The sequence below is a fragment of the Narcine bancroftii genome, chromosome 6 (assembly GCF_036971445.1).
Source record: "Narcine bancroftii isolate sNarBan1 chromosome 6, sNarBan1.hap1, whole genome shotgun sequence".
Classification (NCBI taxonomy): Eukaryota; Metazoa; Chordata; class Chondrichthyes; order Torpediniformes; family Narcinidae; genus Narcine; species Narcine bancroftii.
Genome location: NC_091474.1, coordinates 132,522,881 through 132,667,059, shown reverse-complemented (window position 1 = coordinate 132,667,059; position 144,179 = coordinate 132,522,881). Strand labels below are relative to the sequence as shown.

The 144,179-nt window shown below is 40.1% G+C and overlaps 1 long non-coding RNA gene across 2 annotated transcripts; it reads left to right on the top strand.

Annotated features, from left to right (window-relative positions):
* Positions 1-28,143: 28,143 nt before the first annotated feature.
* Positions 28,144-141,145, top strand: LOC138737596 (uncharacterized). 2 transcript variants are annotated; one of them, XR_011341046.1, is made up of 4 exons: positions 28,144-28,301; positions 34,021-34,112; positions 93,096-93,180; positions 140,595-141,145. It is a non-coding gene; the product is annotated as an uncharacterized lncRNA (long non-coding RNA). The 2 variants fall into 2 exon arrangements; XR_011341045.1 differs by lacking the exon at positions 34,021-34,112.
* Positions 141,146-144,179: the final 3,034 nt, after the last annotated feature.

Below are 144,179 nucleotides of genomic sequence, written 5' to 3'. Positions count from 1 at the left end.
CCACATCCACTGGCTCTCCCCCATCTATTTTACCTGTCACCATCTCAAAGAATTCCAATAGATTTGTCAAGCACGACTTACCTTTTGTAAATCCATGTTGACTTCGTCCGATCCCTTCTCTGCTAGTCATATGCTCCGCTATTACATCCTTAATAATGGATTCCATCATTTTGCCCACTACTGATGTAAGGCTCACTGGCCTATAATTCCCCGCTTTTTCTCTACCCCCCTTTTTAAATAGTGGGGTAACATTAGCTACCCTCCAATCCATGGGTACTGATCCTGAGTCTATCGAGTTCTGGAAAATAATTCTTAAAGCATCTGCTATCTGAATGGCCACTTCCTTAAGTACCCTAAGATGTAGATTATCAGGCCCTTGGTATTTATCTGCCTTCAATCCCATCAATTTCCCCAAGACCATATCCTTAGAGATACTGATTTCTTTCAGTTCCTCCCTTGCATTAGTCACTATGTTTCCCAACATCCTTGGGAGGTTATTTGTATCCTCTCTTGTAAAAACAGAACTAAAGTAAGAATTTAATTGGTCTGCCATTTCCTTATTCCCCATTATATATTCCCCTGATTCCGACTGCAAAGGACCTACTCTGGATTTCACCAATCTTTTCCTCTTGACATATTTATAAAAGCTTTTGCAGTCGGTTTTTATATTTGCCGCAAGCTTACTTTCATTGAATTTATCACCATAATTCACGACAACCTGAGAGATGACTGAAGAGACTTAATTGGATCTATTGATCATGGGACCTCTGAGCACCAACTTAATCAAGTGCTATTGTTCAGCATATGTTGGCGTTTCCACAAATTTGTGCCACACTTTCCGGCATATCTCATTTGTTCTTGACATGTTCTTTTAAATATTGTGACTTGTGGGAATGGGTTCCCGAGAGAAACAAAAGCAGTAATTCCTGAATGTGTGGCACCACATATTCCCCTTATATACCGAAAGGGGGAGAAAAATACCCATTTAAGACATACCTGGCCCAGGAACATGCCATTCTGGACTCTTGCCCTTGGCCACAGAAGTGCTCATCTGTTCCCCCTCAATAATAAATCCCCATTCCTTTTGCTCACCCTGACTGATTAAAATGGCAGCCAACTGGCAATGTGAACAGATGATGTTGCAATAGGATGATGTTGTCTTGCATTCATTGTCCTGAATAAATTACAGACTTTGGGTGGTGCCTCAGATGCCAGGTGAAGACATCAAACACTGTTCCTCATTGGCCCTCATTCCTTAAAACAATACAAATTGAGATCTTGCTATCAGAAACCTGGAAGCACCTGCTCTATTCTAGAGACTCTTAGTATGAAATCCAGGCCATATTTCCAATGTCATAATGAAGGACTGCTTCCTTTCAAATGCGACATTGAACAATTTATTCTTTCAAGTGAGTGTAAGTGATCCCATGGTAGTTCTTTAGAAGGGTGAGTTTTTCCTTCCACTATTTCTGATATTCATCTCTCGATGAATATCTCAGCCAGTTGATCTGATCATTTTGATGTGGTCTTTTGTGGTTCCTGACTAAATTGTACATATTGCAGCACTTTGGACACAACTGGAGTAATTGGTTAGTTGAAGGAAAACCCATGATTGTGAAAATACAAAGGCAACTCTCTCTATCGTTGGCTTTTCCAGGTACATTGAGAAGGGAATCCCCAGAAATGGCTGCAGCTTTTGTTTGCTTTTTAGTTTCTTCAATAGAACATGTTCCCACACCAGAACGTGGTTCATAATTGTGTGGGGCTCTGTTGTGACTTCTGCTGTTGACTGCACAAAGGACACTTCATTGTTGATTTGATGTCCAGTCATTTGCTTGGGTGAGCCAGTGGAATGATAGTGGAAAGCATGTGGGAAATTGGTTCAGTTCCAACTCATACACCTCTTGTGTTCATCCCAACTACTGAACTGGTCATAGTACTTAATTGCTGCTCAGTTGATCAATGAGAATAGATAAGATGGTGCAACATTTTTGGGTTCACTGAAGAAATCAGATGAGTGGAAATCTGGGAGGGCAGAAATAGATTCAATGAACAGATTTTAAAATTACAAATCTCATTAATCTGGATTTCTTAAGTTATGGGGAAAGAGGAAACTTTGCCATTTCAATTCTGAGATGGATTTATTTTTTTTTAATTTACTCTCAGTTATGCAACCTTAGTATGTAATCTATTATATAATTGATGTAACAACCACAAGGTGCTAATTGGCCTCATCCTGTGTTCCTTAAGTTAGCCTCTTCCTTGAACTGTAACAGTCTTGAAAGTATCAGTGATGATTGATTATTTATCAAGATTTATTTAGCCAGCTCAATTTAGTAACAACTGAAAATCTGAAAGCCATACTTGATCTGGATACTTGATCTGGATACTTGATCTGGATACTTGATCTGGATACTTGATCTGGATACTTGATCTGGATACTTGATCTGGATACTTGATCTGGATACTTGATCTGGATACTTGATCTGGATACTTGATCTGGATACTTGATCTGGATACTTGATCTGGATACTTGATCTGGATACTTGATCTGGATACTTGATCTGGATACTTGATCTGGATACTTGATCTGGATACTTGATCTGGATACTTGATCTGGATACTTGATCTGGATACTTGATCTGGATACTTGATCTGGATACTTGATCTGGATACTTGATCTGGATACTTGATCTGGAAATTTGAATGTTTTGAAGACTTTCAAAAACACTGAGACACCAACATATGAAACATATGCTCTTAATTTTTCTGTGCTTTTTACTTCCTGATCCCATGCACTGCCCTATCCCAGTGCTGTCTTTAATCCAGAGGTGCAGAAGTAGAAAATGTCACAATTTTCGGTTTTATATTCCATGTCACTGGCTACTGGGACTCTGCAATCTTTGTTAATTGAGGCATAATTATCCTTTGCATTTTAAAATGAATTATAAAAACATGCCCTCTACCGAATAAAACATGACCCAATGAGTTTTGTAACTACATCTCTGGCAATAATTACTAATTTAACTGGAAAACTGATTGGTTAACAACATAGTGTGTCTCACAAATATGACTTCACTGATCTTCAGTTGAATGACTTCAGTAAAATGATTTTTTTTTGGCCACGTGTGGTAGGACTACCCCCTGAGCTTAAGTTGGTTGAAGTATATTTGCCATATTATACTTCATACTGTAAGAAGGGATTCTCCATGATCACTGAAGAAACTTAGCATATCCCACAGCATCTGTAGGAGGCAAAGATGTACAACCAATATTTTGGGCTGAGCCCTTTTTTTCAAGGTGTGAAGAAAAAGCAGGCAGATGTCTGAATAAAAAGGAAGAGAGAGCATGGATTGCTCCACAGAGCCAATCAAATGCCAGGTATAGGTGGGGCCCACCTGCATACCCATAGTTACCCTTTTGACTTGGAGAAATTGGGATGAATCAAAGGAGAAATTACTTAGAGCAAGTTCTGCCAGTCAGAGGAGGATGGTAGTGGATGGGAAATTGTTGGAGGAACAACACTTCTTATTCCGTCTGGGCCTCCAACCAGTTGGTATTAACATCAACATTGATTTCTCTGTTAGCACTGCCCTATCCCCCTACTGCCCTCCCTGCTGTCTCTCTTTCCCTTTACCTCTGTCTCCTTCCCTCCAGGTCTGTGTTCACAGCTATCTCCCTCCCCGATCAATTCTCAGCTTTGCTTTTCTCTCTTGCCCACCTAATCATGTCCACTTTTGGCCTGTGCCCCTCCCCTTCCCCTTCATTCCTCCTCCCACTTTTTAAATTCAGGTACCTGTTTGCATTTTGCTCATTTGAGAGCTTGATGGCTGCAGGAATAAACTGTTTTAAAGCTTGATGGTGTACACACTCACACTCTCTCATGGGAGGAGGAAGATGAGATTGTATCTGGGATATGATGGTTCCTCCACTGTTCATTAGGAAATGTAGATGGAGTCTATGGGGATAAGTGAAGTTTGAGTTTTGCCCAGAGTTGTATTTTTAGCCTCTTCCAATCTTGAGCAGATCAGCTATTGAAGGACAACAGAGACATGGTAAATTTTCTTTTTCTTCCAAAAAAATAGAAGTGATGGTGCACTTTATTGACCACTGCACCAACCTGCTTGATCAGGTCAGGTTATGGTTTGGCCTCTGTCCCCTCTCCTGAAGTAAATTATATCAAAATCTTTTTTGATTGACATTGAGAGAAAAGTTGTTGTCTTTGTATTATGCCTTTAGGCCATCAATCTTTCTTGTATTTCTGTCTCATTGTTATTTAATACCTGGCGTACAGCTGTAGTGTTGTTGGCAAATTTGAAGATTGAGTAGGAATGTGCAGAAGGAATATAGTAGGTGGTTGAGTGCACATCATTGAGGAGCACTGGTGTTGCGTGTGATTGTAATTGAGATGCTTTTCTCATTTTCTCTGATAGTGATCTGTTCATGGGGTGGGTTGGGGGGGAGAGGGAGCTGAGCTTGAATATTCTGAATTAGTTTGTTTGGTGAGAAAGTCACAGCCAACAGTTAGCCCTTGATCAACATCATAAAGCAGGCGATGTGCACAATATGGATTTGCTTTTTTTTCCACCCTTCAACTATTCCTATTCCTTCATCTGATCAGTTGAAGCAGGATGGGCAATGGTTTAACACCTCATCCAAACAACAGTGCCTGCAGCATCCTGCCTTTTCTGGATTGGAGAGCAGCCAGTCTTTATGCTTAAATTTCTAAAGTTGGGCTTCAATTTGCAGCCATCGGACACAGATGAGAGTCCCATTCAAGTGAGTCTTAGCGGATTGTATTTTGGGTGATCAAAGTTTAATATTAAAAGAACAGGCTGCATTGATGTAGCACCTCACACCCTTGGGCTATTATGAAGTATCTTTCAAATGGAAAACCGGTTAATTTTTACACACCAAATCCACAAAAGAAAGTGGATACTGAGCACAATCTGCTGTCGGAACTCAGTGGGTCAAAGCAGCATCAGTGTTTTGACACAAAACTGCATCTAGACATTTTATGCAGAAAAGGACCCAGTGTAAAGAGACAGAGTGGGAGTTCAAAAAGGACCGAGTGGGGAGGCCTCCACTGCCCCTCCTTGCCCTTCCACTGCTCTCCTTCCCCTTGGACAGCCTCTTCATACCCTCTCTTGACCTCTCCTGTCTGACCCCTCTCTCCCTGTCTTGTTTGCACTGGCTTAAAGGCTCTCATTATTAATCCAGACAAGTGAGGTTTTGCATTTTGAAAGGACAAACCAAGAAAGGACATACACGGTTAATGGTTGGGCACCGAGGAGTGCAATCTGGGAACACATAATTCCCTGAAAATGGTTGTAAAGGGGATTTTTGGCACACTGGCCTTCATAAATCGAAGTATTGAGTTGGGAAGTTGTGTTAAAGTTGTATAAGACATTGGTGAGGCCAAATTTGGAGTACTGTATGTAGTTTTGGTCACCTAACTGCAGGAGTGTAGAAAAGATTTATTAGGATGTTGCCTGGTCTTCAGGAACTGAGTTACAGGGAAAGATTAAACAGGTGAGGACTTTATTCCCTGGAGAATAGAAAGGGAGATTTGATAGAGATATTTAAAATTATGAGGGGAATAGATGATAGTAAATGTAGATTGGCTTTTTCCACTGAGGGTGGAAACCAGAGGACATGGGCGAAGAGTGAAAGTGGAAAGTTTAGGGGGTCTTCACACAGACTGGTGGGGGTGTCCAATGAGTTCCAGCTAAGTGCTGAATGCGTCCTCAGTTTTAACATTAAGAGGAATTTAGATAGGTACATGGATGGAAGAGGTATTGAGCGCTTTGGACTGGGTGCAGGTAAGTGGGACGAGGCAAAAAAAAGTTTGGCACAGACTAGAAGGGCTGAAGAGGCCTGTTTCTGTCCTGTAATGTTCTATCCTCCATGGAAGCCTCCAAGGGAGTGCTTCCCTTCCACATATCCCAGTCTCAATAAAAAGTTTTGGCTTGAAATGTCAGCATCTTTTTTTTCTCCCACTGATGTTAGATGACCCGCTGAGTTCCTCCAGCAGATTCTGTTTTGCTTCCGACTACCATCAGCAATCTCTTGTCTCCAAAGGTGACTTAATACTGTGCACATTGTGTGCTTTATGAAAGTGATTAAGGGCTGGTAGCTTGGTTTCTGCCAAGATTTGCTCTTTGTGAATGCTCTGTTCAACTATTGTATTCTCAGTTCCTCTGTCATGAAAATTACATTTCAGCAACTTCTGTAGCTGATAATAAGTGTTATTGCTTCTGAATTGTTTTTACACATTTTATGATCGTTTCTTTGCCATGTAAGCTCTACATGTCATTATTAACATCATCTGAGTAGCTTCACTTGTTTTGATTCTACTAATTTCTATATAATATGGTTCATTTACTCTTGCAGATTGAATGGATAATTTAAGATGAAAACAAATGTCCATTTGAGAGTAAATACATGTTTCTGTGCTGTTGAAGGAGAGTTGTGTCACTTACCAAGTTACTGAGTATATCTCTTGTGTGTTAATGGAGGTGATTTTTTAAAATTTGATTATGAAATATGGAGATCCCTGGTGCATCCCAGCAATCCAAGAGCAACACACATACTCACAATCTATAGCAGTAACACATGAATAGAAGTTAATAATTTTGTAATGCATGAAATTGAATTTTATAGTTCAATTAAATAACTAAAATGGGTTTTAATGATTGCTAGTGGCTTGAGCCCAATCTAATAGAGGCTTAGAGATTAAATGGATACACATTTAATCTAACAGTAGTTCGAGTTGATATTTCGATCAATCTTTCCATCATTGTTTCTCTCCATTTCTGCAAAGATTTATGCAGATTGCCATTTTAGCCACTTTGTGGTCATTTATGAATCAAAATTATTTTCATGCATCTGAGCTTCACATTGAAACTATCCCATTAAAATTTGCTTAAAGATTTTATTATTCTCAGTTTCACGTATCTTGATGTGTATCACCACAATTTGTTCAGCTTTCACCCTGACTTTTTTCTATTTTGAGGCCTCAGAAATCAATGAATCCTCAGCAACATGTCACTAAGACCGGGAAGAGCAAAAGAGAAGACAGAATTCATATTTAAGAAAAGAGTGTGAGGAGGGAGCGGGGCAGTTGATGACCCTCAGCCTGGGAAAAAATGGTTCTAAATGGAAGGAGTTCTCCTGCCTTGCAGTCTGAACAAAATGTGAATTCACTTGGGTTGCTGTATAATGTTTTTGTTTTCTAAGAACTGCAGAATTAGAAAACTTTGAATGATAATCAGACAAAAGTATGAAATATTATTTAACTGATCTTAATTTTCAAAACTTTGCTCTTCCCAATGAAATTCCAAAAGCAACCAGAATGAATTGAAATTTTACTCTCAGGTAGAATAAATTTTGTTACTCATTATATTGGTAAGTGATGAGGGAAATTTATACATGTTGCTAAGCAAGTATAATGGAAGGAAAAATCAACTGCATCTGCTTTACATATCACAAGTATTCCCAGAATAAATATTTTGTGGATTTTATAGTGAAGAGATTGGGATAAATTTGTGGATTTCAAATGATTTGACCAACATTGTTGCATGATCTTGTGAAATTGAATCAGACGTTAATAGGAAATTGCTTGTTGTTTAGGATGTCGGTGATGAGCATTTTATGATACAAACCATGCTAGCAATAAATGGGTTTTGGTGCATTGATATGAATTCCATTAAAGTAAGGAATCAAATATAATCTTCTGGAATTGATGGATTTGTTCATCCGTGACTGCAAAGCAAATAGTTTAAGTTTAGATTTTGGGTCAGTCAGTGAAGTACTCAGGTCTCCAGTAGATTGTAACAGAACTGTACTTGGTATTTTACCATGAGCTGGGAATAAAAACACTGCAAAAAACTATTCAAAACAAATACTACCTGCATTTGGACAGTGCTTTTCACTTGCACAATCAATTTCTTTGAATTATTTATAAATTTAGACATACAGCACCTGTAACTGGCTAATTTGGCCCTACGATTCTGTGCTGCCCAATTTACACTCCATTAACATACACCCAGTCATGTTTTGGAAGTGTGAGAGGAAACTGGAGCCTCTAGGGGAAAAAAAACCCATGCAGATGTGGGGAGATCACACAAACTCCTTACAGACAGTGTGGGATTTGAACTCAAGTCTGAGTCCCAATTATTGGCACTGTAAATAGCCTTAATGGTTCCTGTTGCACACAGAATTATCTCATAAATAGAACAGTATGAAGGACTGGATCATTTTTTTGATGTGCACGTGGTGAGTGTTGAGGATTTGGGAAAATATTTTCATGTTCATTTGGTCATTTTTTTTTATCCTGAGCGCGCCAGTGAATGGATGAAAACTTGAGGGACAAGAGAAAAATCAACATCAAAGGGCTAGTGTATAGTTTCTGTGGCCACTCCATGATGCAATTGGCCAGCATGCAGTGGTCTAATAGTTATACTCTATTGAGACCATTGAGTAATAGCAACACAAGAATATCTCTGTGCTTCCAATTTGTGTAAATATTGTTGCTATTGGTTTTGAAAGCTGTTCAGAAATCTTAGTCCTTAGAAATGGGTAACAACTGTTGGCATAGGTTAGGGGATGTGCGCTACCTAAAATTTAAAGCAATTCATTTTGGGCAGACATGCATCTTTACTTTTCAGGGTTGCAAAATTAAAGATTTGTTCACTTGTATTGGCAATTAAACCTGCTAAGAGATGAGCCAATAAATTATTTCTAGACATTGTTTGGTCATCAAACTTTGATAGGTAATAAAAAGAAAAAAAACTACTTTCACAACCACTGAATCTCTCAAGTCACCCCAAATAATTTTGAGTCCAGCTTTGTTGTGCAACAGGATCTTTCAAAACTAGCCATAAGAATGATTGTAGAACTACTATCTCTGCTGTTAAAAGGTATCCACTGTAGCTGAACTGCTGGCATTCTTCATCTGAGTCTTGTTCAATTCTCAAGCATTGTTATGTTTTTTCCATGATCAAAGGAATGCTATCTATCCTTTGGATTTTAAATTGAGGCCAAACTCGTGAGGCTTTGATTGCAACTGCAGCATTCTTGAAGAGCAAGAAAGTTATTTTGGTGTACTGGCCAATCATTGCAGAAACTGGCGGAATTGATCATTTATTGTTCAAAGCATCTTGTTCTTTCCAAATTGGTCGGTGTACTTCCTCTCATCACAGTGAAGAGGCTTCAATAATTCTGTCATCACTTAAGCATTTGGAGATCTCCAATTGTCAATAAAAGCTACGAGATTCAAAGATTCTGATTTCTTTTTTCCCCCTCTGTTTCACAGGTAAAGTGAGATTAGGTATCTCTTCATAGTTTAAAAATTAAGGCTAAAATTTTTATGGGTGGGTGATCACACCTAGCAGAGGTTTGTGGAGTTCAATCATCTCACCCCTGGGACACCACTGCAGGCTTTGCTCAGGCGGTATCATTTTTTTAATGCTTTTGGTTTCTGAAACACTGAGCGAGAGTATTAAAAGGCCACACTTTATCTGAACCAAAATGTTTTTTTATAAAATGATATTCGTGTTAGTGGCATGGTGGGGAGGTTGAATAAGATGGTATGGTTTGGGGAAATAGTGAGATGCTATTGATGTTTCAGGTCAGCATTTGGGTACAGCATAGAACATTAAAGCACAATACAGGTCCTTCAACCCTCAATGTGGTGCCAACCTGCATATCGCTATCAAAAAAAAAAATTTCGGTCTATTACATCTTAAACCACAGATTCCCAAAGTGACTCACTTGTTCAGAAGCCCAAATAATTGGAAAAACACTTAGCTTTTTCTTATTTTCCTTCTGGTCTCGTCACTGTCTTCTGTGAATAAACAGTAATTTCTTGCTCCTAATCGCTGACCATAAACTGCCTAGAGAAACCAATTCAACAGATTTTTCTTCACTTTCCACCATGTGTTGGGAATAGAAAAGGAACACTTATGTAATTGTAAAAGTGTAATGAAAGGTTAAAAGGATATGTCTTGATCAATTTATCATCAGGCAAACCTTTGGAAAATAAAACAATCCTTGATCTGGAACAAGCCTGACTCACCAAATTCTTGGTCAATCAAATTCAAAGATTTAAGAGCAAGCTAATTTTCCCCACAAAATGAACTGTGATTGAGTAGACCTGAGACCCGAGTGTGTATATATTGAACCAGCCTGCTGGCCTTGCTTTCTGTCAGCAAGGAGCACACACAGAAATTTGGCTTAAATTTGCTGAAGTGCTTTTGTGAAAGCTGTTTGAGTGGAATGGCCGACATGGGTAATGCACATGATGTTGAAGACCCTGGAAGGAGTGTTCAGACAGTTATTGGGGGCAACTGTGCGTGTGTGAATGTGGAGATTATTAAACCAGCTGCGCAGAGGTTCAGGAACTAAACTATGGAATGTCAGGTTTTCCCCCATGTGTTTCCTTTATTGACCCTGGGTCTTGAAGTAATTAAAAACATAAGAACATAGGAAATAGGGGCAGGAATGGATGATCTGGCCCATGAAGCCTGCTCTGCCATGGTTGATCATAGGGTCATCACCACCCACTTACCTTAAACCCATATCCCTAATTCCCTTACAATGCAAATGCTTGTCATGATGCTGTGGTGATATGTAATTACACCACTAGATCACCAGGGGTGATCCCAGTGACCTTGTATATGAAGCGGTCCAGAGCTACAGTCTAGCCTTCCAGGTTCATCTTGCAGAGAGACAAGACCTCTTAGTGTACATATTAGTTTATTAAATTGTATTTACAATAACCACACCAGCAGTGTGAGTATATGACAGCTTTAATAAACTAATATATACACTAAGAGGTCTTGTCTCTGCAAGATGAACCTGGAAGGCTAGACTGTAGCTCTGGACTGCTTTATATACAAGGTCATCTGGAATCACCCCTGGTGACCTAGTGGTGTAATTACATATCACCACAGGTGCAACATGATTTTGCTTCTGGACCTTTGTGTCTGCTTTGCATCATTCTCTTTGAAGTGCAAATGTTCAAATTCTTCAAAAATTTGAGAATTAACAAACCAATGAGAGTTGATTGGAAGGGAGGCACTTGGGGTAACATTTGAACTCAAGCACTTCATTGGAGAACTGGTGATCTGGCCTTGCTACCCAGCTGTGAAACCGTCCAGGGTCTGGTGTCAGAAATGGCTTTGGAGATGAAAAATAAATCTTTTTCTGTAATTGTCACTGGGGCTCACAGGAGCCTAAGCCTCAGTAGAAATTTTAAAAAATTGAAGCCATGGCTGTGGGATATTTGCAGTATCTCTATCTTCCTGTGCCCATTATAGCCTCTGTAATTAATGCTACTGCACAATTATGTGGAACAGGCCAACAGCAAAGTAATTGTTTAAATGAACCATTCCATGCAAGTTCTACTGTGCTTGATGTGGCAGTATTAAATGGATGTATTAGAGTTTCTCTGACTCGTTTTCATAGCCATCAGCTGGTTTAAAATGCTACATTGGTTAACCAGGAGCAGGAAATGGCAGATTACTTTGACAAGGCAAAAACAATGAGAGAACTTCAGAGAGAGTTGGTCTGCAAGCAAGTGATTCAGTTTGAGACCTGGGGCTTGCAGGCATGACAGCACAGATGAGCTACTCCTAATGAAGTTTTAATAGGAATTTTCAAGTGAAGCCCATAAAATGAGTTAGAATTTGGCTTTTCTCTCTCTCTGCTGCCAAGCTCTCTATAATTTGAGCTGGAGGGCATGGCCAGACAAGTATTTTGACAAGTGGACTGGAAAAAAGTATTAGTGCAATTTCTGGACGAGCAAAAATTTCATGAAGGAAGAGAAGAGCCAGGGAAATTGTGGCTCGATCAAACACAAAGGACTGTTTCCAAACTTTCCAAGCTAAATCTAAAAATGTTGAGTATTTCTGAGACAAAAAGTCGAGGACAGTCTGAGATGCATTTTCAACTAATATTATTAAACAAAGTCTGAAGACTTTGTGATTCCAGTTGACACAAAAATGCTGGAGAAACTCAGCTAGTCAACTTTGGGTTCTTAATGTAGCAAAAATAAAGATGCATAGCCAACGTTTCAGGTCTGAGACCTCCATCAAGGTATGAGGAAAAAGCAAGCAGGTCCCTGATTAAAATGGAAGCAGAGTGGGGGAAAGAAGAGGATCACAGATCCACCAACAATTGGTGGATTTGGGTGGGAGGGCACAAGGGGGATAAAAGCTGAAATTGATGGGTGGTGGACATAACTTTGAGTGGAGAGTTGGAGGATAGAAGATGGATGGAAAGAGTGGAGGGGCCCAATGGAAACTAGAGAAAGTGATGTTAATGCAGTTTGGTTGGAGAGTGCCCAGATAGAATATTAGGTATTGTTCCTCCAAATTACAGGTAGCCTAGATTTGGCAGTGCACGAGCTAATGAACAGACAAGTTAGCATTAGATGGGTATGAAACTGAAATGGCTGTCCACTGGGAGATTTGTGCTGTTTCAGCGGACAGAGTGAAGCTGCTCAACTAAATGGATCTCCCAATCTGCATCCAGTCGTTCCAATGTGGAGAACACCACAATGGGAGCTCTGGATGCAATAGATGACCCTTACAATTTCAGAAGTGAAGTGTCGCTTTGCTGGAAAGGACTGTTGGTGGCCCTGAATGGTGGTGAGGGGGGTCGCAAGTGTCGCATTTCTACCCATCTAATGTTGTTTCTCAATTATTGTGTTCTCTTTGTTTTTAGTCAATTTTCTTTAAAACTGATGATAAGCAGAAGATACTTGAGGCAAGTAATAGTTATTAGACAAGCATGGCACCACATAGGAACCCTCATTGTGTTGATGCATAGTTTTCTGAGCACTTTCTGGAAGACTCTAGTTGCTTCTTATATTGATCTAGCTACTAATGTGTATTGAACAACTCTTCCTCCACTATATTCATGAGCCAGCCCATGCACCTGTGAGTTCATCAACTTTATTCATTTTGCTGCCAACAGCCACCTGATCTCAAATTCACTTGGTCCATCTCTGGCGATATTCTCTCCTTTCTTGATCTTTCTGCCTCCATCTGGGGAGACCATTTTTCCACAGACATATTTTGAAAACTGTCTAATTCCCACAACAACATCAACTACGCCTCTTCACACCAGCAAGGATGCTATTCCTTTCTCCAAATTTCTCTGTCTCCATGCATCTATTCCAAAGATGAGGTCTTCCAGTTCAGATCATCTGAAGTGTCCTTCCACAAACGTGGCTTCCCCTCCTCCACCATGAGCTCAGCCCTCACCCGCATCTCTTTCATCCTCCCCTGGCTCCCTCTGTCCCCAAATGTAACAAACACAGGATTCCCCTTGTCCTCACCTACAACCCCACCATCCTCTGCCTCCAACATATTATCGTCTGTAATTTCCATCACCTACAACATGATCTCACAAACAGACACATCTTTCCTCTCCACCTTCTATGGGGACCACTCCCTCTGCTACTTTCTCGTCCACTCATCCCTTCCCATCAATCACACCCCCCCCTCAGCACTTTCACCTGTAGCAACTGAGAGTGTCATACTTGTACCCACACCTCCTTCTTCACAACCATTCAGAGCTCTAAATAGTCCTTTCAACGTGTATCAACTGAGGGATTAATCTACTGCATCAGGTGCTCCCATTGTGACCTTCTCAACATTGGATAGACTGGACACAGACTGGAAGTTCGCTTCACTGAACACCTGTGCTCTATCCACATCAGTGGCTGAGTACCCCTCTCTCATGCTGACCTATCTGTCCATGGCCTTGTGTACTGTCCCAGCAAGACCACCCATAAATTGGAGGAGCAACACAATTTTCCATCTGGGCACTCTCCAACCAAATGGCATTAACATGATTTCTCCATAGAGACTCTTTCCCACCCCACCACCCCCACCCCACCACCCCCCCCCCCCCACAACCCCAGACGTGATGGTGTGGAAACTCTCCCATGTTCACCAATAACTTCCTGCCTTTCAGATTGTGCCCCTCCCCCCTCATTTTGTTCAGGCACATGGCTACATTTTTTTTCATTCCTTTAAGGCTTCAGGCCCAAAATGTTGGATATATATATATTTATCTTTACTGTATAAAGGACACTGTTTGACATGCTGAATTTCTCCAGCATTGTGTTTTTATTTCAACCACAGTGTCTATAGACATTTGAGTTTTACCAGTTCCAATGAAATCAGTGCTAAAAGGAGACATTATACAAATACAGATGTTCTTCTGACAGCACTGTTGTGTCGGGAAACTAGTGTGAACCCCTACCCTCTCCCATGTACCTGTACTACATTACTATTCCTGGATCTTGGGTACCAGGAAGCAGGTGGAAACCACTGACTCGCTCATAGCTCAGTGGGGAGAGGCTGCTTACTGTTGTGTGGAGTTGAGTGGGTATTGCCGCTCAAGATGTTGTCCACTGCTGGGGATCACTCAAATAAAGGGTAACTGCATCTTCCATCACATTTGAAAGGTGCTGATGTGAGATACTCGAGTTGGTTTTTAATTTTCAGCATCTGCAATATTTTGCTTTTCAAAAAATCCCATAACATAAAAAAAAATGAACCTTTATCGTCATTCCCAACCTTTTGTAGTCTTTCAGCGTCAATGGTCATTTAAGTAAGTCTTCCTCTGCTCATTTCCAATATCTGACAGGCAAATAGCGATTGCAATTTACACATTTGCCCATCATGAACACTAAATTTCTGAAGTGAATTTGGAGTTCTTTTTATTAGTGACTTGTTTGTGTGTGTGTGTGTGTGTGTGTGTGTGTGTGTGTGTGTGTGTGTGTGTGTGTGTGTGTGTGTTATTTTGGAGTCGGTGCCCATGAAGCGGGTGCAGTGAGGAGAATGAAAGGAACCAATCCCACAAGATCTGAACTCTCCATTCTCTCACATGTCAGGTTAGTTTGCACAGAAATGTACAGTAATTTGGCTTCATGTGATTAATCTGTTCGCGTGGTATGGCTCTTGTTTTGTGGTCATGAAGATTGGCAATGTTATGTTCCCATGACAACTGTCTTAGGAACATAAATATTCTTTTCTGGATTAAATTCCATCTGCTTGTATCTCCAATTGATCTGTATCCTGTCTAATTCTTTGATACTCCTCTGAGAGGCAATCATGGTCATTTTTAATTATATTTGTAAAATTTTAATGTAACATGGGAGAAGGCCCTTCTGAACCATGACACTGCCTAATTACACCCAATTGACCCTACCAACTCTGTTTTGGAGCATGGGAGGAAACTGGAGCACCAAGTCATGGGGGGGGGGGGGATCATGCAAACTCCATTTATAGATAGCACCGGTTCTGATCTCGTGTTACTGACACTGTTACGTGAATTGCCGATCATTTTTGCCATTTTGTCTCTTGCGTTATTTCATCATACTGTGACTCCGTCTCTTGGTAATCGAGGATGTTCATAAACGTGTACTTCCTTGACAATACATTGAGGGAAGTTCTGACTTGGGTGTTTAAAATGTCATTAACACTTTCTCAGATGGAAAAATTAAACACAAGGGGGATAATATTGACTAAATAAGAGCTAGGCCATACCACATTGGAATTGGGAAGCATTTATTCACAAAAAGACCTGAGTGGACATTTGTCACTCATCTTTAAAAGAACAAGGATACATTGTCAAAAAGTGTTTTCAATGTGACAAATTGTTTGAGTTAGCAAGGTTCTATCATTAAGGCAGTTAAGTGGAGTTGAGATACCTTTTCCTAAATCGTCAAGGATCCACATCACCAGCACACGCTCTGTTCTCATTGCTAACATCAGGAACGAAGTATGAGTACAAAAAGACTTGCACCACTAGGTTCAGGAGTAGCTGCTACCCCTCCACCATCAGACCCCTCAACAACAAACTCAATCAGGGACATGCTTAAGGACTCTTACTTTTGTACTTGGTCGATTGATTTTTTTTTTCTCTCTGTAATGCAGTTTATTTACCTGTGTACTTGAGTCAGTTTTTTTGCACTGCCAATGAGTGGTAATTCTGCCTCACCGGCAAGAAAAAGAATTTTAGGGTTATATGTGATGTCATAACTGTATAACAATTACAACCCAGAAACTGGCCAGCTCAGCCCTTCTAGTCCTTGCTGTACACATTATCTCACCTCATCCTATTGACCCGCCCCTGGCCCATAACCTTCCACACCTATCTCATCCATAGACCTATTTAACTTTTCCTTAAATATAAAAATCAAACCTGCATCTACCACTTTGGTCAGAAGCTCATTCCACACCCCCACCACCATCTGAGTAAAGAAATTCACCCTCCTGTTTCCACTATTTTCCCCCTTCAATCTCAATCCATGCCCTCTTGTTTGAATCTCCTCCACTCTCAATAGAAAAAGCCTGTTCACATTGACTCGATCTGTCCCCCCTCATAATTTTTGATACCTCTATCAAATCACCCCTCAATCTACTACACTCCAGGGAATAAAGTCCCAGCCTGCTCAACCTTCCACTGTAACTCGAACCCTGAAACCCAAGCAACATTCTTGTAAATCTCCTCTGCATTCTCTATTATGTTTATATCTTTCTGATAATTTAGCTACCAAAACTGCACAAAATATTGCAAATGAGGTCTCACTAATGCCTTATACAACTTCAACATGACATCCCAACTTCTATATTAAATGCTCTGATTTATGAAGTCCAAGATACCAAATGTTTTCTTCATCACCCTATCTACATGTGGCTCAACTTTCAGGGAATTATGTACCAGAATTCCTAAATCCCTTGACAATAAATCTAAAATCTAAATGTAAGAGTAGACCTGAATGTCTAAGGATCTCATTTCTTCATGCCCATGGGTATTAGCAATCAAGTATAATTTATTGGCCTCAGTTCCAACTTTTATGTTCATGTTTGTTTAATTGCTACTGTGCAGAAAGTGTTATTATGTATTTGTATCTGAGTCAGTCTGCATATATTTCTGTTTGTAGCTATGAATAATGAGTAGAATATCTTCAATCTTTTCTGCATCAATGTCTATTTTGCATATGTTATGTCTTGGTAAATTTGTTTTTGTTCAGAAGTTAAAAATGTTATCTGGTGGGGATTATTGAGGCATATTGCAAGCTCAATTCTAATTGACTTAGAAACTGATTATTTTTCTATTCTTGTTTTTAAATAAGTAATGAAATGCAATTAGTGATGAATAAAATGGCAGCATTTGATTTGGAATGTTCTTGTGTTAAACAGATACATTAATGAAACTTTAATGAACAAGAGCTGGCAAGATTGATTATTTGTACATCTGCAGTAATAGTAATTTATTTTGTTTTATGAAGCCAAGAAACTAATGGGGGCATTGATCCACTCTTGATTTGTATGGAGTTTCCTTCATTCTATAGAGGATCTTCCAGCAAAAGACTGATTCTCAACTCTTTTAGGTATTGTGTTCAAAATTGCAACAAACTCTCTAGACGAGACAAAAAGTAAATCCTCTCATCTCTTCTGTGGATTTTGGTCGTGCATCCAAGACTTGTACTCTCTCATTACCAAGTCTCCTGCCTTTCACACCATTTCTTCCCCGAGCTTTTTCCACAAAACAACAATCTCTATCTCACAAGTAATATTTGTGTCTACTGTGTCTCTTCTGCATTCTTTTCAAGGGTTTCACATGCTTTGCAGAATGAGGTGTCCAGAAACAGAAAGTGTCAAGCAGCCAAGATCTCAAGAAAGGTACATGCACATGCTGTATGGTTGTGACTAGCCAATGGTCTGCATTTTTAAAATTAGATTTAAGCAAGTGTAGGGTTTGGCATATTTTAAGGGCACTATCAAGAATGGGATCTCAAAGTTCACATCCTGGAAAGCTAATTCTTTAGTCTTCAATTTTGCTTGACAAGAGCCTGGAGGAAAGTGCAAACCAGCAAGATTCAGTTCTTTGAGGAGTAATGGTGGTAGAAAATGAGGGGTTGAATCAAAAATGCATGACATCTCAACTAGTGGGCAATGAAGATGAGTAATTTACTTCAACGTATTTGTTGTATCTGGAACAGTGGTGTGCTTAGTACAGTGATAATTATAACCCATGAACCCCTTTAATCTGCCAATTTGAGAAATTTTTCAGTACACATAGTTATCAAAAAAAAAACCAGAATAGCAAGGCCTTCCATAGCACACAGCAATTCTCACAGTTTTTTTTGCTGCAGTGCTACATTATTTTATTCAATCAAAAACATTCCGCACATAATATACCAAGCAGGTTCTAAAAACCTATCGGACTCATTGCCTGATTACTGAGTTATGCTGCTGTGTTCTGTCAGAGTGCTACCCATTTGTATTGTGATGGAGTACATCACCTCGATCAGCCTGACTGTAAAGCAGTTCTTTGTGTGAATGTGGGTTGGTACATTGCTGAGAAGCCGGCAGCCATGCAAGATTTAGCTGCACATTTGGCAGAAGGGAGGTAACTAAAAGGAGCATTTCGCCTCCACTTTGTCCGCAGGAGACAGAGCAGAAAAGTTCTGGAGTTAGCAGTTCCTGACAGCAGATCATAGTCAGTAATTCCCAATCTTGTATTTCCTTTTTAATCAAGCTGAAATCTACACTACTTCATGGCAGACCACTCTCATGGCATGGTACTCAGTACAGGTGGTTATGTTCATTACACATCTGATCCCTCATTACCTAAAACATGTGCTCTGTTCAGAGCTCTGCCAAAGGATGGGACTACCAAAAGGACAGACGTTCGAGAATATTCAAGGTTTCCATGGGGGGGGGTGGTGGGGGGAATAAAGTTATGCCACAAATGAAACCCTCTGGCCAATGAATGCTGAAAGTGAAGAAAGAGCATTCAGGATAGTGCTGAGAACCTCAAGTCCATGCAGTAACTCTTGCACAGTCGATGGCTCTTGCATAGGCGTCAAAGGAATGCATATTTTACAAACTATCCACCCACCTGACATGTCAGGTGCCTCTTATCTAACCCATTTTTTCTTTAAAAAAATAAGTGTTATCAGGCACCTCCAATTCCACAAAACATGGATGAAAGCAATTTATCCTCAATCCTTAGAGACTACTGTTGATGAAGAATTTTAGTGAACTCTAAAAATAAATGAAGGTGCACATCCAGTGCTTGTCAATGTATTAATCCTCTAACTTTGGAACCTATCTGCCTTGATATTGAAGCACTCATGAAATTTAGCAAGGTAAGAATTGGAGACCTGACAAAATAGAAATGTGGATCAAGGATCAACCATTGATGGAAATGTGAAGCAGTTTGCTTCATTGTGCAAGCTGATGTTCCTGAGAGTGAGCTCCACCCCAAGAGTTGCAGTAGAGTTAGTTTGAGCTTTCGGTTGCAAATTAAATGTGCATGTTCTCTATCACCACTTTATCAAGGGTTGAAGTGCCTGGCCTTTCTGGATTGCCAAATTCTCAGAATGCCTTGTGGAGTTATTTTTGTGCTGCAAGTTGTACTATTAAATCCCTTGTAATGCAGCCAACGTGGTCACCACTTGGAGGCTGCCATCTGTGTGATGATGTTCCTATTTAAGTTTTGAACAAAAACATTCCAAATTGTGTGTAAATGTTCATTTCCTGATTATCCTGAATGTCACATTGTTGGCAATTGCCAGGCCAATGTGTGTGCGGAAGTCGAATTGCTCAGTCACTCTTGCCTTTTGTACTTTCAGAGAACATATTCTTCTCTATTAGATCAACCTTTCTAAAAGAAATTGAAGATAGATTGATCATAAGTTGCTCTTTTTCTCCCTCAGGACAGCATGTGGTGAAAGCATGTCATTTACTGAGATCACAGGTCTCTATTATCTTTAGAAGATAAAACACCTCATTGAATTCAGTCATACAACAAAATAATATAGAATTTTGATGAAAGGTTATTGACCATTTTGAAGAAATGTTAACTCCATTTTTCTTTCAACAGATACCATCTGACCAGCTGATTATTTACAACACTATTTTTTTGTCTTGATATTGCATGCGGTTTGCTTACCCTATTATTTTGTTTAAAGATTTTATTCATTGACATTTTTAATAGAGTTGGGAAAATGCCTCAAAGCTTGAGTGTAGGACAGATAGGCACAGACTAATTCATTTTTCATTCATCTCACTGGTTCAAAGGTCAGATTTATTGTCAGAGTACATACATGACATCACAGAATCCAAAATTCTTTTTCCTGTGGGCTAGGCAGAATTTCCATTATTGGTAGTGCAAAGAAAAGAGAGAAATGTAAACAAATAAATTTAAACTAACTGTCCAATACAGAAACAAAATAAATATTCAATAATATATAATGTGCAAAGTAAATCCCCTTAAATTAGTTTCTGATTGAGTTTGTTGTTTTGGAGTCTGATAATGGAGGGGCAGAAACTGTTCCTGAACCTATGAGCCTTGGGGCACCTGTACCTCTTTCCTAATGGCATCAGATAGAAGAGAGCATGTCCTGGCTGGTGTGGGTCTTGAATGATTGCTGCTGCTCTCCGATGGCAGTCCATGTAGATTTTATCAATTGTGGGGAGAGCTTTGCCTGGGGTGTATCTAATACCTTTTGCAGGGCTATCTGCTCCGAGGTATTTGTGCCCACATTCTAGGCCACGATGCAGCCAGTTAGTGCAGTTTCCACTATGCACCTGTAGATGTTTGACAAGGTTTTTGTTGTCATAGCAAACTCCTGAGGAAATAGAGGTGCTGACATACTTTCTGCATGATGCCATTAGTGTGTTGGCTTAAGGAAAGGTCCTCCTAGACGATGACTCCCAAGAATTTAAATTTGCTCACCCTCTCCATCTCTGAAACCACAATAATTCCTGGATCATACACCTCTGGGTTTCCCTTCCTAAGCCAACAATCAGCTACTTGGTTTTGATGGCATTGAGTGTGAGGTTGGTGCACCATTCAACCAAGTTTTCAATCTTCTCCCGTATGCAGACTCTTTATTTTGCAACCCTCTATCATGAAATCGTCAGCAAATTTGTAGGTGGCGTTGTCATACTAGCCAGTGTTGGAGTCCTGGATTTGGTATCTTGTGTAAATTATGAAACAAAAACAGTGTCAGGAACATTCAACAAGTCAGATAGCATCTGTTTTAAAAAGGAACGGCCAATATTTCAGTCAATGACCTTTCATCAAACTGCTGGATAGTTTGAACAAGATTGTTATTCTGGGCAGATCTGAATGCTGAAAGGTGAAATTCTTGTTGGAATACTTATGGGATATTTTGGAGTTAGAGACATTTGCTCACAAAAGCATCGTGGTTGAGTTGGCTTTCATGAAAGTTTTTTGCTCATAAATGTCCGCCCTGCAATTTGACTCACAGATGCTGGCTGACCTGCTGAGTGTTTTGTGTTTTCCGGCTTCTGTAGTTTTGTGCTTCTGTGTAAATTAGACTGGCATTATTTTTAAAACAATGGATATTATCAAATTTCCAATTTCAACTGGTTACTCATGGAATCATCTAAAATCATTACAGATAAAATTATAGCCATGAGACCTGACGTAACAACATGATTTTTTAAAAAATATATTGCACTATTAACAAAAAACAATAATTTTCATGTGGATTCCTTTGGGGATGGAATGGAAGAAATTCTGGATAAGATTAATTTCATGAAGGTATTTTGAGTGCAACAAAATGAGAAATTATACCAAGTCAAAATAATTCTTTTGTTCCAGTAGTTTTGAAGCAATGTGACTGATTGGAAGGAATTTCTCACAATTCATTTCTGCTTTGTTTTTGGCTCTTCAAACAAATAATCTCACAGGCCATCTTCATGGGATTGGTGATGATTTCAAATACCTGTACGTGCGAGAGTGATCAAGGTTCTCATGGTCAGTTCTGGGATAGTTTATGTTAGAATTACATGAATCATTGAACTAACTCTTGTCATGATGGCCATTGGTTTCTAATGGAGTTTCCACTATTCAGCCATGCCAGTGAAGTACTAGAAACCCAGGACTGTTCATGTGAAAGCTTCTACGTCACTAAATCCCAGTCCAGGGATGGCCCGATCTTGCTGTTATTCTCCAAATTTACACTGATGAAACTGCCACTCTGATTCTAAACCTGGTTTAAGACTGGAGATTGCAGGTATTTGAATGGGAAAGGAAAATGATTTTTGTTTCAAAGAACATTGCTTTTTCAATACATTAACAGAGTTATTCAGTGCAGAAATGGGCCCTTTGGCCCAATTAGTTCATGCTGACTAAATTGCCAACCTGAGCTTGTTCTATTTGCATAGGGTTGTCCAACTGTCTTTTAAACATTGTGATGGTATTCATATCTATGACTTCCGTTTGCAGCATGTTCCATTCGTGCATTACCCTCCATGAAAAATTGCCTCTCAGGCCCAATTAAATCTTTTCTCTCACCACTTAAACCTGTGCCATGGAGTTTTAACTCTTCTACCCTGGGATAAAGACTGTGATCATTTACCTCGTCAAGATTCGATATATTATCCTAGAAATAAAACAGTGTCATATTACATGAAACTTATTTTCACTTGCTTCAAGACAGACAGATTTGCCACTGGCAGGAATTGTCTAAGTGCCTCTTACATTTTTTTTTAATGCTCACAAAAATATAACCTCTGAAGCATAGGAAGCTCGAGTGAAACAAAGTTCCAGCCTATCCAGTTTCTCCACTCTTGTTAGTATTCTTGTGAATCTTTGCTGGATCCTTTCCAGTTTAATGACATCCTTACTTTAGCTGGGAGACCAGATTGTCAAGTGTGGTCTGACCAATAGTTTGTACAGTTTAACATATGTTACAAGATCAAACCAGCAACCACAAAGAAGGCATATCACACAGGGGTAAAGATGAACAATTACTTTATTAACAAAAATTCACCTTCAAACTTTAATTCAAAATCCCCCCTTTTTATAACAATGCCCTCTGGTTACTATGCAAATTTCTATAACTGTGTAAAACTAATAAATTCGCCAGCCTAAATATAACATATGTAATTAAAGTCTAAGTTATATTTCCAACCAGCCCACAGAAAAACTTAGACACAAAGCACACAAGAGTCACAAAACTTCGATCTCAACCCAAGCAAAGATCATAAACAAATTTCAGTTTGTTTGGTAAACTGAGGCCAAAAGATCTTTTGGAGAGAGAGTGAGAGCACAAAATTCGAAGTTGTCTTCTTGTGTTGATTGCAGAGAGAGGAATGACTGGCTTGGTCCGGATCCTTCTGGCTGCCTTCAGAATGTTCATCCTTTTTGAAATCCCAACATTCTAAACTGTCCTCCAGACCATGAATCATGCACTGGGCCTTCTTCCACTCCACAGCACCACCCAGTGGTGGTTTATCATCCAAGCCCAGAAATTTTTAGATCATTTTCTGACATGCCCAGTCAGTCTCCCACTCTCTCAGCAGTCCACCTTCACCTTGGCTCTCTCAGGCAAACTGTCACTTTTTTAACATAAAACCACACAACACATAGGCCAATACACAACACAGAACTCTGTAACACATGACTTCCCAACTCTTGCGCTTAATGCCCTGACCAATGTAAGCAAGTGTGCCAAATGCTTTCTTCACCACTGTTACAATCCCAAAAGACCCCAAAACCCAGCAAGAATAGATATTCATCAAGATAAGTAGTTACTTTAACAAAAGTTGTTTTTAATTATCTTTTAATTTCATGTTTATGAAAACAGAATCAAACTTTAACTTATCACTATTAACCCAACTTAACCCCCTTCTAATTCCAAGTGCAAATGTATGTAATGTGTGTAAATTTAAGAAAAGTTCTTTGGTTCACAATCCAATCTCACTTCTCATTCTTCCAAGTTCACTGCTTTCAGGCAATTCTTGTATTGTGCACAGAATTTAACATGTATAAAGTTCACCAGGCTTGGGTGCTCAAAAGGTAAATGGTCATCACTCAGGAAGGTTCTTGTAGGTTTGTAGAGAGAGGGATGTGTTGTTCCAAGACTTCCACAACTGAGGTACCACCATTAGTCACCTCAATGTCTTCCTGATGAAACTGCCCCATCAGAATTCTCCAGATGATAACCTCTTTCTTTCAGGCTACTACAGAATCCCTTTCTGTTCCACGTTTTCTAAGAGAAACATCTGACAATAGCACTTCCAGCCATCTGGAGTTTCTGTTTAAGTTTCCATTGCAACAGGCTTCTCCTGACTGACACTGTTCAGTCTCCCCCTCTCTCTGAGATTCTAACTCCCAGCCACATGTCCTTCTCTCTCTCATTTGCAAAACCCCCTTCTTCTCCAGGAAACAATAGGAGTCAGTCTTCTGTTCCCATCTGTTGTTTTAGGTAAACAATGACCTCACTGTGAAGAGGTATTGGGAGATGACCGGTCTCTTTCTGTGGCTTTAAAGATAAAACTCCATTCATTTATGATGTTGTTTCAATTAGCACCTACTTGTGAAATGTGCATAGCATTCTTCATAGTTTCTGTAAAGTCACTGAATAAGAACTCTTCAGTATTTCAAATAAGATCTGTTTTAAAATGAATGTATGTAACCTTCTCTAATTCTACCAATTTATCTCCCAAAAACATCTCCACACATTCCATCACACCACTTTTTTTACTTCGGGGAACTGTGTACCTGTACCACTAAGGTCTCTGTTCTCAAATATTCTAATTGGCCCTGCCATTTACTGTGCAAGTCCTTCACTGGTTTAACTTGCCAAAATGCAATCTTTCACACTTATCAGAGTTAAATTCTATCTGCCATTTCTTGGCCCACTGTCGCAGTTGATAAATATCGTTATCTCCATGAATAACCATCTTCACTGTCCACTGCAAATATATTAATGATGTCACCTGCATTTTCATCTAAATTGCTGATATTCATGATTAGTGAACCATAGTGGACCTAAATCCTATTCATGCAGCATACTATTAGTCCAAATGAAAAAACAAAACTCCACAACCACCCTTTGAGCCCTTTCACCAAGCTAAGTTTCCATTTCATGTTGTGTTAACATTCCAAATGAGCCTACCATGTTGGACTTTGTCAGTGTGCATGTAGACAATGTTTACCATGCAGTCCTCATCAATGATCTTTGACGTCTTCAAAAATCTCAATAAAAATCATGAGACACATCTCCCCATACACAGAAATGTTGCCTCTCCCAAATGAGTCTTGGGCTTTCCAAATGCATGTGGATCCTGTCTCTCAGAACATCTTCCAGTAATTTTACCGCCACTGATATTGGTTTCACTGGCCTGTAGTTCCTTAGCTTGTCCTTGCAGCCTCCTTAAATAAAGGTATGACATAAGCTACCCTAAGCCTACAATTCTTCACGATGATGAAAAAAATCTCTGCTAAAACATCAGCAATTTCTTTCCTTGCTTCCCATAACATTGGAGAAAAGACTTGGTCATGCCCTGCAAAATATTCACCTCTATGCATTTGAAGGCTGCTTGTGCCTCCTCTTTTGCAATATGGACGTCTAAAGACATTACTCTTCTCTGAATAGCTGGCTTCAATGATCTTCCCTATGGTAGATATCAAAAGTATCTTGCACATTTCCTGTTATTCCACACAGGGGTTCTATTCTCTCCCAAGTTACCCTTTGCTTTAAATATACCAGTCAGATTTCTTTGGATTCTCATTTAGCTTATCTGCCAAAGTTGTCTCATGTTATCTTCATGCCCTCCTGATTTCCCATAAAGTTCAAACTCCATCTTCATGTTCACGGATGACGGACTGTGTCTATGGTCTCATCATAATGATGAGATAGAATGTAGAAAGGTATGGTGCAATGAAAACAATGTTTCAACATCACTTAAGACAAAGGAAGTGGTCAGAGAATTCACTCTAATGTTTTAGAGACCATACCCCTATCCATGTCAATGGAGCTGAAGTGGAGAGAGTAGACACCTTTTAGTTTTTGAGATTAAATATTTCCAGTGACCTGATCTGGGCCAACCACTTTGATGAGATGGTCAAGAAAGTGCACCAATACCTCCACTTAAATGACTAAGGAAGTTTGTCATGCTCCTCTTGTCCCTCATCAAACTCTACAGGTGCACTGTCTCAGGCATACTTGCTGAAAGCGTCCCAGCAAGTTGTGGGAGCTGCTCTGTTCAAGATCAGAAGAAGCCTCAGAAGGTAGTGACTGCTTCTCAGAGCCCAAAACAAACTTCCCTCCTTCCATGGACTTCTACATCTCCAGCTGCCTTGTCTGGAGGACCTATCACACCCCAGACACACTCTTGTCTCATTCCTCACAAGGCTTAAGAGCATGAAAGCATCCACCATAGGCTGAATTTTTTTTTCTCCAGCAGCCATTAACCTTTCCCACATCACAAATGCTTGCTCTCATGATCTACCTGCTTTGTACAAATTGACCTTTTCGATACCAAATCAATGTTCTCTTGGCCTTTACTACTTATGGTTATATGAATGTTCAGGTTAACTTGTTAGACTGCTCATGGAAGAATTCTTCTCACTGTACCATGTTTAATATCACAAGTAAATTTAAATGTCAGCTTCAGTGCATTCCTGTGTCCCTTACACTCCTCAAGGAATCTGCTTGAAGCCTAAACCTGATTTAAGCCTCCTTTTTCCCAGACCCTGTGACCAACAGGGTTCCCTAATCCTGCCAGTATGGGCCTTTACTCTGACAGTGTGGTGGACTTTTAGCCAGAATCAGACACGCACAAAGATAAAGACTGTACAATAGGCTTTAATCCACAAAGACTTCCACAGAGCCAGGCTGGCTGTGGCTGCAGCAACTGAGTAAGACCTCAGGAGGCCGGCGCAGGCTTGTATCCCGGAGGGTGATTGACACCTGATCGAGTGGGGCTTGATCCATTCAGGCCAACTGATTGACAGCCGGCCAGGTGTTGTCCCGTACCCTTACACTCCTGCAGGTACAGAGGTTGCCCCCTGCAGTAGGTCGGTGGTGTACCATCACAGACAGGTCCTTAACTGTCCCTTTCTTTCCATAATTGCTTCATGATTTGATGTTTTCAATGAACTTTAGTTTTTAAAATAATTTTTAAATGCTGTTAATGTTGAATTTTGAAAGACTGAGTGCTTGAAGGTTTTTGAGAAAAGGTGAAGTTTTACATCCCTCCTCCATCTTGCCTCCTGTCAAAGATGACTGGAGCCCAGGCCCCAGCAGATCACCACTGAAACCTTAGTATAGATATGTCAGTTAGCCCAGATTCAGGTCAGCTCCAGCATGAATTGGCCCATTGATTCTGCAGTAACCATTTAGTAAGTGAATGTTATCATATGCCAGGAACGTCTAGTTACAGATCTGCACATGTCAGTGGAGATAAGTGTGCTTTGATTTTTCATTATTAGTTTTGGGCCATCTGTTCCTAAATTCCCAGTGCATTTAAAGCTAAGGACATTAATTGTAAGCATTCCTCAGAAAATCAGCATCATGTTTGGTTAGCTTTAATTTATGCTACTGTTTTACTTTGTGCAATTAAAAGAACAGAGTTGACACTTCTCAGAACAGAGGAGTTTAATCTTGACCAATAAGTCATGAAGAAAACATTCCAAATTTAGAGCTTATTTCAGAGAAGAAGCACCATATTCCTCCATAATATTATGGTGCCAATCAGTAGTAGTTTTGGACCAACAAAGATTGCTATTAAGCGCAATTCTAGTCTAATTCTGATGTTTAGCAATGTAAGTTTGTAAAAATGTGTGGCTGAAGATCCACGTGTCCATAAATAATCTTGTCCACTACTATAATTTGCAAAATTATTCCATGCTATTGTTTTAATAAAGCAATAACGTTTAGTGTTTTCCTTTGTGTTTTTAAAAAGCTGGGCTTTACATTTGAAGTCTGAGGAGCTAAATTTGATGACCCTGTAAATGGGTTCAAGGATTAAAATGCTCGATAAACCTGTGGTAATTTAGCAGACTTTATAACCTTTGCCTTCCTCCCACTCAATCGGACAGCTCTAACTATGCTGCCAATTGATGAGATCGTCTGCTTCAGGCAAAGTTATGAGGAGTTAATGTTAGTTAGAATTAGTTGCACCACAATAAACTGAGCTTATTTGTATAGAGTTGAACAAGGTGGTCTTCAGATACTCTGTGAAGAAGCATTTTGGTTCAGTCAAGTACCAGCAAGCTTTCTGTAGTTGGATCCTTTGTGACACTGATGTAATTGTCACAACATTCCAGATGGCTGTTGGACTTCAAGAACAAGGTGGACAACACACTGTCACATAATTAGATCATAATTCATTCTCTGCCTTGTATACATTCAAATGACTCCACCTCTACAGCAATATGATTATTTAAGAGAGAATTCTTTCTCTTCTCTATCTTGATCTTTTTATTCTCAATTCATGTTGCCCGTAAGTTGAATGAGTTGAATTTTTAATTTTTCTTTAAGAAACTATTTAAAGGTTGCCCTTTTGGTTGAAAATGTATTTTAGAAAATATTCTTGGAATGATGGGAGGATTTATGGGTACAGTTCACAGGGACAATTTCAAACTCACTGTGTGAAACACCAAAGTCTGCAGATGCTGTGAATGTAGTAAAAATAGACTGAAATGCTGGAGTAGTTCATCTGATCTTTTCAATATCTATAGGAGACAAAGATGTATTGCTGACATTTCGGGCCTGAGCCCTTCTTCAAGGAATGAGCTGAAAAGACTGGCGAAGTTCCTCCGGCATTTTCCTGTTTTTACTGCTAACTCACTTTGCCCAATGTTTCCGCAACATTTCCACATAATGTGCACAAATGATTCAGAGACGGCTGCTGCCCTGTTTATAAAGATATTGAAATGGGCTTATTGTTCATGGGATGAATCCAGATAATCAGGCAGATATGGAGAAGATAGTCTAAGAATAGTCGGTGTCAGATAACCAATCCCTGATAAGTTTTAAGTAGATTACTTAATTTTGATTTTGCTAAGATATGTGACTCCCACAGAGCAATGGATCTAAAATACATAGATACAGTTAGAGGAAGCAGAAGGATATGTTGAAAGGAAATGCATGGGGGGGGGGGGGGGGAAGGTTGTTTGGAACAGAACTGTGAACCAATTCAGTTGAATGGCCCCCTTTTGTCCATTGCAAAACAACTCAATTTATTGTACACAAGGTTTGAGGCAAAACTGAATCTGATGTCAAGCACAGGTTGTGCAATCAAGATTCAACAATGATGTTATGGGAAACAAAGCTTTCAGCAAGTCCTTTAAAGTAATAAGCTGATGTTCCCACCATGTTTAATATTTTTCAGCTGATGAGACGGTGAATTATTCATTGACAATTTGAGGATCAAATTTCACTTGCTGTAATATTTAGTACACTGAGGAATTTTACTCAAGCTTATGAACCAAAATAGCCCACAGCAGAATGTGAATAGCATGCTGCAATATAATTGATGTGTTGAGTTATGCTTCAATAATCACTCAGCAATTTACAGAAAATTACTTGGTTTCATTGCTTTACAGATACCTTACAGGTTGAGGTGCTTTTTAAAAAAATATATATTTTTGTTTGTGTAGAGGCATGCAAGGAAATATTTATAATTTTAGATTTTCAATAGATTATTTCAGTTGAGTTGAAAATGAGAAATACTAATTGTATCGTTCCTGAAGGGCATTGCTGTGTCACTCACACTGCCTCACAGATGCCGAGGTCTTCATCAGTGCTGTCTGTCTGAAGAGACATTGGACCCTTTTCAGAACAGACTGACAATCAAGTAAATATAAATTATCCTCCTCCGTTGAAGTACTGAATATATTAGTCAGTGGAGCTTCAAGGCACAGAGTTGACTCAAAGTTCTAAAGCTGATAACTGTAATATTTGTGGGAATACTTTTAATACATTGTGCCTGAAGAGAGAATGTGGAAATTTGTTAATCTTGAACACCCTTCTTGCAGAAACTCCAAACCACTGACAAATGCAGCAATATTCTTCCTCTCTTTCACAAAAAGAAATTCGGGCCCTTAATTTCTCTGTGCATTTCAGTAGTTTCTGAGAATTTGTCTATCCAAGGAAGCAATAGAGCCTGCCTCATGAAATATATTTAAGAGCAAGATGGATTTTTTTTTGGTGGGAAAATTGAGGGTTATGGGGAAAGGTGGAGATGGAGCCCATGGCCAGAGCAGTAATAAGCTCATTGAATGGCAGAGAAGGCTTGATGGGCTAGGTAAAATTGCTGGATTTAAAAGTATTTTTTTCTCTCACTGGAAAGTATCTCAATATTGCAAAATCATCTTTATATCCTTAAAACCTTCCATTTTGAACAGAAATGTCATCTAAACCTAGAAACCAAATACAAACTGAAGCAAAAAATGTTGCAATTGAAAATGATCTTCATTGACAACAGAGCCATATTTTGCCATTTTGTGCTTTGAGCACCAGTTTTTTTTCTAATTGTCTCAAACTATTGGTGAGATTTTTATTTAAGATGTGGTTTGCTGGCACATTGCTTTCACAGATAACATCCACAACAGTGCATTTCTTAATGATTGTTTCCAGTATGATTTTCAACTTCACTGGTCCGAGAAGTAACTTTCATTTACACCCATAGCAATAATTTTGCTGTAAATCTTTTTTATTCTAAGTAATGGTGCTACTTAAAGGCCATCACGCAAACTGACCACTTTGTCCTCCGAGATCTGTGACCACCTGTGAAAAATAACAGATGTATATGTAAATGTCCAGATTACCCTGCCTGTGAAGTTTAAAACCACAGTCATTCCTGGCGATATGTGGATTACCATGAACTTGAAAGTACTAACACTCGCCACCTCAGACCCAACAATGCTAGGCCTTTCCTTGGTCTTGTTGGCATTGAGAGCAAGGCACTTGTTCTGACACCACCTAGATTATCAACATCCTTTTGTATTCTGACTCATCACTTCTCATGAAATGGACAATAATGGTGCCATCAGCAGACTTTTATATTGCATTGCAGCCAAACTTAGCTACACAATCATGAATGTATGTGGAACAGAGCAGAGGATGAAGCATGCAGCCTTGGTGCCCCTGTGCTGATGGTCAGAGAGGAGATGGTGGTGATGCTGATCTGCATTGATTGGAGTCTCAATGAGGAAGTCAAAGATTCTGTTGCAGAAGAACGAATTTAGTTTGGCCATCAGTTTGCTGGGGTGGTGGTCTTGAACTTCAATTTGCAATTAGTGAACAGTAGCCTGAATTAGGTGTCTGTGTGATGCAGGAGAATGAGGGCCAGCGAGGTGGGATCGGCATTGACTAGTTGGGATGATAGACAAATTGAAGTGGGTCAAGATTCTTCCTGAGGCAGGAGTTGATCACTCCATAGTGAACCTTTCAAAGCACTTCATGATTGTTGACACGTGCCACTAACTGATAATCATTGAGGCAAATCACCTTGCTCTTCTTGGATTTTAGAATAATAAATGACCTTTTGAAGCACTGAAAATGTCTGCAAAAATTCCACTTTGTTGGAGTTTTTATTCTCCTAGTTTGGGTTTCGTTTCACCTTTGGAACAGCGAATGTAGGCACGGGGATAGGAACAGAAGTTGAAATGACATGCAGTTGGGAGCTCAAGACGTCTCTTGCAGAAAGAGAGCAGGCATTTTGAAAATCTCTTACCTAATCTATGCCTGATCTCACAAATGTTGAACAGGCCACATTACAAGCACTAAATAGGTTGGAAGAGGGGTTGAGCTTTGTTAGAGAAACCGTTTGTGAATCTTTGGCAGACATGCAAGGGCTGTGTATGTTCCTGGGTTGCAAATTTGGCTCCTTTAGTGCCAAACGGCAGAAATTTGGCACTTTCTTGAATCAGTTGGTGGCAGAAAGTGCCATTTGGTGGTTTAAGAAGATGTTTAGGCTCTTTTTAGTTCTGCCGGAACTTTTTAGAACTTTTTAAAATTTTTACTTTTTTTAAAATCTGGCAACCCTGCTGGATGTTGGTGAGAGAGGAAGGGGAGGGACAGATTTCGCACTTTCTCTGGTTACAGGAGAAAATGCTAAGGACATTGGGGGGTAGGAGTGGTGAATCAGAGAGTAAAGGGGAGAGTAGTCACTGCAGAAAACAGAAAAGGGTGGGGAAGTGAAGGTGTGATTGGTGGTGGGATTCTGTATGAACTGGCAGTGATGACAAAAGATGTGTTGGATGTAGAGGCTGATGGGGTGAAAGGTGAGAACCAAGGACATTCTATCTCTCTTCTGTCTCCGTGGAAAGAGAACAGAAGAAGCTCCAATGCAATCAATAGGTTCGCTAATGACCACCATTAGTATGAAAATAATGGGAAATGGTGAATCAGAATACAGAGAACTGAACAGAGAAAATGTCAGAGTTCCATCAACCTTGGTCAAGGGGAAGCCATGTTTTCTGGTCTGGTTAAGATTTATGACAAAGAAACGCCCCGTCTTGAGAATAGATGTGGAGGAGCTGGAGAAACTGAGAAATTATGGTTTAGTTCCTACCTGTGCCTTTTATCTGGTTTCCACTCTGTCATGATCCATTGCATCTTTATCACCAATCAGCATTAGAGTGTTTCCCTCTCTGTTTGATCAAGGTTCTCTGGCTCTTTTCCATTTTTTTTTGCCTTTCTTTTGGAATCTTCAGTAACTTGAAATTTCTTGCCCCGTTCATCTTTAGTTAAGTCTCTGTAGTAGCTATCAGATCATGCTCACATGTCACGTTTTATTGTGGTTTGATCATCTATCTTGTCACAAATGCTGCTTCAGATGGAGAGCTTTTAGCTTTGACATTTTGTACATGTCTTCTTAATTATAACAATTTTCTGTGGCCTGGAATCCATGGGAACTCGATTTTGTTACTAGTGAGTGATAAAGTCAGAAACAAACAAATACTTAATGAGCTCCATAGTGTAGAAAACATGCAATGCTCTGTGTCAATATGATCTTTAAAAAAAGGAGATAAATAACCCAAAATCAAAAAAAAATTCTTTTTGTTTCCACATATTCCAAATCAAGTGATGTCAAAATGGACAAGTACATTCCAATCTAGTTGCAAGAAAATTATTTTTTATATTTTATTTTTATGCAGAAGAATTAAAAAAAAACAAACAGGCATCCCAAGTGAACCATTCACGCCATTACACCTGTTCACGAATTAACGTGAAAACTGATCAACGGCCTCATGTCCACTTGAGTTATGGATTTATGATAATGAAAGTAGGCCCTTCAGTGAAACCATGCTGACCTTCAAATTACAGTTTACACTAATCCAATGCTATACTGAAACCCCATTAAAATGTGATCATTGGGGTCCAGAAAATCTCATCGCAAGAAAACCGGGGTTTTCACTGTATTTTCCTGTTTAATTTGCATACCTCTATCATTTCCATTTCTCCTTTATGTGGAACATCCCACTTATTCTGTGTGCATTTTAAATCAATCTGCGAGCCTGATGTCCCCAACCCCCAAGTCCAATGACTCATCGCATTATATATGAATTCACATTAAATCAGGGCACGTAAAATCGGTGTTTCATTGTCATTCCAAATTATTCCCCCATATCCCCATTACCTCCCATATTTGACCATTCACCTGCACACAGTAGACAATTTAGAGTAGCTGAGTAACCAACCAACTTGTACGTCTCCAATGCAGACAACAGGGTGCCGCAAGAAAGACTTGTTAATCTACTTGGTCCATTGAGTTCTGTTTGAGGTTAAGGGGTTTGGAAGTTGAGCTGAAAAGAATTTGAGAAGCAAGGATATGATTACAAGATGATGTTCTTTGATAGTCTGATTGGGGGAAGCTAGTTGTCAGGTCCTGGTTTGAATGTGCGACTTTTTAAGTAGTGAGTTTGGGAATGGGAGGGTGGGATGAACGCTCTTCATCCTTGAACAATGGACATTCAGCTCCTATCACTGTTACTGCCAGCCACCTCCTGTCCTTGCATAACCTGTGAAATCCTCTGGCTTTCTTGTCTGATTCCTATTCTATCCCCCTGATCTGGTTAACCTTTCAATTCTTGGTCCAAATTTATACCAACCTCCTTTTCTAATCCCTGACTAATGAATCCCTACTGATATGTGATCTTTCTCCCACAGTAAGAGGTCTCTCTCATGCCCCAACCTTTCTCTTTGTATTTTAGTTGCTCATCTTTAATAGCACTGGCTACAGCTGTAAACTCTGCTAATTTCCCTTGTGCATTCTCTGAACATGTAAAGGAAGGTGATTCCCAAGGTAAGGGCTTCGTGCACATGTCATTTTGGGCGTCATTCAACACTAAATTTTGCAATTATGGCTTTTGGACAAAACAGGCTGAAATGTTGGAACTTATCTTTAACATGGATTAATTTTATAATACCAACTCGATTCTCATCTGCTTGCTGTAATTAAAATTTAAAATTGTGATTTTTTTTTCCTCTGTGTCATGAAATTTTTCACTTGACTATAAACATCAGGTTAATGGATAACTTTGAAATTAATTCAATTTGTTAATTTCAGGAATGTTTTTGAACCATTAAGGTGTGTTTATGTTTTCTTAATTTATTACCTTTGTTTTATTGTAATTATATTGAGATTTTACAAATTTGCTCTTTTATGCCATATGAAATGAATGTTAATTATAGAATTGCAGAAAATGTATGGCATAAATGTTCATATTTGGTTTGCAGATCTGTTGATATATTTCTGCTACAGCTGTTATTTTTAATTGTTTTGAATAGAAATATTTTTTTCCATTGCAAGCCATATTATTTCAGAATCAGAATTTATTGTTATGTACAAGTTACAAAATTCATTATTTTATCACAGTGCAAACATTTTATATAAACCACCAGACAAAAAGTAAATATAAATAGTGCATGAGAAATTGAAGTAAGAGGGTGTCTTTGGTTCATTGATTATTCAGGAATCTGATGGGAGCAGGGAAGAAGCTGTCCTTGTGCCGCTGAGTGCTCATGTTTAGGCTCCTGTAGCTTTTTCTTGATGGCAGCAGAGTGAAGAGGGCATGGCCTGGATGGTGGGGGTCTTTGAGGGAGGATAGATGCTGCTTTTTTTTTTTAATACACCACCTCTTGAGGATGTCCTCACTGAAGTCTGGTGTCCATGAAGTCGCAGAACGAGTTAGCAACCCAGTGGAGTTTATTATTGAGTTTTGACACCTCTGCACAAGACAGTGACGTAACCTGACAGAATGCTCTCCACGGTACACCTGTAGAAGGTTTCAAGAGTTTCCGGTGACCTGGTGAATCTTCTCAAACAGATCACAAAGTATGGCTGCTGGCAAACCGCCTTCATGATTACAATAACATGGAGGCACCAGAACAGATCCTTGGAAATGTTGACACCCAGGAATTTGATGTTCATGACCCTCACTGCTACGAAGCACTCAATGAGGATTGGGTCATGTTCCCCTGACTTGGCTCCTGATGTCCACAATCCTCTCCTTGGTTTTTCTAATGATGAGTGCAAGGTTGTTGGTGTGAATCCACTCAACGAGCTGATCTATCGCCCTCTGTTACGCTTCCTCATTGCTATTTGTGATTCTGCCAACAACTGTGATGTCATCAGCAAATTTGTAGGTGGCGTTGGAAGTGTACCTGACCATAGAATCATGAGTATATAGTGAGTAGAGCTAAGAACATATCCTTGAGGTACGCCTGTGTTGATAATCAGTGCAGAGGAGACATTGCTTCCAGTTAATACTGACTAGTTTCTATGACTATCAATTCCAAGAAATCTGAATCTATAATCGATTGTATATTTGGATTTTGTGATGTCATTGTGGCTTCAAACTTGTTAATTTAATGAAGCTGTTTTTCTATTAATATCTGACTGATCTTTGCTACCTTAGCACAAGAAGACATTGTTTTACTTGGGATTCTGACTGGTCTGTCACCTCACTGTGTTAGTTATCTTTACGTGTCACCAAAGTTCTCTTCCTGCTCCTAAAATCCAGTTTAACCTCAAACTATTGCACCCATTTTAAAAAAGAGTAGCAAAATTCTCAAGAAAAAAAAGAGATAACAGAAGTTTGAGCAACTGAAAGAAAAAGGACTACCATTTTACTTGAGGTTTTTCAGGCATAATTTTAATTATTTAATGCCAAACATTGTTGTACTTTTCAGCATCTTTTAGTGTGATTAAAGGCACTTCTCTCAAGAGTTTTGCTCTTTAAGTACTGCATTGTTACAGTGATTTACTTGGTTATCAAACTAGCCATCTCCTGAGAGGTATATGTGGTTGTTGACATGGTGAGAATATTATTAGGCCAGCCATCATTTATGTCCATTACTAGCGGCCTCACCTGTGAGGAAGATGCCAGCAGCAAAGTTTGTGAAGTAGAATTAATTTTAGAGGAAAAATTAAAGCACCGAAGCAACCACTTTGCAGGTAGGTTGCCCTGGGTTTCAGGGATGTATGTCCCTATCCAACACTAACCCAAACTTGGCTGGAAATTTCACTGAACATGGAATAATCTGTAATCATTTGTAAAAAGTAATGACATTAAATTGGCTGGGTGGAGGTTTTGGAATATTGAAAAGGTAAAGATCATGAGGTACAAAGCACAAAAATGCCTGAGAAACTCAGAAGGGCCTGGATGACCTGATTAGGTGCTCTGTAATGGGGCAGTAGAACTGAAGCTTGCAAACTGGGCAAGGCCTGGTCATTTCCCTGACGTCTTCCATGGAGTAGGGCAGATTGCTCACCTTGACAAAATGAGCCCCGCGGATGACCCCTGGATGCAGAGCTCATTATGCGGAGACTGCAGTCAGCCAGAATGTGCAGAGCCACAGATTCCTCAGGATAAGGCAACTTGAGGGTCATTAAGGGCTCTTGGGTGATAGGCAATGTCATAATTATAGGTGGAGAGCTCGATCCTCCACCTACCAATCTTGTCATTTTTGATTTTTTTCCCCTCTTGATATTATAGAACATGTATGTGACCAATCGCTGGTCAGTGAGGAGTGTAAATCTTCTGCCAGCCAGGTAGTGTCTCCAGTGCCTCACAGCTTCTACAATGGCTTGAGCCTTGTTTTCCACAGATGGGTTCCTGAGCTTGTGGCCTTATAATATCCGAGAAGAAAATGCAACCAGCCTGCCCACCTGGTTGAGGGTAGTGGCTAGGGTTACATCCAAAGTGTCGCTTTCTACTTGGAAAGGTACATTCTCGTCCACCACATTTATGGTGGCTTTCGCAATGTGATTCTGGAGGTAGTTAAAAGCCATTTGGGCTTCAGCCAAGAGGGGGAAATAAATGGGTTTTAAGAGAGGGTGAATCTTATCAGTCTATTGAGTGATCCACTTGGAGTAATATGAGGACAAACCTTAGGCATCTCTTCAAAGCCTTTGTGGTCCTGGAGATGGGGATCTCCAATGGGGGCACATCCTATCTGGATCAGGGCCAATGCTGCCATTCTCCACCATGTAGCCAAGGATATCCAGCCATTTAGTCCCGAAAACGTACTTGTCAGAGTTATAAGTGAGGTTCAGGGCTTTCGCTGTGTGTAAAAAAAAAAAAAAAAAAAAAAAAAAAAAAAAAAAAAAAAAAAAAAAAAAATTCTGGAGGTTGGCATCATGGTCTTCCAAGGTATGGCCACAGATGCTGATATTGTCGAGAAAGGTGTCCTTGCAGATTTAAACTCCTCACTCATCCACTATTCTGTCTCTCTGCCTCTGGAAGATTTTTTTTTAAATTAGCAATACTGAAAGGGATCCTCCAGAATTGATAGACAATTGTTAGCCTCAAATGCCGTATGTGGACAGTCCTCGGAACGGATTGGCAGCTGGTGATCAGCAGCTTTCAGGTCGATGGTCGAATACACACAATTCTGCGCAATATCATTCACCATGACCAAAATTTGAGAGAGGGTGTGTGTGTCCAGAAGTGTGTACCGATTAATAGTTTGACTATAGTCAATCACTAGCCTGGACTTGTTTTCCCCTTTCCCACTTGCGCTGCCCACAGGCTGTCGAGTAGGTTTGTCGAGTAGACGTTGTGTCTCAGACTTAATAAAATTTCAGTCGGCTGTGCAGTACCTCCTGGTCTTGATAGCAATGGGTTTGCAGTCTGAGGACAGATTCAGGAAGAGAGGTTGGGGGGTTGATATTCAGTGTGGAGAGACTGCATGTGGATTTTAATTTTAGGGGCCCTCTGTTCCAAACTGTTACAGGGGGAAGGAGACCAGAATACTCCAAGGTCACGCTTTTAAGGTGACATAGGAAGTCCAGACCCAACAACACCGGAGCATACAATTCATAAGGAATATATTGGTGACGAAACATTGGAGCCAAGTTGTGAGGTGAACACAAAATTCTCAATTGTACAGGTGAGTGGGGAAAGCTTGGCCTGCTAGTGTATAACGTGGGGAAAATGTTGTTTAGGTGGAAACAGAATTCAGAATATTCCAGCAGAGAGGAATCTGCGTGTTCTTATTAATGATCAGATGAAATTTAGCATGCATCTACAGCAAATAATTAGGAAGGTAAATTGAATCTTGAATCTTATAGCAAAGAGAATATAAAAGTTCAGAGCCTTGCTGTAAGTCAATTCAAAGGTTTACAACATGGTTTTTTTGAATTAAGTAAATGTAGTGTCATGAAAGGCTCGCCATAACTTAAGGTTTAAAAGACTGAGAATGATCTCATTGTAACAGAAGATTCTAAGGGGTTTTGGTAGGGTAAGTGAAGGCAGTATTGTCACTGTTTGAGGGAATGAAGAAATAAGAAACAAATGAGGATTGGGCAGTAGCTCCTGTTCTGTTGTTTTTAAAAAGGCTTCAAAAGATTTCCAGGATATTATCGTCTGCTGAGCCTGGAAGGTATCCTCAGAGGACAGAAATACAAGTATTTAGATAGCCAGGGACTAATTAGGGATACTCAACATGGCTTTGTGTGTGGTAGGTCATGTTCAACCAATCTTGCAGAGTTTTTAAAGTTACCAGGAAAGGATGAAGGGAAGGCTGTGGATGTTGTCTACATGGACTTTAGTAAGGCCTTTGGCAAGTTATGTCATGAGAGATTGGTCAGGAAGGTTTAAATGCTCAGTATTCATGGTGAGGTAGTAAACTGGATTCGACATTGGCTATGTGGGAGATGGCAGAGATTGGTAGTGGATGATTGCTTCTCAGACTAGAGGCCTGTGACTAATGATGTGCCTCAGGGATCAGCTCAGGGACCATTGTTGTTTGTCATCTGTATCAATATAATGTGGCCCATTGGATCAGCAAGTTTGCAGATGGCAGAAAGATTTAAGGTGTTGTGGACAGCAAGGAAGGCTTTCAAAGCTCACAGAGGGATTAGGACCAGCTGAGGAGTGCAGAGAAGATTTACCAGGATGTTGTTCGGACTTCAGAAACTGAGCTATAGGGAAAGGTTAAACACATTTGGACTTTATTCCTTGGAGCATAAAAGAATAAGGAGAGATTTGATAGGGGTACACAAAATTACAAGGGGTATAGATGGATTAAATGCAAGTAAGCTTTTTCCACTGAGGGTAAGCGAGATACAAACCAGAGGACATGGGATAAGAGTGAAAGGGGAAAAATTTAGGAGGAACATAAGGGGAATTTTGTCATACAGAGAGTACTGGAAGTGTGGAATGAAATGCCATCTGAAGTGATGAATGTGGGCTCATATTTCACATTTAAGAAAAATTTAGATAGGGATGGCAGGAGTATGGAGGGATTTGGACAGGGTGCAGTCAGTAGACCTAGCAAAATAAGTCTGGCATAGACTAGAAGGGCCAAAGGGTCTGTTTTCTGTACTGTCATTCTCTGTAGCTCTAATAAATCATATTTAAAAAAACAGTCAAAGAGCATAATCTTCTTTCAGAATTACAAATATTTAGACTTCGTTCCAGAGGAGACTGAATTATTGACCATATTCAAAGTTGTGATTTGTTTTTTGGGGATCAAGTCAGCCATAATGTCACTAACAATCAGATGAAACCTGAAGGGCTTATTAACCACTACTGCTCCTAATTGTTATCATAGTCATGGAGAAAGGGATAGGACAGAAACAGTCCCTTCCATGGACTGAGACCATCAGTTACCTGTTTTAACTCATCCTACATTAATCCCTATTTATTCCACCCACATAAACATCAACGTCTCCCAGAAACATCTGCATGCAAGAGGCAATTTACAGTTGCCAATGAAGTTCCCAAACTGTTTATTGTTGTGTTGCCATGTGGAGAACGAACAAAGTCGACACAAACAGTGCTGCAAGTTGTGCAGCAGCAGTTCTACCAGCTGGGCCTTCAGTTTCAACCACCTCCTGTTACAGTTTGCTGAGTGTGGTTGGGCATTGAGCGCATCTCCTCTCCATTTACTTCTGATAGTCAATTGTTATGAACTGGCCTTGACTCACTTCAGGATGATTTTTTTCCCCTCCTGGATTCTCCTTTCACTCAAGATACCAATGGAGTGCATTGGATGGATTCATTTCTGTTGCATTTAACCAATGGAGTGCATTGGATGGATTCATTTCTGTTGCATTTAACCAATGGAGTGCATTGGATGGATTCATTTCTGTTGCATTTAACCAATGGAGTGCATTGGATGGATTCATTTCTGTTGCATTTAACCAATGGAGTGCATTGGATGGATTCATTTCTGTTGCATTTAACCAATGGAGTGCATTGGATGGATTCATTTCTGTTGCATTTAACCAATGGAGTGCATTGGATGGATTCATTTCTGTGGCATTTAACCAATGGAGTGCATTGGATGGATTCATTTCTGTGGCATTTAACCAATGGAGTGCATTGGATGGATTCATTTCTGTGGCATTTAACCAAAGGAGTACATTGGATGGATTCATTTCTGTGGCATTTAACCAATGGAGTGCATTGGATGGATTCATTTCTGTGGCATTTAACCAATGGAGTGCATTGGATGGATTCATTTCTGTGGCATTTAACCAATGGAGTGCATTGGATGGATTCATTTCTGTGGCATTTAACCAATGGAGTGCATTGGATGGATTCATTTCTGTGGCATTTAACCAATGGAGTGCATTGGATGGATTCATTTCTGTGGCATTTAACCAATGGAGTGCATTGGATGGATTCATTTCTGTTGCATTTAACCAATGGAGTGCATTGGATGGATTCATTTCTGTTGCATTTAACCAATGGAGTGCATTGGATGGATTCATTTCTGTTGCATTTAACCAATGGAGTGCATTGGATGGATTCATTTATGTTGCATTTAACCAATGCAAGGATTGATTTGACAACTGTTACTTTAATTTAACCGCTCCAACCGCAGTTTACAATTGATTTTTTTTTTAAAAAAGATTTGATCAAGAATATAACTTTTTTCCAAAGAAGGGATGGTAACTTCATTCCCATTTACCTGCATGTTGTCAATTGTATTAGAGTCTCATAAGGAGGATGCTTGAGCTGAAATGAGTATGAAAAATAAGATCAGGAGTACTTCATGTAACTGCCAGAAATATATTCCCTTTTCATAAATTATTTTGTAGATGCTTATAAAGAGAAAAAACATGTTTTATATTGTGTCAATGAACTCTCATCAAAGATGGAAAAAGAGAGGATGGGAATTACAAGCATACTCTGTATTTTTCAGACGTTCAGCATCTGTACTTTATTTCTTTCAGAAAATGTTGAGCAGTTTCACTTTTTCCAAGTAATGTTTTAATTCCATTGTATTCATTTTGTAAATCTTTCTGAGGGAGGGTGGTGGGGGGTGGTGCAGGGAGAGAGAAAGTATGTCCTATTACGATCAAAGCAATGGCTCTGTGGCTGTAGTGCAGATCTGTATTGTCAGATCAGGTGAATTGGATGAAACCAGTTCAACTCCATTTAAAAGAGCAAAGCACCTCAGTACAGCTTGTTTTTTGTTAAATTAGTTCATATATTTTATTCAGTAGACATATTCATGTTGTGGAGTCCATCATAAAGAATCATTGAATCAAAGAAGTAACAAAGTAAGCTGACATGCTAATGGTTGCTTACACACAGATTTCAGATTTATTGTTAGAGGACATGCATGACATCACATACAACTCTGAGATTTTTTCAGCAAGCCAAGTAGAATGACCTCTTTGTGGTGGTGGTAAAACACTGTACACAATGTACACATGTAAACAAATAAACAACTGGAAACGGCTGTGCAGTACAAAGAGAAGGAAAAAAAATAACAAAATACAAAACCTAGTGTCTTTAAATGAGTCCTTGATTGAGTTTGTTGAGGAGTCTGAGGGTGGAAAGGCAGCAGCTGTTCCTGAACCTGGTCGTGCGAGTCTTGTGGTAACTATACCTCTTTCCTGATGGTAGCTGCAAGCACAGAGCATGTTCTGGGTGTTGTGGATCCTTGATGACTGCTGCTACTCTCTGACAGCAGCATTTGCATAGATCAGTGGTTCTTAACCTTTTTCCACTCACATATGACTTTAAGTAATCCCTATGCCATTGGTGGTTAGTAGGGAATTGCTTAAGGTGGTATGTGAATAGGAAGGGAAGGTTGAGAACCACTGCTCTAGTCCCAATTGTTACTGAAATATTTTGCTTGAGAAAAATTGTCATTGGCCCATTTCCTTTGGAGTTATGAAACCGTGCACATAATGAGTCAATTACGTACGATTAAAATAGTGGTTTTTAAGCTTTTTCTTTCCACCCACATACCACATTAAGCAATCCCCTTACTAATCACAGATCACTGATGACAAAGGGAATACTTAAAGTGGAATGTGAGTGGAAAGAAAAAGGTTGAGAACCACTACTATAGATGTTCTCGATTGTGGGAAGGATTTTGCCTTTGACAACTTGGGTTGTGACCACTACCTTTTCCAGGACTTTATGCTCTTGGGTATTGTTGTCCCCAAACCATACCATGATGCAGCCAGTTAGCACACTTTCCATCACACATCTATGGAAATTTGCTAGGATTTCTGGTGTCATACAAACCCTCTGCAAATTCCTGAGGACATAGAGGTGTGGGTCCAGGAAAGATCCTCTGAGATGGTGACTCCCAAGAACTTAAATTTGCTCATCCTCTCCACCTCTAAATCCCCCAATAATCACTGGATCATACACTTCTGGTTTTCCCTTCCTAAAGTCAACAATCAGTTGTTTGGTTTTGGTGACATTAAGTGTGAGGTGTGCACCATTCTGCCAACTTTTCATGGAGGTATTCACTGTGTGAATAACTCGTGTTATTTAACATGGTTATCCCATTATGAGAAGACTGAAATTTTTCATTGGAGGGTGTAAAATTCAACATTTAGAAAATCAAAAACAATCCAAATTATGGAAGTTAATTGAGATTGGATTCTGAAGGCCAAAGCTCACCATCTCTGGCTCACCAATCCTTCAGACTACATTCCTGTCAAGCCAGGCTTCACACAGATGATCTAAATGATATAAACTTGTATGTGAATGCATTATAGCTCAGCTCCTTTGAGAAACACAATTCATATGTGCTTAAATTAACCCAGGCTTTATTGGTTCACTTGAATGCATCAATGCCTCCATTATTTACATGCAATATTCTCACTAATATCAGGTTTGGGTAATATCACTGAACATTTTTCAGGTCGCAAAAAGATGATTCTTTTCAGACAGAGAATTACAGACAAATTAACAACATTTAGCTAATACAAGCCACAGAAAAACCCTCATTGGTGATGACTTGAGGGTAAGGCTGCTTTATCAGAGACAGGTAAGGTAAACCTCATTTGTTTACTGCACCGAGACCTGGCTAACAGAGAACACACCAGACACTAATATCTGACCAGATGGTTTCACGTTTCATAGACTGGATTAGAACTCAGATTCTGGCAAAGAGAGAGGGGCGGTGTGTACTTTATTGTTCATATTGAGTTGTGCAAGGACATTGTGGTGATGTTGATCTCCTTCTCTGCTGCCTTGGAACAAATCTCAATTTAATGTAGTCCCTTCCATCTACCCCAAGAGTTCTCATCAGTGATTCTCACTGGAATTTATATCCCTCCTGATTCTGATTACAAATAGGTACCTGCAGAGCTGCACAATGTGCAGGACAGCCCATGCCAATTCTTAGTCGGACATTTAACCCTGCCCATCTACCACCAGCATGTAACCTGCTGTACCAGAGGTCCCAGCACATTTGATCACTGCTACACAGCTGAGGATCTGAATGATTACACCAGGGCTGTCACAGACTTTATCAAAATATTTGTTGTTGAATGTGTCCCCACCAAATCATTCAAGGTTATCCCCAACCAGAAGGTGTGGATGAACAATGAAATCTGGAACCTGCTGAGAGGCAGACCACAGGCATTTAAGTCTGGATATCCAGATCAATACAGAAGGAGCAGGTATGACCTACGAAAAGCCATCTACCAGAAAAAGTGGAGATTCCAGATGCAAAAGGAAACTAGGAAGGACCCCTGACAGCTGGGGCAGGGTGTAAATAAAACCAAATCCAGTGCAGTAGCAGACAGCAAAGTTTCACTCTCAGAGAAACTCAATGCCTTCTACACCCAATCTGACCACAATAACAGGGATAATCACCCATCTGCTTCCCACATCCCCGATGATCCTGCACTGTCCATATCCGAGAACAGTATGCAGTCTCTCTTCAGGAGAGTGAATCCAAACAAAGCATCCCATCTGGACAGAGTACACGGCTGAGTGTTAAAGATCGGTGCTGACGAACCTTCCATTGTATTCATGGATATCTTCGCCATCTTAATCTGGCAGGGCATGGTACTCACCTGTTTCAAACAGGTGTTAATCATGCCTATGCCCAAAAAGAGCATCATAACCTGCCTTAATGACTATCAACCAGTAGCACTTACATCATCAGTGATGAAGTGTTTTGAAAGGCTGGTGTTGAAGTGATGACATGGATCCATTCTAGTTCATCTATTGTAATAACAGGTCTATGGCAGATGCCACCTCACTGGCTCTACACTAAGCCTTGGAACACCTGGACAGTATAGATACATAAATCAGGATGCTCTTTATTGATTACAGTTTGGCATTGAACACTATCATCCCCTCAAAACTGATCAGCAAACTCCAAGACCTGGAATGTATTGTTTAATTGGACCATGGATTTCCTCACCTCCAGACCACAGTCAGTGAGGATTGGTAAGAACATCTCCTCCACAATCTCCATCAGTACCAGAGCACTATAGGGCTACATTCTTAGACCCTTGCTCGACTCCGTTTACACCTGCAACTGTGTGGCTTGGTACAACAAAACCATCTACAAATTTGCTGACGATACCATGGTAGTAGGTTGCATAAAGAAAGACTATGAGTCACCACACAGGATGAGTCAACTTTGTACTCAATGTCACCAAAACCAATGAACTTATTGTTGACTTTAGGAAAGGAAAACCATAGGTATACAATCGACTGATCTCTGGGGGATCAGAGGTGGAGAGAGTTAGAAAATTTATATTTTTGGGAGTCATTATCTCAGAGGAGCTTTCCTGGACCCAATGCACTAAAGGTATCATGAAGAAAGCACATCAGTGCCTCTACTTAGGAGTTTGTGGCAGTTTGGTATGGCGTCAGAAACCCTAGCAAATTTTGACAGATGTCTAGTGGAAAGTGTGCTGACTGGCTGCATCACAGTCTGGTATGGGGACACTAATACCTCTGAATGTAAAGCCCTCTAAAAGGTAGTGGTCACAGCCCAGGGCATCACAGGCAAAACCCTCCTCACAGTTGAGAACATCATCAGGGAACGCTGCCGTCGGCAGCAGAAATCATCAAGGATTCACACCACCAGCACACGTTCTGTTCTCGCTGCTGCAATTGGAAAGAGGTATCGGTGCCCCACTCGGTTCAGGAACAGCTGATACCCCTCCAGCACCAGACTCCGCAACCACAAACCCAATCAGAGACTCATTGAAGACTTTTACTATTGCACTTCATTGATTTTTTTTTTTAACTTCTCTGTATTGCAGTTTGTTTACATTTGTTGTCTGTTTCCTTTTCGTTTACATGTACAGTTTTCTTTCTTTGCTCTAACAATAAGGTTTTTTAATCAGCAATTTTTATTTTAGAATAAAAGTAACATAAAGTTGAACATCTGGATTAAAAATTGTATCAAACTAAACAGTGCTTTAAACATTAGAACTTGCTGACCAACTGTTTTGAAATAACATTTTCAACTTTTGCTGGTTAATTGACAAATGCATTTGCTGAGATCAGTGATTGATGGTAACAGGATTTCAGTTTCTAAACATTGCTGTCATTATTGTTTTAATTCTTTATCAGTTTGGTGTTAGCAGGGATGCACTAAAGTTAAAAAACAAGGAAAACTACACATAGCACCAACTGGCACTACCAATAAGGTGTAATTCTGCATAGCCCACAGAAAAAAAGGATGTTGTATCTGATGCAAGTATGTACTCTGACAATAAATCTGAATCTGAAATTTGTCCTTGAGGTGAGCAGCCTTGCCTCAATTCCACGACAAATTTCCCGCTACCCCTCACTGATTTGAAGTTTAAATGGCCACCTGACAATTGAGAAACAATGGACGGTAACAAGCTAAGTTCTGAAGTTGGCAAAGAGAATCTTCTGTCAAAAAAAGTACTTCTGTTTGCGTATTTGGAGAAGAGGAATATAGGTGACCTGCTGTCATGACCATCAAGACATGAGAAATCCAATTGCAGTAAATGTAGAGGATTCTTTGTACCATCTGCCACAGACAAAAATCATTGCCATATTTCATTAAAATTTCCTCCTTAGCAGTTGAAGGGCCTGCTCCTTGAATTGTAGTATGGACTATGTGGGTTCTGAACAGGCTATTTTGTGTCTAAATTAACAAACAGATGCTAGCAAGTCACATTCAATCTAGAAGAACTGCGAAAGAAGTAAAATCCTTCAGTCTTCGAAGTTGGGTGCTCATTCTCCTTGCTGGCAGTCGAGAAAGAAACGTGGTCAGATCTTTTTGGAGAGAATCAGTGACACCTGTCTGATGTTTGTTTTAAGGACATATTAGTCCTGTGAATTTCTGTTTGCAGATGGGAGTGGGGATAGGGGAGGGCCAGCTTTGACAAAAACAAATTTCTATTTTCCCACTGTGGTTCTGACTCGTAATTGATTATTCTACGGCTCATTCATTCTTTGATTGATTAGGTTACTGAAGGAGCAGTCAGAGTTCTGCACTACTGATCCAAAGATATAGATTGAGATGCAACTATGGCAACCAGGGTTTACAAAATGTTCAATGAAAAAGCTTGTCCTGGCTACTGTAACCTGGAATCTTTCCATTTAAAATAAAGATCCATTTCTGGAATTTGAGATTTCACAAATTAAAAAGACTGGTGAAATGCATTATGCTGAAATAAAACTGTGTTCTGATGTGGTCTGGTGTACTGACCTCTACCTTGCTGAGACCAGACCATAGCTCTGACACCTCCTATCAAGCCCTCCCACAGGACCCCATCACGGCACATCAAGCCACGGTCTCCAACACTGTATCTAACCTCATCACCTCCCTCCCACAGCCACCAACCTCATTGTCTCTCATCCCTGCACTGCGTGTTTCTTCCTTCTACCCAAGATGCACAAACCTAATCATCCAGGTAAACCCAGTGTTTCTGCTTGCTCTTATCCCACCGAACTAGTTTCATCTTACCTTGACTCTATTCTTTTCTTCCCTCATCCAATCCCTCCCCATCTATATCCCCGATATCTCACGTTCCCTCCATCTTGTCAATGTCTTCAGATTCCCTGAACTGGATCATCTCATCTTCACAATGGATGTCCAATCTCTTTATACCTTCATCTCCCATACAGAAGGTCTTAAAGCACTTTGCTTTTTTCTGGATACGAGGTTTGACCAGTCACTCTCCATCATTCTCTTTATACCTATGACCGTGTCATTAGAAGTATCGTTCTAATGCCATCATTACGTTTGCGGCTGACACGACTGCGGTCAGACTCATTTCAAGGGACAACGAGTCAGATAATAGGGACGAAGTCCACAGACTTCAGTGCAGTTCCTGGAAAACAAACTGGTATTGAATTCCTTGAAGCTCATAATGGATTTTAGGAGGAACAGAATGGCCCCAGCCTCATTTTATACGAATAGGGACCGTGTGGAAAGGGTCACGACTTTTAAGTTCTGGGAAATGTATTTAACTGAGAATCTTCCTTGGACTATTAATACCACCATGATAGTCAAGAAGGCATTTCTGGAGAATCGTTGGGAAAATTAATCAAGAGGAGAAGTTATTGGTGTTATTTTATCGCTGCTCTATTGAAAGCATTCCCGCATGGTTTGCCAGCTGTTCAGCAGCAGGTAAGAGGGATCTTCAGAGGGTTATCAATACAGCCCAGAATATCATGGGGTGCTCCTTGTCCTCTTTGGAGGATTTATTTCAATCTCACTGAATAGGAAAAGCAGCCACTCGGGCTGTCATTTACTTGACCTATTGCCCTCTGACAGATGATACAGGTCCATTAAATCCCAGATGAACAGAAGCAAGAACAGTTTCTATCCCAGATACATTTGAGAATTAACCTCCGTCAATTCGTGTATTTTTGTTTAATGCTACTGGGTTTTTATTTTTTTATCTGCTCACGTATGTTATGTTTGTGAGTACTGCTGGTTGTGTTTTTAATGTAGTTGTTACCTTTCACAACAACAATAAAGTTACCACTACCCTCCTGCACCTGGCAGAACTTGTCCTCACTTTAACCATCTTCTCCTTTGTCTCATTTCCTCCAAATCAAAGGAATAGCCATTGGTACCGACATGGGTCCCACCTATGCCTGTGTGTTGGCTTTGTGGAGCAATCTATGCTGCAAGCCTACACAACCAATAACTCTTTTTCTGGTCTATTGTTGACTACCTCAGTGCTGCCTCTTGCACCCATGGTGAGCTTTTCAACTTCATCCTATTGCAGCCAACTTCCACCCTGATCTCAAACTCACCTGGTCCATCTCCGACAACACTCTCCACTTCCTGAATATCTCTGTGTCCATCTCTGGAGACGAGCTTTCCATCAACATAGACTACAAACCCCTAACTCCAACTACCTTGTCTACACTTCCTCACAGCCTGCCCCCTTCTCTCAATTTCTCCATCTCTACTGTATCTATTTCCTTTATCAATCATTGCATGGAATATAGGAGTTGGGAGGTGATGTTGAGATTGTATAAGACGTTGGTGCGGCCTAATTTGGAGTTCTGTGTGCAGTTCTGGTCGCCTAATTATAGGAAGGATATAAACAGAGTGGAGAGAGTGCAGAGAAGGTTTACCAGAATGTTGCCTGGGTTTAAGCATCTGGAGTATGGGGAGAGATTGGACAGATTGGGTCTTTATTCTTTGGAGCGTAGAAGGTTGAGAGGGGATTTGATAGAAGTATTTAAGATTATGAAAGGGATAGACAGAATGGATGTGGATAGACTATTTCCGTTAAGAGGAGGAAAGTTTAAAACAAGAGGACATCAGTTAAGAATTAAGGGGCAGAGGTTTAGAGGTAACATGAGGGGGAACTTCTTTACTCAGAGAGTGGTAGCTGTGTGGAATGATCTTCCGGGAGAAATAGTGGCGGCGGAGTCAATTGTATTATTTAAGAAAAGGTTGGACAGGTATATGGATGAGAAGAAGATGGAGGGTTATGGGCATTGTGCAGGGAGGTGGGATTAGAAAGGGGTGTTTGGTTCGGTGCGGACTAGAAGGGCCTAATGGCCTGTTTCCGTGCTGTAATTGTTATGTTTTTTTTTATGTTTATGGTCTTCCAGTCCAAATCTTCCAAAATGTATGCCTTCTTCCATTAACGTGGCTTCCCCTCCACTCGCATCAATTGAGCCCTCACTTGCAGCTCCTCCATTTCTCGCTCATCTGCCCTGGGCACCCCCATCCCCAGATGCAACAAAGTGTTTTTCCCTGCACCCCTTCCCCCCATATTATCTTCAACTACCTGGCCATCAGCCTCCACATACAACACATTTTTCCCCTAATTTCTGACATTTATAACAGGATCCCATGACCAGGCACATCTTGCCCTCTTGCCTTCCATAGGAACTGCTCCCTCCATGACTCCCTCGTGCACTCATTCCTCACCACTAATCTTTCCCTCCCCCCCAGCATCTTTCCCTGTGGCCACAGGAGGTGCAACACTTGCGCCCTCACCTCCCCCCTCACCATGGTCCACAGCCCCAAACAGGCTTCTCAAGTGAAGCAACTCTTGACTTATGTAGCCACAGGACTGATTTACTGCATCCAGTGCTCCCTTTGTAGCCTTCCCTATATCAGAAAGGCAGAGACGCAGATTGGGAGATTGCTTCACTGAGCACCTTCACTCCATCTGCATCAGTGAAAGAGACCTCACAGTAGCCAATCATTTCAGTTCTGAGTCACACTCCCATGTCTGTCCATGGCCTTGTGTATCATCCCACTGAGACCACCCAAACATTGGAGCAACAACACCTGATTTTCCGTCTGGGAACCTCCAGCCAGGTGACATCAACATTGACTTTTCCGGTTTCTGTTAACCTGCTCTCCTCTTCCCCCTTCCCTTTCCAGTTCTCCTCCCTCACTTCACCCAGCCATCCCTCCTCCCCTTGATCACTGCTGTCCCCTCCCTCCCTTCTCCACCTATCACCTCCTACCTTTGCGTCCACACCACCTCCTCCTTACTCTTTTGCTCGGAAGCCTGCTGACATTTGTTCATCCCTTGTTGAAGGGCCCCAGCCCAAAATGACAAATTGAGAATAGGAAGTAATATTTGTGTGGTGGCCATGAATATTTTCTCTGAAGGAATTAATACAAGTCTATAGTGCAGGCTCAATTGATCATGTAGCTACTGATGTCTCCAGCTTAACTTCAGAAGGAAATAATAAATGAAGCATTCTTGATTCTGTTTCTTGTGTCCTGTTTCTTGTGACCCATCTGAATTTCTATGAACTGATTCCAAATCAATGCCTTTATTTTGGTTGGTCATTGTCATACACGTGTCAGCTATATATTATGTCTGAATATTACATAGGAATTTAGAGCAGGAATATTGTCAGGTTGGATGTAATCAGCATCATCTCCTGCTCAGAGGGAAGAGGCCAGCGGTTCAGTGCCTGAAATATCTTTTGAAAGCTTACTATTACGTGCTTAGAAAATAGAACAGTGAAGCACAGTCAAGGCCATTTGGCCTGTGATGTTAATTCAACCTACATAAAGCTACTCAACATAAATCTAATGCCTCCCCCCACAGCCCATTACCCTCCATTTCTTGCATCCATAACGATATTTAAATGTGCTTATTGTACCAGTGTCTACCACTGCCCCAATAATGTATTCCAGGTACCTGCCACTCTCTATGTTTAAAAAAAATCTATCTCTGACATATTCTCTTAACTGCTACTTACCTTAAACAGATACCCTCTGATATTGGCCATTATAGCCCTGAGACAATGGATGTCCACCTCATCTAAGCATGGTTAGTGTAGCGGTTAGTATAACATGATTTCAGCACCAGTGAACTGGGTTCAAGTCTGGCACCATCTGTCAGGTGTTTGCACATTCTCCTCGTGCCTCCATAATCTTCTACACCTTCATTAACTTGCCTCTCATCCTTTGTCCCTTCAAAGAGAAAATCCCCCAGGTTGCAACCTTTCCTCATCAGACATGTTCTCCAATCCAGGCAGCATCCTGGTAAATCTCCTTTGCACAGCTTTTCTTTCATGAGGAGACCAGAACGGAACCCAATACTTCTTGTACACTCGGCACAAGAGAACTTGTTAATGTTTCTTCTCTCCATAGTGTTATTCTTCCACATTTGTTTATCTCTTCAATGGCCATTTCCTTAAATTATGATCCTTTCAGTGTTTTCCCAACATTTATTTCTATTCACAGTGGATTTCCTCATTTTTTTCCTCTTCAAAGGTCTGGGGAAAATAGCTACAAATACTAATGTACAAGTGAATGAAACAAGCCTGTGCCAATAGGGAGCATCCTGCCATCTTATCAATCAACTAACAATATCTCCATTCATAAAAATTCACAATTCACTGCATGAATATCCTTTATTGAATTGGTGGTATGCTGTGATCAAATTGTTCCATCAATTTACACATCTTCCCCCACTCCGCAATCTCTTCTAACTAACCGTGTGAAGGTGAAGATGCTTTGAAAGCATATGCTTCTTCCTTCCCCCCCCCCCCCCACTCTTCATCTGACTTTGTACTTTGTACTTCATTCCAATCTTGAAACATTCCCAAATGGCCTCCAACCCCATCTGCAGAGCTAATTAAGGTAGTTTGTTTCTCACCTAGTGGCTCCAATCCTAACATGATTTGGGATTCCACTAATTGTAGAGCGTGATTTCGAGGCAGTGTTTGCATGAGATGAGTCACCAATCAGAAACATCCTATGGCCAAAAGTGCAGGGTGGATTGCTCATGTTCCACCATACAGGAGGATGGGTTCATTGCACAGAATTCAATGACAGGCTACTACCATAAAATGATTGTCCTGCATGTGATAGTTTGACCATTATCAGGCTTGCATGAAAGTATGCTTGAAATATCAAGTAGCATGGGGCAGTCACATATCTACTTAGTATCCAGGTTTGATGCAGCTATGTTTTTGGAGGATCATCTAAGTCAGTTTCTGGTCAAAGATTTATCTCCAAGACATTAATGGAGGAAGAAGAAGATGATCCATCAGCCTGCCCACATGCTCATGACTTGGCATCAATTACGGTTGAGGGACATGGAGGTCACTATGATTTTCTTCCGGTCCTTGTCTCTCCCCTACCACTGATGTTAACGTTAAAATTTAATTAACTAAGGTTTCACTTTGGAAAACAGGTGCAATGCATTTTTTAACTGATTATGACCTGCAGAATGACACTCAACACAAGTCTGTATTGTCCCTGCACTTCTGTGTGCACGTCATATTAATCTTAGCACTCTGGGGATGCAAAACATTAGTAATCAGCCAGCAGTGCCTTGTATCTGGGGAGGAGGCAATTCCTTTGGAAATTTCTGTGAATCTGGTGAGAAAATCCTTGCACTATCAAGAGGATCCATCCTCAATTCAATATGATCAGCTCCAAGGCAATGATTCATTGAGCACTAGCTCTATTGGACTAGGCAATATCATCAGTCAAATGCATCCTCTATTCCAAGTTCACCACCTTATAATGGTCAGAAAAAAATGCTACAAACACACAAATGACAATTAGACCACATGCCAGAAGGCTCCATTGGCCAATAGAAAAGCACACTATTCGTCAAACCTGAGAGACAGAAGGAAGGAAGAAAGCTATGAGAAAGAGCCATGGTCAGCGTGTTTCTGATACAGAAGAAAGAAGAATCTGTGCTTTCCATTGATGGGTCTATGTTATGATACATCTCCTGAATTTGCTGAAGTCCCAGGTGAATAGCTACAGTCCAGACTGAGGTAACATTATACTGAATGCAGTGAGAATGTTCATTGGTATCTTCTTGAATAATAATTAGCTGTCATGATTACTTTCTTGCTTTTGAATCCCCTTACGATCTCTAACCTTTTCTATCTCAGTATTTTATCCAACCCACTACTTTTGAGATCTATGTGTTCTTTTTAATCCTGATGCCAAAGGACTTTCAAATTAAATTTATTTTCCATTGATGGCTGTACATTCAGCTTCCAAAGATCTGGAATTCCCTCCAGAAACCCCTTTGCCACTTCGGCTCTCTTTTCTTCTTTAATATCCATTTAATTCATTGTTTTTGACAAATCTTTTGATCACTTCTGTTATATCGTCTAAATGATTCAGTCAGATTTTGTTTATATTCACACTTGCAAAACATTATACTACATTAAAATTACTACAGTCACTTTCAAAATCCCTTCTGTTTACTGAAGGAAAATAAAATTTAGACTGAACTCTGAATGCAAACACTTTTTTAATCAACGAAAGCTGAAGAAACACATTGTGGGGTGATCAGCTGCGATGGCTAAGGAGCTTGTTATTAATGAGCTGTTTCTTAAAATCAATAATTGCTTTATTCTGAAAGATGCGATTTATCTAATCTAACCCTGTCTCTTGGGTCGTTTTGTATATAGGTGTTATATTTTGGAGAGGAAAGTTCATGTAAATTTTGAGGATATTATTGAGATCATTCATATTCAACATGTGATTTTTTTTGTGAAAGATTTTTGGTGATTTTACAACTATGAATTAATGAAGAATATGCTTAATCTGCCCCAGAGTAATGACTCTAATACTGGTAATTCTGAATATTTGCATCTTTTTTGAATATTTTATTTTAAAAGTTTCCATTATTTAATAAACTATATAAAACAATAGGAATTTAAATTTAAGAGAATTTCCATCATTACTTGATCATTGTAACCCCTTCCCTTCCCTCCCAATTTCCTCCCTCCCTCCCTCCCTATTCCCCAAGGAAATACATAGACAAAAAAAAAATAGCTGCATGGATTGCTCGGAAAATCACTTTCCAACGCACAGGATTCCAGCAAGGTTTATATGATCAATTTAGGGAAGAGGTTTAACACAGCACTTCATATTTGCACCTAAAATTTGCACATACAGTCACCATAGGTATTTCTAAAATTATATGTAATTTTCTCCAAGGGCATATAGCTATGAATTTCTGCATTCCATTTTCCCATACCCAAGTGTGAATCTGATTACCAGGCCACCACTAATGCTATTTTAACAAATTTCATTTGGTATATTAATAGTTTCAACTTGGGTCTTGTTCCTTCTATATTCCCCAAACCTGGATTTTGTGGAAGTACAATGCCTGTAACTTATCCTAAAAAAACTCCATAAATCCACCCAAAAACGCTTTACCTTGGGACATGATCAAGTTGGATGCAAAAATGTTCCTTTCTCTTTATCACAACTAAAACATTTGATCTGATCAATCTGATTTTATTTAATTTTTGTGGTGTTGAATACAACTGATGTAAAAAAATATTATGTTGAACTAATCTATACCTTACATTAATAGTATCTGTCATGCAATCTCAACATAGATCTGACCATTGTTATGAGCCCAGAGGACCACAAAATCCAGCAGCAATAGAAAATCACCAAGACAAATAAATGGTTACTTAAACAAAAGTTGCTTTTAATTATCTTTAAACATGAAAACAGGATCAAACTTTAACTTATCACTATTAACAACTTAACCCCCTTCTAATTCGAAGTGCATGTGTATGTAATGAATATATAAATTCTTTGATTCACAGTCCAATCTCACTTCTCATTCCTCCAAGTTTATTGGTTTCAGGCATTCTTAAACTGTGCAGAATTTAATATTTATGAAGTTCACCGGACTTTGGTGCTCAGGAAGGTTCTTGCCAGGTTTCAGAGAGAGATGTGTTGTTTGCTGGACAAAAACTGATTCCTTCTAATCAGCCACATCAGTGTCTTGCCAAAGAAACTTGCCCCATCAGGGTTTTCCAGATGATAACCTCTTTCTTCAGGTCACCATGGAGTTCTTTTTTATTTCCCTTATTTCAAGTGAAATATTAAGCAGCCAGTTCTCTCCTCTTGTATGGACTACAAGGGCTTTGACCAGGCTGAACTAAGCACTCACAACCCATCTTCCAAATGAGTTTTTCAACAAGCTTTCCAGCTTGTCCTGTTCCAGTCCCAGTTGCTGCTCCTGACTGTAGCACTGCAGAACTGAATTCTCTCTCTCTCTCTCTCAGAGAAAAGCCTGTTTTTCTCTCTCTGCTTGCAAAACCACATGACACTCTTAGAACAGCCAACTGCACTCAGACAGACTGTGGCTCCAAACTGAATCCTCTGAGTTCTTTCATCTGTTCCTTTTCAAAACAACAATCCATAAGTAAAGTCTCTATAGGCACTCCCCAAAGCTTTTGCAAAGGCCCTCGGATCCCACCTGTTTAGCTTGAGCAGAGCTCCAGTATTTTAAATGACATCTGTTTTGAAGTGTTTGTATTTGACTGACACTTAAAAAAACCCTGCCACAATTTATCTCCTTTAAAACATATCTATATAAAATATAAAATGCAACATAATCTGTCACACCATCTTTTCTCACCAAATGTAATATTCAAATCTAGCTCCAATTTCTGTCTAGATTTATGGACTCCATGTTTAATAGTTCTTGTTTGTAATAAAAGATATATTGCAGAAGTAAATTTCAGAATACTTCCCTTCCTAATAATAATTTCTACCTCACAACAACTAGGTAACAGCATTGCTGGGCCTAACTTTTCCCTCCAATATCATCCCAATTGAAAATAACAAAAAAGTGTGTTATTAGTTATTCCATATTTATTCCTTAATTGTTCAAATCATATCAATTGGCTTTGTTCATAACAATCTTCAATATTTTAATGCCTTCACAAAACCAAATAGGTAAAAATTGATTAACCTTTGAAAAAGGTACAAGATAATTTTGAATCAGAGGCATCTTGGGTAATATACTCCCTTTTATTCCAATTTCATCATTTATCTTGTTCCAATCCATAATCAAGTGTTTCAACAATTATTCTGCATATATTTTCTTGCTAAAGCTAATCTTAAAAATGCAATTTGATATCAGGTTAATCTCAATTTCAACCCTAACATTTTAACATTACCTAATTGAAAATAATGTTGGTTCCATTGACAATGTAATCTTAAAAACTTTCTCAAAAAACTCTGTCATATCCCCAAAAAGGTTTGTCACATGACCAAGTAGAATGTAAAAAAGAACCTACTTCTTTATGACACCTAAAACTTAAATCTGAAGAAATTAAATTCTATCTCAGGAGTTAAATATAGCCGGTAGGTATATAAAATTATAATGAATCTTGCATTAACAATCTTAGTCATACTATCTTTGCATAAATTTCTCCAGACTTCCTAATCAATTGCTATTCCCAAATCTTTTTTCCCACTTTAATCTGGTCGTGTAAATCCAATTTAGGCATTTTATTCTGTAATAATGATTACATTTCCATTCTGATCCTAGTTTCAAAAGATGATTATTAAGAGTAAAAGGAAAAAGTTTATTCTGATATAAAGGTGTCTTACCTGAAATTTTCCCTTTTGTACCTATTTTCTCATTTCTCATATTCCATAATTCAATTAAATGTCTCAAAATAGGTAAATTAAAAATAAGTAATAACTTAGAATTCCATTTATAAATAAATTGCTCCATCTTCTTCTCACCAATTTTAGATAACTCGATATTAGCCCACACCAATGGATTTAACAAATCATACATTCTTTTAATAAATTTCAATTGTGCAGCTGTAAAATAATTTTGATAATTCAGGAGTTGCAAACCTCCCAGTTCATATGTCGAGGTTAATTTTTGTAAAGATACACTGACCATTTTATCTTTCCACAAAACCTATCTAACTATAGATTGATTTAAGTTTGCAATAATGGCATAGAGAAGTGAGATCATGTATACCTTGGGAAAAGATAATGTATAGTTTATGTGATAGTTATCTTTTTTATTGGAAAGTATGGAGCCCTAATTTGGATTAAATGGGATTAAAGTTTTGAACTTGCTCCAGCGCGTTGTGGTGGTGTTACCCTAATCCGTGGCATTTAATTATGTTATTGATGGGTGAATCTCCTTTCTTCTACCTTTGGGATTGGGTTTAGCAGGAAGTTGTAGTGGAGGGAGGGTTAGTGGGGTAGATAGGAGGGAATGGGGGTAGGGGGATTTGGTATATGCCACGTTTTCTTGTACACAAATTAACATACTTGAACATATTTGAATGTATTGTGACTTAAAATTTTAAATAAGTATTTAAAAAAGTGTTTCAGCAATGGTGTTTCTTTAACACCAATCATTAATTTTGAATCCCATTTGTATATAAATTCCTCTGATAATCTCTCTTCCATTTTATACAATTCTATTTTGACCCATACCCATTTTTCTGCTCGATCAAAAAAAGACATGAGAAATCTCATTTGAGCTGCTGGACAATAATTCTTAAAGTTAGGAATCTGTAGGCCTCCTAACTCATATTTCCACATTAATCTTTATATAGAAATTTTTTTGAATACTTGATTGTAAAAATTTTAAAACCACAATTACATGACATTTTAATAAATTCATAAATTAAAAAAATGTTGATAATATAACAAAAAATCTTCCCTCCCCACTAATCCCTACCCTCCTTCCCCTAATAAAGAAGAAAGGAGATTATTAATTACATATGTATTTCAACTTTTCAGCCATGGAACCAAGAATCATGGACTAAGAGTTTAAATCTTCAGACTCATAATTTTCAAATATTGGCTCCATACTTTCTTAAAAAAATGATATATATCTCTTAAATTTTATGTTGTCTTTTCAAGATGAATATAAGATTTCATTTCAATATGCCATCTTTGCATTCCCAAAACCAAATCAGATTTCCATGTAATAGCTAAACAGTAGAAACAGTTAAAGCTAAGCGTAAAAATTCAAATCCCCAAACAATAAAAAGTACATTTAAAAAAGTACTGATAGAATCAGTGCTAATTCCCTTTATTATTATAGTGGCACATGGCCTAAGAGAGTCTTCCTCCCACAGACAGGACATCAAAAACAATATCAAACAGTCACTCAGGTATAATAAGTTTCTTCAAGGACTCTGTTAAATTGCTCATCGTCACCTCCATCTTCAGTTGGCTTCTGTTAAACATTCCTCTCTGTGTTTCCTGATTTGTTTTAATTAGCTGAGATGAATAATGCTGATTTTCATTTTGCTTATTGTTAGGCAGTGAATTAGCAAATTCCAAAGCTTCAGATTCATTGGCAAAAAGTTGTACCTGATTTTGTCCAAAAAAACTTTTAGGACTTCTGAATATCGAAAAGCCAATTTATATCCTTCTTCCACAAAACTGATTTTTCTGAATTAAATTATTTTCTTCTCTTAACAATAGCATTACTCAAATCTGCATTAAAAATACTCTATTATTCCAAATCATTAAAGTCACTTCACTGTTCCCTTGTTTGTGAACTACCAATTACAATATCATTTTTCTATCTTGATAACATAAACACTTAATCAAAATGGAGTGTGGCATTGTCCTGGATACAGTATTTTTTCTATGTGGTCTATCAAGTTCCAGTCCATTTGGAAAATTTTCAGACCCCACAATTTCTGGCAAACCAATTTTGAAAAAAAAAACCTGTACTGGATTAGAAGCCTCTAAATCTTTAGGAAGACCAAACATTTTAATATTATTTCTTCGGCTCTGATTTTCCAACATATCAACTTTTTGCACCATCTTTTTTTTCTGAACCTCCCATGCCATAAAAGAATCTTCTATCTTATTAACTTATCCTTACATTGTTCTACTTCCATATGACACTCTTGAAAATCTTCTGCAAATTTTTGAACTTTAATTTTAATTTTATCAACATTTTTTATACATTTTGCCATATCAATCATCATTAGTCATTTCTTCCTTTTTTCCTCCCAATTGTGTAGCCAATTCTGTACATCTACAAATTTTTTATCAATTTTCTCACTCATTGAATCTATTTGTTCAGAAATTTCATGAAAAATTTGAGGGTCCAGAGATTTTGGAGTAATATAGTATGCTCCCACTTTACCTTGAATATACTCACCTCTTCCTTCATCTTCTGACTCCTCTCCGTGTAACTGTGTCACATATTTTCCTTCTTCCTCTCTGACCTCCTCCTCTTCCTTTTCTGTTGATGTTGTCAGTGGTTGTAACTGTGCACGAGCTCTTTGTCTAGCCAGAAACACTGGTCACAGGCTCCATACAGGTCACTTCCATTGTGCACATGGGTGGATAGGATAGTTGCTCTGAAGTAATCTCTGCCATTTTCCTCTGCGTTCCAGCCCCATCTTCTTCAGCTCCCTGAGGAAGTGGCATTGGAGACTGGATCTTAACCCAAGGTGGTCACTCCACACAAAGCTGAGTAGAATCTATATTTGAGGTTGAACACTTAAGGTAGCCCTCGTTTCTTTCCATTACTGTTGCTTCTGTTATAGTCATTTTCTTTACAGGTTGAGCCTTAGATTTTCTTGTAGCCATTGGTAGAGATCTTTAAAAGAACTTTACAGTTATTCACTTAAAGAAAAAGATTTTAAAAATCAAGTTTTAATTAATTCTGCCAGTAGAGGCATTCTCCCACATCTCCCACCTATGCCATCACACCATGCCTCCTTTCTATTAAAACTCTTAACATTTTACCTTTCCAAAGAAATGTCCTTGCATATTTATTTAATTCTTGAAAAAACCTTTGGGGTAATAATATAGGCAAGGTTTGAAAAAGATACATTTATTTTAACAGTTAACTCTTCCTACTAACGTAATATCATTCATTTTTTCAAATCTTCTTCAACCTTTTTGAGTTATGACAAATAGTTCAATTTATATATTTATATATATATTTTTAAATTACTATCTACACAAATACCTAGATATTTAATCCCATCTTTTGGCCTTTTAAATTAACAATCAAGTATAATCTCCTTCTGTAAGGGGAATAATTTCACTTTTGTCCCAATTTATTTTGTATCCAAAATCTTACCTTATTCTTCCAATTTAAAATATAATTTTTGCAAGGAAGTCTCAGGTTCTGTCAAATATATACATCATCTGCAAATTAACTGATTTTATGCTTTTCTTGACCAATTTTAAATCCCTTAATTTCCAACTCACTCTTGAATGCTTCTGCTAGTAGATCTATAGCTAATATAAACAAAGCTGGAGATAGGGGACATCCTTGTCTCCTGGATCTCGTCAATTGGAAGGGATCAAATATTTGTCCATTAGTCACTACTTTAGCTTTGGGATCATTGTATAATGCCTTAATCCAATTTATAAAGGTTTGGCCAAATCCAAATTTATCCAAGACCTTGAACAAAAAATCCCACTCCAATCTATCAAATGCATTTTCTGCATCTGAAGCCACTGCAACACTTAAATCTTTTCTTTTTTGTGCTATGTGTATAATACTAATTAGTTTAGGCACATTGTCCAATAATTGTCTCTTTTTTAAATAAAAACTTGCTTGATCCATATTTATTAATTTAGGTTATAATTTTCTTATTCAATTCACCAATTTTTTGGCAAGATAATCTACATTTAATAATGAAATTTTAAAGGATCTCTTTTTTTGGTATCACAGAATTATTGCTGTTGAAAGTTATTCTGGGAAAGTACAAATTATTTTTGATGCTTGATCCAACATTTCCATAAAGATAGAAATCAATAAATCTTTAAATTCTTTATAAAATTCAGGTGGAAAACTATCTTCTCGCAGATATTTATTATTTTGTAATGAACTCATTAAACACTCTTCAAAGATTCAATTATTTCTTGAAGTTTATAACTAACAACATTCAAATAATTTTTAAATACATTAATTGTTGTTGAAACTGTTTTGCTTTTAATTGCCATGCAAGTTCTTTGTGATAATTTGCCTAATAACTTCGTTTAGTTCTTGCAATTGCTTTTTTTCTGTTTTCTAAGTTTGTAATGTCTTCTATTGAATATTTTTATTAATTGGTTGTCAATGTTTATCTTCAGAACTTCTTTATAAATCTTTTTACAAAGCCATTATTTCTTGTTCCAATTGATCTATTCCTTTCATATACTCCTTAATTTTAGAAGTAAAACTTATAATTTTGCCTCTCAAGTATGCTTTTAAAACATCCCATATCACAAACTTATCATTCATGGAGTTCAAATTATGTCACAGAATAACAGAATTTGTCTCCTAATAAAACCATAAGAACCTGTTCTATTTAATAATAATGAATTCAATTTCCATCTATAAACCAATTTCTCTTTATCAAGCATTACAGTCGTCAATAATAAAGGTGAATGATCAGACACAATTTTCACTTTATATTCTATTTCTAAAATCTTACCTTGTATTTGTGCTGAAATTAAAAATAAATCAGATCTAGAATAAGAATGATGCCCATTCGAATAAAAATAATAATCCCTTTCTTGAGGATGTATTCTCCTCCATGCTATATTAACTTCAAATCTCTTACTAAAACCAATATAGTTTTTTTCTGCTTTGATTCTTATCATTCCTCTAGTAGATCTATCTAATAATGGATCTAAACAAAAATTAAAATCTCCTTCTATTAAAATGTTCTCATGTCCCTCTGCAAAATGTTTCTTGTATAAATTTCTCATCATCCGCATTTGGTGCATAATCATTCAGAAGGGTCCATTATTCTGAATATATTTGACAATGTACCATCACATATCTTCCTGCAGGTGTGTAACTACATTTTGAATTTAAATTGGAAGTTTATAAAATCAGAATTGTCACACCTCTTGCCTTAGAATTAAATCAAGAGGCTGCCACATACACAACACAGTCTCTCTTTAATTTCAAATGTTCTCTTTCAATTAGGTGAGTTTCTTGCAAAAAAGCTAAGTCAGCTCCCATTTTCTTAATATGTTAATACTCTATTCCTCTTCACCATCTCTTTTAACCCATTTACATTAAAAATTACAAATTTCACTGTATTACTTCCTCCACCACTGCCTGTGAACCCTCAACTCCATTACTCAACATCCAATGTTTTGGTGCACATCCTCCGGCAATCCAAGTCGAAAAAAGAAAACAAGTTTACAATTAAGAAATACATATTGCCACAATTAAAACTATATATAAACAAATACCCCCCCCCCATCCCAGCAAGTGTTGTTTAAATAAGACACAAATACCTCCCTTTATTTTATGGGTTACAAACAAGGTCACAAATGCCCATGTGATCAAGTGGAGTCAGAACCTTAACTCCCCTCCCCAACCCCCCTGTACATTTACTATTTAATTTTTAATCATTTAATTCGTACTTAAAGAATTTTCCAAAGACCTACAGAAAAATAGGTATATATTATTATGAAATGTTCAGTCCCACAAAAATTATCAAATATATTTAGTCCTTCTAGGACACTGTGGCAGCAGCTGATGATCTAATTCTTCATTCTGCTTGAGCTCTTGAAAGATCTTGCACAAACTTTTCTGCTTATATGAAACTCAAAAAGAACTTATTGAGACCACCAGACAGGAAAATCTGCAAGGTTGCAAGGTGATGCAATGCAAATTGATCTCCTTTTTCCCCAAAGTATCTTCTTAATAGGATTACATTCTCTTCTTTTTAATAAATCTGTACTTGTATCAGGGTAAAATAAAACATTACTCCTTTCATACTCAAGTGGGCCCTTTCTTACTCTTGCCCCTTCTGTTACCAGAGTCAAAATCTTCTCTCTATTTTGATATTGAAGAAACATTCTTAGCACAGAGTGTGACTTCTGATTTGGAAGTGGTTTTTCTCCAAGAGCTCTGTGTGCTCTTTCAATCTCGATAGGATTTTCAAAATGCTCATCTCCCAAAACTTCAGGAATCCATTTCTGAAAAAAAAGCCAAATGGTGCTTGTTCCTCCACTCCTTCTTTAAGACCTACTATTTTAATATTATTTCTTCTACTGAAATTTTCCAGTATATCTATTTTCTCCTGGCACTTTTAATTTCCACAGTTAAAACAGTGGTGTCTTTCACCCTTGTCCCTCTATTATCAACATGCTGCATTTCTTCCTGCATTTTCTTCATTTTCCCATCTAACAACTAATTTTATCTTAATTTTATTGACTGCTGCCAAGACTATTTATTTCCCCTTTCACTTCCCTTTTCATTCCATTAAATTCTCTTATTAGAAAATAAACATTGGTGATATCTTCTATCTTACATTTGCTCTTACTTTTAAAAGTCTTAACTTTTTGAAATCTCCTCTTCTTGTTGCTGGTCTTCCTCTTCGCTGTTAATCCCTTGCAAGCCGGACTTCTTCAGACAGCATTGCTGAAGGCTCTGACTTTTTGCGTATGCGCGGTTCATTTCCTGGTTCTTTCCCGACGCCATCTCCCCAGCGCTGCAGGAGAGCGAAGTAGGCTGATGTTCCCCCCACAGGGACACTCATCCAGGGAGCAGCTCAAACACTAACTCCTGCTTCAATTTTGCAGATCTCTTCTTGGCTTCTCTTCACGTCGGGCTCCAGATAGGGCTGCAGGATTTTTTTTCTTTCTTCGGAGGCATTCTTAAAATGTTGTTTCAGTGTTTAAATGTACTTCAAACATTTTAATTAACTTAAAACATTACTTATTTCGTACTTTTTTTATTAGTTTACCAGGAAGGTCAGATTCCTATGTCCTAACCCTATGGCATCACGTGACACCACCTATTTCTATTGGTATTAACTATTCTATTGTGTTTGAGGGAAATGCTGATCAATGATTATTTAAAAGAGATGAGAATGATTGATAGAATCTTAGCGGGCAATTAGAAAGAACTATCTGGTTACTCCTATTGACTTCCCTTTCCCAACCACTCTGAAAATATATTTTCCTCCATTCTTCAGGCAGTAATTTCTAAATCACTACAATTTGCTGTAAAAAAAGATTCTCCTCATTTGACATCTGTTTATTGTATCAATGACTATGAATGTATATCTTCTGATTCTAGTCTGTCCTGTCTCTAGAAGTAATTGCCTGAGGATATAAATTGTAATAGCCCTGGTTTTAATAATATATTTGAATATTCTTTTTTTAAATCTTCAGGGGTATCTCAGCATCCCATAATCCTACAGCTCAATCAAGCATACAGATTCTATATGCTAATTCTGATATGTCTGCTGGTGCATAACAAGTCACTGCATTTTTTTCATACTTGTAGCCAAAAGCTTAATTAACTGTCATGTAAACAGATTACATATCATTCACTGACAGTATCACTAATGGACTCCACAGAGTTTATCAAGATTCATCAGGTGCGTTACTTTCCTCTCTGCACTTTATAGCACTGCCATGAAGCAGAAATCTAACAGTTACAGCAGAGTTGAGTAGAATATTTCATAAAAACCCTCGACCCTCGAATGTCAAGTTCTGAAATCTGGAAGGAATCTGGTGACCAGACAGATTGAATTCTAGAAGATAGCTCACTGAACTAACCATTTTCTTTGCTAATCTTGAGACTTTTGCATTACAGACAGAAGATGGTTGCTCAGTCAGTGACAATCACCCAGTAACTCCACTGCATCGGAAAGAACCAATCAGAATATTATCGTCCTGTCATAAAATAACTAAGTAGTTGTATTACTCCTTGCCATTATTTTAAGTTGATGGATTCAATATTTTCCAAAATTTATTTTGAATCGCACTGTTCTTTCCAGCAGTAATGAACTCACTCACTCTGTTACCGAACATATATGAGGTATTATTGCAAAATCCTTTCATAAATTAAGGTCTGAATTAATGTTTTGACAAGTTCATCCATGTTGAACTGAATTCATGTGATTATTCAGCTTCATTCATCAGTGCAAAAACATTAAACAATTCCCTTGCATATTTACACTCTGAGCTGAGTTTTGAGATGCTTTCAAATATTAAATAAACATTCCAAAGCATAATTCTAAGAATTTGGAAGGTTTAACTGCTTGTTTCATGTGAGCATCATCAACCTGATCATGGATGAACTGTTATTTTATTCCATGTATAGCAAAACCCTGGTATCTGGAATTCAAGCAACCATTAAAAAAAAATGAGGAAAATAAATTTTTAAAATTAAAATTAAAAAAAAAAATAAAATAAGTTTAAAATGATAAAACTAAATATTCTCTGAAGTAACATTTAAACTTTTGGTGAAGTTGGGAGCAAATATTCAACCAGCGGAGTGCCTTGGTCGTGCTTTGCTTGTAACAGCTGTTTGAATAAAGTTGCGTGAAACAGCAATGGCAATGAAGAGTTGGTTGATGCTGCTCCCCGTTAGGGTAACTCTCTTTAAGGGTCTCCTTACCTCTTCTTGGTTAAAGTAGCCCTGGTCAGCGGCATTATTGTGAACTTGGGAAAGGAGGGGCTTACTTATCTATAATGTTTTTCAGGCACCTCCATGGAGGGGGAGGAACTTGCAGATAGAGCAATGGTTAAATATTTTCAAAGAATGTGACTGACTGAAAATAAAGTAAAATACTTTAAAGTTTATAAGTTCATGCAAGTGAAGTTTGTTCAGTGTTAGTACAGTATAGTATTTTTGTCTTTGATCTTTTAACTGTTTATTCTCAGTGCAGGTTAGACATTGTAAGAGTAGGTCTGAAGCAACTGGAAAATATACATATCCAGCATCTACCAATCCTCATAGGGTGCTGGATACCAGGGTTTTGTTTTACTGTACTCTAACACATATCACTTTCATTCACAAAAGTGGTTTTAAAATTAGCAATTTATTCAGTGGAAATTGCTGTGAGCAAAAGAATACTCCAGACATCTGTGACTCTTTCCTTGAGGAACTGTTTCATCACTTCACTTATGGAAGTACTGGTTTTAATATATATCAAGGACTGCCTAAAGAAATCTCTTGGTGCCTGCCACATTGACCACCGCCAGTGGGCTGATAACGCCTCAAACCGTGCATCTTGGCGCCTCACAGTTTGGCGGGCAGCAACCTCCTTTGAAGAAGACCGCAGAGCCCACCTCACTGACAAAAGACAAAGGAGGAAAAACCCAACACCCGACCCCAACCAACCAATTTTCCCCTGCAACCGCTGCAATCGTGTCTGCCTGTCCCGCATCGGACTGGTCAGCCACAAACGAGCCTGCAGCTGACGTGGACTTTTTACCCCCTCCATAAATCTTCGTCCGCGAAGCCAAGCCAAAGAAGAAAGAAGGATATATATATATATATATAATTTTTTTTATTTTTCACACTATGAACCAAAATACACACATAACTTTCCCTCTTGAATATACACAGTTATTTTCTCCCCTTTTTCCCCCTTCCTTTCCTCCTTCCCACCCACCTCTCTACCCACTAAACATTCAACATACACAATACAATAAACCCATGAAACAATGCCATCACTCAATGAAAATTAACAAGAAAATTGTGTCATATTTGACTGCACTCCCTGTTCCTTGCTTCACCAATGAATATTTTTTTCCCATTTTCCATATTTTACTACTGAAAAAGAAAGCATTCAGCCCTCTAACTGAACCAGCTCACAGAGTGATTATCTTATATGATCAATTTTTCCCCACTATCCCATCAATCTTCCAACCCACTTGCACAAGGAGCAATTTACAGTAGCTGATTAACCGACTTGCCTGCAAGTTGTTGGAATGTGGGAGAAACTGGAGTGCCCAGAGAGAACCCATGTCACTGGAAGAATTTTCAAATTATACAATCAGCACTAGAGATCAAGATGAACCCAAGTGTAAAATAGCAGCTCTATTAACAGCGTGAGTGCATGGAAAAATATACAGTTTCTCGCTATCTCCTAAAGTATTGTTCACACTTGGAAAACATGGTTCAAGGCACCATCTACCCTCCTCACTTCTCCGGCCTATCGTGAATTTGTGTTTGTATCTTCAGGGCTGCGAAAATCGGTTGCTTCACACAGGACATACAAACACATGGTGAATTTACAATGACAGCTTCTTCATTGCCTACTTATAATATGTTAAAAACAACATATTAGAGTCATCCAAATATTTGGAGCGGCCTCTATTTGGGATTGGAAGCAGAGAAGGTGGCAGTAGGCAGCAAAAAGAAAATGTCTCTGCAATATCTGGGCACATTTTGCCCAGAATTTCAAATGAGGTCTCCACTTCCAAGTACACACACCCAATCTGTTGTTTGCATCACAGCAATAAGGTGTTGACACCATCTTAACTTTAAATAGCACCTTTCAAATTAACATCAGGTCACAGACAAGTAGAAGTCTGAATCAAGTAGAAGTCTTTAACCTTCACCTTTGACAATGAGTGGCAGTACTATTGGCTATTCCACATCGACAATATCCTGAGGTGAGTAACCAAGTGCTCATTTAAAATATCTTCGTGGAAAGGTCACAGAATGTGTATGCTGATGTGAAGACACAACTTACCTTGCCAAATTTTATAAGCTGCAAGCCAGACTTACAAGAGAAATGCTGTAAAACTCCTCAGACACTGAAAATCCTGAACCAGGTCCAACATAAGGTAGTCTGCTGGGATGCCACTCTCAACAACGACCCTGGGCTTTCACTGTTGTTCATTGCCAACACATTGTGGCTCCGTTAAGACTCACCAACTGGATGGACATCAATGAACCCAGTTTTCTTTGCCATCACTTGGGAAAACCATGACCATTGCAAACTGGAAGGCCAAGAGAATTCATCTCTTGTGTTTACCGGACGTCCTGAATGAAATCCAGATCGTGCTGTGAGCCAGATCACAGGTATTTAAGTCCGACATCAAAAATACTACGCAAGGAGCAATAAAACCTTTGGAAAGCCATCTCCCAAGTGAGATTCCAGACAAGAATGGAAAAAAAAAACAAAAGATACCTAACAACTGTGGCAGGCCCCAAATGACATAACCTGCTACAAAACTAAATTTGGTATAATAGGATACAGAAAAGCTTTACTCCAAGATGAGCTCAAAGACTTGTATCTGGCTGGACCACCAGATGAAGGAAGAAGTACCGCACACTAGCTCGTCCCCTGATGATCATCTACTGTCAGTGACATGGGCTCCTTTCAGGAGAGTGAATCCAAGGAAAGCATCCACCCTGGATGGAGTACCCAGCTGAATACTGAAAGCCAATGCCAACCAACTGGCTAGTGGATGTCTTCAACATCTCTCTCTGAAAGGGCACGAATCCCATCAGTTTCAAACAGGCCTCCATTGCATCAGTACCCAAGAAGAGTGTGATTCCCTGCCTAAACTAGTGGCACTCACATCCTCAGTGATGAAGTGTTTTGAGGAGATGGTGTTGAAGCATATCCAGCTTCTGTCTGAATGGCAACAGGTGATGATATGGCAGATAACATCTCACTGGCTTGATGGAAAATCCTAGAAAAAACTGGAGAGCAAAGATGCAGACATCAGGGTAATCTTTATTGGCAACAGTTCAGCATACAACACTACCATCCCCTCAAAACGAATCTGTAAGCTCCATGACCTGGACTTCAATACCCAATTGTGTAATTCGATCCCAGATTTCTTCACCTCAGTCAGTGTGAATTGGCAAGAACACCTCCTCAATCTCCATCAGCACTGGAGCACCACAGGATTGCTTACTTAGACTGCTGCTCTACTTGCTTTACCCCTATGACTCTGTGGCTCTGTGCAACAATGACACCTGATACAAATTTGGGTTATATAAAAAGGGGCAATGAGACAACCTGGTGGAGGGATATTGAAAATTTGGTTGAATGGTGTACTAGCAACATTTAACTTAATACTACTAAGACCAAGGAGCTGTTTGTAGACCTAAGGAAGGGAAAACCGGAAGTGTTTTATCCAATGATCATTGCAGGATCAGTAGAGAGGATGAGCAAATTTAAATTCCTTGGGGTCACCATCTGAGAGGATCTTTCCTCGACCCACTATATGAATGCCATCATGAAAAAAGCACGTCAACCCTTCTACTTGTTCAGAAGTTTGTGGACCTTGGTAAACTTTTACAGAGACATTTGTCCTGATTGGCTGCATCATGGCCTAGTTTGGAGGCACCAATACCTCTGAAAAGATAGTGGACGGTGTCAATATATTACAAGCAAAACTCTCCCCACCATCAACAAAATCTACATGGCTGACAGAGAGCAGAAGCATTCATCAAGAATCCACACACCCAGGCCATGGTCTTTTCTTGCTGCTGCCATCAGAAAGAGCCATATATTCAGGAATAGTTTTACCCCTTTACTATCAGACTCCTGGAGAAAAAGACTCATTCAGAAGCTTATTTGAAGGCTCTTACTTTGCTCATTATTTATTACTGGTTTTTTTTGTATTTTCACAATCAGTTTATTTTCATTTCTTTGTTCACATTTCTCCCTTATGTAGACTTCTTTCTTCATGAGTACAGTTTACAGTTACCGATAATTATACATTTTGACTGGGCCTCAGGAAAAGGGTTGTCGATGATGTATAGATTCTGAAAATAAATGTGTGAACTTCAAACTTAAATAACACCTGGAAGATGGGCTTCAAGTCTTACAACATCATTATATGAAAATATCTTTTCTATTCAAATGCTCATCTACCACGTTGAAGCTTATGAATTCTTCTTGAAAGATAGCAAAGAATTGCAGTCGAGTTGGTTAATTCATGGGAGGGATAGAAGTGAGAGATGAAAGTACCTTGTTATTCAGTTTCGCACACAAAGTTACTTGCACAGATGCTTTTCAGGAAGGCATAGGGGGGCATGGTTTCGACCTGATGAGATATTGGACTTCAATGACCTCTCAACAAGATGAGAAGCGAGTGTGGGAAATGAAAGGTAATGTCTCACATGACGACTTTGGCAGTCCATATAGATGGGTCAGCACATAAGGTTGAAGCCAGTGAAAAAAACTGTTAGCATGAGAATTCCACAGGACTTGGAACCAACTCATTTAAATGGGTGTAGCTAATGCCTCTAATATCTTATTTTGCTGTCATGGTGGCTGAGATTGTGATCAACAAAGATGTGCATTACATTGCTCTGAAAGACTCTCAGAAATTTCCTGCTCTCCAGTTGCATGTTCTCCCTGGAGAAGAACTGTCTTCCATGGAGCATGATGTTCTCTCCTCTCCCAGCATGTTAGCTGATCCCATCGGTTAATCTCTGTGCCTCAGCTGCACAGTGAACAGTAAGGCCTTGTTGAGCCCAAGGTCACATTGGGACATTCTCAAGGTCAACAACAATCTTCACCATCAAAAATTAGCAGGCTTCCACGTCAACAATGTCAAATCATTAGAAGTAAGTGGCATTGGATCAGAAGATATGTTGAGTTAAGGAATGGTCAAGCTAAAAGGACCCTAATGGCAGTTATATACAGGTCTCCAAACAGCAGTCAGGATGTGGACTACAAAATACAACAGGAAATTTTAAAAAGGCATGTCAGAAGGACAACATTACGATAATCATGGAGGATTTTAGCATCAAAGTAGATTGGAGAAGTCAGGTCGGGTCGGGATCTCAGGAGGGAGAGTTTGCGGAATTCCTACGGGATGACTTTTTGGACCAGTTTGTTGATGAGCCCACCATGGGATTGGCTGTTCTGGATTGATTGGAAGTTATCAAATGAACCACAGGTGATTAGAGATCTTAAAGGAAATTACAGTCACATGAGAGAGGATCTGGCCAAAGCTGATCAGAAAGACAGATCAGCAATAGCTGGAGTTTCTGAAAATAAAAGAGGAAAGTGCAGGACAGGTACATACCAAAAGGAAAGATAGTTGTGAATGGGAAAAATGAGACAATTGTGGCTGATAAGGGAAGTTAGAACATAGAACACTACAGCAAGTTAAGGGCTCCTCAGCCCTCTAAGTTCCTTATTTTCTTTTTTTTTTAAAGTACTAATCCCACCCTACTCTGAAATCCTCTACCTTTCTTTCATGCATGTGCCTGTCTAAGAGTTTCTTAAATGCCCCTAATGTTTCAGCTTCCACCACCATCCCCGTCAAGGCATTTCAGGCACCCACAATTCTCTATGCAAAAATAACTTACCTCCCTTCACTTTGTACTCCTGTCCTCTGGTGTTTGCTGATCCTGCCCTGGGAAACAAATGCTGGCTGCCCACCCTATCTATGCCTCTCATAATCTTGTAGACCTTTCAAGTCTCCTCTCATCATTCTATGTTCCAGAGATAAGTCCCACCTCTGCTAATCTTGCCTCATAAGTCTTGTTTTCCAATTCAGGCAATGTCCTGGTAAATCTCCTCTGCACTATGCCCTTAGTTCCACATCCTTTTGATAATGAGGTGACCAGAACTGAGCACAAGACTCTACTTCTGAATTCAATCCCCCTATTAGTGAATCCCAGCATACCATGTGTGGTGACCTTGATGTATATATGGATTTGAACTCCAAGGTCCCTCTGTTCATCCACACTCTTAAGTTACTGATCATTAACCCTGTTCTCAACCTTCTGGTTTAACTTCCAAAATGCATCACCTCACACTTATCTGGATTGAACTTCATCTGCCACTTTTCTTCCCAACTCTGCCTCCTGTCAACATCCTCTTGTAATTTTCGACAACCTTCAGCTCCGTCCACAACTCCTCCAACCTTCGTGTCATCCTCAAACTAACTGACTGTTACGGATTCCAGAGGACCCAAAAACCAGCAGCTATAGATCTGAACTACAACACAGGGTTATTTAAACAAAAGTAGTTTTTAATTGTATTTGAACAAAAAAACTGAATTAAACTTTAACTTATTACTTAACTTACTTAACCCACTTAATCCCCCCTATAATACTAAGTGCAGGTGTGTGTAATGTATATTTAAGATTAGAAAAGTTATTTGGATCACAGTCCAATCTTGCTGATTGCAGGCATTTCTTGTACTGTGGACAGAAGTTAGCATTAACAGGCAAATGTTTACCACTCAGGAGGGTTCTTGCTGGTTTTCAGGAGAGATTCCTTTTCCAGGACATCCACAACTGATTCCTTTTCAATCAGTTTTGCTGACAAAACTTGCCTGCTTCAGGGTTCTCCAGATGATCCTCTTTCTTTTAGGTCACCCTTCAGACTGCCAGTCTTCTCCTTTGACCAGGCAGCCTTCCAAAATTTGCCACCTTGTCTGTGACTCCTTCTCTCTCTGTTTTATACCCTCCCTCTCTGAGAGCAAAGCTGTTCTGACTCTGCCTGCAAAAATCACATGCTCTCCTAGGTAAGCTGTATGTTGATACTTTGTTACCTCTTGCAAAAAGCACTCTGCAAAAGTCCTGCAAAAATTCTGTGTTTTAAAATGTGTGTGTGCAAGCTGCTCTAGCAAATCCTCCCAAACCACCTCTAAATACTCTGTGATCCATCCTTCTGCCTCTTCATCCAGGTCATTTATAAAAATCACATAGAGTAAGGATGATTTTTCCAGCACTCCACTCATCACTCACCTCTCGGCAGAATACTTTCCTTTCACCACTACTCTCTGCTTTCTTCTTGCAAGCCAATTTTTTATTCTCACTGCCAGGGTTTTACTGATCGCAAGCCTCTTGCCTTTCTGGATGAGTCTCTCATGGGGGACCTTGTAAAATATCTTACTAAAATCCATGTAGACCACATCTACTGCCTTACCCTCATCAATTTCTTCAGTTAGCTCCTCAAAAAATACAATTAAGCTCATGAGGCATGACCTTTCCTTCATAAAGCCATTTTGACTTCTCCAAATGCTCATAGATCCTATCCTTAAGAATCTTCTCCATTAGTTTGTACACCACTGAATCCTTTGACACCTCCCCTGTGGCCAAGGAGGATTCAAAGATCATAGCTACTTCCCCAACTATCTCTTATCTTACTTCGCACAGCAACCAGGGGTATATTGATCCAGCCCCAGGGACATCAATCTTGATGTTTTTAAGAAGATCCAACACTTCTTGTTCCTTAATCTCCACATTGTCCAGCTCACAGGCCTTTTCTACATCAACCCCACTGTGATCAAGATCCTTTTCTCTTTTGAATACTGAAGCAAAGTATTCATTTAGGACCTCCCCAACCTCTTCTACCTCCAGGCACATGTGGCCTCCTTTATCCTTTGGACACCGCCCACCTTCATCCTTCTGTTCTTCACATATGCATAGAACCCCTTAGGATTCTCCTTAATCCTACATGCCAAGGGCTTTTTATTCCCCCTTTGAGCTTTCTGAAATTCTTTCTTAAGCTCCTTCCTGGCTACCATATATTTCTCATTCCCTTCCTGCCAAAGTGAAAGCAAAAGAGAGGGTATAGAAGGAAGTAAAATATAGTAGAAAGATAGAGGTTAAAGAAGCTTTTAAAAACTGAGAAGGCAACTAAGGAGGAGATTAAGAAGGAAAAGAGAAATTATGAAAGGTGGTTAGCAAATAATATCAGAGGATTCTAAAAGTTTTTTTTTAAGTATATAAAGAGCAAAAGAGAGACAAGGGTAGACATAGGACCATTAGAAAATGACACCAGAGAGATTTTAATGGGAAACAAGGAGATGGCATGGAAACTGAATATTTTTGATCATTCTTTATAGTAGAAGACATTAGCAGCATACTAGACTCTTAAGGATCTCTGGGATGTGAAGTGAGTGCTGTCAAGATCAGGGGAGAGAAGGTACTAGGGAAGTTAAACGGTCTAAGGGTAAATAAGTTTCTCGGACCAGATGGAATACACACTCGCGTTCTGAAGGAGGTTGCTGCAGAGATTGTGGAGCCATAGGTAATGATTTTCCAGGAATCAATGGATTCTGGCATGGTTCCAGAGTACTGGAGAATCATGAATGTCACTCTGCTGTTTAAGAAGGGAAGGAGGCAATGGAAATGAAACCATAGATCTATTAGTCTGATGTGAGTGGTTGGGAAGATGTTGGAATCAATTGTCAAAGATAATGTTACAGTGTACCTGGAGGAACATCACAAGATAGGTCCAAGTCAGCATGGTTTCCTTAAAGGAAAGTCATGCCTGGCAAGCCTACTACAATTTTTTGAGGAGATAACAAATAGGATAGATGGGAGAAGCAATGAATGTTGTGTACTTGGACTTTCAAAAGGCCTTCAACAAGGTACCACATACAAGGCTGCTTTGCAAGATCATAGAATGACAGGAAGGATACTAGCATGGGTTGAGCATGGTTTATAGGCAGGAAACAAAGTTTGGGTTGCTTACTAGTGGTGTTTCACAGAGGTTGGTGTTGGGACTGCTTTTTACTTTGTATATAAATGATTTGGATAATGGAATAGATAGCTTTGTGGCTAAATTTGCAGATGACACCAAAATAGGTGGAAGCGCTGGTGGTGCTGAGAACACGGAAAGGCAGCAGAAAGATGGATAGATTGGGAGAATGGGCAAAGAGATGACAGATGAAATACAATGTTGGGAAGTGGACGGTCATTCACTTTGGGACAAGAAATAGTTAGGAAGACTATTATTTAGATGGGGAAAAAACTCAAAATTCAGGGTGCAAAGGGACTTGGTTGACCTCCAGGTTGAGTCGGCACTGAAGAAAGTGAATGCAATGTTAGCTTTCATCTCTCGAGGAATAGCATAGAAGAGCAGGGATGTAATGATAAGACTCTATAGGGCACTAGTGAGACCTCACTTGCAGGACTGTGCACAGTTTGGGGTGCCTTATTTGAGAAAGGATGTGCTAGTATTGGAGAGGTTTCAGAGAAGACTTACCAAAATGATACCAGGAATGGAAGGGTTAGCATAAGGAACTTTTGTTGGCTCTTGGACTGTACTCATTGGAGTATAGAAGGATAAGGAGGGACCTCATAGAGACATTTTGAATGCTGAAAAGCTTGGACAGAGTAGGTGTGGCATAGTTGTTTCCCCAGATAAGGAAGTCTAGGACAAGAGGCCACAATTTCAGGATGAAAGGACATCAAGTTAAAACAGAAATGCAGAGAAATTTCTTTAGCCAGAGAGTTGTGAGTCAATGAAACCTTGCCACGGGCAGCTGTGGAAGCAAGGCCATTGGGTGTATTTAAAACAGAAATTGACAGGTATTTGGTTAGTCAGAGATCCATCTTCTGTGGGAGATCTAACCACCCTTAGACCACTCAGCTTCCTGAGCACATTCTCCCTTGAAATAACTTCACTCACTTCCCTTCCTTGATACCCTTCGACATCTGGCATAATGCTAATGTCTCCCACAGTGAAGACCGATGCAAAATATGCATTTTGTTCCTCTGCCATCTCCTTGTCTCCATTATTATTTCTCCAGCGTCATTTTCTCATGCTCCTATATCTACTCTCACCTATCTTTCACTCTTTATATCTTTATACTCACACTCTTTCACTCTTTATACTTGAAAAGTATTTTGTATCCTCTTTAATATTATGTGCTAGCCTACTTTCATACTTCTTTTCCTTCCTTATGAATTTTTAATGACCTTCTGCAAGTTTTCATAAACTTCCCAATCCTTAAGCTTCCCATTAATTATTGCTTCTTTTATGCCCTCATTTTTACATTGACTTTGTCATCACTTGTCATCCACAATTGTAACATTTTTCCATTTGAACATTTACTAATTTTTGATATGTATTAATCCTGCACTTTCCTTATTTCTTGTAGAAACTCCATTAATTACTGCTTTGCCATGTACTAATGACCCCTTCAGGTCTACTTTGACCAGTTCCTATCTCATGCCACTATAGTTCCCTTTACTCCACTGAAATACCGACACACCTGACTTTCGTTTCTCCTCATTATATCTCAAATTGAACTCATTGTCTTCAGATGGGTCTTGTCTGTGTCTCCCTGTAGTTTTTCATGGTGGCCAATGGTTGTAGAGTGTATCAAGATTGAAGCCAGAACGTTGAGTATCGACTTGTATGATAGCGAACTTCGTCACACCCAAGTTGCAAATTGGAAGAAGTAAATTCTCTTCCTTTCCAGTGGAGAGTAGAGTCAACATGTGGTGACTACAAACCAGCATTTATGTTGTTAGTAGTAAAATCTGCTCAGGAAAAGCTTTCAATTCTTGAATGGAGAATATCAGTCTTTTCCATTTATGTAATAGTAAGTGACAATTTCACAGTGGGATATCCACATCTAGTCATCTCTGCCCAATCCATATTTACATGAGCCCAATTACATTTACAACCAATACAATATGACCCAAGCCATGCACTGAACCTAAAGCTATGTCTTGCTGAGATGGATAATTTGACTGAGAATACCCATCTTGAAGTGCACCTCATCTATTGTTTCTTACAGAGCTTCAAGTAAAAAATATTTCCCTTTTAAAATACTTATTGAGCCTTTTTCCCTTTATCCTCTACCAGCTAATCCCACTTTACTTGCACACCATTCATTCTCTCAGCTGCACTGCAATGTCAATGGAATGACATGAGGCCATGTTTTAGACCAATGTGCTTGGACTGATGCAACATTCAGCACCTTTCACGCTCTCCTTTATTGATATTAATTGCTTCAACTTCTTGAATTTTAAAAATAAATATTTGCAAGATCACAGTGATAGCAACAAGAAATGAACCAATTATCGGTAAGTATTAATGATGCCTTTAAATAATATTGGTGGTCAGGGCTTTCCCTGCATTTGAATTAGGTTGACTTTGGAAAGAGTGTTGGAAGATCCCTTGAGCTGCAAATGGAATTCTTGACATGAATCAGCATTGCCCACATGATTTATACCTGCCTGTATTTATATAGATATGCTGACATCTCTTTTCAATATATTAAGCTATGATGTGGTGGAAACTGCCTTGAACCTCCAGAAGATCTCATTTTACCCCAGATTAGGGCATGCCAAGCTCAATTTCATCCCTCGCCAATTAGTCCTTCGAAACTTACTGTCCTTACTATGTCAGAAAAACCACAGAATACATTTGTAGGGCTTATAAAGTAAGAATTTTGATAGGTCATTGCTTGGGATTATTTCAAGATTATTTTGTTTTGCTAATGACCGCATTGAAGTGCATTGCATGTTTTCATGATGTCTATGGTATTTTTGGTGTAAATGAATGAGATAGAAATGTAACTTTCTTCTTTGTATTAGCATTGATTTTCAGATTAATTCTTATTTTCTCATCGATCATCTGCAGTGTAGCTTAGCATCTCCACATTACTATCCACACGTGTTTGTGCTTTTTCCTGTTGGAGTTGTCAAACCACTTTTGCATTTGAGAAATATTTTGCTTCCATTCTGACAAAGCCCTTATGGACTTAAACGTGAAGTCAATCTCAAGGTCTTTTCAGCATATGGCACATTCATTTTTCTTCCTTTTGAAATTAGTTTAGCTATAGTTGTGACATTGTTTTGTGTGAGTGGTTGTAATTTCAGGGATAGTATGTTTGTTGTTAAAAACACTGGAATGCTTGAAGAAGTCAGCTGCTTTAATCAGCATCTAGGATCTTTTTGACAAAAATATATTGCCGACCTTTTGGGCCTGAGCCCTTCTTTGTCTTATTTGACCTCTTCACAGCAATTTGACTTGATGTAGAAGGACAGCAAGCCAGCTGTGGACTCCCACTCTGGTATTGAGAGGAATCACAACAAAAAATATAAGATACTTACCAGAATTATGACTTTTAACTTGTGGGAATAGGAATCCTAAACCAAACAGTCACTTGATGTATCTGATCGGCTAAGGACACTCCAATGTACACATTCACATATCAATCCATAAGGATGCTCTTTTATGAAAATCATAATACAGATATTTAATTATATGTCTTGTGTTTTTTAGGATTTTATAGAACAAACATACATGCACTATTTTTGGCGTTTGTTTTTGTTGCTGGACAAGTCCTGTACAGTCCTATTGTAAGGATAACAGCAGGGCATAATGCCAGGGCATTTTTGTTTTGATCAGTGAATATGAACTTTCCAAAATTTTCTTAGCATGCCTTGTGACATTGTGTGTTCATGAAGACAAAGTTTAACTGTTTGCACTTATTAGTTTTTTTTAATAGACTGCCTGCCAAAAACACTGAAATAAACTAGTTTGCTTAAAATTGTGCTTATCAACTCATGACTTGCATGAGCAAGATCAGTTCTGACATCTGAAGCCAACTGTCCATTTTTGCATCCCTAGGCTTAAACCCTCTCACTTCTTTGTGGCCCAGTCGCTTCCATGTTTCCGTTTAACAATTTAGACCAGACACCCTGGCCAAATGCAATTTTCTGAAAGGCTCTTTTTCAGCTTTCATGTTAGCATCCATTGTTACACTTGATATGCCAAGGCTCAATCCCTTTGCCAAACCCTGAGTTCCACAACATTTATGTAAATATTGTTAGAATCTGAATATTTAGTTGAAAAAAAGAGAAAAATCATTCATGTGTGGCTGAAAATACCTATATTGTTTAATGGAATGAAATTATAAATTAGATACAGCTGGCTCATTTTTTTTTTGACAGTTGATAAATATATAGTTTGGCAGGGTTCTGCAGTGCCTTTATCACCTCTAGAATTGCACTGTTGGTATACTTGAGGTTATCAAAAACAGATTGTCAGAGTCACCTCCCCTATCCTCCTAGTGAAGTGCTTTGGAAATCATATGATGTTGAAGACACTGAATAAGTACAAACCGTCCTGTGCTTAATTTACCCACCAGCGGCAATGTACCTTCAACGTCTTATTCAAAAACAGTGTGATATCCTCCCTTTACCTCTACCCCTGTCTTCCTTTGAACTGCTTCTTAAAAATTACCATTTTGACCAAGGCTTGGCCATGTTCTGTTGACATGGTTTGTAATCAAATGTTGTTGGAATATATTCTGTGATACATTTTTGTACTTTTAAACAAAGTTAGACATGCATGAATTCATTTCTGAATGATTGCTGAACTTTCTACCTTTTTTTGGAATCTTGCTAACATTTGCAACTTGTTAAGTAATTTAGTATGTTTCAACATTTATGGTTGTGAGCCTTTTGGATCCAACTATTTTTCTGATCCCTTTTTTTAATTGCAGGCAAATAAGCCTGCAAAGGTCATGTTCAAATATCCGTAATTTGTCCTTTTTTTGGGAAGATAACTGAATGGCCAAGAATTTATTATGTTGAAGATTCCCACATTGAATCAATTTATTGAACTTTATTCTGAAATGATTTTATCAGAATCAGGGCACTTGAATGCATTCAGCCATAAATAGCAGAATGTATTAGATTTGTCAGATGGCATGGGGCAGTGTTGGCAAGTTTGAAGTGGAAAAATTCACGACAGCTCTGAGCTTTTACACTGGTTGGGATTGTAATTTATGTAATAGTTAAGTTAACTAGAACTGAATAATGGTTTGTAGCTGCAGAGAAGATTGAAAATAAGTACTTAAAAGAAGCAAATGATGCTTGCAGGGATGGATTGCATTAAACTCGAGTGATTCATTGAATTTTGTTTCAGCAGAAAAACGCACACTGGTTGGAATTTGTAATTGTATTTATTTGGTTGGGTTCAAGTTGGACACTGAAGATGTAAGCACAAACATGTGGTCCTGACACTGCACCGTGGCACTGATATAGTGCTGCAATCACAGATGGGAATAATGCTGGCATTCTGACTGCCTTCTGCACTGACTGAGGAAGATCCAGAGCCCTATTTTGCAACAGAGGAAGTAACCAATTGGTCTGCTCTGGGCAATATTCAACATCATAAAATGTACAGGTCTAATTATAATCCTACTGCTTTTTTGATTTATACAAAGCTTTGACCATTTTGGCAGTCCCCTGATAGAACATGAAAAATAGAAGCAGGACTCGCTCATTTGGTTCCTGACCAGGGTCTATCGTTCAACATGATCGTGGATGATCTTTAACTTATTGCTGGCTTCCTGCACTAAACCAAAATCCCTTGTCTTGGTTCATTTATAAATGTCTATTCATCTCTGATTTGAATTTACATAGCAGCCTTCTTACACAAGAAATTGGAGCATTTCATTTAAGCCATTTCCACCTTGATCAAAATCATAGTTGATATCCTACCTCATTGTATGTTTTATTCCCAAATCCTAAATTCCTTTAATATTCTCAAAAATATTAATCTCCGTATGAATGAACTCAGAGGTAGGTAATTGCAGCAATCTCATCAATTTTCTCTATTTTTAAATACAATTTTATTCTTAGAGATGGTTGCCCCTGTTTCCAGGAAACATCATCCCTGCTCAAGCCCTGGAAGAACATTGTTTCAATGAAAATCTTCTTCATTCTTTGAAACTACCAAGAGTATAGACTCATTGTACTCAATCTCTCCTCACTTGGTAAACCTGTTATCCCCAGAATCTGCTTTTGTCATATTCTATGGGAAATGAATTTTGTTTGGATAAGAAGACAAAAAGTGAACAGAATATTCTAAGTGTATCCTCATCAAGGCCTCAGTCAATTGCAATAAGACATATGTACAACTACATTCGGATAAACATTATGTTTGCCTTTCTGCTCGATGTATCTGCATGCTTGCTTTCAGTAACTTCTCTACCAGGAGACTATCAACATTACTTTACTTTTCTGTTTTGTGAACAAATATATATAATTTCACATTCTATTCCACTTGACATTTTCACACTTGATCACTAATCTTATCTATTTCCCTTTGAAGCCGCTTTTAAATCCTTCTCCTGGCTCATAATCGGACCTAATTTAGGATGATCATTACACTTCAAAATATGACAGTCCTTCAGCCAAATCATTGATATCGATCATGAATATTTACAGTATTGAACTGGCCTGCCAATCTCAGAAATAAATGTGTTTATTCCCATTCTTCCCTTTCTATCTGATAACCAGTTCTCACTTCAGGTCAGTTTATTACACCGATTTCCTGTGCTTCACTTTGTGACAGTCATATTTATGGCATCAGATCGAAAGGGATGGCATGGTAGGTGTGGCAGTTAACACTACACAGTTATAGCGCTAGTGATCGGGACTAGGGTTTGAATCCCCCACTGTCTGTAAGGCGTTTGTACATTCTCCCCATGTCTGAATGGGTTTTCTCCCAGTGCTCCGGTTTCCTTCCACCCTCCAAAAATTACCGGGTGTTATAGGTTAATTGGGTATAATTGGGCTCATGAGCCAAAAGGACCTGTTTAAAACAAAAGAAGAAAGACAAGTTTCCATTTAACTGTTCTGCATCATATCTACAATTAACTCCCAAAAGTTAAGTCAAACATACTTCGCCTTTGATAAAATAATAATTCTATTATTATTTTCAGTCTGTTTTATTTCATTCTTCAAGACTGATACCAGCAGTTACCCTGTCATTAAGGTCCAGTATTGTTTAGTTGAGAAAGTGTCAGGATTCAAAGAGCGACGAGTCTGGACACCAGGGTTTCCAATCAAACGTAACTTTATTAACTCAACGAATAATAAGAGACAGTTTATAAGGGAGCATGGGAAAATATTTGTCAGGGAGAACAGCTATCACCAATAAATCATCATCCATGAATTGCAAGGAGAAAACAGTGTTCTTGCCCCTTACCAAATCCTCCCTGATCAGTTGAGAATGGCAGCTCTACTGCCAGTATTGATCTATAGCAATTTGATCTATAGCAATACCATGCTTAGCTTCAGTGCAGTGTACACTTTACCCATGACCCTTCCAAGTGATGTCTACAGTAGCGATCTGGCATGGAATGGTGATGGAGGCTATCACCACAAGGCAGAGAGAGGGAATGTCCTCTGTGCTGGTGCTAAATACAGGCTCTAGCCAATAAGGATGCTGAGTGATTTGAACCAGCCAAATGCAAGGTGTGCACTGACCAGTCAAAGGAGCCCAATTTTAACTGGCATTCCATCTGCAAACTGTAACTTTGTCTACCACATTGTACTTTTCATTTCACTCATTGTTACACCACATACTGACAGGGGAAGTGACTTCCGAATGAGTTTCAGACGGGGAGGCCATGTGACCACCAGCAATAGGCAGGAAGGCCACGCTTCCTCCACACATAACACTCCACCCCTTGAAAGTAACATCACTCCAGAATCTCAATGATGCTAAGTATATGTTATAATTATAAAAATAAAAACACATAAAACAACAATATCGATCCACACACACACACACACACACACACGTGTATCCTCCTTATGCTGGACAAGGCACATAATCAAATCCAATGACAGCACCTCACCAGCCCCTCACCCTACCCCTGACCAAACATGATGAAGCATGGTGCTGTGGGAGCTGCTCCCCAGAATCAGAGGGGAGGACAGTAAAAGGAATTTTGTCACTGACATGTATGTCTGGCTTGGCTGGCAAATGTGAGCAGCTCCACCACCAAAGATGTGAGCAGGCAGTTGTCCATAAGGTGCCAGATTCCTCTCTTGATTTGAGCATCCTGAACCCCAGCCCCACATTTGGGCACTCTCGAAGCACAGCCTGGATGGTCACTGCTGTGCTATTCTGTGGTGAGGTAGGGGGTAAGCTGGCAGACGTATCCGGATGTACCTGGGGTGCCCAGCTTCCCAGGGCTGTCGTCCAACACCAGGATGCCATTCCTGCTCATCCTCTCGTTAAATGGGTGCCACAAGTGACTGTCTTGGATCCCTGCTACAATTGCAAGGAGGAGTCGGGGCCAACTTAACCAAATCAGTGCTTTTAAATGATGGCTCCCAAAGACCCCACCCTGTGAGGTATTTTGTTTCTGTTAATGGGGGGGCTGGGGCGATGCTGCCACTGTGAAACAAAAGGAACACAATGTCATTGCTACAGCTCAGGGTGACTGAAAATCAAAAGGTCCAACACAAAGACACGCAATAGGTGCGATCAAATGTCCAAAGTTGTTGCCCAACAAGCTGGTACCGTGGCCACAGTCATCGGTAGTGTTGGCAGCTGAAATAAGTGATTTGAGTGAAGCAGTCTGTTGATGGACTCTCAGGTCGAGGAGAGGAACAGCTTGAAGGGTACTTTTATTTTGGGAGGTGGATACAGTCAAGAGAGCTCAAGAGATAGATTAGTCAGGGGCAACCTCAGGTTAGGGAAGAGCGGAGGGAGGCTGGTCCAGGTTAGAGTCTCTGAAAAGCAGTCAACGTGCCAATAGATTCTTCCCACTTGACCAAACTCTCTTCTCCTTCCTCCTTCTGGGAAGAAAATTTTTTAATTAAAAAAAATTTAGACATAGACCACGGTAACAGGCCTTTTCGGCCCGCAGTCCATGCCATCCAATTTACACCCCCGATATCTTTCAAACAGTGGGGTGAAACCGGAGCCCCGGGAAAAAGCCACACAGACACGGGGAAAATGTACAAACTCCTTAAAGACAGCACAGGATTCGAAACCCGCTCTCGATCACTAGCGCTGTAAAGGTGTTGCGCTAACTGCTACACCTTATGGAAGAAAGCCAAATGATGCATTACCAGATTCAAGGACAGTTTCTGAGGACTGAACTGATATCACATTGGGAAAATAATGGTGCTCTTACTCCTTTTGAACTGATCTCTCACTGTAGCCTCACTCTCTGTACTGTGTTTTTTTTCTGCTGTACTTCTGTATGGATAAACTTGCTCAACACAGCACTCAGCACATGTGACAGTAAATGAAGTCTTAACTTTAAATTAAATCCTCTGGGTGAAATATCTTTTCTTCAAATCCCCTTGAAATCATTGACCCTAAACCACTGCTCTCTCGTTTCAAATGTCTCCAGCCTATCCACAGCCCTCATAATTTTATTTCTGCTTTTATTTCTCTATTAATCAGCACTCAATGCACACCAATATATTGCATCTATCATAAGGCCTTTGTTGTTTAATAACCTGTTCCGGATGATGGTGGTGGGGCTCAGCTGCAGCAGCCTCTCCAGACCATGATGCTACCGAAACAGTCGAAGCAGAGTGGCATGCTCAATTTTTAAAGGATGAAGATTGGAAGGTAGCGCTGTGGAGATAGGAAATTGAGAAGAACTGCGAAGTAAGGTGAAGGTGTGGAAGAAGTAGCATGGTCTGGTCTAGTCTAGCTTTTGTTGGACCCCTGCTCTAGGGATGAGGCCTCCGGACATTGGGTGCTGCTGGTGGCCGAGGAAGAGATTCCGTGGCAGGTCTGTGGAGCTGTGTCAGGGTGTCTGGAGTGGGCAGCGTATGCCTGGCTGGCTGTTCCGCAGAGGAGGTGTCCGGGAGCCAGGAGTGGCCGTGTCATTTGCCTGGCCTGGAGATTCGGGAGGCTGTACCATCTTGGAGCGTGGGTCCCTGCAGCGGATGGTGAGGTCGGAAAGGAATCCAAGGGGGTTTCCTCTACCATTACTGCTGAAGCTAACGGATCCGTATGGACTTGTGAACTTTGTGGTACTTCTTTTTTTCAAGTCACTGGAATTTTTAAAATCTAAGTCTCTGAAATGTGATTGTCTCCACTGTCCCTTTTGTCCAATTTTCATCTTTTACTGAATTGTTAGCACTGTTTTCTTTTACTCATTGTGTAGGGGTGTTATCGTCTTGCATAGTTTTTATATTTTGTTTTGTCTGGAGTAGAAATGGCATCTTGTGTTGTCTGATGTGTAGCGTGGTTTTGTGGGTAGCATTATGGTTTCCGGAGGGAAGTATTTTCGTTTTTTACTGTGTACCAGTTTTGAATGGCAAATACTATGAGTACCCATCATGACTACCAGCCCCCCCACATCTCCATCGGGCACACAAAACTCAAAACGGTCAACCAGTTTACCTATCTCGGCTGCACCATTTCATCAGATGCAAGGATCGACAATGAGATAGACAACAGACTCGCCAAGGCAAATAGCGCCTTTGGAAGACTACAGAAAAGAGTCTGGAAAAACAACCAACTGAAAAACCTCACAAAGATAAGCGTATACAGAGCCGTTGTCATACCCACACTCCTGTTCGGCTCCAAATCATGGGTCCACTACCGGCATCACCTACGCCTCCTAGAACGCTTCCACCAGCGTTGTCTCCGCTCCATCCTCAACATCCATTGGAGCGCTTTCATCCCTAACGTCGAAGTACTCAAGATGGCAGAGGTCGACAGCATTGAGTCCACGCTGCTGAAGATCCAGCTGCGCTGGGTGGGTCACGTCTCCAGAATGGAGGACCATCGCCTTCCCAAGATTGTGTTATATGGCGAGCTCTCCACTGGCCACCATGACAGAGGTGCACCAAAGAAAAGGTACAAGGGCTGCCTAAAGAAATCTCTTGGTGCCTGCCACATTGACCACCGCCAGTGGGCTGATATCGCCTCAAACCGTGCATCTTGGCGCCTCACAGTTTGGCGGGCAGCAACCTCCTTTGAAGAAGACCGCAGAGCCCACCTCACTGACAAAAGGCAAAGGAGGAAAAACCCAATACCCAACCCCAACCAACCAATTTTCCCCTGCAGCCGCTGCAACCGTGTCTGCCTGTCCCACATTGGACTTGTCAGCCACAAACGAGCCTGCAGCTGACGTGGACTTTTACCCCCTCCATAAATCTTCGTCCGCGAAGCCAAGCCAAAGAAGAAGAAACTATGAGTACTACTAATCCCTTGAGTGGCATTTTATCAAAGACCTTTTGAAAGTCCAAATACATGATCTCAATTGTTCTGATGGTTACAATCTCAAAAATCTCAAATCAATTTATCAAACATGATTTTATCTCCCAGAAAAAATGCACTTTGACTATTCTTGCAAAAGTGCAGACAATAATATGACTGAAAAAAAAATTTGGTTAAAGTAAGTGCAAGGGGAACATAATTTTACAAATGGGAGGTCCGTTCTATGGTTCTGATCACAGCAGGGAAGAAATCAACTGTGAGTATGATGGTTCATGTTTTCCAACACATGCATCTTCTGCCCGATGGGAGGGAGTAGAAGAGAATGTAATCAGGATGGGATGGATCTTTAACGATATTGGCCGCTTTCTCGATTAAACAGAAAGTATAGATGGAAGGGCTGTTGGTTTGCTTGATGGGCTAAACTGCATTCACAGGTCTCTTCAATGTTTTATGGCCTTGGACAGAGCAGTTCCTGTACCAAGCTTGTTACATCTGGGCAGGAGAGTTTCATTGCTGCATCTATAAAAATTGGTAAGAGATATTGGGGATATCCTGAATTTCTGTGGGCTTCTCAAGAGAGGTGTTATTGCATCTTCTGGCCAATGTCCTTCTAATGTGCTTGGAATCCAAAAGATTGCTTATGGCTAAAATCTTAAAGCCATTTTTAAAATTTCTTCAGTGATAGATTCTAGCATATTCTCACATTGATGTTTCCCCTCTCCATTCTTTCTGGAGGTTCCGAAACATCTGAGGCCAGTCAGGCTAGCACCTTCATCTATTTGTGCTTCTGTTGAATAGATTGGACGTTTTCAGTATTACCTCAGATACGTATTTATTACTTTGACCACTCCTGGGCCAGAGTTCCCTTGATTTGGTGAGGATGTTGGATTTTTCAAGAATGATATCTTTGACTCATTTTTACTGTCCACTGGATAATCTATAACAATGGCAGAGATCAGAGTCATGTAACCTGTTTCAGGAGTCTGGAATTGGATATGTAAATGGTGTTCCCTGTCCATGAGAGCAGGCTGTATTTTGAAAGCGCTGATACTGAGGTGTTATTGATGAGTCAGTGGATTGGTTAGATTTTGCAGTGAGAATGGTTTGAAATGCTTTTGTCAGGTGAGTATGTGATGGGAGAGTAGAGATCACTGATGACTCCTTGACTGCAAGGTTTGTGGGGGTGTTGACCACTTGATCTTCTAATACTCTCCACCTTTGAAACCTGCAGCCTGATCGGGCTCACCAAAGGTGATGGTGATTTCATCAAAACTGTCTGCTTTCGCTGGGATAATTCCCAAGACATGCGATATGATCCACACTTTGCAGGGATTTTTCCTGGATCTTTATCTGGTGAGGGACTAGTATTTTCCTGATGTTTCACATCATGTACTTTATTGAATGCCTTGGAGCAGTCTCTTGGTGTGTGCAAAGGCAAGTGTCATCTGTACACTTACTCTGGGTTTAGAGTGACCTTGGTTTTGGAGGGGAAGCACTGTAAGCTGAAATTTTATATTTGTCTTTTACATTTTCTTTGACGTGATAGTAGTGTCAATGTGATTTGGCTGCCAATTCCCTTGACATGTCCTTGAAGTTGTGAAATATTCTTGATACAAAAACGTATTTTTTTCTTTCATGGCTATATATGTCTACAAGAGAAAAGATGGGTAGCTTAATGTATTGTATGTCCTCATTCTGTTGGAAGATTGCTTTAATGAGGTATGTTTGGTACAGTATATTTCACAGCAATTCAGTGTTATGGAACATTAACTTGGGAAGAACATTGCCAATGTGACAAAGTATTTAAGTTATGAACTACATGCTTATCATTGCAATTTCAATTGCATTAGTCTCTTTATCCTAATAAAGGCGGCCACAATTGTTTTTACAGCTCTGTTTAAATTGCACACAATTAGCAATAAGTGAACAGAAGTCTTGAATAATCCAATGGATGATGGATGGAAATAATCAGGTTGCAATCACTCTGCTCCTAAATAATAGCTTTAATGTGTTGTAAACATATCACCATTTCGTAATCTCATTATCCTCATCCCACACCTCTCATCTGCATATCAAACATAAAGCCCTGGGCGACTGTGCAACACAGGTAAAAAGATCACAAATAACATTGCTTCTTTCCAAACAGCCAATGAAGTACCTCTGAAGCACAGACTATGTTCTAACAATAGCAAGGTCCCACAAACCATAATGAGATATGACCAGATAAATGGTTCATAGTTATGTTAACTGAGAATGAAATATTGCAGAGAATACCAGACAGAAATACCTGATATTCTATTCATGGTATGTTTATTGTCAGCCTGTGGCATACTTCCACATATTATTCAATTGATTGTACCTCCAACAGTGGAATGTCTGTTTGCACTGGAATATTAAGCTCAATGTTGTGTTCAGGTCTATTGGACTATAGAAGTAAGTATGAGACTCTTTCAGCCACAGGTCATGGCAAAATATTGGAGGAGTGCTCCTCTCTGAATTTCTTTGTCTCCCACCCTGCTGGCAGTTACAAACCTTTGCTCAATTTCTGACTTTCATGACATTTGAAACAATATGGGTAAAATATTAGTAAGACACCAGTTATAGTCTGCATCATTTTCTCCTTTAAAATAGCATTGGACTTGAGATGAACAGACAAAAGAAATGTTTAACATGTGATTTTGAAAAAAAAAGTTGGCCCTGATTTTTTGGTCTGCAGGGAGCTGCTTTTTTTCTCAATTCATTCAAGAGTTGTAGGCTTCACAGGCTAAAATAGCATTGCTCATCTGTCAGTGCACTGGGAAGATGCCTTCTTGAACCGCTGCAGTCCTTGACGTTTCTGTAGACCATAATAAGGTGAGTGAGGGAGGGAGTTACATAATTTTGATCCAGTAATGATGAAGGAACCATATTGTATTCCCACGTCAGAATGGTGTGCGTGGCTTGGAGGGCAACTTCCATCTGATGGTGTTCCATACGTTTACTGCCTTTGTCTTTCTCACGGTAGAGTCCAAGGGTCCAAGTATTCTTAGTGATTTGCTGCAGTATATCCTGTTTTTGGTGCAAACTGCTACTGCGGTGCTTTACTGGTGGAGTAAGTGAATGTGGTTCCTGTCAAGCGGGTTGCTATTTCCTGAATGGTGTCATGCTTCTTGAGTGTTGTTGAAGCTGCACTTATCCATGCAAGTAAAGGAGATACCTTTACTCGTGACCCAAGGCAAGCCAATTATTTTATTATCCAATTGCACAAGTAGAGCCCAATAAAACAGCGTTCTCCAAAACTCACTGCAAAACATGCAAACACACAAGCAGACATAACACTTAAAAAATAAATAGTGAGGCATCTGGAGCAAAATGGATACATCAGGTAGACACAGCATGGATTTATCAAAGGCAAGAATGCAGAGTTGGGAGGGATGTACTAGCATGGATAGAGGATGAGTTAACTAATAGAGAACAGAAGGGAACAGGGGTGTTTTTCTGGTTTCAATCAGTGGTGAGTGGGGTACCGCAATGGTCGGTGCTGGGCCCACATCTCTTCATAATGTACATTGATGATCTGGAAGAGGTGATAGAGTGTAGTGCATCTAAGTTTGCTGATGACACTAAATTGAGTGAGAAAGCAAATTGTTCAGAGGATGCAGAGAGTCTGCAGATAGAGATAGGTTGTGAGTGGGCAAGGGTCTGGCAGATGGAGTACAATGTTGGCAAATGTGAAGTTATCCACTTTGGAAGGAAAAATGGAAGATCTGAATGTTATTTGAATGGAAAGGGATTGCAGCATGCTGCCATGCAGAATGACTTGAGAGTGCTTGTGCATGAATCACAAAAGGTTGGTTTGCAGGTGCAGCGGCCTATCAAGACAGCAAATGGACTGTTGATCTCCATGCTAGAGGAATTGGATTTAGGAGCAGGGAGGTTAAGCTGCAACTGTACAAAGAACTGGTGAGACTGCATCTGGAGTACTGTGTGCAGTTCTGGTCTCCTTACTTGAAGGATGTACTGGCTCTGAAGGCAGTGCAGAGGAGGTTCACCAGATTAATTCCAGAGATAAAGATGTTAGCCTATGAGGAGATACTAAGTCATTTGTTACTGTATTTGCTGGAATTTAGAAGAATGAGAGGCGATCAGACAGAAACATAGGAAATTATGAAAGGAATAAATAAGATAGAGGTAGGTAAATTATTTATATTGATAGGGGAAACCAGAACTAGGCAATGTATCCATAAGATTTAGGACAGAAATGAGAAGGAATCCATGGAGTTTGCTGCCCATTGAAACAGTGAAGAAAACCTCAATTTTAAGACATTTGTTACAAGTCCAGAAGACTCCAAACCCAGCAGCAATAGAAATTCACCAAGACAAATGGTTACGTAAATAAAAGTTGCTTTTAATTTTCTTTTAACATAAAAACAGGATCAGATTTTAACTTATTTCTATTAACTTAACCTAACTTAATCCCCTTCTAATTCTAAGAGCATGTGTATGTTATGTGTGTATGTTCAGGAAAGTTCTTTGATTCACAGTTCAATCTCACTTCTCACTCCTCCAAATTCACCAGTATCAGGCAATTCTTGTACAGTGCACAGAATTTAAAATTTATGAAGTTTCACCAGGCTTTGCTGCTTAAAGGTAAATGGTTAACACTCAGGAAGGTTCTAGTTAGTTTCACAGAGAGATTTATTGCTCATTGGGTACACACAAACTGATCTCCCACAATCAGTCACTTTAGTGTTTTGCTGAAGAAACTTGGCCCATCATGGGTTCTCCAAATAATAACCTCTTCTTCCAGTTCACCACAGAGTTCCTCTTGTTTCCCTTATTTCAGGGAAAGACTCTAGCCAGCCACTTCCTCTTGTAAGGACTACAAGGGTTTTCAACAGGCTGAACTCAGAACTCACAACCCGTTTTCAAAATGGGGTTTTCAACAAGCCTTCCAGATTGTCTTGTTGCATCCTCCAAAAGCCACTGCAGAACTCTCTCTCTCTCTCTCTCTCTCTCTCTCTCTCTCTCTCTCTCTCTCTCTCTGCCTCAAAGAGAAAATCTGTTGGTTCTTTCGTCTCTCTCTGCTCACAAAACCACATGACCCCCTCTGAGAACAGCAAACTTCAACCAGACAGATTGTTGGCACCAGAATTGGTTTGAGCCTGGCCATCAGTTGCTTTAAAGACAATAGTCTATTTACTCCACAGCATCAGTCCAATTAACACCTATTTGTGAAGTCTCCATAGGCATTCTTTAAAGTTTCTGTAAAGTCATTGTGGACATGAAGTCTCTCTTTCATAAAGCTCTTGCATTTTAAATGAGATGTCTTATGTGAAATGATAATATCTGTTTGTAAAGCAACCTACACTAAACACCCACAATCTATCTCTTTTAAAGACATATTAATATAAAATATAATATACACTGTAACACAAGATTGGATAGACTTTTACATTATAAGGAAGTTCAGGGATATAGGGAAAAGGCAGCTAGGTGGAGATGAGCCTATCATCAGATAAGCCAATATCATATTTAATGGCCAAGCAGGCCCAATGGGCCAGATGGCTGACTCCTGCTCCTAATTCTTTTGTTGTTAACACACATAGAGACAAACAATACACATGCAGGAAAAGTAATTCAAATAAATAAATATTGTTTTGTAATACAAGAGTCTTGGATGGTTAGTGTGAGGAATTGTCACAGTATGAGCCTTGTTGAAGTTGGACAGACATTGTTTTGGATCTGCATGACGCCACAGATTCACCACTTCTAACCTGCTGTTTTGTCTATGATGTGTGCATGGCAACTCCAGTTCGGTTTCTGATAACTCCCGGATATTGTTAGCAGGGATTCAGTGATCATAAAGCCATTGAATGTCAGGATGTGACAGTTGGATATCAGCAATTACCAGTATGTGGCATAAATGTTGCTTGTCACCTATCAGACCAGGCCTGAATCTTGTCATGCCTCATTTTGATGTGGATTGCTTCAATTGAGAGTTTCAAAAGGTCTTGCACATTGGGCACTCATTAATAAACATCCCTACTTTTGCTCTTACAACTGAAGGAAGGAGTTTGATGAAGCAGCTGAAGATGGATGCCGCTTGGACACTACCTGAAGAACTCCTGAAGAGATGTTCTGAGGCTGAGATATTGATTTCCAACCACCCCAACCACTGTCCTTTTTTGCAAAGTGTTATTCCAACCAGTGGAGGTTTTATTTTTTTCTCCCTTATCCACATTGATTCCACTTTTGAGAGGGCTTTTTGATATCACCTTCTCATTTTGACTCCAAACAGTAGTTGGTACCTGCCAAGGATGAATTTCATAACAGAAGCTTGCAAAGGAAGCCAAAATGTCAGCAATATACAATTAGAGATGGGGAATTTGGACATACAGACCACCCCATCAATAAAACGTGAACCCCTTTGGCAGCTGGTTAAGCTGTGTACAGTGTATAAATCAGTTTCATATACAAAACAAATTCTTCAAAACATTAAAAAAAACAATGGACATCTTGAAATGTCCTGAGTGTTACTCTCTGACTGCACCATCTGCAAAGATCAGAGTTGTCCTATGCTGAATCTGTGTGCAGAAGAACTTGCTGGGCCCAGTCAGCACCCAGCACATCTGTGGTGCTACCACTATGTGTATTGATGTTTATACATGCTGTATGGGCTGCTCTGTCCCAGAACCTGTGTCTCCTCCCTCCCAGATATCCCCATAAAAGCTGTTACACCCAAATACCTCACGCAGTACCTGCCTTGGAATTGAGCCAGCAACATGCAAGTTGTGCTGATGCTTTAAGGTGATTAAAGCCTTTTAATCACAACTCCCTGTCTGATTATGGTTGATTGGTAATACAACATTGTGGTGGTACACCACTGGCCTACTGCAGGGGGAAGCCTCTGTACCTGCAGGAGTGTAAGGGGGACAGGACAACACCTGGCTGGCTATCAATCAATCAACCTGAATGGATCAAGCCCCACCCGGTTGGATGTCATTTACCCTCCAGGAAATAAGCCTGCGCCTGGTCTCCGAAGTCTTACTCAGAGTTACTGCAGCAACAGCCAGCCTGGCTGTGTGGAAGTCTTTGTTGATTAAAGCCCTTTGTACCATCTTTACCTTGTGTGTGTCTGGTTCTGGCTAACAGTGCACCACAAACATCATAATGAAATCCTTGGGTGGGCCAGATCAAGCCTCACCAATGGAAATACAAAAATATTTGATGGGCAGCAAGTTCATGCCCAAATTTGCTGTCTCTGAAGTTTTTAATTTTGTCACAATTTTAAAAAATTAACAATGCTTTAATGTAATTGTTAAAATGTAGATGCAAATCTTAAACATTTTTCAGTAGTTGCCACATTAGCACAAACAAAATAATTTTACAGATGGAGCTTTCCTTATTTCTACCTTTCTCCCTTGCAGTGTAAAATGGCCACTTAACACTAAATGTTAAACTGCTGGCAAACTAACTTGATCCAGATCTGAGAAAGCTGTGAATGACTGTAAGGTAAGACCAGGTTTGAACGTTGACTAACAGATCCATAAGAACTTTCTAAAGATATATTTAATCTTATAAAGATATATTTTGCCAAGTAATACCTAGTCTTATGTTGCAGTGACATGCAGCAAAATCCCACAATATTGGAATGAATATCATGCAGGACAATTCAGCAGTGTTTGAAATGATTGACTATTGAACAATACAGCCTTAAAATCTATGCATTTTATTATAATACCAAGATATTATTTCCTATTTTATATAAGACCCTGATACACCAAGAAAATCATTGTAATATTGAATAATGCTGAAGATTTTGTATTAATTTAACATCAAACAATATGGCAACTTTATAATCAATGTACTTAAGGACAATTTTATGTTCAGATTACATTCATATTTGACAGTTCTTTAATATTGGATTTAATTTGATGTAAGGCCATATGATAATATGAACATATATGAAGTACAACACAATTCCGCAGCATGAGAATTAAACCAATGCAAGATGTTCCTCGCGTGTTGGAATTAATGTAGTTCTGGGCAGTTAAATAGTGTTCAAATTGATGTTGTTGAAGACAGTTCTTTTGCAATAGAATCAATTTTCAGATTCAAGATAACAGATAAACCTTAAGACTATACTGTTTGCATTGAGAAATTAGTGTCTGCTGTTTGCATACATTAAAAATTAGTTACAGACATCTGCATTAGTTTATATGAATTATTTAAGTGTTTGTTTTTTGCTTAAGTATTCAAACTCTCAAGGGCTTTGGTATATGAGGGGGGGAAAAAGGTCCCAGGAAATAAAACAGAAGGTAAACATAATGTTTTAAAACAATGGTTCTCAACCTTTTTCTTTCCACTCACATAACATTTTAAGTATTCCCTATGCCATCAGTGCCCTGTGATTATTAAGGGATTGCTTAAGGTGGTATGTGGGTGGAAAGAAAAAGTTTGAAAACCACTGTTTTAATCATGACTAATTGACTCATTATGTGCACGGTTTCATAACTCCAAAGGAAATGGGCCAATGACAATTTTTCTCAAGCAAAATATTTCCGTAACAATTGGGTCTAGAGCAGTGATTCTCAACCTTCCCTTCCCACCTATATACTACCTTAAATTACCCCATACTAATCACAGAGCATTTGTGGCATAGGGATTACTTCAAGTGGTACGTGGAAAGAAAAAGGTTGAGAATCACTGGTTTAAAACATGAACCAATTTATTGGATACTATGGTGGAGACATTTAATTGTGTCTGAGAATGTGCAAAAGTTGAGCTGAGCAACTGACCTCTCCAATTAACACTGGTACAGATTCTACATGATTTTCTTCCTCTTTCCAACTCCCCTTAATGAGTAGTTTCTTGCACATCTTATCACTTTGGAGACTCAAGGAAAAACACAGCAGAGGCCCAGCTGAAAATTATTTGGAGTACAAAAAGAGGATACCGTATTAATCCATCTGATAATAGCATCCACCAGACAGGTGAAAACATATGTTAAAGGCATATGGTGAATTACAGTAGACAGCAGTATGCAAAGAGGAAAACAGAGTGTATCTCCTGGGGTAATATTTCACATTAGTTTGCCTGGTGTTGACTGTAGATATTGCATCAATATTGGCCTTTGCAACAGTGTGAAAGGTTGGTTCAAATAACATTTTAATGAGGTAAAGTTCCTTCACATCTTTATAGACTCACTAATAAATGCAGGTAAGGAACATTATTCCCTAGAGCTACACAGGGCCTTTTTTGCAACTCTGATGTGTATGATATATACTATTAAGTTATTGTAATTTAAGGAATTAATCCTCATGCTGAAGAAAATTATTTCAGAGGAACCTTCTTGAACAAACATTCCCTGGTAGAGGAAAATTAGAGCATCTTCCAAAGTGGACAGTGTTCCCTGGTGTTCCAATCTACCAACTTACACATTCGTTGGATCATTTTGTGCATTTTTTGAGATTTTTTTCCAGCAAATATCTATTCTCCCCTCACTGTATTCTAAAGAGATAGCTCCCTTCACGGAGACATGAGACAGTACAGATGCAGGAATCTGGGGGAAAACACAGTCTGTTTTTGATGATGGGTTCCACCCTAAAATATTAACTTTTTTCCCCTTTGATGCTAAGTTCCTCTAATTCATTGTGTTTAGCTCTCTTCATGAGTTCTTGGTCTACTCTTCTGCCCCACCTCCCACTTATTGACTGATGGTGCATTCCCTTCCAACTGCAGGAGTTGTATCATCATTTCACTCTTCTCACCATCCAAAGTCTCATGCAGTCTTTTCAGCGAAACAGCAATTTGCTTGCATTTCTTCCAATCTAGTGTACTCCAGTCACTGTCCCCTACAATGGAGATTGTCAATGCAGACAGGGTGATCATTTGTCAGAGTATCTCTGCTCAGCCCACAGGAGTGTTCTTGACCTAGTCACCCATCAGTTTAATACTCCTTCCCACTGACCTTTCTGTCTGTGGCTTCATTCACTGTTATACTTTGCAATCCGCCCTGCTCCAGCTCCAACAACAGCCCTTAAGGCTAGAGCTGGATGAGGTCCTCACCCAGGTCCTCACCCATAAGGCAATTGAACAACTGAAAAGTGGCAAAGCAGCAGGTATGGATGGAAACCCCCCCAGAGGTCTGGAAGGCTGGCGGCAAAACTCTGCATGCCAAACTGCATGAGATTTTCAAGCTCTGCTGGGACCAAGGAAAGCTGCCTCAGGACCTTCGTGATGCCATCATCATCACCCTATACAAAAACAAAGGTGAGAAATCAGACTGCTCACACTACAGGGGAATCACGCTGCTCTCCATTGCAAACAAAATCTTCGCTAGGATTCTCCTAAATAGAATAATACCTAGTGTCGCCGAAAATGTTCTCCCAGAATCACAGTGCGGCTTTCGCGCAAACAGAGGAACTACTGACATGGTCTTTGCCCTCAGACAGCTCCAAGAAAAGCGCAGAGAACAAAACAAAGGACTCTACATCACCTTTGTTGACCTCACCAAAGCCTTCGACACTGTGAGTAGGAAAGGGCTTTAGCAAATACTAGAGCGCCTCGGATGCCCCCCAAAGTTCCTCAACGTGGATATCCAACAGCACGAAAACCATCAAGGTCAGGTCAGATACAGCAATGAGCTCTCTGAACCCTTCTCCATTAACAATGGCGTGAACCAAGGCTGCGTTCTCGCACCAACCCTCTTTTCAATCTTCTTCAGCATGATGCTGAAACAAGCCATGAAAGACCTCAACAATGAAGACGCTGTTTACATCCAGTACCGCACGGATGGCAGTCTCTTCAATCTGAGGTGTTCTTGAATGTGTAGCAGGCTATGAAGTTGGCCGGTTGTCGCAGGCATTAATGATGGCCAGCCAGAGTGTTTCGCTGGAACGCGCATGGGGGAGCGGCATCGACGATCCTCAGAACCCACCCATCGGTGATAGAAACAGTACTGCTCACTGGTGGGGCATGGCTGTTCGGGTGGTCAGTTAGACGTCAGTCAGTGGTCTTCCTGTCCGGGCGCTATTGATGCAGTACTATTACCTGCTGGAACGAAGTCACATGCATGCACGTGACGTCAGTGGAGATTTGTTGCATGGCAAACTGTACCTCGGTTTGCTGGAACTACACCCATGGTTGCAACATCCAAGAGCTGAGCAGCTTCAACTCTACAGTATTGATCACAGGTTGCTCTTCCATCTTCAGGGCCAAAGCGCCATTTGGAGCAGTCAGAGTCGCCACTGTAGCAAGGTTGCTATGGCTACAGCTATGTTATAGCTCTCGGATATAGCCCTAAGGCTGTTGCTCGAATCCGCAGGACAAGAAAGACACACCCATCAGTAGAGTGTATTTGACACTGAGTTAATTCAGTGGCAACTCTGCCTTTTATAGTCAGCCCGGCTGCATCACCACTGGGGCATGGCCTGAGTGGGCAGGATGCCGATTGGTTTCTTTGAATGCCCAGGCCCCGAATGGGCCCCTTTCGATCCACCAGCAGTGATTGGCCAGTTTCACTGAACTGCCAGTGGACTACGGAAACAGGCATTTCAGCCTGCACAATGCTTTGCCAATTGTCGCATTTGATGGCCATTTCCTGTGTCGACCTGAGGTGTGGGCCGTTACAAGCAGGCTTCTTCCACTGAGATTAGGTGAGACAAGAATGAGAGGACACAAAATGTAGGAGATTGACAAAATTTAAGTGGCAAAATGATTGATAGAAATATAAATAACATTTAAATTAAATTATTCACTGCTATTAAAAAAGATAGAAGATCTTAGAAGATGGAAAGATTTACCAATAATGTTAATAGGATGGGTGAATTGTATTAAGATTAATATTTTTCAATCATTACCCATTCATGTACCAGAAATATATTTTTGAAGTTTGAATAAAATTTTATTTGGAATGGTAAAATGTCAAAAATTGGTGTTGAAAAATTAACATGGAAATTTGATCAGAGAGGACTAAGATTACTGAATTTTAAAAATGATTATTAAGCTGCTTAGTTAAGATTTTTTTCCTCCTGTTATCAAACGGGTAAGAAAACAGCTTGGGTTCAGATTGAAAAGAATAAATTTGGAGAAAGTATCCCAGAACAAATTTTGTACAAGTGGAATAGGGAATTGTTTAAAGGGAAAATGGAGGTACCAATTTTAAAACAGATAGTAAAAATATGGAATGGAATTCATAATTAAAATTAAATTAAAAATTATCAATTACCTAAAATGTTGTTAAAACGAAATCATCTTATTCCTTTCACTTTGAATAATTCTTCATTTGATAATTGGTATAGTGAAGGTATGCACAGTAAAGGTATACAGAGGATAAAAGATTGTTTTTTTGGATTTTTTTACTTTTGAGCAATTAAAAGATAAATATAACATACAAAATAATAAAATTTTTGCATATTATCAATTAAAATTATATTTAAAAAATAAATTAGGAACAGATTTGAGACTCCCAGAACAAATTCAATTTGAAGGTATAATAAAACGGATACATTTATTATGAAGAAATTTATTATAAATATGTGTATAAAATTACAAGAAACTAAAAGAAAAAAAGATTTATACACATCAAAATTACAATTGGAGAAAGATTTAAATATACAAATCCAAGAGGAAATACGGTCAAAATTGTGTTGAGAGAGTTTTATAAATACAGTTAATGCTAGGTATCAAATGGTTCAATATAATAGTGTTTTTGATGTAACAAGGAAATAGGATTTTTTTTTACATTTGATATGGTCCTGTAAGAAAGTGGAATAATTTTGGAACGATTTGAGTGTATTGTTAGGAGAAATTATGAAGGTGAAGATACAAAATGAACCAAGAATATTTGTAATAGGGAATATATGTGAAAAAGATATAAAACTGAAATTGGACAAATATCAATTAAAAAAAATATATAGCAGCAGCGACTGCAAAGAAATGTATAGTGGTAACGTGGAAAATGAGAGTGTGGTACAACTAGACAGATGACATATTGAAATGCAAAATTGTACACTTTTAGAAAAAAATGACATATAGTTTAAGGAATCAAACTGAAAACTTTTATAAAATTTGGGAACAATATATGGATTTTATGAATAAAACTCCATCCACATCTTCCATCTTTGCCCACCCCACTCAGTTAGAAATTATTAAAAAAGTAATTGAATATTATATATGTTAATAACATATATGTAGAAGTAGGGTGTTTTTTTTTCTTCTTTTTCTTTGGGGGAGGGTGGTTGGGGAGATTTTTTTTTAATTATCAATTTGTAATGACTTATTAAGTTGGTGTATGATTGAATTTATACCTTGTATTGATACAAATGAGAAATAACATTTTCAAAAAAAAGGGTGAAAGATGGGATGTTGGGTAGAACTTAGTTGGAATTTCTTTATGCAGGGAGTGGGGGCTGGAGGAGGGATGAGCAACTTGCCAATGGCACTGTGTTCAGGCATCAATTCAAAAGGGGGAAGAGAAATGTAGTGGTCATTGGGACAGTATCATCAAGAAAATTGATACTAATTTCTTTAGAAAGGATCGAGACTGTGTTGCCTGCCTGGTGACTGGGTTAGAACATAGAGCATAGAACAGCACACCACAGTACAGGCCCTTCAGCCCACAATATTGTGCTAACTTTTAGACCCTGCCTCCTTTATAACCCTCCATTTTAAATTCCTCCATACGCTTGTCTCGTGGTCTTTTGAATTTCACCAGTGTACCTGCCCTCACCGCTGACCCAGGAAGTGCATTCCACACACCAACCACTCTCTGGGTTAAAAAAAAACCTTCCTCTAATATCTCCCTTGAACTTTCACCCATTACCTTAAAGCCATGCCCTCTTGTATTGGGCAGTGGTGCCCTGCGAAAGGCGCACCGACTGTCCACTCTATCTATTCCTCTCAATATCTATCTCACTATCATGTCTCCTCTCATCCTTCTCTCTAAAGAGTAAAGCCCTATTTCCCTTCATCTCTGCTCATAATGCATACTCTCTAAATCAGGTATCATCCTGGTAAATCTCCTCTGCACCCTTTCCAATGCTTCCACGCCTTTCCTATAATGAGGTGACCAGAACTGGACATAATACTCCAAGTGTGGTTCTGGATACATTATCTCATTGATTCTCAACCTTTTTCTTTCCACTCACATACAACTTTAAGTATTCCCTATGCCATCGGTGCTCTGTGATTAGTAAGGGATTGATTAAGGTGGTATGTGGGTGGAAAGAAAAAGTTTGAAAACCACTGTTTTAATCGTACCTAATTGACTCGTTATGTGCACAATGTTATAGCTCCAAAGGAAATGAACCAATGACAATTTTTCTCAAGCAAAATATTTCAGTAACAATTGGGTCCAGAGCAGTGATCTCAATCTTCCCTTCCCACTCACATAACAGAGGAATGTGGGGTGTAAGAGGAAAGATCCATTTGTCATGGTCCATGTGGGTACCAATGACATGAATATAATTAGGAAAGAGGCTCTGCTGAGGAAATTTGAGCAGCTCTGGACTAAAGGAAAATCAGAATAAAAATTGTAATAATATCTGGATTATCTGAGCCACAGGCAAATTTGCACAGTGCAGTGAACTGGAATTCACTGTCTTGTACAGATTAGATGGCCGACCCCCTCATCTTGGCCCCACCCCCGTCGGTCCTGATATAAACCCTGTTTTCCCACCTTACCTCCAATTTACCTGAAGACTATTATAGATATATGCTGTTAATTGTAAGCTAATAAAAGCAAGTTTGTGCTCCACACAAGTCTCCAAGTACTATCGATCACGTTACACACAGAATTGATAAAATTAGAAAGTTGAACGTAGCTCAAAGGCTGGTGTGGGAGAAGACATGGGACAGTGGCACCAGTATTGGAGAAGGAGGGAACTGTTCCAATGGGACGGGATCCACCTGAACCATGCTGGGACCCAGTGAATCGCATGTGGTTAAGGCTACAATCTAAATTGCAGGGTGTGGGTTCAGCTGTATGAAGAAGTATAGATAAGTCTAAAGAGAATGAGAACACAGGAGAGGTTAATGAAGTCTCCAGACAATTTTTAAAAAGGGCAGAAAGTTTTAAATAAGCAAAAAAAAATTAAGATCAGACAACATGATTACAGATGTGAGAAGGGTAGCGAATATAGTACTGAAACTATTATATTTAAATACACTTAGTACATGAAACAAGATTGTTAAGCTTAAAGTTAAACATTTTCAGGTACCAAATTGTGGACAAAGTGGAATATAGCTGAAGGAGGATCACATCTGGGAGCTAAACATCCAAAGATACACATCTGGTGAAAAAGACAGGTGGATGGGCATAGGGAGTGGGTGGGTAAAAAAATGAAATCAAATCTTTAGCGAGAAGATGTAGAATACTTGTAGGTGAGTTGGGAAACTGCAAGAGTAAAAAAAATCTGATGGGATTTAACATATATATAACATAATGTAACATAACATAACAATTACAGCACGGAAACAGGCCATTAGGCCCTTCTAGTCCGCACCGAACCAAACACCCCTTTCTAGTCCCACCTCCCTGCACAATGCCCATAACCCTCCATCTTCTTCTCATCCATATACCCATACAACCTTTTCTTAAATAATACAATTGACTCCGCCGCCACTATTTCTCCCGGAAGATGATTCCACACAGCTACCACTTTCTGAGTAAAGAAGTTCCCCCTCATGTTACCTCTAAACCTCTGCCCCTTAATTCTTAACTCATGTCCTCTTGTTTTAATCTTTCCTCCTCTTAACGGAAATAGTCTATCCACATCCATTCTGTCTATCCCTTTCATAATCTTAAATACTTCTATCAAATCCCCTCTCAACCTTCTACGCTCCAAAGAATAAAGACCCAATCTGTCCAATCTCTCCCCATACTCCAGATGCTTAAACCCAGGCAACATTCTGGTAAACCTTCTCTGCACTCTCTCCACTCTGTTTACATCCTTCCTATAATTAGGCGACCAGAACTGCACACAGAACTCCAAATTAGGCCGCACCAACGTCTTATACAATCTCAACATCACCTCCCAACTCCTATATTCCATGCAATGATTGATAAAGGCCAGCATACTAAAAGCCTTCTTCACCACCCTATTCACGTGAGTTTCTACCTTCAGGGAACGATGTACCGTTACTCCTAAATCTTTCTGCTCTTCTGTATTCCTCAATGCTCTCCCATTTACCACATATGTCCTATTCTGATTCTTCTTACCAAAATGAAGCACCTCACACTTATCAGCATTAAATTCCATCTGCCATTTTTCAGCCCACTTTTCTAAGCAGCCCAAATCCCTCTGCAATCCTTGAAAACCTTCTTCATTATCCACTATTCCACCTATCTTAGTATCGTCTGCATATTTACTAATCCAATTCACCACCCCATCATCTAGATCATTAATGTATATAACGAACAACAATGGGCCCAATACAGATCCTTGAGGCACACCACTGGTCACCGGCCTCCAACCTGACAGACAATTATCCACTACCACTCTCTGGCCTCTCCCTTTCAGCCAATGTTCAATCCATTTGACTATCTTAAAATTTATACCTAAAGACTGCACCTTCCTAACTAACCTTCCATGTGGTACCTTATCGAAGGCCTTACTGAAGTCCATATAGACAACATCCACTGCGCTACCCTCATCCACATTCCTAGTCACCTCTTCAAAAAATTCAATCAGATTGGTCAAACATGACCTTCCTCCCACAAATCCATGTTGAGTGCTCCTGATCAGACCCTGTCTATCCAGATGTTTATAAGTACTATCTCTAAGAATTTTCTCCATTAATTTACCTACCACAGACGTCAAACTTACAGGCCGATAGTTGCCAGGCTTCCTCCTTGAACCCTTTTTAAATAACGGAACCACATGCGCAATGCGCCAATCCTCCGGCACTATCCCCATATCTAATGACATTTGGAAAATTACCGCCAGAGCCTCTGCTATTTCCTCCTTCACTTCTCTCAATGTCCTGGGGAAGATCCCGTCTGGTCCCGGAGACTTATCCACCTTTATATTCTTCAAAAGCCTTAAAACTACACCTTTTGTAATCTCTATATTCCCCATATTTACCCAATTTGCTTTTTTTATCCCACATCTCCCAATATCCTTCTCCTTAGTGAATACCGAAGAAAAGAAACTGTTCAATATCTCCCCCATTTCTCTAGGCTCCACACACAGTTTTCCACTCTGATTTTCTAAGGGACCAATTTTGTCTCTAGCTTTCCTCTTACCATTAACATATTTGTAGAACTCTTTTGGATTAGTTTTCACCCTGCTGGCCATAGTTTTCTCGTACCTTCTTTTAGCTTTCCTAATTCCTCTCTTAAGATTCCTCTTACATTCAATGTATCTTTCAAACGTACATGTTAGTATTTACATACTAACATCTAATCAGCAACTAGGATCTGGCTACAAATTAAACAGGAATTGGGGATGGCATGTGGAAAAGGCACTGTTATAATGGTTTTCAGGTAGACTTGGAAAATCAGGTAGGCACTTGATCCTAGGATAAGAAATTTGTTGAATGCTGATGAGATGGCCTTTTCAAGCACCTTATGGTCAAGCCCTCTTGGTAAAAGGCAGTTTTGCATTTGCTTCTGCGTGGTGAACTGGATTTGATTAGGGTGCTGAAGGTAGAGGAGCACTGAGCAGTCAGTGATTATGATATGATAGAATTGCTCTGCAGTTTGAGCGGGAAAAATTAGAAGTAGATGTGTCAGTATTCTTTCTTTGGCTTGGCTTCGCGATTGAAGATTTATGGAGGGGTATGTCCACATCTGCTGCAGGCTCGTTGGTGACTGACAAGTCCAATGCGGGACAGGCAGGCACGGCTGCTGCAGTTGCAAGGGAAAATTGGTTGGTTAGGGTTTGGAGTTGGGTTTTTCCTCCTTTGTCTTTTGTCAGTGAGGTGGGCTCTGCGGTATTCTTCAAAGGAGGTTGCTGCCCGCTGAACTGTGAGACACCAAGACGCATGGTTGGAGGCGATATCAGCCCACTGACGGTGGTCAATGTGGCAGGAACCAAGAGATTTCTTTAAGCAGTCTTTGTACCTCTTCTTTGGTGCACCTCAGTCTCAGTGACCAGTGGAGAGCTCACCATATAGCACGATCTTGGGAAGGCGATGGTCCTCCATTCTGGAGACATGACCCACCCAGCGCAGTTGGGTCTTCAGCAGCATGGATTCAATGCTTGCGGACTCTGCCAGCTCGAGTACTTCGATGTTGATGATGAAGTCATTCCAATGAATGTTGAGGATGGAGCGGTGACAGCGCTGATGGAAGTGTTCTAGGAGCCATAGGTGATGCCGGTAGATGACCCACGAAAGACCTCAACAATGAAGATGCTGTTTACATCTGGTACCACATGGATGGCAGTCTCTTCAATCTGAGGCGCCTGCACGCTCACACCAAGACACAAGAGCAACTTGTCCATGAAGTATTCTTTGCATATGATGCCTCTTTAGTTGCTCATTCAGAGCCAGCTCTCCAGTGCATGATGTCCTGTTTTGCGGAAACTGCCAAAATGTTTGGCCTGGAAGTCAGCCTGAAGAAAACTGAGGTCCTCTATCAGCCAGCTCCTCACCATGACTACCAGCCCACCCCCCCCCCCCCACATCTCCATCGGGCACACAGAACTCAAAACGGTCAACCAGTTTACCTACCTCGGCTGCACCATTTCATCTGATGCAAAGATTGACAAAGAGATAGACAACAGACTCACCAAGGCAAATAGCGCCTTTGGAAGACTACGCAAAAGAGTCTGGAAAAACAACCACCTGAAGAAACACACAAAGATCAGCGTGTACAGAGCCGTTGTCATACCCACGCTCCTGTTCGGCTCCGAATCATGGGTCCTCTACCGGCATCACCTACGGCCCCTAGAACGCTTCCACTAGCGCTGTCAGCATTACCTTTGAGTAAAAGTAATGACAGAGGAGCAAGAGAGGAGATGACCAGTGGAATGGGAACCCAGCAGGGATGACTGTAGAGCAACAATGGCAGGAGTTTCTTAAAAGTGATTGGGAATGTGACCTGGTCTTCTCTAGGATACTGTTTTAAATTTGATTAATGTATCCTCCTTCAGTGCATGATGTTTATTGCTGTTCAAAGTGATACATAGTGTACATATTTCAAAACTTAAGCTATCCTGCTTTTATTCAGATATTGATCCAGTATGTGATAAATGTAAAATTTTTGATGCCTCATTGATACATATATTTTGGACTTGCCCTTCTTTGGAAGATTTTTTGAAAATTTATTTTCAAACTTTATCAGTTATTTTTAGGGTCAAACTAGAACCATCCCTCTTGATGACTTTATTTGTTTTTTCTCAAGAAGGAAAAAAAAGAGACTTCAACTCAGAAGTGAATTTTATCTTTTACCTCATTGATAGCTAGACAGACAATTTTGATGAAAAGGAAAGACAGCACTTCACCTACTCAAACTCAGGAGTTACAGGAGATCATGTCCTTCCTAAGTTTTAAAAAAAAATCAGTATGAAGTTAAAGATGTAAAGGTGAATTTACATGGTGCCTATTCATGGAGTATTACCATAATTTAAAGAATTAGGGTGTTTGGATGCTCCTGAACAGCAGTGGATTCTGAATGTTGTCCTTTGTTTCCTATGTATATCAGATATGCAGGTTAGCCTTGTTTAGAGAGAGGGGTTTGATTAATAGGTAGGGGGGGTCTTTTTCCTTTTTTTTTCTTTTTTAATATTTTGATATAACGGGTTTGATTGTGAAGGGTGCACACAGTTTGTACTGTGTACAATCAAAGTTTTATTTGAAAGGTAAAAATTAGCTGTCTTCCTTATATTCCAGCTTATTTATTGGGTTTATATATTTTTTTAAATTAAATTCAATCAAAATATTTTAAAAAGAAGCAAAATGGAGTTCCTGTGAGTAATTCAGAAAACGTAGAATCATTTCAACCCAAAGAAGAAGAAACATTCCAAACAGAGGATGAGGCAAAAATGCCTGACAAGGGAAGTCAAAGAAAAGCAAGAGACAGGGCACACAACATTACAAAATTGATCAAAAGCAAGAGGATTAGGAAGCTTTCAAAACCAATAGAAGGCAATAAAAAAAAAGCAGCAAGGAGATAAAAGATTAAATATGAAGTTAAGATAGCCAAATTTATAAAAGATGATACCAGAAGTGTTTTTTAAATAAATAAAGGATAAGGGTGGACATTGGACGACTGGAAAATGGTGCTGGAGAAATGGTAATGGGGAAATAAAGAAATAGCAGATGAACTGAAGAGCTATCTTGCATTAGTCTTCACAAGGGATGTGCTAGAAAATTGAGACATATAGGGAGCAGAGGAGAATGTGGCCACAGTTGCAGAGAAGGTTTCAGGAAAGTAAAGGGCCTGAAAGAGTACAAGTCACCTGGACCGGATGAATATCGCCCCAGGGTTCTGACAGAAGTCGCTGAAGAAACTGTGAACACATTGTTAGTGATCTTTCAAAAATTGTTCCAGAGGTGTAGAAAATTGTGAGTGTCACTCCTCTCTTTAAGAAGGATGACAGAAAAATACAGGGAATTATAAGTCATTTCGACTGACTTTTGGGGTTTGTAAGACTCTGGAGTTCATTGTGAAGGGTGAGATTTCAGTGTACTTCAAAGCACAAGATAAAATAGATTAAAGTCAGCATGGTTTCCTTCAGGGCAATCTTGCCTGACAAAACTGTTGGAGTTCTTTCAGGAAGCAACAAGCAGGACAGACAAAGGGGAGTAGGTGGATAGAATACACTAAAGAGCTGGGAAAACTTAGCAGTTCATGCAACATCCATGTTGCAAAGGGTAACCAACATTTTGGTTTTGTCAAGGTTTGAGCAAAATGCCTGAATAAAAAGGTGGTGGGGGGGAGGAGAGGAGGGGGAAATGGGCAGGGAGAAATGGGCAGGGAGAGGTACATAGGGAAACAGATAGGAGATCATAGATGGATACAGGTGGGAGGGTAGAAGAGAAAAAAATTGCTGAGAAGTGATTGGGGGAGGGGGTAGCTCTCTGAATGGAGAGGGAAGGGGGTGGGCAGCTGGAGGAAATGAGACTGGGGAAGAGAGAGACTTGGGGAGGTTAAGTTTCACAGAAGTTGGAAAAGTTTATGTTAATATCACCTGGTTGGAGAGTGCCAAGACATTATATGAGGTGTTGTTCCTCCACTTTCTGTCCAGCCTCAGTTTGGCAGCACATGAGGCTATGGATAGACTTGTTGGTGTGGAATTGGGGTGTGGAGTTAAGATAGTTGGCCACTGAGAGGTCCCTGTTCCAGACAGATTGAAGGCATTCAACAAAACAGTGTACCAATCTGCGTCCATTCTCTCCGATAGAGAAAGCTACAATAGGAGCACCAGATATTGTAGATAACTCCTGCAGATTGACAAGTGAAGTGTTGCTTCACTGGGTAGGACTGTTTGGGCCCCGAATTATGTTGAGGGAGGAGATCTGTGATCACAGCGGTAGGTACCAAGGGGGCGATTCGTGGGAAGACATGAATGAATGAGAGAGTTTTGGAGGGAGAGATGTTTATGGTGGTAGGATAATGGTGGTGAAAATTGCAGATACTCTGTGTTGGATGTGGAAATAGATAGGGTTGTGGGTAAGGACAAGGTGAATCCTGCATCTTGGGGTGGAGGGGGCCAGGGAAGATATGCAAGAAATGGAGGATTTGCAGGTAAGGGATGCGTTGATGGCAGTAGAGGGGAAGCCACATCTTTTGAAGAAGGTGGACATCTCAGATGTTTTGGAATTAAATCCCTCATCCTGGGTGCAGATCCAAAGGAGGTGGGGGAATTGAGAGAAAGGAGTAGAATCCTTCTGGGGACAGGGTGTGAAGAGGTGCGGTGGAGGTAGCTATGGGAGTTGTAGAAATGCCTGTAAAGCGTTTGTCCCTCAAGATGGAGCCAGAGAAATGGAGAAAGGGGAGAGTGTCATCAGAGATGGACCAAGTGAATTTGAGCTCAGGATGAAAGTTAGGAGCCAAGTGGATAAAGTTGAGAGACTGTTTCAAGAAGGCAGCCAACATCACTATGGTCATAATCTCTTCTCAATGAAGGTGCAGGCAGAAGGTGTTGAAGCCTGATGCCCAGCACCTCCAGCTTGAAGGACAGTTTTTATATTACAGCTATCAGATTCTTGAACTTCCCCAAATTACCAAACCATAAACCAGTCCAAGATTACCAAAAAGGTTGTGTGCACTATTGAAATTTCATTTTTTCTCTTTTGCACTAAATGCAACCGTGAATATCCATTCATATGGATTCTCTCTTTTTCTGTTTTGGCATATTTTGGTCACTTACTGTCTGCTGTTTTAGTTACTGTATCTTGTTTACCTGTTTGGCTGCAGCTAGTAAGAATTTTGGTACATTGTATTTAAGTATCTGACAATAAACTCTTATTGTTTATGATCCCCTCTCTCATCCTCCAAATTGGAAATTTTGTTTCAACACTCATACTGTTACCTGATAATTTGCTCGTTCATACAGGAACATGATGGATGATTTGCCCACCCTAAAATTTCCCAACCTCGGTAACACCTGGTTAATGGTTTGCCCACCACAATAAGTAATTGGTAGTTTTTTTTTTAATTTCCTTTTCAACGCGTTAGAAGTTGATTAAATTTAGACATACAACATGGTAAGAGGTCTATGCTGCTCAATTAACCTACACCCCTAGTACATTTTGAATGATGGGAGGAAACCGGAGCCCCTGGGGAAAACCCACGCAGTCACAGGAAGAACATAAAAACTCCTTACAGACAGCGCGGGATTGAAACCCCAGTCCTGATTGCAGGCACTGTAAAGGCATTATTTTAGCCGCTATGCCAACTGTGCTACCCCAATGAAATCTGTACTGCCCAATTACTCCCAGTTAACCTACCAAGCCCATATGTTTTTGGAGGGTGGGGAGAACGTACAAACTCTTTACAAAGAGTGCTGGATTTGAACCCATGCTGTTGGCACTGTAGCAATGTCACACTGCCACTAATAATCGAACAGAACTCTGAATAATGTGCCCTGTCTGTGGCACCCAGCCAGACTTAACTCAGCCGCATGGAATGTTAGCCCAAGCCCAGGGATGGTTCCCTATTTCTCATTCCCTTGTCGAATGTCATTCGCTGCTACTGATGCTAGGTCGTGGATGGCTGAGAAAGGCAAGGCAAGCTCTGGGGACGTTTTCCTGGGTGGATGTCATGGCCCTGATGCTAATGCTTTATTGAACTCAACAACAGTGCCCAAACCCCATGCTATAACAGAAGGATTATTGACCTGGAACTGAATTTGGATATTGAAGTTAAATTCGAACTTCTCCCGTAAAGTACATTTAGCATTGGCAGCAAGGGTTGTTTTTCTCTAAAAAATCATCAGATATTTAGTTTGTAATGTTTGAGAATATTCCTTAAATTAGAAACTTTACATTAACTTGACCTCAAGAAGGTAGCATGCTTTCCATAAATATTGCCTTTGTTGTGAAAACAAATCCAGTGTTAACATTGGAGAGCAGCATGGCATCAACCCTCCAGCTGAGTGCTCCAGAGCTTCAGGTTTGTTTGGGAGGAAGTGGATGAAGTGATTAGTGTGAGCAAGAGGCAGCTGGATGCAATCAATATATGGGTGACCAGCATCCATGGGTAGGAATGATCAGTCAATGTTTTGTGTTGGAACCCTTTCTCGAGACCTGAACAGATCAGTGTGTGGGCTGAATAACAGCAAATTGTGTTTCAGGCAGTCTTCGTTTACATAGTGACATGATCTGGCTCCGTCTCTTCCAGGCCAGTCGATAGGATTTCATCATGCTGTGTTGTAATTCAACTTTACACCGACAGCGATGGGAATGGGGTTTGAATTCTGCACTGTCTATCCGGAGTTTGTACGTTCTCCCTGTGTCTGCACGGGTTTCTCCTGGGGGCTCCAGTATCCTGCTACTGCACAAAACGTACAGGGTGTCGGTTAATTGGGTTTAAATTGGGCAGCATGGACTTGTGGGGCTAAATGGCCTGTTACCATGCTGTATGTCTAAATTTAAAATTTAAATTTGATGGCTGCAGTTAAATGACTTTGGAAGTCATTTTAACCATAGGAATAAGGTGGGTTTGGGTCTGATGCATTGTTGAAGCATTTTAAATAGCTGCTTCAGTTGAGATGTAATTATGATCTGTACAACAGTCAACGTGAGTTGTTTTAAATGTGCTGTATAAATAAAATAAACTCAACTCGGTATGAACAAATTCATCATGAGAACATCCAGAGGAGGAGTAGAAGGAAGCAATCAATCCATACCTCAAAGGGTGGGGGGTTTGCTCATTTTAGTTCTGCTTGCTCCAGATTTAATTTTGCAAACTCTCATCGGGGACCCTAAGTCTCTAAAAGAGGAAAAAAAAGGCTGCAACAGAGAAGTCGGTGGTCTTTCACCCTTGCTTTTTGACCGTGAAGAGAAGTGCCTCCTCCCAATCCCAAAACTAATTTGCTCCCCATTGGACATGTTCAAATATCCCCTTCTGTATCGCACACTGCCAGCGCCTAACCCCACAGTCATTGACTTGGCACATCATTGATTTCACGGAAACTCTGAAACTTATTCCTAATTTCTCCCAGCCTTCTTACAACACCTTAGAGTCACTCCCTGGTTTCACAAACACAGGTTGCCATTATGTTACCACAGACAAGATCATTGTTTTGATTTATATCCCTGAAGCAAGTGCCCGTCCTTGTTGGAGGATATAGGGTCTTCTTTTGTCTTTCCTGCCAGACAGAACCATAGAACAATTACAGCACAGAAACGGGCCCCTCTAGTGTGAGCTGAACCATTTTCTTTCCTAGTCCCACTGACCTGCACCCAGCCCATATCCCTCCTTACCTCTCCCATCCATGTACCTGTCAAAATTCTTCTTAAATATTAAAATTGAGCTCACATTTACAGCTAGATGTTCCTTCCAAACTCCCATCACTCTCTGTGTGAAGAAGTTCCCCCTAAACATTTCCCCTTTCACCCTTAACCCATGTCCTCTGGTTTGTATCTCACCTACCCTCAGTGTAAAAAGCCTATCTACATTTATTCTGTCTATCCCGCTTATAATTTTAAATACCTCTATCAAATGTCCCCTCATACTTCTGTGCGTCCTAATCTGTTGAACCTTTCCCTGTAACTCAATTCCTGAAGTCCGCCAACATCCTAGAAAATCTTCTCTGCACTCTTTCTATCTTATTGATATCTTTCCTGTAATTAGGTAACAAAAACTGCCCACAATACTCCAAATTTGGCCTTACCAATGTCTTAAACAACTTTAACTTCCCAACTCCTGTACTCAATACTTTGATTTATGAAGGCCAATATGCCAAAAGCTCTCTTTACAACCCTATCCACCAGTGATGCCACTTTCAGGGAATTATGTATCTGTATTCCCAGATCTCTCTGTTCTACTCCACTCCTCAGTGCCCGACCATTAATCGTGTATGTCCTTCCAAAATGCAACACCTCACACGTTTTTGCATTAAACTCCATCTGTCATTTTTCAGCCCATTTTACCAACTGGTCCAGGTCTCTCTGCAAGCTTTGAAAACCTTCTTCACTGTCCACAACACATCCAATCTTAGTGTCATCTGCAAATTTACTAATCCAATGTACCACATTATCATCCAAATCATTGATATAGATGGCAAACAATAATGGTCCCTGTACTGATCCCTGAGACACATCTCTAGTCAAAGGCCTCCAATCTGAGAAACAAATTTCCACCACTCATCTCTGGCTTCTCCCGTCCAACCATTATCGAATCCAGTTCAGGACTTCACCATGAATATCGAGCATCTGAACCTTCCTGACCAACCTCCCATGTAGGACCTTGTCAAGGGCCTTGCTAAAGTTCATGTAAACTACTTCCACAGCCTTTCTTTTATCGACTTTCATGGTAACCTCCTTGAAAAACTCTGTAAGAATTATTAAACGTGACCTGCCATGCACAAAGCCATGTTGATTATCTCTAATCAGTCCCTAGCTATCCAAATAATTGAACATCCTAACTCTAAGAACACCTTCCAATAATTTACTTACCACTGATGTCAGGCTCACTGGCTTATAATTTTCAGGATTAATTTTGGAGCCTTTGTTAAACAATGGAACAGCATGAGCTACCCTCCAATCCTCTGGCACCACACCCATGGCTAAGAATATATTAAACATTTCTGCCAGAGCTCCTGCAATTTCTGCACAACCCTCCCTCAAGATCCGAGCGAATATCATGTCAAGCCCTGGGGATTTATCCACCCTTATTTGCTTTAGAACAGCAAGCATTTCCGCCTCTTTAATCTGTATAGTTTCCATGACATTACTGCTTGTTTTCCTTACTTTCCATGACTCTGGACCTGTGCCTGTTTCCTGATGGGGGAAAAAACATCTAAGATTTTCCCCATCACTTTTTGCTCCACAAATAGCTGAACACTCTGATCTTCAAGGGGACCAATTTATCCCTTACTATTCTTTTGCTTTTATTATACCTGTAAAAACCCTTAGATAAAGAAATCTCTTGGTGCCTGCCTCATTGACCACCGCCAGTGGGCTGATATTGCCTCCAACCGTGCATCTTGGTGCCTCACAGTTCGGTGGGCAGCAACCTCCTTTGAAGAAGACCGCAGAGCCCACCTCACTGACAAAAGACAAAGGAGGAAAAACCCAAAACCCAACCCCAACCAACAAATTTTCCCTTGCAACCAATGCAACCGTGCCTGCCTGTCCCGCATCGGACTTGTCAGTCACCAACGAGCCTGCAGCAGACGTGGACATACCCCTCCATAAATCTTCATCCACGAAGCCAAGCCAAAGAAGAAAAACCCTTAGGACTTCACATTGTCTGCCAAAGCAACTCATGTCTTCTTTTAGCCATCCTGATTTCTCAAGTACCTTATTTCCTCCATGTTGCCTATACCTGTTATACACCTCTCCCTTCTTCTGAACCAGATCCGCAATATTCCTTGAAAACCAATGTTCCCTATACCTTCTCTTCTTGTCTTTTATCCTGACAGGAATATACAAACTCTGTACTCTCAAAATTTCACCTTTGAAGATCCTCAACTTACCTTCCACATCCTTGCCTGAAAACAATATATCCTAATCCACTCATACTAGATCCTTTCTCATTTCCTCAAAATTGGCCTTTCTCCAATTTAGAATCTCAACCTGAAGCCCAGGCCTATCTTTCTCAATAATTAACTTGAAACTAATGGCATTATGATCACTGGACCCAAAATGTTCCCCTACACATACTTCTCTCCCTTGACCAGTCTCATTCCCTAATATTAGATCCAGTATTGCATTCTCTCTCATTGATACTGCTATATATTGATTTAGAAAACTTTGCTGGATGCATTTGACAAACTCCAAGCCATCCAGCCTTTTTATAATCTAGGATTCCCAGTCAATATGTGGAAAGTTAAAATCCTCTACTATCACAACCTTATGTTTCCTGCAGCTCTTTGCTATCTCTTTATAGATTTGCGCCTCCATTTCTCACTGACTATTGCGTGGTCTATAACACAACCCCATGAGTGTGGTTGTACCTTTTCTGTTCTTCAGTTCCACCCATATAGCCTCAGTAGACAAGCTATCTGGTCTGTCCTGCCTGAGCACAGCTTGTGATATTTCACTGATGAGAAATTCAACTCCCTCACCCTCCCACCCACCACCCCAGTTCTATTGCATCTAAAGCAACTGAAGCCCAGAACATTGAGCTACCAGTCCTGCCCCTTCTGTAACCAAGTTTCACTGATGGCCACAATGTCATAATTTCATGTGCCAATCCACACTCTAAGCTCTAAGCTATGATACTCTTTGCATTGAAATAGATACACCTGAGATCATTTCCACTATTTTCAACCCATTAACATTTAACAGTGCATGCAATTTTAACATCCTCTTTTCCCTCCTCTATCTACTTTGGTTCCCCTCCCACTACAAATCTAGTTTAAATCCACTGGAGGACCACTAGCAAACCTGCCCGCAAGGATATTAGTCCCCTTATAGCTCAGATTCAAACCATCCAATCAGAACAAGTCCCATCTTCCTTGGAAGAGAGCGTAATGATTCAGAAACCTGAAGCCCTTACTCCTGCACCATGTCTTCAGCCATTTGTTAAGCTGCATTATCCTCCTATGTCTAACCTCACCAGCTTGTCAACCTAGTGCCTAACTCCCTGAACTCTCCTTGCAGGACCTCCTCATCCTTCCTACCCACATCATTGGTTCTGACATGGACCACAACATCTGGCTGCTCATCCCCTGAGAATGCCGTGAACTTGATCTGAGATATCTCAGACCCCAGCAGCAGGGAGGCAACATACCATTCGGGATACTCGATCTCCTCCACAGAACCTCTTATCTGTCCTCCTAACTATGGAATCCCCTTCTTCTCCTCCCTTCCATTCTTAGCCACAGGACCAGACTCCATGCCAGAGACCTGTTTGCCATGGCTTGTGCCTGGTAGGTTGTCCCCCTCAACAGTATCCAAAATGATATGCTTGTTATTCATGGAAACAACCACATGAGAGCCCTGCACTGCCTGCCTGTCCCATTTCGCTCTCCTGTCTGTCACTCATCCACCCTCCTTCTGTCCCATAGGTGTGATGGTGTTCCTGTAACTCTTGTCACATCCTCTACCTCCCAAATGATCCAGAGTTCATCCAACTCCACCTCCAATTCCTTAACTCAGTTTGTCAAGAGCTACAGCTGGATGCACTTCTCACAGATGAAGGTCATCAGGGATACTTCTGGGTTCCCTGACAACCCACATCCTGCAAAAGGAGCATTCCCCTATTTTGGCTGCCATATCTTTCCTCTCCGCCCCCCCTTTCTCACTCACACGGTCTCTCTCTCTCTCTCTCTCTCTCTCTCTCTCTCTCTCTCTCTCTCTCTCTCTCTCTCTCTCTTTTTCTACCCCTCTCTATCTCTATCTTTCTTTCTCTCTCTATCTATCACCACTGCTCCTTTTGGATTTACTACCACTCTCTGCTCTAATATTGTGGTAATGTTGCTTCAGGGGGAGGCAAAAAAACAGAAAAAAAACCTGTGGCCAATTTCACGAAAAACTTTGGGAAATTCCTCCCCAGCTCCCTAACGGCAATCTAACAGAGCTCCAGGAGATCACTGAAATTTGTGATTCATTACCAGCAAGACTTATTTTAATATTATTCTTATTCTATTATTCTAATAGCTAAAAGATCAAAAATTGAGCTTCCCTTCACCATTGCTCCTGCCAGGCCTCACCGGGCCTAGTCATGTCTGGGCTTGTCTCCTCACCACTCTCCCGCCAGGCCTTGCGATGTCTAATCCCCTCACTGCTGCTCCCGTGGATCCCCTCTCCCTCTCTTGCCAGAACTTCCGGTTGGATTGCTTCCAGGTGTGGAACTTTCCCTACCACAAATACTGAAGAGTAAATGAACACAATAACTCCAAAGACTAGAAGTTAGCTGACTGATGGGCTTTAATTGCCATAAACAGAAGGCATGTCTCATGTTGCTGACCCGAGTCCCAAGCTTATTCTGGGGGAGGGGTTATGGCATTTTCCCCTTTATTGAGGGAATCAAGGGGGATGAGCCACAGGTAGAATCAGCAAGGGGTAGGTCAACCATGCACATACAAACAGTATTAACAGTGGCTCCTCCTCACCTTGAAAGTGGTAATTCTGCTCCAATAAATGTTGGTACGATTCATTCTTCCATAAATCTATTGATTGTCCTGAGGAACAATTATGATGGCATTTGAGATGATTCTTGCTCTTGGCGAGGAGCTGAGATCATTTCAAGGGGATGATTTTGGGAGGAATGAATGCTATTCTGATGTTGATCAGATACTTGTTCGCAGAAGACTTTCGGATCTGAGATGGTGATCTGAATACAATACAGAAACAAGCAGATAGATACGCTGACTCTTTCCAGACAGTTGTCAGCTCTTTGATGTGACATTGTAAGCCATTCAAAGAGTCTCTCCGGTGCATCTATTATACATCCATTTCTGTTCTTTCAAAGCACTGTTATCCTAATGAAGTCTTCTTTAGAAGTACTGCAGTCATAGTGAAGTCATTGAGCAACTGCTGGGAGCAATGATCTCACGGCAGGACTTGCAATATGAAGTAGGAGCACACTCACACATATCAATTTTAAATGACAATTTATCTTTGATTTCTAAATGTTTTCTTTCAATTCATTTAATCAAAAAATGAAACATAATAGTTTGAGAATATATGGACACATGAAGATTTCGTAACAGCATGTGATCTTTGACCAGACTAAATGTGAGTTATAAACTTACCAATTGGTTAAACTAGACAACCTGCAGACACTAAAAATACAGTTTCCACAAAAATGCTGGAGAAACTCAGAAAGTCAGGCAGCGTTCTTGATGTAGCAAAGATAAAGATTCATAACCAACATTTTGAGCCTGAGCTCTTCATCAAGGGATGAGCAGATGCCTGAATAAAATAGTGGGGAGGAGGGTCAGGGAGCGGAGTTCAGGCCCACAGGCAAGAGGTCATGTTGACGTGGATGGAAGGATAAAAACTGAGGTGAAAGGGGGAAGGGATAGCTCTCTGTCTGGAGAGGGAAGTGGGTGGAGGGCTAAAGGAAAGGAGACAGAGGGATGGGAAAGAGAGGGAGTCAGGGAAGTGGCCTAATAGAAACCAGAGAAGTCAATGTTAATGCCATCTTGTTGGAGAGTGCCCAGACGCAATATTAGATGTTGCTCCTCCAATTTATGGATGACTTTGGTTTGGCAGTGGATAAGCCCAGGCATGGACTGACATTGTTGACACGTGAGTGGGGCACAGAATTGAAATGGTTAACTACTGGGAATCCTCCGCCATTGCTGCAGACAGAGCGATTGCAGAAAAGGTAAAGATACGTAATCAACTGTAACAAATATAAAATTGATGGATTATTGACTGAGGCGAACCAAAGATGAACATCATAATTGATTGGGATGTGTTGCATGGCAAATGTAAATCTGAATTTTAGTGATTAATCTGAATTATTTTTCCAGGAAATGTTCATTCATAATATTGACCACAGAAATACTGGATTGCCATAAAAATACAATGAGCTTCAGGGAGGAAACTGAAGATCCTTACCATACCTGGGCTCGACATGAATTCAGACTCCTAGCATTTCTTGCTGACTCTGAGATTGCCCAGGAAATCACTCAATTCAAGGTTAGGAAATGGCAGTGAAGGCCCAGATGAACAAGGAATATCAAAAAAATAAATCTGGGAAGATCTTTTGCCTCACTGATCATATTTTTCAATTTGTAAATATCATAGTTAGTTATTTCCTAAATTAAATGTTCTTTTCTTCAAATTGACTTCAGTAGGTTTGCAATCTTGATGAAGCGTCACAATTTGGAGAAAAAAAAAGAATATTGGAAATTTTGTGAATCTTATTGAGTTTAATTTCATATTATTAATTTGAGAGATAAAGTTAGCACTCTGACATGTTGGGTCTTGGGACCAATGAAAATCAACTGTGTTGTTCTTGCCTGGGATGGTGGAGGTGGAGGCTGAAAATAGGAAAAATAGAGGATTATGACATAGGAAAGGTTTTGTTTTAGTAGGAATATATATAGGTTAGCACAATGTCAAGGGCTAAAGGGCCTGTACTGTGCTGTTATAGTTGATGCATCTATCTGTTTCCCTGCATCTCATCTGACAGTGATACACATCTTTGGTGTAAATTGCCAACAATTTACCTTGGAGAATAGCCATTTCTTCTTGGTCTGTCTGGTTATGGCTTGTTGAGGTCCACAGAGATTAGTGTTTTGTGTTGACAGTGCCCAATCTTCATTGATGATTTGGCTGGAGGGAACTCAATGTGACATTTTCAAGCTTTATGATGACCTGAAACTAAAGAGAAGAGAATATAAAGCTTCACAGAGTTAAGTGCAAGCAAAGTGAGTGAGTGAGCACAAAGGTGGCGAGAGGAGATAAAGAAAAAATATGATGAGGAATTGACCACATTGCTGCAGGGAGGGTGGTTTGCTGTTGAAAGTGTCATGGATCATGGATGGAGGAATGGTGGACCATTTTGGACAGAGAACCTTTCAATGTGAAAAATTAGCAGTTGTTTTAGAGTCAAAATTTAGATTGAAAGATTTCTGGACTTGAAAGGAATTACGTGATTATAGGGATAAGCCAGAATTTTTTTATTGAGAAATAGAATTGAGACCCAATCTTGCTGAATGGCCAACCCCTGTCCTTATGCCTGATTGAATTTGATTGGCATTATGGAGATAAATCTGTGAGGTGTTGCACTTTGGGAGGTCAAATGTAGGAGAAAGTACACATCTACTGCAGGACCCTAACAGCATAATATAGAGAGGAATTTGAGGTTCCAAGTCCATAGCTCCCTGAAAGTGGCCACACGAGTAGATCAGGTGATAAAGAAGGTGTATTGCATGCTTGCTTTCATTGAGCAGGGCATTGAGTAGAAGAGTAAGGAGGTCATGTTGCAGTTTTATAATATTTTGATGAGTTCGCACCTTGCCTAATGTGTGCAATTTTGGTTGCATCATGACAGGAAGGATATAGAGGGTTTGGAGCAGGTACAGCTATTTACCAGGATGCTGCCTAGGTTGGTGGGAATGAGCTATGAGAGGAAGTTGGTCAAACCTGGGTGTTTTCTCTGGAGCTTAGGAGGCTGAACAGCGGCCTGATAGAAGTTTAAAAGAATTGTAAGCAGCATGACTGGTGTAGTGGCTTGCATCACCCAATTACAGCGGCAACAACCTGGGATTGAATCCGGCCCTATCTGAGGAGTTTGTACTTTCTCCTCATGTCTGCATGGGTTTCCTCTGCATGCCCCAGTCTCTTCACACATTCCAAAATGTCCGAGATTTGTAGGTTAATTGGTTACATGGGTGCATTTGGGAGGTGGAGGCTCAGAGGGCTGGAAGGGCCTCTCACCATGCTGTGTCTCCAAATTTGAAAAAAGAATGAGTGTCTTTGATAGAGTCGACAATCAGAATCTTTTTCTCAGGGTAACAATGATCATGTGCAGGCAAAATAGTTTTAGTTTAATTCAGCTTCATGTTCAGTGCAGTTATTGTGAGCCCAAGGCTTGTTTCGTGTCCCATACTGTTCTCCATTCAATGTATGTTAATAAGGTCAGATTTGAAGAGAACATATTTTTCGAGAGAGCCTTGAAAATAGGTGTAGCAAGAAGTGGGTGGAGCACAGGATTGCAGGGCAGGTTCCACTTCTCAATCTCAGCTGAAGAAATGGTGTTGGGCAGCAAGGCAGTTACTTTATAATGTAATGGTTCACCAAAACTGTTTCAGGAATACCTGCTGTCAAATCCCACTTTAGCAACTGCTGCATCAGCTTCGAGCTTTATTCCCTTGCACAGCAAATGCTGAACTGTTAGCTTTTTGTTTCAATTTTAATATTGTTTTAGAGTTAAACCAAGGGCCTTTCTGAATTCGTCAACTTTTAGGAGGTTCAGGATAAAATTCAAATAGGAAGATGACAATTGTGCTAACGTATTGCAGCGTTTATTATGCAACCAAAACCATGAAAACATCATATTTTTCTGGATGTTTGCTCCTTGTGGGACCTTAATGTATCTATTTTGGTTGTTACAAGTTTCTACTAGACCATTTAATATGTTTTTGAGTGTAACGTTGATGCGAGAAATACTTTTTAAACAGAATGTTTTTTTTTGCTTATCTCACATAATGTAAAACAGGAGGTAAATTCAGCATTTGAAACAAAAAGTAACATCCAAGTAGTTCTCAGCTTTTATATAAAGCACTCAGGATCAGATTTATCTCTTCTAATGCTAAAAATGCCCAAAGAAAGTGATAATGAGCTTTTTTGTTAAAGAATGGATGATCACCACAAGCAAGTAATGTGCTGGGCCATTTTATGGTCATGTAGCAGCGGCTACACTGCTAACAGAAGGATTGCACAATCAGATGGGTTGAGTTCAGTGAGCAAAAACTGATTTATTGCAGGCTGCCTGGCTGATCTTATACTCCCAGCCTGGACCTGGCTGAGAACCGCACTGAGGGGCCCCGACGTCACTGGGTCACCGGTGCATCACATGGGTCCCAAAGCGTAGGCTTCTGAACCCGGTGCCGAGGTCAGGAGGAAACCCCCGACAGCGCCATTTTGGCCAGCTGCCCCGCCGCATGCGTGACAAGCGGGGCCGGTTCGCCTGCCTAATGGCATACTGCCACACAGCCCCGCCCCCCCAGAACCGGCGCCAATGTCCTTTTTTGCCAGGCGGCTTCGCTTCTTGGGTTGGGCCACAACTAGTAGTTCGGTGGGGTCGAGGTGGGCTGGCTTACCAGGCTCACGAGGTGCCCATGGAGACATCGCACAGGACTGTGCCCTCACCGTGAGAAGTCAGGAAGTCCTGGAACCACAGGCCCGTGATGGCAGTCCTGAAGGCACGTGTCTCCTCGTTGGACTTCTGTTCCTGGGCGAGCTGGTTGAAGTCGAGGCCAGGTGTCAGTGCTCAAATTGCTGGTCATAAGAGTGCGTCGGCAACCAGGTTGTCTTTCGCTGCCTTGTGCCAATTGTCAGTGGTGAACCCGACATGAAGGATAGGTGACGCTGTTGGCGGGCCGACCAGGGATCTCTTGCCATAGCGAATGCCTGAGTGAGGGGTTTTGGTCGGTAAAAATGGTGAAAGGCCTCCTCTCCAAGAAATAGCAGATATGACGCACAGCCAGGTACATACCCAGCAACTCACGATCAAAAGCGCTATACTTGAACTCTGGCGGGTGAAGAAGTCAGCTAAAGAATGCCAGTGGTGTCCACCATTTGTTCACCTGCTGCTCCAGGATGGTGCCAACGGCTGTGGCAGAGGCATCGACGGAGAGCGCCATATGCAGGTCAGTGCGTGGGTGGACGAGCAGGGTAGCCTTCATGAGGGCATCTTTCATGGCTTCGAATGCCCTGCTGGCCTCTGGAGTGCAGGCAAGTGTCTTGACTTTGGCCGCAATGTGGGCGAAGAGCGGCTTTATGATGCATGCAGCACCTGGAATGAAGCGGTTATAGAAATTGACTATACCCACGAACTCCTGTAGCCCCTTGAGGTTGTCCGGGTGTGGGAACTCCCTGATTGCAGCAATCTTCATAGCGGCAGGTGTGGCTCCTTCGGCTGTGATGGTATGGCTCAGGAACTGCATGGACTCTTTCCCGAACTGGCACTTGGCTAGATTGATCATTAGGCCGAAGTCGGATAGTCAGGAGAAGAGGTTGCGCAGGTGAGACTTGTGTTTTGCCCAGTCTTTGCTGGCGACAAGGATGTCATCCAGGTAAATGAATATGAAATCCAAATCCTTGCCCACTGTGTCCATAAGGTGCTGGAAGGTCTAGGTGGCATTCCTGAGCCCGAACGGCAGGCGTAGGAACTTAAACAAGCTGAAGGGGGTGATGATGGCTGTTTTGGGTGTGTCTTCAGGGTGCACCAGAATTTGGTGATACCCGCCCACCAGGTCGACCTTGGAGAATACCCTCATGGCATGCAGGTTGGCCGTAAAGTCCTGGATGTGAGAGATCAGGTAATGGTCAGGTACCATCATGTCGTGAAGCCATCAATAATCTCTGCAGGGGCGCCAGCCACCGGAGGCTTTTGGGACCAGGTGAAGTGGTGAGGCGGTGGAGAACTGCGGCTTGAGGAGGGACGGGAACTTGTCCAGATACGCTGAAACTCGTCCTTGGACGTGCTGACCGTGGCCATCTGCAGCTGTTTTGTGCGGGAGGTGTTGAGGCGAATGGATTGGAATGTATGTATGTATGTATGTATCTACCAGTCGCCTACCTCGAATGTCGACCAGGAGTGCGTGGGCGAGGAAGAAATTGAGATCCAGGATGGCAGTTGGAAGGGACGAAACGGTGAATCTCCATGAGAACTTCCGCTGGCCGATCTGGATGTGGACGGTCTCATCTCCATACGTCCAGATCTCCATCGAAATGGCTGCATGGAGGGGAGGTCCTCGAGGCTGGTTCCAGGACTCGATGGCTGTGGCCAGGTTGACGCTAATCTGGGCCCCAGTGTTGGCGAGGAAGTGTCGGCCGCTGACTGAATCCCACAGGTAGAGAAGGCTGTGTTGTTTGCCAGCCGCTGCAGCCATTAACAGCGGTCGGCCTGCTCATTCCCTGGAATGAGCAGGGCTGATGACACTTCCAAGCCTTGCCTCCCAGGTGCTGGTGGAAGAACCAGAGACCTGAATGGATGACTTGCTTCTGGCTATGCTCTTAGAGGCCCCTGCAGGGGCTGGGTGTTCCACTGCAGTGCTAGAGGAAGGCTTGGTGTGGTCATGCCCATGACTCATAACCTGCTGGACCGCTGAGCCCTTCGGAAATTGTTTGAGTCAAGCTCCTGAGCCTTTTGAGTAACCTTCCTAGGGTCAACAAAGCCCTCCTGGGACAGTAACGGCCAGATGTCGAGGAAGATGCGCTCGAAGAGTGGGCAGTTGGTGTGATCGCCCATGAGCGCGAGCATCTCGTCCATCAACTCGATTGGGGTTCTGTTCCCTAAGGTGTAGAGGCGCAGCATCCGAATGGCACGCTGACGCCTGGAGAGGCCGAGGGAGCCGGTGAGCACCCGCTCAATGGTCCCATACTTATCTTGCACGGGTGGGTGCTGAACAAAGTGCAGCACTCGTTTGTCGGTGGCCTGGTCCAGGGCGGCAACCACATGGTAAAACTTGGCTGAATCTGATGAAACCTGGCAGAGGTGAAACTGAGCCTCTGCATGGCTGAACCAGATCTCCGGCTCCTGAACCCAGAAATCAGGATAGCGTTGATCGAAGGGTCGTTCATGTCAGATTCAAAGACGTTTTAACCTGTCGGGGTCACCAATTGTAGCAGCGGCTACACTGCTAACTGAAGGATTGCACAACCAGACGGGTTGAGTTCAGTGAGCAAAAACTGATTTACTGCAGGCTGCCTGGCTGTCCTTATACTCCCAGCCCGGACCTGGGTGAGAACCGCGCTGAGGGACCCCAACGTCACTGGGGTGTGTCACGTGGGTCCCCAAGCGCGGGCTTCTGAGCCCGGTGTCGAGGTCGGGAGGAAACCCCCAACTGCGCCATTTTGGCCTGCTGCCCCACCACATGCGTGACAAGTGGGGCCGGTTCTCCTGCCTAATGGCGTACCGCCACAGTCAATCGAATCTTGTGGTATTGACAGGACAGATGTGGCATGATTCCTTCCCTACAGTTCACATAACTAAAATCAGGCTTTATTGCCACCCATGAACTCTCATTGTCAGTTTGCTGATGGTAACTCATGGGTTGTAGGGTCCATTGACTCTCTGAAAAGACCCATAACCGCAAAAGTCAGGCAAAAGAAATACATAAAATTGATAAATTTTAGGGAAATATCAAAAGCAGTCGTGAATCGATTGAATTGAGTTTACAATTGATATCAACTGGTTTTCAAGAGGTCAAGTCCACAGACTGAATCAAATCAAGGGAACAAAACAAGACTGTGTAAACTGGTCCCAGAGCAAAATAATGACCCGTATTTTGCAGTGAGTGACAAGGCAATGGCTTCCATTGTTCATCTTGTGTACTGTTGCCCAGAGCTTTGTCATTGGAATGATCATGAACATTTTTTTTGTTTTAAGAAGTCCATTCCAGTCTGGTGTCTTAAGGCAGTATTTTGGTGATGCTTTGGAGGAGATCAGGTCAGTGAGGCTCTTCAGCCAATCCTGAAACCTTTGAGCCTAGAAGAAGTAAATAGAGTAACAGAAATCCAACATTTTATTTAAAACATTGTACAGGAAGCAGGCTGATGAATGGTACATGCATAAACAATTTAGAAGGCAGCAAACAAAAAGTGACAAGACACCTAAAATAAGTTTGAAAATAATTTCAGCAGGGATTTCCCATGAGAAAAAAAGGTTTCACCCAAATAATGATAGGTTTTCTGGTTTACAGAGGTTGTTTAACAGTCATTATTTAGAATGTAGAGCATGGAACAATACAGCACAGTCCAGGCCCTTTGGCCCATGATGTTGTGAACATCATATATCCATTCCAAAAAAAAAGTTCTAAACCCTCCCTACCCCATAACATTCTGTTTTTCTTTAATCCATGTGTCTGCCTAAGAGTCTCTTAAATGCCCCCAGTGTTTCAGCTTCCACCACCATCCCCGGTAAGGCATTCCAGGCACGAACAACTCTCTGTGTAAAAAAAAACCCTGATATCTGTCCTAAACTTCCCTCCCTTAACTTTGTACATTGTTTTCTTCTTATCATTATTTTCTCAATATTGAACTGATAATCACTACCAGTTTTAATAAATAGATTGAAATTGGAAAATAATTCATATTATCACAGTGATCTCTCCGCAGATTCTGAACTTGAAAACTAAAATGGGGCAGCCTGGGGAAGAGAAAGACACCACAACAACAGATGTATCAGTGGAACTGTACTGCACCAGAAATCAGAATTTGCTGTCATTTTAACCTGCGATTAGTTTTCCCTGTGGCCAGTGCGCCAGAATCTAATTCCTATTCTCCTAATGCACATAATCAGTCCATCTGATAATTAGATAATAAATAAAAGCTTCCAGCAGGCTGAAGAGACATCAGCCAAAAAACATGTTAAACATTCAGTTGGTCTGGTGCGTTCCCATTTTTCTCACTCGAATCATTTTTCCACTTTTGATCCATTTGAGAAATCGTCCCACTGGATCCAGGGATATGGAAAAAGGAGTTGAGCATTAGTTCATCAAGCCTGCTACATTATTTTGTTAGATCATTACCAATTTCTCTTTAACCCCTCCAATTGTCATTGCTGTATTCAGCCTATTAAGCCAATTTCACTTTTCAGTTGGATCATGACTGATTTTAATCCTCTTCAACTGCTATTGTTATTCTCTCATTGCCAAGTCTTTTAGACTCTGTTCAAGAAGACAAAAACAGGGGAGTTGAGGACTACATGAGAGAGAATAAATGACAGGGATATAAGAGAGAGTGTGGGACCAATGGGATATCTCTGCTGTGAGCTGGTAGACACTATTACAATTGCTCCACTGGCTCTCCACTCAGCTTTGGATCACCAAGACCACAACACATACACCAGGCTATTTTTGATTCACAACAATTCAGCTTTCAATGCCATTATACCATCAATTCTGGTGAACAGCTTTCAATGCCATTATAACATCAATTCTGGTGAACAGCTTTCAATGCCATTATACCATCAATTCTGGTGAACAGCTTTCAATGCCATGATACCATCAATTCTGGTGGACAGCTTTCAATGCCATTATACCATCAATTCTGGTGAACAGCTTTCAATGCCATTATACCATCAATTCTGGTGAACAGCTTTCAATGCCATTATACCATCAATTCTGGTGAACAGCTTTCAAAGCCATTATACCATCAATTCTGGTGAACAGCTTTCAATGCCATTATACCATCAATTCTGATGAACAGCTTTCAATGCCATTATACCATCAATTCTGGTGAACAGCTTTCACTGCCATTATACCATCAATCCTGGTGAACAGCTTTCAATGCCATTATACCATCAATTCTGGTGAACAGCTTTCAATGCCATTATACCATCAATTCTGGTGAACAGCTTTCATGCCATTATACCATCAATTCTGGTGAACAGCTTTCACTGCCATTATACCATCAATTATGGTGAACGGGTTTCAATACCATTATACCATCAATTCTGGTGAACAGCTTTCACTGCCATTATACCATCAATTCTGGTGAACAGCTTTCAATTCCATTATACCATCAATTCTGGTGAAGAGCTTTCAATGCCATTATACCATCAATTCTGGTGAACAGCTTTCAATACCATTATACCATCAATTCTGGTGAACAGTTTTCACTGCCATTATACCATCAATTCTGGTGAACAGCTTTCAATGCCATTATACCACCAATTCTGGTGAACAGCTTTCAATGCCATTATACCATCAATTCTGGTGAACAGCTTTCATGCCATTATACCATCAATTCTGGTGAACAGCTTTCACTGCTATTATACCATCAAATCTGGTGAACAGCTTTCACTGCCATTATACCATCAATTCTGGTGAACAGCCTTAATTGCCATTGTATCATCAATTCTGGTGAACAGCTTTCACTGCCATTATACCATCAATTCTGGTGAACAGCTTTCAATGCCATTATACCATAAATTCTGGTGAACAGCTTTCAATGCCATTGTACCATCAATTCTGGTGAACAGCTTTCAATGCCATTATACCATCAATTCTGGTGAACAGCTTTCAATGCCATTATACCACCAATTCTGGCGAACAGCTTTCAATGCCATTATACCATCAATTCTGGTGCACAGCTTTCAATTCCATTATACCATCAATTCTGGTGAAGAGCTTTCAATGCCATGATACCATCAATTCTGGAGAACAGCTTTCAATGCCATTATACCAACAATTCTGGTGAACAGCTTTCAATGCCATTATACCATCAATTCTGTTGAACTGCTTTCAATGCCATTATACCATCAATTCTGGTGAACAGTTTTCAATGCTATTATACCATCAATTCTGGTGAACAATTTTCAATGCCATTATACCATCAATTCTGGTGAACAGCTTTCAATGCCATTGTACCATCAATTCTGGTGAACAGCTTTCAATGCCATTGTTCCATCAATTCTGATGAACAGCTTTCAATGCCATTATACCATCAATTCTGGTGAACCGCTTTCAATGCCATTATACCATCAATTCTGGTGAACCGCTTTCAATGCCATTATACCATCAATTCTGGAGAACAGCTTTCATGCCATTATACCATCAATTCTGGTGAACAGCTTTCACTGCCATTATACCATCAATTATGGTGAACAGCTTTCAATGCCATGATACCATCAATTCTGGTGAACAGCTTTCAATGCCATTATACCATCAATTCTGGTGAACAGCTTTCAATGCCATTATACCATCAATTCTGGTGAACAGCTTTCAATGCCATTATACCATCAATTCTGGTGAACAGCTTTCAATGCCATTATACCATCAATTCTGGTGAACAGCTTTCAATGCCATTATACCATCAATTCTGGTGAACAGCTTTCACTGCCATTATACCATCAATTCTGGTGAACAGCTTTCACTGCCATTATACCATCAATTCTGGTGAACAGCTTTCACTGCCATTATACCATCAATTCTGGTGAACAGCTTTCAATGCCATTATACCATCAATTCTGGTGAACAGCTTTCACTGCCATTATACCATCAATTCTGGTGAACAGCTTTCAATGCCATTATACCATCAATTCTGGTGAACAGCTTTCAATGCCCTTATACCATCAATTCTGGTGAACAGCTTTCACTGCCATTATACCATCAATTCTGGTGAACAGCTTTCAATGCCATTATACCATCAATTCTGGTAAACAGCTTTCAATGCCATTATGCCATCAATTCTGGTGAACAAGCTCCAAAACCTGGGCCTTTGCACCTAGATCCTTGGTCAATACACTTTCTCCTCATCGGAAAACCGCAGCCAGTATGAATTGGAAACAACGTCTCTCCTCACTATGATCAACACTGGCACAGTGTTTAGCCCACTGCTCTACCTGCTCTTCATCCATGACTGTGTGGTTGGGCGCAATTCAAATGATATCTACAAATTTGCCAATGGCACTTCGTTCATCAGCAGATCATCTCTGAAGATCTGTCCTGGGACCTCCGTGTCAATGACACATCAGCAGTATCTCAAAAGGCAATGAGGAAAGGTATATGAGGGAGATCGATCAGCTAGTTGAGTGGTGGCACAATTACAAGTTTTCACATGTCATTAGCCAAACCAAGGAGTTGATTAGGGAAATCTTGAGAACACAAACTAGTTATCATCGAGAGGTTAGCAGTGGAAAAGGTTAGGAATTCAAGTTTCTTCATGCCAACAAGTCTGAAGATCTGTCTTGGGGCCTCCATGATGAAACAATCATGAAGAAGGCTATACTTCGTGAGGAGTTTGAGAAGTTCTGGCATGGCACCAAAGACTCTTGCAAATTTGTACAGGTGTACTGTGGAGAGCATTCTTGCAGGTTGCATCACTGTATGGTGTGGATGTGGAACTGCACAAAACATGAAAAAAACTAGTTTTGAATTCAGCCAATGCCATCATGGGCATCAATCTTCACTCCATCAAGGACATCCACAAGAGCAGTGTCTTAAGAAAGTAGCCTCTATACTTAAGGACCCTCATTACTCAGACCATGCCCCCTCTCCAGTGCTATCGGGAAGGAGGTACAGGAGCATGAAGACGAAGACCCAACGGCACAAAGACATCTTCAACCCCTCTGCCGTCAGACCCTACCTCACTTTCCCTTATGTTTGCACTAATTTATTTTTAAACATTATTTATATCAGCATCAAATTTTGAGTCACATTCATGACAATAATTTCGGATTCTGGCCCAAAATGCCTTTTCTGGTTTCCTGTGATGTCTCATACTTCCTTCTGTTACAAAACATCCAATTTGATTCGATTAAGGTTGATCCGTTAAGGACACAGGTAAAACGTGTGACATTAGAGTGCAAAATAATGCAGCTTCATGGTGTATTTTAACACAACAGGCAGATTTCAAAGTAACTCAATTGTCTGTGAAACAATCTGATACATTTTGAGGATGTTAGAGTTGGAACATAAAAGCCCATGTATTCACCCTTCATGAGAAAAATGCTTGAAAATGTGATGGAGAAGTGAAAGCAAAGAATACTGAAGGCTGGCCTACATGTCAGAATGTTAAGGTCAGAGAATTTTCATTAAATCCCAGCCAAACCTGTCAAATCAGTTGCATCCATGATCTATACATTCTGAATATGTTTAAACTGCCAATTGTTAATGCACAGAGAAACTCTTTCTTTTGGGTAGGTAATCATTCAGATTCTTGTGAGAATGTTTTTTTTTTCCATGGCAGCCTTGATGCAGCAATTTTGTCAAGACAACCATGTTAATGCTTCATTTGCCAGACCTGAGATTACCCATGAACTGAAAAGATTAATTGATTTGCTTATTATTGTTACTTGCACCAAGATATTAGTTAAAATCTTCATTTTGCTCTTCATCGAGGCAAATCAACAAACCAGACAACAGATAGTGCAAAATCTGTGTTACAGATAGAAATGCAGTTAAAGCAGTGAAAGAGCAAAGAGGAGGTGGGTTTGAGAGGTCAGGAGATACATATGAGAGGTCCAACCAAGAGCCTGGTAACAGTGGGAAAGAAGCTGTCCTTAAATCTTCTGCCAGACAGGAAAAAAGGAAAAGAAAGCTTGACCAGGGTGGGCTGGGTTCTTTAATAAGCTGGCTGCTTTCCCGATACACCAGGCAGTATAGATGGTATCGATAGACAAGATGTTGGTTTGCATGATGCCTTGAATTGCATTCAAAGCTCTCTGCATTTTTTTTATGTTCTTGGGCAGAGCAGTTTCCATTATCAAGCTCATCGGCAGACTCAAATCAGTGTGAATTGGTAATATCACCTCCTCATAGTGGCACCTCAAGACTGCATGCTTAGACCCCTGCTCTATTTCCGCTATGCTCACGATTGCATAGACTAGTCCAGCTGCAATTCAATCTATTGATTTGCTGACACCATCACCATTGTTGGGCAAATAAGGATTCATGACAAGTCAAAATATGGAATGGAGATCAAGAATCCAGGTAATGGAGGCTGAGAGACCAGAACCTAGTCTTGATTTGTAGGATGGTAGTGATAAGGGTGAGTAACTTTAAGTGGAGTCCACATATTGGAAGAATTCTCCTGGAGATTTAGCATATTCTGTCGAACATCTACAAGTATAGTTGGAAATTATGCCAAGTGGTTGGATCACAGCCTGGTTTGGAAACACGAGCACACTGAAGGCTGCAAAAAGTGGCAAACACAGTAAAGTCCATCAGGAGCCACTGACTTCCCATCCATTGAAGACAGCCATGTGAAACATTGCCAACATTATGAAGAATCCCCATCATCCTTGTCACAAGCTCGTCTCACTTCTACCTTCAGATAGAAGGTGCGGAAACCTGATGTCCTGCACTTCTTGGTTCAAGAACAGTTTTTTTTTAAAGTTCCAGCAGCTGTAAGGTTCCTGAATCTCTTTGCATATATCCTAACCCTAAGCAAAAACCATTCTCAGACCACCATAAGATCTGTCTGCATGAATGAAACATCTCTTTTTATGTGTAAACTGCAGCTGAATATTCATTCATCTGTTATTTTATATTTAATATCTCTTTTTTCTTCCTCATTGCACATTGTGGTCATTTAATTTGTCCGATTGCAGATGGTTTGTCTGACATGCCTGTGTGGCTTCAATAAGTATCTTGGTACATTTGTACATGTATTTATGTACATGAGAACAAACTCTCTTATCTCAGACAAGATTTTTTAACCAAATGTTTAATTTGTAGAATATGATGGGCATGTTACCATCATGGAAACTTGAATACATAGATCTCACATTGTTTTGCACTAAGAACTTGATGTAAAATGCTTTATTAATTGTAAGATCTTGAATATCCTTGGAAGTCATCAGCAGGCTGCTTGTTCCAACATGCCTAACAGCTCAGCACTTTACTTTATTAGATGACCAGCACCTGGGTTATTTGGTTGCCATTAAAAGCTCAATGAAAAGCAATCGGTTTTGATGATAATTTGCAGACAAATACTTAGAGTGGTAAAATCAAAAATTCAGTCAAATGGGAATTGATTGTGCAGTGGTAAGGAGTACTTACAATTCTTGTGATTTGTATAAAGCTCCAGATTGTTGTTGTTCAATCTACTAGTTTGAGTTACTGTTTTGAAAACTTGCAACAAAATGCAGAAAAAAAAAATGAAAGCAGTAAATACAAATTAGTCCTTGGTTGAGAAAGCAAATGAGAAAAATAAGATGGGTGATTTTGGGGTTTTTTTTAAAAGCAGTGTCACATGAATAACTCTGAAGGGACTTGAACATGTGAGATTTTTAAGGAATAAGTGGGAAACTGAGGCCAATACACTTTCTCCATTGTATATCAAATTTAGAATATTTAGTTGGCATGGTTAGAGTCGCAGTTAGCACCAACAACTCTTACAGCACCAACAACCTGGGTTCAAATCCAGCGCTGTCTGTAAGAAGTTTGTCTGTTTTCTCTGTGTCTGAATGAGTTTCCTCTGTGGACTCTGGTTTCCTCCCACCTTTGAAATCATATGGGGATTGTAAGTTAATTCAGGTATTTGGACCGTATGGCTAGTGGGCTGCAAGGGCGTGTTACTGTGTTGGATGTCTTTTATTTTTAAATGTATAATTTGTGCCTTGTTGAGGGTGGTTATATAGAAAGTGCCTCCCACTGTGCAAATTAATTGTCAGACGTTCATGCTTGTGGAGTCTTTGCAATCATTGTAGAGGAAGAGAGAGAGACTGAAATTTATTTCCTTCCTCTCTGGCCCTAAAGTCCAGTAAAGGAATCTCATCTGAAAGAGCAAGAAATGCAAGAATCTAGAGAATGTATGCCACTTTGAATTCAATAATCTTTAGAGTGGTGGGAATGATAATACTGTACCTTGAAGGAGTTTAGTCCAGCACATGCTACTACAGTGGGAAAGACCATATAATGAAGACATTGAAGGAGGACATGCATTATTTATAAACATTTTTGGATCGGAACAGTTATTGACATTTCTGTAACCATCAATTTTAGTCCCTCAGATATTTTGCCTCTCTGGTATATTGGTCAATTTATGCTTTGAAAAGAAAAATAAAAAGCAGATCTTTGGGATTTTGGGAATGCAATTAATTGGAGCTTTCAGAGGTTTAATGGACCATTCTGTGCTGAAGTGGCTCAAATTCTGTGATTATTAGTGCTCTTTCTGAGCAAATGGACAATAAGAGAAACACATCATTGAATTAGTAGATGGAAGACTGTGCAGTCGGATGAGACACGAAGCAGATATTGAGTGAAGATGATGAAATAGTGAACAGAAAATGAGCTGACAGTTCTAGATGTCAGCACTGAGAGATAAAACTGGTGTGCGAATGATGCAGACTTTGACAGAACTAATCAACAGGAAGGTGTGACATAATTGGACAATGAAGAATATGACAGTAAAAAGATAAAGCAGGTTTAACCATTTTCTTCCTTTCACATCATGCCTCATTCAGTTCATTGCCTGTCATATTAGGCAGTGAACCAGGTGACAGATGCAACGCTATTACAGCTGAAGGGTTACCTGAAGAGCAGCATGGGGAAGGGAACAAAATTAATATCAATTCTCTTGGCATGGACTATGATTGAAAACGTATTCTTGCTTGTTAAGATGGCCAGTTCCCCATGATTCCCACTTTCTAAATCTTTGAAATATTCATTGCTCAATACCTGAAATGTATCTAATTATCTGGCGTCTACAACCCTCGGGGTCTGAGACCTCCAGAGATTTGCCACCTTCTGAGATAAGAAATTTCTGTGGACTTACAAAATCAGCCATTTATTTTGCAGGTACATCCCATTGTTCATGATTCTCCCACCAGTGAAAAAACCCGACATCTGCCATGCTAAACCCTCTTTGGATCATATATTTGAATAAGCACCCCCACCCCCACTCCAAAATCTTTCAACTCAATTTTAACTCTGAGACACTGGCATGAGAAATATTGAATTGAGTCCAAATAAATGTCTCCTTGCATTTTGAAATGCTGGTTCAATACAAATGCTCTGTGAGTAGAATATGAAAATCTTCAGTAAATACTCAATAATATGACTGTCAAAGATTTCATTGGGAGAGAAAAATTCAGGTATTTCATGAAAATAGAAATGAACATTATAGAAAATGGCATTGAGAAGTAGTGAATGACAGATTGCAAATGAAAAATGGATGTTCCCAAATTGAAATAGTGTTTTCTTTGGGTAAATTATGGATAATAAAATCAAAGGTGGTCAGATTTAGAATTTGCCATAGAGAAAATGATCTTGGAAGGTATTTTTTTTTAATTGTTTCTCTGAATATTTATTCAAAAACATAGTTTTGTAGAAGATTTGCAATGGAATGTGGAGAAGTATGTGGTCACATACGAGTAGGAAGTGCTTAGTAAACAAAAATATGAGCAAAAACCACATACAATGAAAATTTTAATTTTTGTTTTGTATAATATCTGCTTTTATGCAGAGATAACTAAGATTTGAATTAAATTTGTGAAGGATTTTGATGGAGAAAATACAGAAATAGTGATTCATGTCAATGTAGGTGACAATGAGAAAGGACAAAAAAAATTAAACAATTCTGCACTGAGAGGTGTGAATGTGCTGAGATGGAAGGGAAATTTGATACACGTTTGAGGTTGAAATTCTCGGAGTGGTCAGGTATTCTTCAATGGATTTGGGAAAGATGGATGCAAATAAATTTTCAGTAGGTGGGAAGGTGGGAGCAGATGTGCAGAATAAAGGGTGTCTTTGATTGGAATGGTCAAAAAAACTGATTGGGGATTGGTGGGTGATGCACCATCAATCACTCAGACTGTTGTAGAGAAACCAATAGGGTTGTATTCACTTGAGAATGTAGCATGTCCCTGTTGTTCAGTTGTCCTGCACTGAGCAACAAGGTGCTGTGGAAGAGTCACTTTTATACAGAAGTCTGCAGAGAGGTGGCCACAGGTACAACTGGCCCATAGGTGTGCTTGACCAGATAATTACACAGTGGTCATTGGCACATTCAACTTCTAAACCTAAACCAGGAGTTTTTATTGGGAAGATCGTGGGGCTTGCATGGCAGACTACACATATAGGGAAAGGGGGAAACACAAAGTAGATCTGACAGCATCTGTTAAAGAGACTTGTTTCGGATGAGGGAGGCTGAGAAAGGAATAGGCTAATCTGGGGAACAGTTAAATGTACTTCGAACCAAGAGAATTTCTCTGAAAGACCAAGTGCATGGCAAATGGGATAAGGTGGAAAAGGAGACTGCAGATGTTGGAATCTGGAAGAAAAAAAACTGGAGGTTGTTGAGGTGGGAGGGGGAAAAAGGTGCACATTAAGCAGCGTTTCAGATGGAAACCCTGAGTTTGAGGGAGGATCACTTGTATACAGTATTTATATGATTCTAGATTCCTTTATTGTGATGTGATAAGATGGGTGTAATATTATACAAAATTAACTTTAGTTTGCCAGATTAATCATCAGTGGAAATTCCTCAGTGCCCCTTGTCTGCCCATTCTACACCAGTAGATACATTTTCAGGACCAGTGAAATAAACTTCCTTTATTGCTTTCCAAAGCCAGAGTACTCTGTTACAGCAAGAAGTGCTGCAAAGCAGCTAGTCATGCTCGAAGGTAGTTTCTCCTCACCTCCAAAGGACAGTGATAGTTATCCATACAGACTGCTTTTCAGATCTTGCAGTTACTGTGACACTATTTCTGCTATCACAAGATATTCCATTGTTATTAACCCAAAGCAAAATACTTTTTGATCTTAATTCAACAATTCGTTACCTCTGGCATGTCCTATAAGCCTCTGCTGATCACCTTAAACATATATTTTGTCCTTAAACATTTAGTAACTTTCACTCAGGATACTGGCAGGATCTCAAAGCATCTGCTGATTGTCTTGTTTTTCTATATTTCAAAAGTTCTTAGTCATGTGGTTGCAATGTTAACCCCTTGAGTGTCCCTGTATTTCAAAACCCTTTAAGTCAGAGAAGAAGGAAAAGAGAGTCCTCGCAGAGTCACTGTGTGTCCATGGATTGTCCTCCAGCCATCCTGCAGCCACACAGACTTCAGTCTAAAGACTCAGCAAGCTGAGCTCCAGATCTAAACCTGTGATGAGTTCAGGAAGCCTTCAGCACCCCTTCACAACTCGGTGGCCCTCCAGCCAGTCTTCAGCAGTCCACAGCCTTGTGTGAGTCCTTTTATCACCTGCAACCTGCATGAATTCCTTGCTTCGAGTCACCAATAGCCCACTACCTGCGTGTTCTTCAGCCATATATCTCCTCATTGCTCCACCACTGCGGTCTATGCCCCTAAGGATAGTGTCTTCCTTGTCTCCTCTGCTTCTCCTTCTCAGATGGTTGATGGATGCCCTGCTCCAGTATTCTAATTCCCTGGAGCTGCAACCCCTTGAGGCTGCTGCTGCCAAACATGGGCACCGCCATCTTGGGCTCAGATCCCACATTGCAGGATTTTGAAATAAACTATGATCAGCTCCTTTAGCAGGCCATTTAAAGCTTGTACAGAACTATCAGTAGTTGGACTGGGCAGTAGAAGCCCATAGAGGAGCACTGAGTCTCTCCTACTACTCTTCGAGGGTCTGCGCAAAATGCAGTGTTGCCATTGCAGCACCACCATTTTTTTTTATTGTGGGGGGGGGCACAAATGGAATGGGAGTCGATGGGTGGAAGGGAAGGCGATGATGAGTAGATGGAATCAGGTGGGCGAGGAGTGGGACAAAGGCTCATCGATGATGAATGGAGCAAAATGGGCAGGAGATGATTAGACTGGCCCAGGGCTGGGAGAGGAAATGGGAAAGGTGAACTAAGGGATAAGGTGCTATGACCATTATGGTTGGGACACAAGGATATGGTTAACGGGACAAATTGTAAACAGTGGAAGAGAAAAGAAGGCCCGTGGAAGTGGTTTTGATATGGACAAAGTAATGGCTTGTTGTCTGAAGTCCATTTTGAATCTGTGAAGGTGCATTTTTTTCTGGGATAAAGATGATGTAACAGTGCAGGAGGCAATTTACAGATATCAGCATGGGATGGTGCAATAAAATGGCAACTGCATCTGATGACTGTCCCTCTTGAGACACTTTGATTGATTATGAGCACTTTGTTCAAACATCCCTTACCAACCTTCACTCCAACTGAAAATCTACTTGTATCTCCCTTTTCAATATAATTTTATTAATTAAAGTATAAACAATTGCACAATACACTTGTACAATGTGTAATATAATTAAAATAAAAGGATTTTTTTCAAATATGAACACAATTCAAATATCTAGAGCACATTGGTGATAGTATATCAAACCATAATATTTTTTTAAAAAAACCCACCAACCCAAAGGAAAAAAGGAAAAAGAAAAAATGAAACTGTAGTGAGGTCGCTATGGCTACAGCTTGGTTATAACTCTCAGTTATAGCCCCTCAGGTTGTAGCTTGAGTCCACAGGAAAAGAAAGACACACACACCAGTAGTGTATTCAACACTGAATTTATTCAGTGGCAGCTCTGTCTGTTGTAGTCAGCTCAGCTGCGTCACCTCTGGGGTGTGGCTTGAGCACGCCAGTTGCCAATTGGTTACCTTGGGATGCCTGAGCCCCAATTGGGGCCCCCTGTAATCCACTGGCAATGATTGGCCAGTTTCTCCACTCTGCCTGCACGATGCTTTGCCAGTTGCCATGTTTGACAACCATTTCCTGTGTTGCTCCAGGCTGCAACAAAAAGATAAATTATTTTCAAGAAAGTTATAAAATTTATTTTTATTTTAAAAATAAACAGCGACGGAGCATCTAAACACCCTCGTTGCTTGGGTGATGATAATTCTCCATAAATGACCTCCCCCCATGTCATATGGAGGCTAATATTTGAATCTTTAATAGCATATGTTTTTTTTTCCCCAGACTGAGATAAGACATATCACTTAACCATTATGTGTGTGTGGGTAGTTGGAGTTTTGTCTTTCCATTTAATCAAAATTGCATATCTAGCTATCAATGAAATAAAAGATAAAATTCAGTTTTGTGTTGGAATCCGTAAAACATTATCTTCTTGAAATTATCGAATTAAAGAGCAAGGTTCAAATTTGACATTGACAAGCACTGATAAAGTTTGAAAGGGGTCTTTCCTAATTTTTTTTTTAGACGAGGCCAAGTCCAGAACATTTGAATCAATGAAGCATCAAAAAATTTGCATTTGTCACATAGAGGCTCTCCCTCTTTCCCAGTCGTAAGAAAGAATCACAGATCTGATCTCTCTTTACACAGATACAGCTTGATCAAATTTTTTTCTCAGCATTTTCTGTCATTAAAAGGAAGCTATTTTCCAACTGTGCAATTAGGCAACTTTACAGACCTTGAAATGATTACAAGTCTTAAGCTTTGTTTGCTTGCAATGTTGCACCTCTGTGATGTGTCACTGGAGAACTGTTTTCAGTGAAAGAAATGATGATGGAGAAAATGGAGCAATGAAGGATGAGAGATGATTTTGTGCATGTGATCATGAGGTGCTTAGTCAAGCACCTTTTTCTGGGCTAGCAATAAAAATGACAGAGGATATCTGCTCAAGGTGTGTGGAGGAAAATTGAAGGGAGATGAGAGGTAACATTTGTGTGGATCCATGGAATGCATTTCTGGCAGTGGTGGTGGAGGCTGATACGAGGGGGACATTCAGGCAACTCATCACATACAGTACTCTCCGTAATGTTTGGGGAAAATACATTTTTTCCAACATTTGCCCCTGTGGTCCACAGTTATAAATTTATAATTAAACCATTCACATGTAATTAAAATTCATATTCCAGATTTTATTCAAGGTTATTGGTATACATTTTGATTTGACAATGTTGAAATTACAGCACATATAGAGTCCCCTCATTTCCGAGCACCATTATATTTGAGTCATTTAGCTTCACAGGTGTTTGTGAGTACTCAGGTATGTTTAATTGCTTCATTGATGAGGTATAACAGAGTAAGGCCTGCTTCTCAGCTTTTGATCACCTTTGGACCCTGTAGTTGACAATTTTCAACATGAGAACTAGAGTTGTGCCAATAAAAATCTAAGAAGCCATTATGTGACTGATGAACAAGAGCAAAATAGTAAGAGCATTACCCAAATTAAAATCAACTGTTTGGAACATCATTAAAAAGGAAGAGCTTAATGGTGAGCTCAGTAACCACAAAGGAACTGGCATTCCATGGAAGACCTCCAGTGCTGATGACAGAAGAATTCTCATCATAATGAAGAGAAATCTCCAAATGCCTGTCCAACAGATCAGAAACACACTGCAGGAAGCAGATGTTGATCTATCAATGACTACTGTCCACAGAAGATTTCATGAAAAGTACAGTGGATACACTGCAAGATGCAAACGATGGCTAATGTGGTGTGCTTTGGATGTTGGGCAGTTCCTTCACACCTCTTGCCATCACGCTGATACAGGTTAATATTGGTCTCCTCTGTCCACAATAACTTTGTCTAGAATTCTGTAGACTCTTGTAAATACTTCTTGGTTAATTGTAATCTGGCCATCCTCTCTGAGGCTAACTAGTGGTTTGCATCTTGCAATGTAATCCCTGTATTTCATTTCAGGAAATCTTCTACGGGTAGCAGTCATTAACATATCCACACCTGTCTCCTGAAGAGTTTCTGATCTGTTGGACATACCCAGTATATTTGGGGATTTTTTTTCTGCATTTTGTTGAGAATTCTTCTGTCATCAGTAGTGGAGGTCTTCCTTGGTGTACCGGTCCTTGTTTGATTACTGAGCTCAACAGTATACTCTTTCTACTTAATGATGTTTCACACAGCTGATTTTGGTAATCTTATGGTTTGGGTGCTGTCTCTTGCTGTTTTATTCTTGTTTATCAGCCTTAAAATGACTTCTTTGACTTTCATTGGCACAACTCTGGTCCTCGTGTTTGAAAAAAGGCAATACAGACTCCAAAGGTGATCAAGTCTAGCTCTCTTGTACCTGCACCAATGAAACCAATAAACATACCTGAATACTCACAAGTACCTGTGAAGGCAAATGTCCCAAACATTATGGTACCCTGAAGTGAGGGGACTATGTATAAAAAGTGCTGTATCTTCTACATGGTTGAAACACAATGTATACAAATAACCTTGAATAAAATCTGGAATGTACATTTTAATGCCATATGAATTGCTTGATTGCAAATGTAAATCTGTGGAGTACAAGAGAAAATTAAGTAGCTTTGTCCCAAACATTATGGAGGGCACTGTAGATCTAAGAAAAGTAGAGGTTTATTTCTGAGAGGTTGGGGAAAATTAGATTGATGTAGAATAGATTTACATAGGACAGCACACCATCTTGCTTTGAAGGGCTTGCATTGCACTATAATTTTTGGTGTTCAGACATAATGTATGTGCCACAGATAGACCGACACCAAGCAACCATCAATATTAAATTAACATACTTCAATTTTCTCTCTTAAATTGGCAATGCATAAAATTGGCAGGCTGTTTTCTTGCAGGATGTTATCTCCATTGTAGTATGGTTGAGTTAAAACACAAAGAGAAGCACAATAAGGTTCTGTTCAAGTCCTGGACCACCCACAGTGATGCAACAGCCAAGAAAGAGCACTGGTGCTTCAACTTCCTCTGATTCCTGTATAAATTTGGCCTAATCTACAGGTGTATTATTGAAAGCATCTCATCAGAGTGCATCACTGCAATGTAAAGGAACTGTTCTGCCCAAGACTGAAAGAAACTGCAGAGGATGCAAACATGGCTCAGGTCTTAACATCTATCTCCTTCCCTTCCATCAGCTATAACTTCCTCCACTTGAAAACACAACCAGCAGGTTAAGTGTCATTCTAACCTGACCATAATCTCTTCCCCCTCTCCTGTCAAGAAGAAGATTCAAGAGTATGAAATCATACACCATCAGATGCAAGGAATTTTATTCCTGCCATTATTATATTCCAGAATGAACCACAAGATAGTAAAATTATATTGTATTTCCTCGGTACCATCTGATCTCTCTGTATCTGTGCTTTTGTACTGTGCCTTACTTGCTGTACTATGTATGCAATGCTGTCTGGTCTGTGGGCAAAACAACCTCTAACACTGCATCTTGGTACATGTGACAATGAAATTGGATTAAAGTGACCTGCCTTTAATGGAGAGCTGGTTGTTCAATACTTGATCAAATTGAAAAGGGATGACCTGATCATCTTTCTGCATCCATGATATTTGACTTTTTACATTTGTTTGAGGCTAATGATGATGTAGAAACATGTTTCCAAATGCAGATTTTTTTTTTGTATGGTCTTATCAAGGTTCCCAACTCCTTAGACTTCAGGTAATAATTGTCAGTGTTGCAAAGAAATGCTTGGAAGTGGGAAGAAAGAAGATGGTGAAGACATCGTCAGTTATATTTTGAAGAATAAATTTGACCATGTCTTGTTCATGTTCCACCGGGTGATTTTGAGCAAGGAGGATTAGATGCAATCCCTCTATATCAGCTACTCTCAAATTTTTTTTTGCCTATGCCCTTCCACCCACCACACCCCCCCACCCCCCCAGGACTCTGCTTAATGTTTATGGGCCCCCTTTCCTTTCAAGCAGTCAGATTTTGGTTCCTTCCGTAGTTCTACTGATGACATAAAAATATTAATGTGAGGTGGAAAGAAAACCAGGTTTTTATTTTAATGTGCTGTGGCTGCAAGATAATGGGGGGGGGGGGTGCTGTTGTTTCCCCACTGTGAATGGGTGCTCTGTAGCATGCCTCATTTACTTCCTTACTTAGTTGTGGCAATCTTGTTGTGAGAGGTCACTTGAAATGTCCTGGAACAAGCCATCCTTGTGTGGTTTTGTTTTTGAGTCAAGGTTTTTGAGTTAGACACAATCTCAAGCAATCAGTAAAGTCAAGGCATTACATTTGCATTGTCCTTATTGATCCAAGTAAGGAATTTAGTTTGAACATCCAGTGCCACCTGGAGATCTCCCCTTTTTCTTCTGGAGATTGCCCTTTTCACTATGGCTTCTCTTTATTCACCAAGTCATGCTCAATTTCAGAGGACTGAAGAAACTGAGGCTATCTGGACTTACAATACCCAGAGTACATACCTGACATCAGATACCAACCCTGCAGGTCATGTATAATTTATAATTAGTAACTGCAAACTGTACTGAAAAATGACTTTTCTGATGATACCTTGTTTTAACTTGACGTTTAAAACCACAACTCTCTTTCAGCACCACCAGGATGATACCTTGCTCACATTACATTAAGTCACAGAAGAACTACTGTAACAAGTGGCCCACAAATAGTTCCAGTACTAATGAGGGATGTCCTGTCTGCTGCTAAACATGAACGCTTCTGTGCGAGACTGAGAAGGGACATGAGCCCCAACGACTGATTTGAAAACTGCAGTAGTGGTGTCAAATTGGATTGATACCATATCCTGCATTCTCAGCCTGTTCTTTGTTGCTTTTCCTACTAACTAAATGGGATATTCTATCAACAACTGGGAAAACATGTTGAGCAAACTCGGAACTGAGCGTTATAAGTATTGTGTGTGTTTCCAGAATTTGGCTACTTATTCAATAGGTGTCTCAGTCATGACTCTGGTGCAATACTGGAGGCATTGGTTGGACCATTGCTGACAGCTGTGAAAGATGGGGAAACCTTGGAAAAGACCACCTCCACATCCCACTTGTACTTCCCATTCGTGAGCATATGAAAGTCAGCCCGTGCTGCAATAAACCAAACAGCAGAACCAATTATGTGTATAACAGTTTCTTTATTAAGCCTTGATTATGCTAGCAGGAGTGAGGGGTACAAAGAGTTCAGTAACTTGTGCTCTACACTGATCCCCGGTCAAAGCAGACAGAGTTTTCATCCTATTTTTATACACCTTTGGGCAGGGGTCTGCCTGAGACCCTACGAGTTTCACGAGTTCACACAGCTGACGATTCTTGTTTTTACAACAGTATGTTCCCCTGTGGTGTCTGCAGACAAGCTGGCAAAAATAGGATTACCTTACTACTTTATCTATTTGGTTTTATTACATTCTTTGTGGTGTTAGTTGCTATCTCACTATAGCACAGGAAAGGTGATGTTAGAAGGCAGATACATTCCCATCTATATTACAATGTAACTCATTAATCCTTTGTTAAGCATATTCATTAAACACATTCTTTCACAAGCATATAAACCCAAACATGCAAATACATTCCTTGAGCAATGCAATTGCATGCTTGGGATTATATGCTCACAAATCCCATCTATTGTGGAAAGATCATCCTTTCTGCTTGGTGACAAAAATCATTTTACCATTCCACATTCTTGAGGGAGATTTTGAAGCCTCAACAAGAGGTCTGCTGTCTGTCCCAATTTATTGCCCTCTGCTGCTTTTGCAGTAATCCAGGCATGAGATTCAGAGAATGGATTCCATTCATGGTTTAACCAACAGCTTATTTATTGGCCTGTGGGCTTTTTGTGTATTGTTCAAAAGACCAACACTTCCAGGCATAAATGCCCTTCCAGGCATTTCTGTTGGTGTGCTTGAAAACCAATTAAACTTTTAAAATATATTGAAACTGCAGAAGCGTGTTCTGGAGTCAGATTATAAATGTCCCTTTTGATGGAAAAGTAGTTTTGCCTATTATTTGGGATGGTACAGTCGTGCACAAGAAAAGCGCTGCCTTGTGTCTTCAGAGAATTGGCTTCATTGTGATGCTTTTTTTTTTCTTTTGCATGTTCATTCTGTGACTGTGAAGCATCCCACATCCTTAAGATGTTGAGTTGGTTGCATTAATGGAATCTATGAATTGCCTCTCATGCTGGTGATTGGTTGAACTTGGAGGGAATTGGATGAGAATGCAGGTAGAATAAAATGTCAGTATAAAATTAGTGTTTCGAGAGAGAGAGAGAGGAAATTAGTCCTTTGAGCCATCATTCATCTATATCTACATATATATAGATATAGATATATATCTATAGAGAGAGAGAGAGATAAAAAAAGAGTGGTCAACATGATTGATGGCTCAAAGGACTAATTTCCAGTTTGCTTCTCTGACTAAATGTGCACGGAATTCTAGACAGTGGCAGAAGATAGCACTATGAAACAATGCACAAGCATCTGAGTTTTTCATGAATGTATTGTGCAATTTCCATGGAGTACTCCCCTCCATTACTCTGGGTAATTGAGTGTCAATGGCACTTTAATTCCACTCAGACTATTGTGCAGAGCTGGTATTGGAATACAGGGATTTCCCAGCACTTCTGGATTTTGAGTTCCTGCAGCCAATGTCTGAGCTCCCTCTAATGATGCTGACCCTCTCGTTAATGGGAAAGATACCCAGTTCCTCAAGAGGGGAATAAAATAATTATGGATCGCTAAGAATTTCCCAAGATCTTTAACCTGGTTCTGTGAGCCACGTGACTGAGTTATCCTGGGGTGTTGGATGCTTACTGCCCAGTGCAGAATGTTCTGAGGGAAATTCCCTGTTGCTCACATCAGCCTAATCTCTGACAACAGCAGCTCATTGTTCAGCCGGGATTACAGTGTTGTACGTCCTTGCCAGATAGGCAAAACGATAGGGAGAAGTGGTGAATTAAATTGAGTCCCTAGATCCTGGGTGGGGCTGAAATCTGAGGCCTGAAAACCGGGATGGCACTGAAAGCAGTACTGAGAAAAGACACATGGTTGTAGTCATGAGTCCAAGTGTGAATGTGATTCAAGAGAGGAATAGAAACCATAGAAGGAGGAGCAGTCACAGAGGGACTTGTAGAGCTCACGTTGAAGAGAGGAGGAAGTTCTCTTCAAAACCAGCGGAGTAGTAAAATGGAGACACAAGACTGGAGATGCTAGAATAATGCCAACGCAGTTGTACCAGAGCATGCAGACAAAGCATCAGAGTTTTGAGACCAGTAAGTTTCAAAGAGGAAACTTGAAAGACCTTAGATGCTGGAATCTAGAGTAAAACACAATCTGCTGGAGGAACTTAGTGGGTGGAGCAGCATCAGTTTTGATGAAGAGCTCCAGGCTGAAATGTTGACAATTCTTTTTCTCCCACTGATGCAGTTTGACCTGCTGAATTCCTTCTGCAGAACAAGTAGAGCTCTCAACGGGTTGTCCTTATTAACATCTACACTGTCATTGCTCCTCTGAATAGAGGAGGCAGACATTAGCCACACAAGATATAAAGGATGCTTCAATAAAGACAATTATAATAGGGAGCCAACCGAGTAAAATTCCCTCGAGCAAATGAAGTAATTGCCTCCATTCTACACTCCTTAATGCAGGCTTTTAGAACACTATTAATCAGTTGGGAAGCCAAGATGATGCATTAGATCTCCTTGTTTCTCACTGTGTTGGTCCGAGTACCAAAAGTGTTGCACAAATGATTTACTGACTTTTTTTGCATTTGCTCACAATTATTGAATTTGTTCAGTTTTGTGACATTCTTCCACGTACAAGTTATCAATTATCACTCTTATTATCTCACCTAATTTTACTTCTTTCCAACCAGAAAGCCTCCATGGAAATGTATCTAATTCAGAGTTCAGAAATGAAAGATGTTTTCTGACAAGAACTATTCTAAACAAGTGTTACATACTGTCATTGATCATTTAATTCATGTAATTCAACCATTTTTTTTATTGGAAGAGTCTTTATCCATCTTCTTCCCCCAACCACTGTCTACTCCTTATTGATGTTAATCCCTTTGCTCCTCTATCTCTTTCCCTTTGCCAGAGCTAATAACTTAACCAATTATTTTTACTTTTCCCTTTGGACTAATTATTGCTGTTTTGCTTACAACATCCCAGGGCTA